A 106,737-nucleotide genomic window follows, 5' to 3' on the forward strand; every position below is an offset into this window, starting at 1 on the left:
CTGGATGGTTGAATTATGAGTGGAATTATTAATAATAATTATTTTCTTTCCATATTTCTATTAGAAAAGAGTAGTACCATTACCAGATATTGAAATATATCATAAAATCTCTATAATAAAATTTTAGTATTGGCACATGAACAGACAGATCTGGGTAAAAGAATACAGAGTACAGAATTAAGCCTAAGTATACATGGAAATTTAGAATACGATACAAAAAAAATTCATATGACATCTAAAAAAAATTACTGGTGCAAATAGGACCAGTTAATATATGGTATGAAAACAACTTGATAGCCATTTTGAAAAAGGTAAAATTGGATCTGTACCTCAAACTATACACAAGAATAAACTCCCAATGGATCAGAGATCTAAATATTAAAAAAATGAGCTCTTTTGCTACGATAAAGGGTCTGGTCATCATCTGTGGCGTATATATCTTGCTCTGTAAACCTATGTCATGTTCTTGCTCTATAATCCTATCTTGCTCCCCCTCAATAAATTTCACCTCGTGCTTGCCTTAAAAAAAAAAAAGAAATTAAACCATGTAAATACTAGAAGCGATGGTGACTTTCTTTATAACCTGACGAAAGGCTTTCTAACGAAGACTCCATGTCCAGATTCAGTAAAAGAAAATACTAATAAATTTAACTACATAAAAATAAAAATTGTCACATCACACACACACACACAAAACCCACCCAAAGCAAAGCCAAATGGCAAAGCACTAACTGAGAGAAAAATATTTGCAACGTGTATCAGAGATCATGGGCAATATCCCTAATACATAAATTATTTTTAGAAATCAAAGGAAACAAAGACCAAAATCTCAATATTAAAATGAGCGAAAGACATGTGAGATAGGAACGAAGCTGTGAAGGTGACAGGCTCTGTCCTGACAGTTACAAGCAGAGTTACAGAGACCACCACTTCTCGTTTAATAAAAAGATAAATAAGAGCAAGTGGCAAATATAAAACCCATTCGTAGCTCAAGAGCTATAAAAAAAACAGGCAGCGAGGCTAGGTTTGGCTACAGGGCTGTCGTTTGCTGACCGCCGGGCTGATGTGTTCTCTAAACTCCCTTCCAACTCCCTGTCCCTGCGTGTTGAATAAACTGCTGTTGATTCCCTATTGAGCGAACACTGCGGTTATACTTCGCTTACACTTTCTCGCACCTTCTTCTACAGCCTAAAGCAGTTTCTCAAGCTTTATATATTTACATCCCGGTTAGATAAGAATTAAAAATATTTCACATCTTTTAAATAGCTCATATTATTTTTTAAGTAGTTATCTTTGTTCTCCCAAATATATGTGAGTTTTCAAATTTTACACAGCCCTCTCTCCCACTCTCTTCACCGCAAAGAGATTTGCAGAATTGTCCTCGCGCATCTGAGAATCACTCACTGCCTTTCTCGTTGTTTAGACTTGAAAATTTCTGACTGGAAAGCCCCCAAAAAACCTCACTTCTCTTTTCTGCTGTAAAAGAACATCAGTTTTCCACTAACTCTGCTCTACGAGGATAGCTAACTTGTACTTCATGCAACAGCGACTTCCAGATACGCCCTCTCCTTGCCTTCCTCTTAGTCCTTTCTTCCACGGGGTCAGAATCCAGAGTCCGAGCCAGAACATGAATCCGTGCATTTGTCCTTCCCCCGTCCCATTCACCTAAGACTGTGAGACACCCATCAGCTTGGTGACCATATGGTTCTAGCAGCTACGAGAATAAAACGTTGGGAATTCACACTTACGGTCAGTCTGTGCACAATGTCTGTAAATTGTACAGGAGGACAGAAAGAAGCTGGCTGCTTTTAGACCCACACTTGGTGATGAGCAGTCTTAAATCTACTCCTAGAGGGAAACAGATATTATAAAACGCCCGTCTCCATAGAGAAGTCTTTCACTGTTAGGGAGCCCTGGGGGCATGCACATTGAGTGCCCGCAGTGGGCCAGGGGCCCTGCTGCATTTGGCCACATCATCTCTCCCCTGAGCCTGTCCAGCATGTGGAGTCAGCGGAGACCACTAACACCTTTAGCACAGCAGAGGAACCCAGGATCCCACATGCCTAGACATAGCTTGAGGCTACTTCCTCTTTGGGACTTTGCTGCCACCCTCCTTTGCTCCGGGCCTCAGAGATCTCTGTGCATTCATCACTTCCCTTCCCCTTAGCATGACAATATTTTCAAGTCTCACTTTGATTTCAGGCAGACATCTTCTCTACACTTTCCTCATTCTAGAATTTAATTCTTAAAAACAGAAATCAGAAAGCCTTGCAGACTTCCACTTTCTAACATGCAACATCCCTCTCTTGAGACAATGAGAACAAACTGACCACTGGCTTGAATAGGGAAAAGACCAGGGAGAAGTATAAAAAGAATAAAAATGTAGGTAAATATCTAAAATATTATCCAGGCACATATTTATTTTTCAGTATTTACATAGGTTCTTAGATGCTTTGCTTGCACAATTTTATATCTCTCATCATCCCATCTACTGAAATAAATGGACAAATTCACTTTCTATGTGCAACCCCATTTTCCTCCGTTGAATATTTCTTTCTACTGTGGGCCTATGTTTCCATATTAGAGTAAGATCACATGATAAAATCCTATGCAAAAAAAAAGAAAAATACACCCAATAAATAAATAAATAAATAAAAATAATTTAAACATTTAAAAAATCCTATGTAGCTGTCCAATGTTAAGTTGTGGAAGAACATGTGATGACATTCACGATAAAAATAATCAAGGCAGTATGAACTATGCAATCACAACTGTATAATGTTCGTACTTGAATATAGCCTACAGAAAAAGGCTAGAAAGTCCCTCTCCAGGATTTTAAAAGGGATTTCTGGATGGTTGAATTATGAGTGGAATTATTAATAATAATTATTTTCTTTCCATATTTTCAAATATTTTTATAATCTATATGTGTTATTTTCATAATCAGAGAAATGGTGTTATTTAAAAAATTGAAAGTATTTAGTGAAGTTTTGATTCGTATACTAGGTATATGCTATAGTTCAGTAGAGTGGTTTTCAAAAAACAAAACCAGGGAATCTTCAACAGTGAAAATAATAAAGAAAAGAAAAATCTCCTGAGATCATCTCAGTCTCTGGTTCGGCTTCCTTGCTCACCAAAGAAATCTTTTGCACTAATTAAATTTCTTATCTGTCCCATGGAAAATGTATCATCTTTTTTTTAATTCTCAAATATTAATATGCTTAATAAAAGTATTTTACAAACCATATGTGCATTAATTATAGATTCAAAGAGGAGACAGTATTATAATTGTACCGTCTCCCCACAACTGATCAGCAGGAAGTAACCTGGGTATGGCAGACAGGTGGTGAATGTCCTGGTTCACAGGTTGAGTCATCAAGAACCAGATGAGTAAAAATCTGATCTGACTACTTGTCTGGACTTCATAATTTCTGACTCCACCCTCTGTCTCCAGGCTCTGCTCTGTCTCTTTTTTTTTCCCATGGAAAATCTGACAGCCCCACCTTCTCACATAAGCTTGCAGGCCAGATGAGGTGCTAAGAAGGAGGAAGGACGCTGGTCCCAGCCGTAACTAGCGAAGAATTATGGATGTGAAGGTTAGGACAGCTACTGTCCTCGCTGAATCTGGGCCTCACTTCACTTATATCCACTTGATTTTCTTATGTTTCAATCAGTTATTTTTACCTCCATTTGGAGTTATAAAGTGGTTTGCATCAATCAGCAATGCCATGCCTCTCCTGTCCTCTGTTTTGTTTTGGGATTGCTGCATAACCAGAGCAGCAGCAGAAGGATGCTTCTGTGATTTGTGCTGAGAACTTTAACCTGTTTAATATTCTTTTAAACCTGATCTCTGGCACTCAATCTGCGGGGAAAGCCTCAAAATTACACCCTGGGTCTCTAAGGTGTAGGTGACTTTTAGTTAACATTAATTTAACCTCCAGGATTTTAATTCTCCCCAATCTGTTCATTCATTCATTCAACTATTTATTATTGAATGCCTGGAGTGTGTAAGACACTATGCTAGGCACTGGAGATGAAATGGTGAACAAAACAGTCCTTACCAATAAAGCTTACATAGTTTAGATAGGGGGTACAGGCCAAAAGCAAAAACAAAATGAACAACCAAAAAAACCCAGAATCCAGGTACAGTAGCTCAAGCCTCTAATCCCAGCACTTTGGGAGGCCAAGGCAAGAGGATCTCTCGAGGCCAGGAGTTTGAGACCAGCCGGGGAAATATAGCAAGACCCCATCTGTACAAAACATTAATAGAATTAGCTGGGTGTGCATGGTGGCAATTCCAGTAGACAGTAGGAGCTCCGATAGAGTGCAATTACAAAGTGCTACAGGAGTACACAGCAGGGGCACACAGACATTGAAGGTACGTGGATGTGCCCATGGGAAACGACATCTCAGCTTAGGCTTTCTATTAGTTTGCTAGGGTTGCCATAACGAAGCACCACAGATTGGGTGGCTTAAACAACAGAAATTTATTTTCTCACAATTCTAGAGGCCAGAGTCTGAGATCAAGGTGTGGCGGTGTTGGTTTCTGCCAAGGCCTCTCCCCTTGGCTCATCATTCCATCTACTTTCTGTCTTCGCATGGTCTTTCCTCTGTGTTTTTGTGCCCTAATTTCTTCTTCTTATGAGGACACTAGTCATACTGGATTACAGTCCACCCTAATGACCTCATTTTAACTTAATTACCTCTTTAATGACTCTATATCCAAATACAGTCACATTCTGAGGTACTGGGGGTTAAAACTCCAACATATGAATTGGCAGGGGCACAATTCAGCCCATAACAGGCCTGAAGGATCAAAAGGAGTCAGCCAGGCAGATGGACACATGGGGAAGGGCTTCCCACGTGAGCAAGGAAGCAAGAGAAAAAGGCACCCTAGGAGAACTCCAGACTTCTTTCTCAAGTCAGAAAGGGCTGTGAGCCGTGTCAAAGAGTGAGAACCATGTTCCAAGGATAATGGAAAGCTACTGAAGGGTTTTAATTAAGGAAACAGTATAATCAGATTTGCTTTTGAGAAGAAATATATGGCTGTTGGGTGACTAATGGGGCACGGTTGAAGGAGGAGGCCAGGGAAAGCTATTAACAGCTATTGCTGTTATTCAGGGGAAGATGACCATGGCCCGAGCCTGGGTGGTGCAGGCCAGGCGGGGAGAGGTGGACAGAGTCAGTGCAACTGAGCAGAGCTGGTGATTACTGGATGAGGGGCCTGAGAGGGAAGGAGTCTTTCTGACTTAGGAAATGAGAAGACCAAGGCACAGAACATGAAAAGAGGACAATCGGATGTGCAGGAGAAGATGAAGGGATCAGTCAGAAGCAGACCATGCAACAGAGAGACCGGCCAGCATCACCCACCAACATCTCCACTGAGGACCACGTTTTACATTAGGAAAGGAAAGAAGAAAAAAGTACTCAAGTACCCAACCTGGCTTGGTTATAATGGTGAGAGTTTTCATCTCATCTATTTCAAATATTGCCAACGAATCCAAAAATCCAAATGTATCCTTTTATCCTGTTTTACTTTCTTCATCTCTCTTTGCATGTCTAGATCTTTCACAATGCAAGTGAGGACACAAAATGTAAGGATGGTTGCTAGAGTTTCTAAAACATCTGGAAATGAAAACATGACTAGTTTCCATTTATGGAATACTAACTTTACATACACCAGGCACTGAGCTAAATACTCTACATACGTTTTCCATTTAATTCTCACAACCCTGGGAGGTAATCATTATCTCCGTTTTACAGACAAGGAAACTGATGCTCAGAGAGGTGAATTAACTTGCCCAGGGTTACACAGCTGGACAGATTCTGGAACTCTGCTGTCTCTCACTTCAAAGCCCAGGCTATTAACCACTACGCCTCCACTACCTCCAGCAAGTCCTCCTTTGAGAACTGGGATGAATTTAAACCCATTCCATAAAAGTCTTATCATCCTTTCCATATATTTTTACTGAAAAATAGTTAAGTATTCTTAGTAAAAACATCCCGCAAACTTGAGCTCCCTTTTAGAACGCAGTGTGAATAATGCTCCCGGAACTGCAACCTAGCAGACCCATGACTGTGCTGGCTTGGCTCAAACTACCAGGCCGTAGGCTTCAGTAACAGCTCATCTCCATAAAGAGTAAGATCACCCCGATAATGGGGTGAAGAAATTTTTGGTGAAGCGGTACCTGTGAAAACAGCAAGGAAGGGAGAATTTGAGCAATCTTCTGAAATCGTAACTGCCGGTATGTTTGAGTAATTCCTGGCAATATTGCCCCTGGGTTTCTGTGCAATGAGCTTTTAAGTTGGAGCTTCCTTGTATCTCAGAAGTATTATTACAAGGCCTCATTTGTTGAGTCTAATGTAAAATTTAAGTTGCTAATTCTCTATTTCAGTCTTTAGAAGGCCCCCTGCAAGAATGCAGTTTCTAAATATCAATGGATATAAAATAAGAGAAGTTTTAAAATTTAATACTGCCTTCCCTTCTCCCCTCAGTGGCTGTGTCAGTGCAGGGGAGAAGAAACACTAGAATAATTCAAATGGAAATGACACAGACGGTATCCGCACTCTACAGGTTGTGGGGAAATATTGATAAGCCTGACTTTGGATTGGTGATGCAGTGATGCTGCCGTAACCATCATCTGTCCCCTGTTTAAGGAGCTCCACCAGCCTGGGCACAGAATCCTCAGCTAGGACAGGGGGCAGGGCATCGGGCCAGGACAAACACTTTTAAGGACTGACATACATGCTCCCATGTAGTATATGCTAAATGTACTGCAACACAAACCCAGAATCCACTTGCATCTATAATACCTCAATATGAATAGCACATGTTGCCAACATCTGCTTTAGCTCTTTCCTTGGGCTGTTCTTCTGTGTTATCTCTTTGCAAAAAATGGCTTTCACCTAGCAATGGGCTACTTTTCCAGATTTCCACCTTTGCACCTTCCTACTGCCTCTATAGAGTTAGGACACAACATTGTAAGTTACTGGGCTTCTAAATTTAGCGCACATAAGAATCACCTAGGGAGCTTTTTTTGAAATGCATATTCTAGGGCCCACCCTCAAGAGATTGTAATTTAATAAATCTGGGATGGGGCTCAGGAATCTACACTGGGCGAGCATCCCAGGTGGTTCTGGTGTAGGTGGTCCCCAGACCACCTTACCAGAGCACTGCTAAGTTGAACCTAGCAACATAATTAATCCATGCCAAAGCCAAAACTCATAAATTAGCATTTATCAAGAAGCCTTTGAGAGCATGGCCCTGTGTTTATGTGTGAGTCTTTGGGCCCATTTTTCCCAGGGCACAAGCTGATGCAATGTCATGCTAGGAGAGCCTATGATCATAGTGTGTGTTTCTGGCAGGGACAGAATTTTCTACACAGGGACAGGCGTAGCAACATTGATTGCATAATGTTACTCCACCCTCACATTTATTATTAGTCATAAAAATTGAGTCAACTCCAGTATTACCATGTCCTTTGATGAGTATCCAGGGCGGGTAGGCCCCTACAACTCCTTCCTCCTCCCCAGAAGGGCGAAAAAACCCAACTCAACTCACAGAGCAGGCTGTTCAACAAAGGTTCAAATGACCCCTGAGCCCATACAAGCACCTCCACATTGTTCTGAGAGTACCCCAAAGCCACTGGGGTTGTAGAGACCACTTGTTCCTTTGTCCTTTCAAGAAGGGGGAAGGAGATGATTGCTGCTACACTCACTGTGAAGTGAGAAAAGCTGTGGGTTGCTGAAAAATTTACTCCGGAAAGATGTTTGACACCTTGTTAGTTCTACGACGCTTCAAACTATGCTCCCAACCTTCACCCTTGGTGTCTTGGCACCCAGAGGGGTGCCCTGGGCAGGCACAGTCCCCAGACTTGCTGGCTTTAGCTACTTTAGTCCCATCTTCAATTTCAGCACATCTGCATAAACCTCATTGAAGTCAACCAAGTCCAGGACCATAGCAGCAGGTGTGGGTTAAACAGACCCGTACGTGCCTGTCCCAGCCTTCCTTTCCCCTGAAGCTTCTCCATCCCTAACTCACTGCAAAGCACTAACCTCTAACTCATGGAAGCTCAGAACTCACCTTTTGCAGATCTGCTTGGGGCCTCACCCTCTGCCCATTACTGGCAACCACCCCCAATGAAAAGCCAGAGCCCTCTGTGGCCAGAATTTTTATTTTTCTTTGCCTTGTCTTGGCTAGGATTTTTGTTACTTTTTGCTATAGAAAAGTTTTTCTTGCAGCTTTAGGAACTTTCCATGGCCAGAGAGGTCAGAGATGTCTAGAAAACTTCTAGAAAGTCTAGAATGCCAGGAGCCCAATAATTAGGATGTGGTTGGTTAAGGATATGAATTCATAAGCATATTATACTTTTAAAAAAATAACTATCAGCTCAATTAAGGATGCTCATTAAAGAAGATTTAATGCAGATATGTACCTAACTCTAAACTGTATATTCAAATAGTTTATTATAAATATAGGGAAAATTTAAGTAAATATAAATACCTGAGGATATTTAGATAGATTTTTTGTTAAGTTTTCAACTCTTCTCTAGAATTATTTAAGCCAACATTGTTTTTCCCATATTATAGAACTGTCTCTTCCCTTGTGCAGCAACTTCTGAACTCTCACCCATGGCAACTTTGGTCTGTTGAAATGGGTAGAGGCGGATTCCTAGAGACATATGGAGGTAGAATAGACAGTGGTTTAACAAAGTCAGAACAAGTTTTTGAATCAAGGAAACAGCAGCTTTACATGCAAAAAGGTGAGGTGATTCACCTAACTGATGTGATTCACAGATGCTGTAAACCTTACTTTACAAAATGTATTTGCTCACCTCTTGCATAAAATGTAACCATTAGGTTTCTTCATCTCAAAGCACTTACCCCAGTAAAAATGCAAATATCCATGAGACTTTTTATTTGCACCATTTTGTGAAAAATTTACAGATTCTATCTTAAGAGTCAATTTTAACAGATGAGATAGAGAGAGTGAGTACAGTAACACCTAAGAGATTGGGAAGGGATAGAAACCTGAGCACCTCACAATGTTGGCTTCAGTAATCCCTAAACCCGTACAACCTGGTTACAAGCCTGGAATTTAACGCCTTTACCAATAGAAGAATTATATACAGACAGTCCCTGATTTACAATGCTTCAACTTGGATTTTTACAATGAGTTTGTCAGCATATTAAGTGCATTTTTGACTTATGATATTTTCAACTTACAATGGGTTTATCAGGACATAACCCCATCATAAGTTCAAGTGTATCTGGACTTACGATGGTTCAACTTATGATTTTTCAACTTTACATGGGTTTATTGGGGTATTAAGTGCATATTCAATTTGTCATATTTTTGACTTATGATGGGTTTATTGGGACACAAGCCCATCGTAAGTCGAGGAGCATCTGTACACAATAGGAATCTTGTTCTTGGGGGCAAGAAAAGACAAATGTAACAACCATTTACTATGTCCTTCCACATGCCTTACTCGGGATCTAGACTTCCTTGGCAGGATACCTGAAATTAACTGCCTAGTTCCCCTTTCTGCTGTCTTATTGGGCCTTGGCGGGGAAAAGGCACTTACTACTAAATGTATAGACTCATACTTACATAGTCAATTTATCTTCAACAAAGGCATTGATAAAATTCAATGTGAAATAAAGGTTTTTGGTTGTTTTTTTTTTCCCCAGTAAGTAATGTTGAAGCAACCAGCTATCTGTAAGGAAAGATATAAGAAACTTGAATCTCCCAGCCCCCACCTCATACATACCAGGCAGAAACAAATTTGAGATGGGTCATATGTTTGAATGTAGAAGCTAAAACCATAAAGCATCTAAAAGAAAATATGGGAACATATGCTCCTGAACCCTAGGGAAAATATTTTTAAAACATGTTATAGGCAATAAACATGAAAGAACTTCATCAAAATTAAAAACTTCTGCTCATCAGAAAATACCCTTTAGGAAAAGAAAAAGGCAAGCTACAAACTGAGAGAAAATATTATATGTATACACACACATACACCACGTACATATATACATATTATATAATCTGACAAAGAACTAAGGTCAAGAATATATAAAGAACTTTTCCAAATATGGAGAAAAAGTAGAGTGGGGGCGGGGGGAAGACTTGACTAGGAGCTTCATAAAAGAAAATATCCAAATGGTCAATAAACACGTGAAAAGGTGCTAAAAATTATTATTCATCGGGGAAATGCAAACAAAAATCACAGTGAGCTATACTATATACCCACAAGAATGGCTGAAATTAAAAAGACTGATAATACCAAGTATTGGACAGACTGGAGCAACCAGAACTCCTATGAATTGTTGATGGAGTTTAAAACAGTACAACTCATAGTCATACACTAGTGTAAAGGACATTGGAAACTAAGAAGAGGAGAGGGTGGGGGAAGGATAAAAGCTTACCTGTTGGGTACAATATACACCATTCTGGTCATGGGCACACTAAAAGCTCTGACTTCAGTATTACACAATTCATCCAAGTAACAAAAACACTTGTATTCCCTTAATATTTTGAAATAAAAATTATTTTAAAAAAGAAGTTATAAAATGGTGTAAAAAAATAAAGGCATATTTATTCAAAAATAAATAAAATAAAATGGTACAATCACATCGGAAATTATTTAATAGTTTCTACTAAAGTTCAACGTACACCTTCCCTATGTCCCAGGATTTGCACTCCTAGGTATATGTCCAAGAAAAATGATTCACTCACAGCAGATTTATTCAAAATAGCCAAAAACTAGAAACAATCCAAATGCCCATTAGCAGGAGACTGAATAAACAAACAGGATATATACATACACTGGACTACTACACAGCAATTAAAAAAACTGTAGATAAATCCAACAACATGGATCAACCTCAAAACCATTATGCTAAGAAATGAAGCAAAAGGTCACCTATAGTATGATTCCATTTATATGAAGTAGAACAAACAGGCAAAACTAGTGGTTGAGCACATCATAGTGACTGGAAAGAATGTGAGAGAACTTTCTGGGATGTAAACAATTAAAAATATTAAGGTACATATTATTGAGCTGAGCACTTAAAAGTTGTGCATTTTACTACACATAAATTATGCTTTAATTTTAAAAAGGAAAAAAATCCCACCTATAATCCCAAAATATGTGTAATCCTGATGGGAACTAGAACATTCCCCAGCCAAAGAGATATAGGTAGAATTGTTACCGAAATTTTGGATACTTATCCCCAAGGCCAAAGAACGAGGACAAGTAGTTTGAGGAAAAGAAAGAGAGGTTTATTAATTTGCCAGCAAGTTTGCCAGCAAATTTAAATCCTGGGCAGGAATGTGGATCTTAATTCCCAAAAAGGGTGAGGGGTTTTAAAGAGACAGCTTATAGCCAGGTGCAGTGGCTCACACCTGTAATCCTAGCACTCTGGGAGGCTGAGGCGGGAGGATTGCTCAAGGTCAGGAGTTCAAGAGACAGCTCATAAACCATTTTGCCCTTTTTCAGACCTTTACCTCTGTTACATATTCCCCACTGTCAATTTTACCCTTCCATATCTATGGGAGGTTGGGCAACGTAATCATTGAGCTACTTCCTGCTGAACTGGGGCAATGTTTTATACGGAAGGTTTGTACTTATTTATGCCATTGCAAAGCTTTGGCAGTAGATTTACGCAAATACAGAATGCAGCAGATTACCAGGTGAGAAGAGGGCATAAGCGACAACTACAACCATGAGGATTGACAAGGTGAAATGGAGGATACCTGATAAAAGAGATTTTACCCCACTTGGTGTCTAAGACACCGGTAGGACTGTGGGTCCTTAATGTCACCTTGTACATAATTTCTGATACAGGGCTGGGTGAGAAAGAAACATGGGACCTCTGAGTATGGAGCTATTAGTCACAATAGCAAACCCAGCAGTGACACAGATCAGCAGAAGAGGCTATAGATTGGGAAATCCTCATTAAGGAGTTGTTTCTCCATCTTCATAGGGTCCCTCCCATTGCTCTACCAGTTGTTATTTGGGTCCTTGTTCTCTCCAGGCTTTAAGCAACACCTGGTCTCCTGGTTTAAAGGAGTGGAGGGGTGCTTCCAACTGGGGCGGGACCTGAGACAGGCAAATTAATGCATAGTGATTAGTATTTGATTTATGTGTTTGACATATTGCTTTACTCTGCTTTCCTTACTCATTATTATATTACTGTATTTACCTTGGGGTGCTAGGAAGGGTCTCTCAAAAACTATTTCATGGGGGCTTAACTTAAGCCTGCTTCTAGGGCCTACCCTTATCCAGAGGAGGGCAAGCGGCAACACCTTATTCCACTTTAGGTGGGTTCGACAGCGTACAATACCGTTTACGGCACAGAGATCCTGTATGAATCTATACGCATTAGCATGGGGCTTCTTGACAGGAAAGATTGGAGTATTACAAGGGGACCAATAAGGATGAATTAGTCCATGAATTCCTTCCAACGCTTCCTTTTTAAGGGGGTATTGTTTCTTATGAGGGTGTGAGGTCCCTTCTTTTAACAGAATGGTAATTGGTGTGGCTGTTACGGCACGTCCCAGGGCCCCATAGGTCCATATGGCCTTACTCACTTTTTGGGTAGACCTCAGGAGGAACGGAATTCACTTCTTCTTGCAAATTTGCAGTTGCAGCAGAAGATGTGCAAGTCTGCTGAGGCCCAGGCTTCAAATGCTCCACAGCACTGCTGTGTGCTTCACCAGGCCCCACATTCTCCCGGCTCTCTTCCCCCACTTCCTCCCTCTCCCTCTCTCTCTCTCTCTTTCTCATTCTCTCTGTCATTCTAAAGGATAAAATAAACTTTTTAGTTATATCTTAATATCTGTGTGAGAAATCTTCCTCCACCCGCGCCATGAGCACCTACTTGCCTTCCACCCTAACACCCAGGAGTGGGAACGGTGGGCGGTATGGTACGCGAGTGTATCCACACATCCCCCCGGCAATGATTATCCGGGAAAGTCCAGAGTCACAGACCTATAAAAAAAGCTAGAGACAAGCCCAAATTCTCAGTATCTTCATGGTTCAAGAGCTCTAAGTCAACAGCAAAATAAGAGGCAACCAACCCATAGGGAAGTCCTGTAACTCAGCCAATGAAAGAGAAAAGTGTTGTAACAGATAACTCCTGTGGAAGATGAGCTCACAGGTAAGAAATATGAAACAAATGAGGATGTCTAGCTCCATAAAAATACCCTCAATAATTCAGACCAAAAAAAATCCAAAAAGAAATCTTAAAGGTACTTTAAAAACAAATGTGTATTAATCAATTGTATGTTTAATTTAATTGAATAATTAACACAGATATTAATTGGCGTGCTTTTCTTTTCTGCACTTCCTCGTGTGTGACTCTTCCCCTGTGAGTCAAAGGCATCCATCCTACCTTGAGAAGAATTAGGATTATTATAGTAGGAATACAAAAGACAAAAGCAATATTTGCTTTGGAGAAGTTTTTACTTCTAAAATAAATTACTGAGAATCAAGAGGGAAGAGCTGAGAGTATCAGAGAACAGACCCTAGACAGAGAACAGAAGACTTGCTGCTCACCGTGTCCCCTGCCACTGGGGAGGTGGAATTGTTACGGCAGGGCTGATCGGGAATAGACCAAGAGACGCACACAGAGATTTCGGCAATACAGGTTTTATATGCCGGCCGGCAAGGCTCAGAGGGGAATTTGCTCTCCCCAAATTCTGAGCACCAGACAAAGAGCATTGCAGTCTTTTATACACTCTGCTTAAGGAGGAGGGGCACGGCTGCAACAGGGTTAACTTTAGCGAGGCAGGATCTTGAGCCACTTTACAACCTGGTACACTACTTGCTACAGGTGATTTATGAGGGGAAAGGTCACAGGGCAGGAGAGGAGGAGGGGCACGGTCACAACAGGGTTAACTTTAGTGAGGCAGGGTCCTAAGCTACTTTACAGCCTGGAACACTACTTGCTACAGGTGATTTATGAGGGCAAGGTCGCAGGGGAGGAGGGGGCCCAGGTAAGGATCACAAGGAAAAAAAAGCCCGGTAGTGGAATTTCTAAGAATTCCACTTTAGTGGAATTTTCCAATCTTCCACTTCAGAATCAGGACGGCTTGGACTAAGCAGAGAGGTAGAAATGGGCTGTGGCCATGAAAAAAGCAGGAGGCCTGGATCTGAGAAGCTCTCACTTGAGGACACACGAAGATGAATAGAAGCAGCATGTGGAGGGGCTGTCGGGATTATCTGTGGCCAGAGACAGTGGCCTCGGAAGGCTGAGCCTAAGTCTTCAGGTGACTTGTGGCCTCCTGAGTGAGCACCTTGTCATCCCCAGTTGCTGTTCTTCTCAGTTCACGGGGTGAAGGCAGTCAGCAGAGACAAACCTGTACAATGCCCCTTCGAGTAGCCAGTAAGACACTCGCCCATCTCCAAGAATTTGCCAAACATAGTTGTAAGGAAAGAAGCACCTCTCTATATAATGATACAGAACAATCTCCAAAATATACTATTAGGGATAATGCAAAGAGTATGATAGTTCAGGTAGTAGAGTTCCATTTATATAAAAGAAAAACATATACACATGTATATGTGCATGTAGTTATTTATATTCGTATGTGTAAAGAATGTCTCCAAACGATACACAGAAGCTGGTGCCAGCGGTTGTCTCTAGAGAGTAGAAGGTGGCTGAGGAATTGAGTGGGTGAAGAAGTTCTTATATTATAAATTCTTTGGTTCCTTTGAACATTTTTATTATACATATGTATTACATATTCCCCAAATTGAAAACATATCAATAAATATTCACATAACATGGCAATTTTATTTATAGATATGTTGCCTGCTGAAGCCCTCACATATGTATGTACAAGAGGGAAAAAATACAACATTGTGTATAAGGGTGAAACACTAGAAACAACCAAAATCTTCATCAATAGAGGAATGAATATGTAAAATATGGAATAGCATATAACATGCAGCAGTTAGACAGAATAACATATAGATCTAGGAGAGAATAGCACAGAGCAATTAAAGGAAATGAACTGGATTAACTTCCCATGTGATCAAGACTCAAAAACACATGGAGCAGAAAAAGAACATAACATAGGGTATATATTTTGAGTATATAATTTGAGTAAAAATTTTAAGAACACACTAAGTAAAAGTATAAAAATGGACTAGAAGGATACCAAACTCACAATGTAATTTACCTCTGTGGAGAGCAAGGTTGGGGTGTGGTGGGGAGTTTCCTCCATACCTGTAATATTTTATTTCTTAAAAACAACTACCAAAAATAAATAAATAAATAAGCCAGGCATGGTGGCTCACAACTGTTATCCCAGCACTTTGGGATCGCCTGAGACAGGAGTTAGAGACCAGCCTGGACAACATAGTAAGACCCCTGTCTACAAAAAAAAAGAAAGAAAGAAAAATTAGCCAGGCTTGTGCGCATGCCTGTAGTTCCAGCTACTTGGGAGGCTGAGGGGGTAAAATCTCTTGAGCCCAGGAGTTTGAGGCTGCAGTGAGCTACGATCATGCCACTGCACTCCAGCCTGGGTGACAGAGTGAAATCCTGTCTCGAAAAAAAAAAAGGAAGCAAATATGACAAAATGTTAAAAGTTTTAATTCTGAGTGACAGGACTATAGATGTTTGTTATTTTATCCTTTATGTTTTTCTATATTTTAAAAGTTTCTAGAAATTTACATAAAAGTATGCATATCCAGCCAAGGTCCTCCAGACAGATCCTTTTACTTTCTTTTTAAAGTCAAATAAATTCTAGATAATCAGCATTAATATTATTGGTAAGAATTTCCCTAAAAAATTTTGTGTTAGAAGTTTTGAAACATTTAGAAATTGATTGTGATTCAGATTTCATACTTCAGATGATGAAACAGGATGGAACCATTGGACGTTTGAGGCTTGTTACAGCATGACTCCCTTACACACCCATTTGTTCCTCCCCCAGCCTCTGTGTCTTCCAGATTCCACTTAGCATATCTGTTGAGAAAGCAAGACTTGCTTTGGGGCATATTCATTTTCCTTGTGGCTCTTTGCTGTTTGTGGAACATGAAACGTTCTACAGGCGGAGCTCTTTAAAAATCCAAGTCTCCACTCTACTCGATCACTTCGGTTCCAGCATCCTGCCCAGCAAAGAAGCCTTTGGCCAAAATGATTCCCGGAGGCTTAACTGAAGCCAGGCCTGCCACTCCAGAAATCCAGGAGATTGCTGATAAGGTGAGTTGACTCCCGGAAGAGTTTGATCCAAAAATCTTGGTTCATAGGTTGTCCCCATGGTGAGGGTGTGGGTGAACATGAGAACCAGAACATTGGGAAGTATGTGGTTTTGTGCAGCCTTCCTTACAACTAACATGGTATACTGAGCTTCTCAGCTAAAACCTCCAATAATCCCAACACTGTGAGAGTGACCTTGAGCATTTGCTTTCTCTGAGCTTCATTTTCCCCATTTGCAAAAGAAGAATTTATATTGGGTCATTTCTAAAGCTCTTACAGGGTATGATTCTAGGATTACTTATTCAGTTTGTGATGAAATTTTTCTAATCTCACCAAGTGAAGCCAACATGTAATTAAAGTCTAAGGTTGTTAACAATTTGATGAAGTAGACTTGGAATGCATTGCAGGGAGTTTTTTAAAATAAGTCAAAAGAAGAACAATATTGTAAAGGCACTTACCAACTTCCTATACGTTTGCCTAAATAGCGTCTTAGTCTTTTCGTAGTTAGAGGGTGATCAAACTAGTAGAAAAGAGAACTGGGATAGTTGATGGTGATTCTAAAATGTTATAGGCACCCAAATTATTTATCCCAGGGTAAAATAGAACTCAATGTTTTTAGCAAGTTGATACATTTTCTAAATACTGTTTGATTAGCTATCACCCATATAGTAAAAATTTATTTGCATATTTTATGAAAGAAAATGCATACAAATTACTACTTTAGGTTTGTAATTTGTTGCCTTATTGTTTTGTATCGTTCCTTCTTGTTTTTGCTCTCTGAAATGTCATTCTATGGCACTGTTTGGCAAGCAAGATCAGCTATTTGTGTGATTTAAGAGATGGGATCCTCTATGTTCAGGAAACTCCCTAAGGAGCCAGAGGCCTGGAATTCTACCACTCATTCTTTGGGACTAAATATTTCTCATTCAAGAGATGTTTAAAAAAAAAATACTGTGGAGCTTTTTTTTTCTTGAAGAAGGTGATATTAAGTCATTAATGCCTTTATTTGAATCTCCCAATCAAATCAGCATTCACAAACTTGAATGTGCGCATGAATCACCTACGGGTTTTGGTGAACTGAAGATTCTGATTCAGGAGGTCTAGGGTGGGCCTGAGATTCTGCACTTTGTCAACAGAAAAGAACCCAAACTCATAAAATAATTTAAAGAGGTTTATTCTGAGCCAAATATGTGTGATCATGGCCCAGAGAGCCACACCCAAGAAGCCTGTTCAAGGGGTCTTGCCATGGTTGGGTTACAGTTTCATTTTACACATTTCAGGGAAAAGGAACTACACTTAAAGTCATAAATCAATACATGGAAGGCATACATTGATTTGGCCCAAAAAAGCAGGACATCTCAAAGCAAGAGATTACAGGTTACAGGTAGTTTTAAAGATTCTTTGATTTGTGATTGGTTAAAGAAATTAAGCTTTGTCTAAAGGCTTGGAATGTTTTAAGTAAAGACAAGGAAGTCTATTAATCAGAGACAAGCCACTGGACATATACTGGACATACAACCATACTCAAGTGATCTGTTAAGTAAACTGATGACCTGAAGGGGTGATTTAAGCTTTGTCTTGCATAGCCTTGGGTCTGCTTATGAGTTACAAAGGATGTCTCCAAGAAGGGAAGGGGGCATGATGAGGCATGTCTGACCTCCCTTCTCACGGCCAGCAACTCAGCTTTAGGATATTTCTGGGGTCCCCTTGGCCAAGAGGATTTCCATTCAGTCTTCTGGCATGCTTAGTATTTTATTTTAGTTCACAATTTCTACCAGGCTCACAGGCAATGCTGCTGTTGTATAGGACTCACGTTCCTACAGGACCAGGGATATATGACATCCTACAAAGCCTATGGGAGATGGGGCTCTAAAAATCAGGAGGCCAAAATAAAACTTCTCAATTTCATTTGTAAAATGAAGATAACACCTCTTGCCTTGCCAGTCTCAGAGGTGTAAGGACTAAGTAAGATATGTGCATTAAAATGATTTGAAAATGAAAAAGAAATATGCAGATGAGGCATCACAGTTGTTTACTTCAAACTTTTGCCTGAAATCATTCCTGGCCCTTTAGGGGACCAGAGCTGTAGGGGGATAGGGAACAGTAGAGATTTGGAATAGAAAGGGTACAGAAAATTTTAATGACTTTTTAAAAAGCCTATCGCTTGGTTAGCAAGAATAATAATTTTTTTAGATAAGAAGCTGCTGGAAGGCCTTGCATTGTTAACAACACCTATTTGTAAGCCACATCTTACATTAAAAATTAATTTGAAAGTGTGTTTCTGGCTGCTTACCTCAGGCTCCACCTCTGCCAGAGAAGAATGAGAGACAGTATTAACAACAGCTACCTTGCCTCAGGAGGGTGTTTTGCAATTTTAAAAGCCTGCCCTCCAATTCAACCATGCGTTTGATCCTCGTAACCTCTGGGGCAGGCAGGAAAAGCATCATATCCATTTACCAGATGATGAAACCAAAATTCAAAGAGGTTAAGAGTCACTTACTCAAGTGAGCTTACCCTCAGATTTTTCACACACAGTGGCAGAACATCGAGAAGCTCTGTGAGGGGAGAGAGTATGGGAAACTTGTCTTCTCTGTGCACACACCAGCCTCACATTTAAATCAATATGGAAGTGAATATTAACGAATCATTTCATGGTAGGTGCATTTCGTGAATATTCTCTTAGGTGTCTAGCCTTGTTCTAAATATTATAGAAGCTACATAAGGGCTGTGAGATAGCCCTGCCCTCAAGGAGTTTACAGTGTAGGGGAAGTCAAGATAGCTGGAATATCCAATTAACTACTTTTACACAGTCATAGGTTTTAGACCAGAAAAGACATTAGAAAGTGTTTGTCAAACCTCCTTACTTTCAGGTGAAAAATTACTGTGTAGTAGTTCAGTTCCTCAGGTGTTGAACTCCTCATTATATCTTATCTGGCCTCTCTTGCAAGAGAGAGCCATAGGGAACAATTCCCAGGCGATTGTTGGAAGGTAGAGGAGTAGTCAGGAGACTCTTTATAGTCTTCCCATTAATTATATCATTTATTCTCCTACAAACAACCCCAAGAGGCAGGTATTCTTATACCCACCTTATGGATGAGGAACTTGAATCAACTCCAAGATTATAGAATTAGTTAGGTCTCCATGCAGGAGTAGGCAAATGGGCAGGTGCTGGGAACTACAGCCCAAGTATGATTTGGGGAGGTTCAGGGAAGATCTCTACTACCCGTCATTTACTTTGTAGTTTTATTCCTTTGATTTTTTTAATATATTTCTATTTTTTAAAATCATCTGTTAAAATGCAATATTCTTAGAGGAGCTAAAGTTAATCAGCTTTCTCTGTACTTATCCAAGAGCTTCTTAGCAGAATGCCAGCTGAAGGAAGAGCCCCATTGGGGAGGGGAGGAAGTATCAAAGAAAAGTGATAGTGGGCGTCCAAGGAATTTGAAGAGAGGGGTTGGATGAGGTCAGAAAGAAAGGAAAGGCAAACAAAGGGTTTGGGGATTGAGAAAACTTGAACTTTTTGAAGGCAGAGGAAAAGAGCTTGCCCATTCTGAGGATAGCAGAGATTGAGTGGGTCACTGTGGTGTCATGTATTAAAGGGTGCCAAAAGTACTTGTGTCCAGAGTACACTGGAAGTAGCCTCCTCTTCCAAGATTCTTTGTATTAGTTAAGGGTCATCGCTATACCCATCTATTCTATTGTGGGAGACAAGTTGTCAGGATGGAAAACATGGATTATGTAGACAGTACCGTGTGAAGGGTGGAGGGGGACTCGAAATGGTTCCTGCCCTCAGGAAAAATTACAAAATAGATGGGAGGAAAGGGAGACACATAAAGGAATACAGAGCCATGCACAGCCATCCATGGAAACTATAATATGTGCAATGGAGAACCAAATAAATGAATGGCCCCACAGCAAAAGCCTCCGGATCATTATGACTGATCTATTATCTTACGTCATATGTAAATAAACATTAGATGAGAATCCTAAGTATGTTTATATGATGGGAAGAAATGTTATTTAATAATTATTTTTAGAAATAAGGGCTATTTTACACATGCAATGTGCACACACACCTGTTAATCATAAACTTGATTGCTGAATACCACCCCTGACACAGAACATACTTTTTGGCATCCAGGACACCACACAAATACCGCATCGGCATACCATCCTGGACACACCCTGCAGTTCTGCATGTCATGCCTCTCACTCACCCACATCCACAAATTCGTATTTCTCTCTGTCCACATCGTCCTCCTCGGCCACTCTCCTGCTGCCCCACACCCAAAGAACCTGCCATTCAGCCACACTAGAGTCCTCCAGGCACTCGCCTCCCACCTTCATCAGAACATGCCCCAGCCCACTCGGTCACTCATGCAACCTGGACCCCATGCTAGGCGGTTTCATACACTCCTCTGCCCCTGATTTCCATGACCTGGGAGTTCCTGGCATGCCAGTCCTCAGAGATCACTCCCACTGCACCACTTCCTCCTTGGCATCTGCTCCAGGATCAAAGAACTTTGCTCAAGGAAGGTTCAGAACCACAGAAACCTCACCCATTTCAAATCTCGGAATTCACACGAACAACCGCAGCAGGACCCTGGGTGCCAGGACATCCTTTCAGTCTTATTTGCTGGTCATTCTCTAGAAACTGCACAGAGGCTACTCAGTCCCTCCCATCCCCATGGTTCCTCCAGCAGGTGTCTCAGCTCCTGCCCTTCTTAGAGGATTGAACGCAGCTGGTGAGAAATGCCCCAGTGACCCTGTACCCCACTGGCTCTCCATCCTCCCTCCAGTCTTAGGCTCTGTCCTCCTTTCTTTAGCCAGCCCTTCCTCTCTTAGCCAGGTGACTTCATTTCTTGCATCCTGGGTGCCTTGCCCCATACCTCTTCTTCCCTTCAAAACATAGTTAGACGACAAATGTCCACAAGTCACATCTTACCAGCCCTATTGTCTTTTCATGCTACTACGCAAACTCTCCTTCCTTACTCTGTAAAATGTCCCCAAATATAATCTATCCATGTTTCCACCATTATCCTTCTATCCAGTCTCTCCTAAATTACGCACAGCCCAACTGCTTCTGTAGAATGATCACAGATTCGGGGAAACGCCTGGGTGTTGGGTGCCTCGTGGCTCAAATGCTCAGATTCAGAGATCTCAGAGAACTAACAACTCACCAAGGTTTGTGCTCCCAGCAATCAGAAAAGCTGAATGACCCTAGGGTATATGTATTTACCAGGTGCTTCTCCCCGGTAGCCTCCTCTCCTGGCTGGGGACCTATCAACAAACCCCCTCTGTTCCTTCCATTACCGCTGCCACCACCATGCATGGCAAGCTGACAGAGGCAAAGGCCAACTGTATTCAGCGTGAGGTCTGTCTGCACACCCCCTCAAGCTCCCGACCGCCACTCCCAAGTGGCCTTCATCCTGCTGGTGCCCATCCTGAGGGGTCTTTCGGCACCGATCTACCTTGTAAAACCAAACTGCCTTCACTGACCAGCTCCCCTACTCTGGCCCTGCTCCCCAGCTCAAATCTCATCACCCAGGTCTAAAGTATCCAACACTAAACCACACAAATCTGTTTTCCTGGAAAGAGGGAGGGAGGCAGCAGGTTGCAAAGGCAGTGAGCCAGAATCAAGGTACACAATCAGACAGGTGCCAGGGTATTTTAGGAGACAAACCAGATATTTGAAATCAACTCTCTCATGGAGAATTCTGGATTTGTGGACAGCACAGATATAATGGAAAGGTTACAGATCTGGATCTATTTCTAGAACAGATAGAAATAAGAACTTATGATACATGCTAAAAAATGAAACATGACCAAAAGACTGAAAAGCAGAAGGAACACAGATCAGATTCTTATGTTACCAGGCAAGAACTTTAAAATAAATATGATTAATAATTTTTCACCCTTAAGCAGTCATGCTCTACTTACAGCCTCAGGTCCCTCATTTGTAAAATGAGGTTTAAATGGATATTTTGTCGGGGAGTGGTGGCTGACACCTGTAATTCTAGCACTCTGGGAGGCCTATGGGGAGGAAAGGTGGAAGTCACTTGAGCTCAGGAGTTTGAGACCAGCCTGAGCAAGAGGGAGACCCTGTCTCTACTAGTGTGTGCCTATGGTCCCAGCTACTCGGGAGGCTGAGGCAGGAGGATCACTTGAGTCCAGGAGTTTGAGGTCGCGGCGAGCTATGATGACACCACTGCACTCCACCCTGCAACAGAGCAAAACTGTCTCAAAAAAAAGAAAAAAAGAATGCTTTTGGGGTTAGTGTAGAGATTCACTCTTTCTGACTCAGCTCCTAACTTGGCTGGTAGCCAATGTTGGCAACCCCTCACTTGGAAGCACAAAATGCTTAGGACAGAGGACCCTACAACAGTAAGCCCTTTCCTTATCTTCTCTCTGCACCCTTGTCCACCTTCTACTCTCTCCTACGCCCTGCCTCCTCCCATTTCTGTTTTTTTCTATTTGTCTTCTCCCTTTCTCCATTTTGGAGCTTCATTTTCCATCTCAACAAAGCAATCACATTTTTCCCATCTATTCTGAAGGTTATAGGAGAAATTGATGGTGGAGCACAGTGTCTGGCCCCTCAAAAGTAGTCTGAGAACTCGTAGTTTGCAAACGTCTATGTCTTTAAAAACAGTTCTGGTACCCAAACTGAAGCAACAACACAAAAGTATTCAAAACGTCTGCCCTCTGATGGGGAGGACCAGGTGGCCTCAGGAGGCCTGACTGAAGCTGTGTGTGCGCATAGAGTGCTTTAGCGAAGGCCACGGAGGCGATTTCCCGGTAAACAAGGTATATTCAACACACAGAGTTATTTCCTTTTCCATCCAAGACTGAAGGCGAGGGGCACAGACCCCAGATAAAAGACAAAAGGAGATAGGCAAACGACACCACAGAGATACCAACAATATTTTGGAAGATGGAAAACAGATGAACAATGGAAAATGACTGAGTGGTCCAGACAGAACCTAAGCCCACAGAGGGGAAAGTCCAAGCCAGAAGTAGGCAGACTCGTGTTGGAGAACTTCACAACGGCTCAGGCGTTAGCAACACCAGAAACTTAAAGACAAGAGTGAGGCATGGGGCCAAAACCGAGAGGTTTGACCGGAGAGCCATATGAGGAACAATTGGACCTTCCCCTCTCCTCTCCTCCACCCTAGAAGACAAGCTATTACCCTGGCAGAAGACTGGAGCTCTACTCTTAGCAGAAATTGAGGCAGAGGGATCGTAGGAGACTCTGGCATCTCAGGCCCACCTGAGGGTAGGAATGAAGGACCAATACTGAAAACCGGTGGACTCAGTAAAAGTTTACACACTGAATTTGGGACTCTCTAGCTCCCTTCTCATGCTTGGTTCAGGAAAGCTGGCATCTAAGCATTTATCTCCCTGTGGTAGACAGAATGATGGCCCACCAAAGATGTCCACATTCTAATCCCTGGAACCTGTGACTATGTTACCTTACATGGCAAGAGGGACTTTGCGGGTGTGATTAGGTTAAGGATTTTGAGATGGGGAGGTTATGTTGGATTATCCAAGTATGCCCAATGCAATCACAGGCTCATTTTAAGAACTGTGCACAAATACTGTGCTCTAGTTAGTAAATTTACTTTGTATAGGGGTATGGGTTAGCAATTCTGAAACCGTTTTATGCATATGCTACAACTGAACGAGTAAGTAAGTACATTGGGAGTAATGAGAACCAGACTTCTTTCTCAGGGTGTGAGAAAGGTGTTACAGATAAGGAGAGGGGCAAAGCTAAATGAATTCTATGGTGTTGGATTATAGACACACACACACATATAATGTACATTCATAATGTATTATGTGTACACACACAAATGTGTGCACTTATATATATTTATACATATACAGATCAATAAAGATGTGTGTGTGTGTGAGTATACATACATATATTTTGTAGCTCTTTGTACTGAGTGGGCCCAGAAGCAATGACGTCTAGTAACAATGAGAATATACAGTGCCAAAATTTTGGATCTTAAATACCATTCTCCAATAAAAGGAGCCAGGGTCATTTTTCCTTGGAGAAATGATTGATTCCAGTGGGAGGCAGGGAAAATTCAAGATAAGCCTGGAATATCTTGTAGTTGCTCATAAAATGCTGGAGGGATGTTGAAAGGACACAGGCATCAGTGGAAACTAGAACAATTTGAGCAACAAAATAAGTAGTAATGAATTATAATCCATAGAATAAAAGAAATGTGCATGAGCCATATTAATAGAAAAAAAGTAACTGAATAACTAAATAGGAGAGAGAGAGAAAAGCTCTTCCTTATAATAGAATTCGTTAATAAATGTACAAGAAATGATAGAAATGGAAAAGTCCCCATTTGGCAAACTCCACAGTAATAATTGTTGTGGACAAGAAGCATCAATGGATGCTGAAATTGGTGGATGAGAGTACGAAGAGAAACAGAACAGCCGCATAGTCAGGAAGTGTCTCCTCACAAGACTTTTATTATTATAATTACAAAGAGAAAAAATAGTAACTTTACAGTGGAGAAACCTGGCAGACATCCTAAGTGATCAAAATGAACATCACTAGTAATGAAACAGGATATGTGGTTCCTGATAGAATGCACTAGAGCACATTACTCTTGTTTTGTCCTTACGAAAATGTAAAATATTGACATAAGAGGAGATCAAACAATCCCAAGTTGAGGAACATCCTACAAATTATAAGGTCAGTATTCTTCAAAATTGTCAAGGTCGTGAATGACAAAGACAGACCTAGAAGTTAACCCAGATTACAGGAGACCAAGGAGAGATGGCAACTAAATGCAATGTAGGACCCTGGATGACATCCAGGAGCAGAAAAGAGATATTCTAGGGACAATTGGCAAAATTCTAATAAGGTCAATCAACCACTTAATAATATTATACCATGTTAATTTCCTGGTTTGGTTATGGTTATGTAAGATGGCAACATTAGGGGAAACTGTGAATGAAATAAGAGAATTTAGTGTACTATTTTTGCAACTTTTAAGTCTAAAATTATTTCTAAATAATTTTTTAAAAAATCAAATAGTAATTATTGCTCTCCTATTTTTTATCAATGAAAGACACAGATAACTATGAGCTTTACAAATCAATACCATATTTCATTACTACACCAAGTTAATGTATAATAAATTCAGCCTAGAGCAACAAAATTTGACATTTTAACCCATGTAATCTTATTAAAGATAGGTGCTTTCTGTTGAAATACTAAAAACAGCTCACAGATTTCATTCTCATCTTTGAGGACTTTTAGGAGCACGAGGTTCCCAGATTGGTAAATCACATAAATGGAGTCCAGTATAGCTTTGATAATTTGTTTTCTCTTTTCTCTTCTCAAGGTTAAACCACAGCTTGAAGAAAAAACAAATGAGACTTATGAAGAATTTGAAGCTACAGAGTATAAAAGTCAAGTAGTTGCTGGAACAAATTTCTACATTAAGGTTAGAGTTCAACATCCACCTTAGCACTAAACAACATTATATTTCTCAATTTACATAAAATGCTTCCTGTTTCCCCTACCATCTAAGACTGTAGGCTTAGATGTCAGACCACTCTGGGTTTAAACCCTTGCTGGATTTGTTCTACTAATCAGAACCTGTGTGATTGAAGCTCCCTCCTCATCCTCTCTGAGCCTTCATTTCCTCATCCGCACAATGGGGGTAATAACCTACTTTGCAGGGTATTGTTAGGTATACGTGAACTAGGAATTTACTGAGCACTTACAATGTGCCAGGCACTATTCTAACAGCTGGACATGCATTATCTCATGTAATCCTCACAACAAATATATGAGATAAGTATAATCACTTCTCTTGTGTTACTGATGAGAAAATTGATCACCGACTGGTGAAGTAACTAACAAAGGTTACTAAATTGTAACAGTAGAGTCAGGATTTGAACCCAGGTAGTCTGATGCTTACCTACTGGCTGTGCTGCCTCTAGTAATGTTTGCAAAGATTGATGCCCTGTTCCAACTACAAAGAAAACGTCTTTAAAAGGTTACGCTGGGCGGGGCGCGGTGGCTCACGCCTGTAATCCTAGCACTCTGGGAGGCCGAGGCGGGCGGATTGTTCTGAGCTCAGGAGGTCAAGACCAGCCTGAGCAAGAGCGAGACCCCGTCTCTACCAAAAAATGGAAAGAAATTAATTGGACAGCTAAAAATATAGGGAGAAAAAATTAGCCGGGCATGGTGGCACGTGCCTGTGGTCCCAGCTACTCGGGAGGCTGAGACAGTAGGATTGCTTGAGCCCAGGAGTTTGAGGTTGCTGTGAGCTAGGCTGACGCCACAGCACTCGCCCCAGGCAAGAGAGTGAGACTCTGTCTCAAAAAAAAAAAAAAAAAAAAGGTTACGCTGTAGAGTGAAAAGAACATAGATGTTGGAGCCCCACAGATCTGGGTTTAAATATTGGCTCTGCCACTTACTAGCTGAGAGATTTATGGAAAACTACTTAATCTCTCTTAACGTTTTTCCACATCGGTAAAATTGACATGGTTCTGCCTTTCTTCAGGCCTATAATAATAAGTAAATATAATCATGTCTATGAGATACTCGTCATAGTGTCTGGCTCATAGTAAACATTTGATAAATGGCAATTGTAAGGATAGGAAGTAACATCAGAACACAATAAATATTATTATAAGACAAAACTTTTATTGTTTCAACCAAGAACAAAAGTAAAAGTTCTTACCATGAGTTTACAGGTCCCAGATTCATGTCCAAACTACTGTTTCTAACTTCATACCAATGACTTCCTAGCAAGACCCCTGTAATTTAGAAGGGAGACTGTCTGCCCCCTGTGCCCTGCTCAGTCCTACCAGTGGGCATTTATAAAATGGGTTCTAATATAGGTGTGGGAACCATGCATTCCAAATTTTCTAGGGCAATTCTGATCTTCTCCCATGTCAAACTGCATGGCAAATAAAGTGTCACAATTTGGGAGTCAGAAAACAGCATCACCAAAAATATAGGCTGTCACTTGTTTTCTTGCTCTGTGCAACTTTGAAAATAAAATGCAATTCTGGGATGTCATTTGTGCTCAGATTATAACTTAAAAAATAACAAAATAAACCTGGGGCCTATGCTCATTGCCATGCTATTAGCCTACCCTTTCTCTCATAAAATAAGGTGGTGAGTTTATGGAAGTAACGAGCCTAAGAATGGTGGGCTGGTCTAGCAATGCTGGTTCCCAAGGGCTCACTGCATTGTCTTTACGGGCTTGGAGATCTTTCACTTTATGGAGGCCCCTCTGAGTGAATCTTTTTCTTTTTCTTTTTTTTAATTTCCTTCAGGTACGAGTAGGTGAAAATCGTTATGTTCACTTGAAAGTATTCAGAGGTCTTTCTAGAGAAAATCAGGATTTGGAACTTTCTGGTTACCAGACTGACAAACGCAAGGAGGATGAGCTGACCGGCTTTTAGCAACATGTTCCTGAAGTATTCTGGTTCCTTCCACCGGCTACTGAGAAATGATCCTTTCTAGTAAATATAACCAAAAATAAAGAAGTATTGCTTTTCAAATAAATTATTTCTTCAATTATTTCTCATTTATTGTATTAAATAGAAATTACATTTTCTTTCTCAAAGTCAGTGTTATTGCATTGCAGTATAAATCCTATACAAATCGATGTCAGTTGGAAATCTGGTAAAAATTGGTCAGGCCTAATGCAACTGACTAAAGGATACTACCACGTCCACCACAGGCAGGCGGAATCATGGACTATCAGTTAACCAATCTCCTTGTTTCCTGTGGTTCCTGAGACCCCCAACATTCCATCTCTACCCTCACAATTTAAAATTAAATCAAGTATTTTTATTTTGAAACAATTTTAAACTTACAGAAAAGTTGTAAAAAAATCCCCACTTTTTTCCTGGATATTTGAGAGTAAGTTACCTACCATGATGCCCCATCACCAACTAATACTTTAGTGTGCATGTCCTACAAACAAGGATACTCCCCTGCCTAACTGAAAATTAACATAAATCAGAAAATTAACATTAATACACTTCTAGTCTCTGATCCCCAGATACCACTCAAATTTCCCTAGTTGTCCCAATAATGTTTATTACAAAAAGATCCAAGCCAGGTGAGGTGGCATGCACCTAGCTACTAGGGAAGCGGAGGTGGGGGAATCTCCTGAGGCCAGGAGTTCCAGGCTGCAGTGAGCTATGATCTCGCCTGTGAATGCCACTGCACTCCAGCCTGGGCAAGATAGCAAGACCGCATGTCTTAAAAAAAAAAGATCCAGTCCAAAACCGTGTGGTGTATTTAATTGCCATTTTCCTCTTGTTTAACACCTTTATTGAGATATAAATTATATACCATACAATTCACCCATTTAAAGTGTACAATTAGCTTTTAATGTATTCACAAATGTGTGTAAATACTTCCACAGTAAATTTTAGAACATTTTCATCACCTCCAAAAGCAACCCCATACCCTTTAGCTACTGCTTCCTGATCTTCCTCCATACTCCCAGCCCCAAGCAAAGACTACTTTACCTTCTGTCTAGATTTGCCTAGTCTAGACATTTCACATATATGGAATCATATACTGTGTGTTTTTTTGTAACTGGCTTCTTTCACTTAGCCAAATGTTTTCAAGGTTCATCCGTGTTGTAGCATGTATCAGTATTTTATTCCTATTTATGGCCAAATATTCCCTTTTATGTTCTTTGTTTATCCATTCATCAGTTGATGGGTATTTGAGTTACCTTCACTTTTTGACTATTATGAACACTGCTACTGTAAACATTGGCATACAAGTTTTTGTGTGTACATATATTTTCATTTCTCTTGGGTATATACCTAGGAGTGAAATTACTGGTTCATACGGTAACTAACTCTATGTTTAATTGTTTGAGCAATTTACAGACTGTTTTCCAAAGTAGTCTTGTTATTTTACATTCCCACCAACAGTGTATGAGGTTTCCAATATCTCCACATCCCTACCAATACTTGTTATTATCTGATATTTTGAGGCTAGCCATCCTGGTGGGTGTGAAATATCTCATTGTGGTTTTGATTTGTATTTCCCACAGGCCTAATGATGTTGAGCATCTTTTCATGAGATGACAAGCCATTTCTATATCTTCCATGGAGAAATGTCTATTCAGATCCTTTGCCCATTTTTTTAATTTCGTTATTTGTCTTTTTATTATTCAGTTCTAAGAGTTCTCTGCCTATTGTCTTGATCTGCTTTCTGTTGCTTATAACAGAATACCCCAAACTGGGTAATTTATGAAGAGAAGGAATTTATTTCTTACAGTTATGGAGGTGAGAAGTCCAAGGTCAAGGGGCCACATCTGGTGAAAGCCTTCTGGCTGGTGGAGACTCTCTGCAGAGTCCTGAGGCAGCACAAGGCATCACATGGTGAAGGGGCTGAGCCTGCTCACTCAGGTCTCTCTTCCTCTTCTTATAAAGCCACCAGTCCCACTTCCACAATTACCCATTAATCCATTAATCCATGCCTTCATGACCCAACCACCTCTTAAAGGCCCCACCTCTCAATATTGCCACACTGGGGATTAAATTTCAATAAGAGTTTTGGAGGGGACAAATATTCAAACTGTAGCACATATTCTAGATATAAGTCCCTTATCAGATATATGGTTTGTAAATATTTTCTCCCATTTTGTGGTTCTCTTTTCACTTTCCTGATGGTGTCCTTTGAAGCACAAAAGTTTTTAATTTTAATGAAGACCATATTATTTTTTTCTTTTGTTGCTCAAGCTTTTGGTATCATAACTAAGGATCCTTTGCCAAATCCAAACTCATAATGATTTACTCCTATGTTTTCTTCTAAGAGTTGTATAGTTTTAGCTCTTACATTTAGATCTTTGATCCCCTTTGAGTTAATTTTTGTATATGGTGTGAGGTAAGGATGCCGCTTCATTCTTTTGAATGTGCTATCGAATTGTCCCAGCACCATTTGTTGAAAAGACTCTTCTTCCCCCGTTGAATGGTCTTGGCACCCTTATTGAAAATCAGTTGATCATAGGTGCATGAGGCACCCCTATCTTCCTCACCCCACCACCTGCACCCCCTAATCCACACTTACCCCATGTGGTGCTCAAGCTGACACCCTGCCCTGGGCCACCATCACCATCCCTCTACCCAAGTGCCTGCCTTCTCCACTCCAGCTGTGCTCTACCACCCTGGGTGGGCACCTACCCAGGGGATGCCAACTCCAACATCTAGTTTGGGACCAGCCCAAACCAATGTCTGCTTTCCTTGGCCCTACTTAATGGATTTTGAACTGAATTGTTTGGGAAGGAGAGGGGAAGAAGAAGTGGAAAGGAGGGTAAGGAAAAAGGAGAGGAAGGGAGCAGGAAAGAGAAGAGAAAACTTGTTTTAAAGATGCTCTAAAGTTTCCCTCTGGGCTCTGCATTCTGCCCACCACCATACTGGCGCCACTTACCTATCCCCCTGTCCCAAATAATAATAGTTAATATATGGTAAGTGCTTACTATACTCCAGGTAGTATGCCAAAGACTTTACAGATGTAACTCATTTAATTTTCATAACAACCTCATGAGATAAATATCCCTCTTTCTAGAAGACTGAGTGTAGAAATGTTAAGTTACTTAAGCAAGGCCACGTGACTAGTTAGTAGAGAAGTGAGGATATGATTCCAGGCTGTTTGCCTCCAGGGTCAATGCTCTTAACCTCCAAGCACTACAAACACATGCTCAGAATCCATTCTCTCAGCTATTCTGACCCCTGAAGCAGATAAGGAAGTGAGAGTTGAAACAGTGGTGTTTTTTATAACCACTGCCAACTCTTAATGTTTCATAATAGAGAAACTGTCCTATTCATCTGCCTTCAGCTCCCAGCACATTAACAGTCAGTAATTGAAAAATATCTCCACTGGCTAACCGGTATTAATGCTGTAGAGCTCTTATGTAGCAGGAACAACCACAGACAATCCCATTGGCCTGATAATAATAATCAGCTCTATGAACAAATTTCAATGACTATGTGGTTTTTTATAATCCTCCCCCTTAACTAGCTACTTGAACTTTTTCAGTTGTTTCTTGGAAATGGCAGAATTTCTGCAAGACAAAGGAGTTGAGATTCCAAAGGGCCCTGGTTAGACTTCCTGACCCCAGACTCACCATCCCCCACAACCTTCCCCCGTGCACATCTCCTGTATTCTCCAGGAGACGGATTTGAGGCTGCTTCTCCTATTCTCCTGACAGATGTCTTTTGTGTTAAAAAATTCCTTCCATCTTTGGTCATCCTCAGTGTCTCAATAATTGGCTCTGTGCATTGAGCAAACAGACCTAGGCCAGACGCTTTCTGGGTTTGGTAACCATAAGGATCCTTTTCTGAGCAATACAAACAGACACGCACATCTATAGCTATATACACAGAGCCACTGATTAAAGATACATGAAATTCCAAGATCAGGATTATTAGATTTACTTTATCCTGATTTTGGTATGGAAAGTCTGGATATATCATATGTTTAAGAATTAATCTAATAAGGGACAGATAGAACCTATGCAAAGAAAGTCATGCACTGCACAACAGCATTTTAGTCAAAGATGGATCACATGTAACAACAGTGGTCTCATAAGATTACAATGGAGCGGAAAATTCCTATCACCTAGTGACATCGTAGCTGTCTTAATGTCTTAGCGTAACACATCACTCACGTTTGCGGTGATCCTGGTGTACACGAACCTACTGCACTGCCAGTCGTATAAAAGTTTACCACATACAATTATGTACAGTACAGAATACTTGATGATAAACGACTATGTTACTGGTTTATGTATTCACTATACTTTTTATTTTAGAGTATACTCCTTCTACTTATAAAAAAAAAGTTAACTGTAAAACAGCCTCAGGCAGCTCCTTCAAGAGGTGTTCCAGAAGGCATTGTCATAGCAGATGACAGCTCCATGCATGTTGCTGCCCCTTAGGACCTTCCAGTGGGACAAGACGTGGAGGCAGATGACAGTGATATTGATGACCCTGACCCTCTGTAGGCCTAGACTAATGTGCATGTTTGTGTCTTCATTTGTAACAAGAGTTTAAAAAGTAAAAAAATAAAAAAATTTAAAAATAGAGAAAAGCTTATAGAATAAGGATATAAAGAAAAATATTTTTGTACAGCTTTACAATGTGTTTGTGTTTTAAGTTAAGTGCTATTACAAGAGTCAAAATGTTTAAAAAATTAAAAAGTTTTTATGTGTAAAGTAAAAAAGTTACAGTAAGCTTATTATTGAAGACAAAATTTTTTTATAAATTTCATGTAGCCTAAGTGTACAGTGTTGATAAACTCTACAGTGGTGTACAGTAATGTCCTAGGCCTTCACATTCACTCACCTCTCACTGGCTGACTCGCTCACAGCAACCTCCAGATCATCATTTATGGTAATTGCCCTATTCAGGTGTACTCTTTTTTATCTTTTATACTATATCTTTACTATACCTTTTCTATGTTTAGATATGTTTAGACACACAAATACTTACCATGGTGCTACAATTGCCTACAGTATTCAGTACAGTCACACGCTACACAAGTTGGTAGCCTAGGAGCAATAGGCTATGCCATATAGCCTAGGTGTGTAGCAGACTATAGCACCTAGGTTTGTGTAAGTACACTCTGTGATGCTCACGCAATGATGAAATTGCCAACAACACATTTCTTAGAACATATCCCTGTCATGCAACACATTGACTGTACAACACTTCACCATCCAAAATAAAAGACCTAAATAGATGGATAAACATATTCTGTTGCTGGTTAGGTATACTTCATGTTAAAAGAACATAACAAGAAATAAAACTAGGAAAAAACATCAAGTAATGTGTGCAGTAATTCTCAATCTTGCCTGCATATTAGAATCACTTAATTTACAAATTAATAACAACAAATCCGGGTTGCAGTACCACCACAGATCAATCAAATAAAAATCTCTAGGAAATTGTCTAGGCAATTCTAACAGCAGCTAGGCTTGCATGCTACTGTGCCATAAAGGGAAAAGGTTTAATGAAAATATTTGCCCTAATAGAATTGAAAATTTTAAAGTTTAAAATTTATTACAAAATGTTTCACTGTCTGGCAGTAGGTTAGAAAGAGAATATATACTGGGAACAGAAAAAAAAAAGTCAGAAAATATGAGCGAAATCTGTTCAAGCCAGGTGATATAAAAGTAATATGACAATATTTATTTACTAAATGCCATTGGAAAATTACATTTTGGAAGATAATCATTTGGATCCATGTTTCATATATACCATAATAAATTACAAATTGGTTAAAAAGTGACAAACTAGAATAGTTTAAAAACAACTTTCACCTAGAAGATGACTTTTTAAAAGGGAGTAGCTTATTTTAAAGGATTAGGAAGTGGTGTTCGAACAATTAGACTTATTCTCCAAGAACTGTTGGGATTCCCAGAATAATGAAAAGAAAATAGACCTACAATTGGATAAATTGCTGATGGATAGTGGTTGAAAGTTTTTTGGCCATTTAGCACTTAAAGGAGCAAGTTTCCCCCCACCAAAAAAAACTGTCTTCCCTTAGCAGTACCACTGCAACCAAAGGAAAAATTACAGTTCTGAAATATTTCCCCCACCAAATTTGAAGCGGGATCTGGGAGCAAGAATTTGTATTCAATTGCAAAAATTATTTTGCCTGACCCCAAAAAGAGAGACTGAGGGAATGTACTCTTGCCTTGCAGGAGTGAGGAATTCAAACCCAGCTCTCACAGGCACTCCCAGAATTTCCTGCCACAGACTGCATTTTTAAATGACTGGTATTGGGCCAAGTGAAGATTCAGAGTGTATGACTGTTCCCAGGGTTGCGGGCAGTGCCTGTTTCTCTGGGAAGCAGATTTCCTCCCCTACCTGAGGGAGAGACTCAATTATTTTCTGCCTAGTTCCTCATTCAGGAGAGGGCCAAAGACTCAACATGGGCCCCTGGAGGCTCCTGAGGCTTCCCTTGCTGTACGTGAAGTTCAGACACAGTGGCAAGTCTCTCCCAAGGAGCTAGCTATCCAAGCACTGCTGGTCTAAATGGCAGTATGAGAAGTACTGAATAAGGACAAAATGTCCTAATGTCCAGCAGTCTTCTGCTTTTATCTCCCTGGCCAGAACTGTCTCACTCTACCTGGAGCTGCAAGGGAAGCTGGGTATACTGCTACCCTAAACAAAGCCAGGATTTTATTGGTAAGGAAGATGAAAATGGATATAGAATAGGAAACCAGTCGTGTCTCGCATCCCATGCACTGAGAACCATAGTGCCAGCCCTCACAAACAGGTGGAGGAAAGAGATAAACCAACAATTTAACATAACAGTGTAATAAAGATCATGACAGAGGTATTATCTTGCTGAAACACATGATAAGTGAGACCTTAAGTGTGGGTAGGAGTTGGCCAGGGAAGACAGAACACACGGAAGTTCAAAGGTTAAGACTGGGTCTTTTCCGGGAATGGAAAGCAGTTCGGTGTTGCTGGGGAACAGAGTGCACCATAAAGAGCAGTGAGGCTGGAGGAAAGCAGGAGCCCGAGCACAGACTTCCTAAGCCGTTTAAAGGAATCTGTACTTACCAAGACAGTGAGAAGCCACTGAAGGATTTTAAGCAGGAGACAGATTTTGCTTGCTAGTTTTCAAAACTGGAGTGTAAGAATTATTTAACATATAGCAATTATCTAAGTGTCAAGGAATTAGCTATCCCTTCTTAATGCACTAGGAGACTCACAAATTCACCTAGGCCAAGTGCTCTCCCCTTTAACAGAGGTGCCTTCAGCTGGCCACTGCATTCAGAAGCTGGGAGTTACCTTTGCTTAAACCTTTTATTAACATTTTGAATTTCCTTCCCAACATAACACTGTGGGATAAAATGTTGTGGAAATGCTACCCCTATCAGGAGTGATCACTTTCTGTTTTCTTTATTCTTCAATGTTTACGCTCAATAATAAGAATTTTTTAAGGGTCGATCAAGTCAATCAAGGGTATTCTACAAAGGTAAGTACACACAGAAATTGTGAATAATCGAAGCAATCGCTAACACACTTGATTAGATCATCTAACTCTAGGTAGAGTATTCATTTTTCTTAATTTAAAATGGGACCACAGAGGATCATTTGAGGCCAGGAGTTCAAAACCAGCTCGGGCAACACAGCAAGACCCCATCTCTACAAAATACTTAAAAAAGCATGGTGGGGCACACCTGTAGTCCCAGCTACTTGGGAGGCTGAGGTGGGAGGATTGCTTGAGCCCAGAAGTTTGAGGCTGCAGCGAGCTATGATCAGCCACTGCACTCCAGCCTGGGTGACAAAATGAGACCCGGTCTCTAAAACTAAATAAATAAAAAATATTAAATGGGACCACATGTTTCATTAACCTCCCAGTTTACAAGATTACAAATGTATCATTCCTGGACATGTGGCACATTAGCAGGGACTACTGCAGTAGCACTGAGTATATTATCACTGTTTCCCAAATTGCTATCTCTGGAACACAACCTAGAGAATAACCTTTTAGAAAATTCCCTTTTTTGCTACTGCACTTATTTTGTACATTCCAATCTCAAGTAAATCGGCTTTTCAAAGACAAGGGCATTATAATATTCTCCAATCAGTAGAAAAAAATAGTTTGCAACCCACTCTCCACCCCATCCCTAATTTCCTTGTTTTTTTTTGCATTGAACTTTATCACATTTTAGTATACTATACAATTTACTTCTTTACTGTTGTTTGTCTCTCCTCACTAAATGTAAGCTCTTTGAGAGCAGGCATTTTTGTTTTGTTCAGCGATGTAACGATAGTGGCTAATAGTGCTAGAATTTGCAAGGTATTCAAATATTTGTTAAAAAGAATTTGCAAATGTATTATCATAGGTGTTTCTTCACATGGCTGCCTTCTGTCCTGCTGAGGAAGGGCGAAACTCATCTCTGAACTTTTGCACATTCTACTTCTCCTCTTTTTGTGTGTCTGTCACCGAATCCTACCTATCCTTCCATCAACAAAAATCAGTAAGACGGTAATTACACACAAGACCTTTTGTTTCAGCAGGCAAATCAACTTTCAAAAGCAACATGTCACCCATCTTCATATCTGAGGCTTTCATTGCCATTCATCAAAAGTTAAACCTATTCATTTATACTAAATCACTCATTGCCCTAATTGCACATTTTTCATAATATCTATTACAATGGAATGATTCAGTGATCTTACTAACATAATTGGCTTAGCTAGAGGCATTTTGGCAGACCTGAAATTCTGGAAAGGCTGTTATGAATCCTTTCCAAGGATCTGAATTCCCTCCTCAGCAGTAGCATCAGGAAGATCTTTATTGTCTTTTCATTTTTGCGTCCATCCTTTCAACTCACTCATTCATTCAAAGATGATTACACATCAACTTCAGAGAAAATCTTCTTCACTGCTGACGCCTAGGAAATTTTTCTCACTCAGAAGACTAGATTATCTCCACAAAAGTAGGTCTTATTCTATCAATATTCCCAACACCCTAAAAGCATGACCTATAATAAGAGCTCAGAAAAGTTCTGTTCCTTTATTGCTTATTTCCAAATGCATAATCTGATGAAAGTCAATGTACACAGGCCTATCAGGGACCTTCTTGGTCAATCCAACTGGGCCAGAGCCAGGTGGCTTGTGTTTAGAATACTGTGGTAGGCAAAATCCTAAATTGGCTCCCCAAGATGTCCCACTTTAAGCAAGGATGTCCCACTCCCAGAAAGGGAATGAGGACCTCAGTCCAACAATGCAAGGATTTGAATTCTGCCAACAAACTCAATGAGCTTAGAAGTAGATTCTTGCCCTACAGACTCCAGACAATAGCCCAGCCTGGCTCTCAGCTTGATTTCAGCTGTGTGAAACCCTAAGCAAAGAATCCATCAAGTCAAGCCTGTCCGGATTTTTGATCTGCAGAACTGTGAGGTAACAAATAGATGTGATATTATGCTGCAAATTTTGTGGTAGTTTGTGAAGCAGCAATAGAAAACTAATATAATCATTCTGTACTAGAAAGTGTTTCTCTGCAACAACCAAATCCTGCAATTACAGTAGAGTTTTTACTAACTCATTTACTATCATGCAAGTCCTCCCTGCTTTTCCATTTCCTGAATTTCTGTTTTCCATGGAAATACTGTCCAGGAAAGGATTCCACCTCAAATTAGTTTTTACATTTGAAAACAAGTTAAGGTACTAAAAAAAAAAAAAAAAAAAAAAATCTTCGGACAGTGTCCAGCTCATAATACTACCCTTTTATAATCAACCGACATTCTGAATCAAGGACCACCGATGAAACAAAAAATAAAAAATTATTATAATCAACCCAAAGATAAGTCAAGGGATAAACTCATCAATAACCAAAAGTTCCACATCTGTGCCAATAAATTTGTAAAACTAAAAAAAGTACAACTGAAATAAAATTAGATATAGAAACTATAAATCTCTTATGAGAACTTACTGTCTTAACATAGAAAGCAATCAAGTACTTATGTACACTGAGTCAGAAAATTATTTTAATAGTTATAAAACTTTTTTTTTATAGAATCAGTATAAAATAGCAGTTGATTTCTTCATAATTATCAGAATTATTTGTACTTGAGGTCTTGGCTAAGTGGGGCTGAAATCAACAAAAGGTCTTGGACTGTTGGCTCAGAAATCATCCTAGGAAGCCCACCCTGTTGATATCTGTCATGCTTAGCTCTTATGAGATGACCCGGTCCTTTAAATAAAAAGTATCTTTCTTTCTTTATTCATTCTTTGGAGGCTTGAAGTGAATTCGGCAGCGTTCATTAAACACCTAAAATATTTAAACAGAAACAAAAGTCACTAAGTCATCCTGTATAAAGCAGGCCTGGAACTAAATTCAATGTGGAGTGTGTCAGGAGGACATTATGTCTGTCCCAGGTCAACAGATCCAGGAAACAGAAGAGTTTCCTCGCCAGTTCGGTTTTCAGGTGCTTGAGTACATAAGATGCCTTGATACTCATTTACAAGACAATTTTAATACTTTAATAAAATTAAGTTACTCAGGGAAAAAATCATCAAGAGCCAGTTAATTTAGTAACTAATAAACATTAGTTCCATATTCTGGACATATTTTGGATAATTAGATAAAAATAGCTAAAATACACTAAAGATAAAGCTTTTTCCTCTTTTTTAAGAATAGATTTTGTTATTTAAATATTTGTTGTACTTTTCTAAATTGTTCAGATCCTTCTCACAAGTAGGTATACCTGCCAGGTAGACCAATTTTTTGCTAAACTGTATGAATTTATTAATTTTTTGTTCTACTTACCTTGTTTCCTAAAAATCTAAACAAATAATAAATCGTAAATGCTTAAAGAACACCCAGTAACTAAATGTATTTCAATATGGAACTGTGTTAAAGAAAAATTTGGTACGGCCATTCAATGGAATACCTATGCAAGCTTAAAAAAGAATAAGGAAGCTTTTATGTTCTGATTTGAAAAGATCTCTAGCATATATTAAAGGAAAAAAACAAAGCATGGATAGTACAGTTCCATTTTTGTAATGAAGGCAGAAAAATACATACACACATAAAATTAGAAAAGGTACGAATATACCACTCTTTCAGAGAAAAAAGTGAGAAGGACAGGAGACAGCTGAAGGGGAGGGGTGGGAGGCAGAATTTTTACTATATATCCTTTAATATTTGAAAAATTTTTCAATCACATGTCTAAAAATTTTTAGTGTCCAATTTAAAATATTCTAAAATCTAAAAGAATTTCTTCACAGAATTTACCCCCATACTTCCTTGAAGTAAAGAATAAATCATTTTTAAATTACTTATGTCGGTTGCTGTTGACTATCATAAAAATAAAAGAAAAATCTACACAGGGAGCTTCTAAGGTACTGGCATTATTCAATTTCTTCAATTAGATACATGAATGTTCATTTTAATAATATTCTTTAAATTCTACATGTTACATACTCTTTGGTATATGTATCTCACAATTAAAAGAAAACATGTTAGAAATTACATAGACTCTTTCGTCTTACAGGCCTTTCGTCTTATAACTCATCTCACTCCAGGTTCCAGTCCTGATATTTCCCTGAAATTCCCAATGTTCAAACCAGAGGAGGCCTCAGATTAGTGGCTTTGATACACTGGTTGGGATGATATATACAACCTGGCTGAGCCTCTCCAAATCCTTTTCCTAAACGATTTCCTATCCAATCCACTTCTGCTGGCCTACTACACCACAGCTGCATTTTCTTCTTTTTAAAACAGGCAGGGGGCCTCATTTTCTGTTGAATGGATAAAGCATATTTTCTTTAAAACTAATATCAAATCTGAAACAGTTCACTCTTCCCTTTACATTTTTCATATATCATAACCTCTACCCTTGGTTTTCAAGCCAGATGTTCATTTGTACCCCTCCCTCATCCAATCCCAAGAGTAAAATATTATTAATATTTCTCCAGAGAATATAAATGTACAGATACTGCCAAAATCTTTCAAGTGGCAAACACCTTATCACATTGGTAGAAAGGGCAGGAATAGGAAATCTTGGCAAAGAGGATGAGATAAAGAAATGCGATAAAGCAAAGAAAGTCAATTTGTATTTTGCAATTTATTCATGTCTCAGCAAGTTGGTACATTCTATTTTTGGTTTAGTTAACCTCTCTCTCAAAAGCATATGGTTTAACACCACTTCATTAGTTAAATTCAAAAAATAAAACAGAATTTTCAGTTCATCCTTTGAGATTCAATAGATTTGTGCCCTTTAGAAATATTTTAGATGAGGAGTTTGAGAGAGGGGTAAATGGATATACTTTTACAGAAAACTAAAGTCAGAGTTTTGTGATTTTTGACTACATGTAAATTCCTGGGATCTGGTCCCCCAATCTAGTTCCTAATCAGAACTATGCAGTGGTAATAAGGAGCATGTGAGTCTATGAGTAATTAAAAAGCTCCACTATCAGATACCAGGAAAGTTATGTACAATAAAAAGTTTCATGATCTGATACATTAGAAGACAAGCAACTGTAAAGGGTAGCTAATGATACGAAAATGTATGAAAAATACCCCAGCTCAAAAGGCTAATTTTAACAAATAACCTCCTTAAATGTTGAGTTAACTAGAGTAATTACTCTATACATCAAATATGCCTGTAATGAGTATTAGGAGACAAAGGAATGTCTCCAATTCTGTTATGATAGCAGGTCACACAATTCTACCATATGCTTGTAAAGCTTTTTTTTTTTAAAGATACAGGGTCTCATTTTGTCACCCAGGCTGGAGTGCAGTGGCAAGATCACAGCTCACCACAGTCTTGAACTCCTGGGCTCAAGCAATCCTCCCACCTCAGCCTCCTGAGTAGCCAGGACTATAGGCATGAGCCACACCATGCCCTGCTCATCTTTTATTTTTTTTTATTTTTTAGAGATAGGTTCTCACTATGTTGCACAGGCTGGTCTCAAACTCCTGGCCTCAAGTGATCCTCCTGTCTTGACCTCCCAAAGTGCTGGGATTACAGGTGTGAGCCACTGCATCTGGCTAATTTTTAGAAAATGGCTCAGTTTAAACACTAACTACAAGCTCCCCAACAACAACCAAAAAAAGGTTTAAACCCTAAGTTGTAAATGTAAATGAATGATCTCTATTCTCCTATTTTCCTTAGAGCCTCAAGGTGCTCTTTACTCTCCCTCTCTTGGCTTCCCTTTGCTAGTCCAGTTTCCCTGTTACTTCTTTCTAAGAACCAACATTATTTTATACCTTCCAGCTCCTGTCATTTACCACTTCTTCAACATTCAGTTCTGACTGCATCCATTTCAACTGCAAGAAAGAAAAAAAAAAAGTTATGAAATTTAAAGAACTGAAACCACACTCTATTATGTTTTCCCAAGAAAATCTGCTGCTGCTTTTGTATTCTTTATCTGTTAAAATGGTAGATTTTTGAACCTTCTTTGACACAACTCACTCTTCCTATATCAATCAATTTTGAATATTCTGCAACAGTGGTTCTCAAACTTTGCTGCATATTATTACTCTAATCACCTTGAGAGCTTTAAAAAAAATTCCAATGCCCAATCAGTTCATGGAAGACATACAAATGGACAATAAATATATCAAACAAAATGCTCAATTCTTCTGGGAATAGGCTTTAAAAAAAAAAAAAAGCTCAGTTTTACTCATGTATAAAGAAATGCAAATTAAGCCATAATATGACAAAATGAAAAATGAAAAAGTCTGATAAAACCTAATATTAGTGAAGGTGTGGGAAAAGATACACTCATACACATTCTTAGTAAGAGTATATAAATTGTTATAACTTGTATGGAGGGCAATTTGGCAAGACTCATCCGACATGTACATTCACATGTCCTTAAACCCAACAATTCCAGTTCTGGAAATTGATTATACAACTACAGACTTGCAAAGATAGCACAGAGGAATAAAAAAAAGGACAAGGAGGTAGAAACCTGATTTGCATAGAGAATTAAGAAAAAAGAATCAGGAAGGAAAACAGGGAGAGGAAAGGGACTATACAAGGCCCAAGTGATCTAGAAAGGTATGAGTTTCCCACACCTTGACCATACAACCAGAGGTCTGAAGGTAAAAATGCTGTCTTTTCAACTTTCCTTATAACTGCCAACCTAATTACTGCACCAGATAAGTAGCCAATTTCATTGCCAGGTCCAGATGGCAGACACTCCTAGTCACGTCTGATCACAGGACTTGAAAGAAGCTAGCTAGTTCCAGGAACAGGGCTTAAATGCTCAGGAAAATGAGGAGAATAAAGCATGAACTACAAGTTGAGGCAGCAAAGAGGTTAAAACCAGGATGTTTTCCTCAGGCCAAAATCAAAAACCCAGACCAGATTTGGGAACAAAATGCCAGAGAGCTCGACAAGATCTGGGCAACACGAGTCTGACACCCAGGCCAAAGATCCTGACCAATTAGGAGTGTAGCTCTGGCAGGTTTGAGAAGTGTGCATGCAACACTAATAAAAATGGAACTTGGTACTGATCCAATGGCTCCTTACAAATTACCTTCCTAGATTCAGAACTGGTATCGAAGCACAGGCAGGTACACACGGCTGGAACTGTGGAACAAGGGGAAGGACTACATTTATGACAATTGGTCCTGTATGGGAAGTAATAACAAGCCTGAAGAAGCCCACCAAAGCAACCTCAGGTTGACATTTTAATCAGCCATACAGACCAAAATCATTAAAGCTTTACTACTCCATCGAAGCATCAACTCACTGCCAAAGAAATAACTTCAGTTGAATAGCAGGGTGTGACAACATGTACTAAGATAGTCTTCATAATAGCTCTCTAATATTTAAAGAGATGCCATGGGGAAAGGGGTTTAGACTTATCCTGTGTGTGCTCCAGAGACACGGTTAAGGAGCAGCACATATACATTACAGGGGAGCAGATTTTTGCAATATATAAGAAAATCTTTGAACAATTAGAACTGTCGAAAAAGACACTGAGTCCTCCCCCCACAATACCCTGCTGTTAAACAATGGTTAAAACTTCATTAAACAAAAGGTAGAAGCCACTGGTTGGTGATATCATAAAGACAATATAACACATATGGAGTCACAGAGACTCAAAAGGGAAAGGAAAGGAACAGAACGGCTACTTTGTAATAGCCAATATGCTAACTCTCACATATATTATATAATCTTATCCTCACCAAAAAAAAGAAAATATAAGAAGTTACTAAGTATCAATCCCATCTTATAGACTGAAAATCAGAAGTTTCCGAGCAATTAATTTATAAGGTTACAAAGCCACCAAGGTATATGGGATTCATTGCCTTAGAGCTATCTGCCTTTATAAACCATGTTGTCTCATATTCTAGAACACTGCAGATATTACAGCCAACTTCTAATACAATTTCATCAGTGGCATCAATAAACTGTCACCTCAACCACTCTGAGGTGGTTGTTTTTTGAGGCTCTGGGTCTTCAACAGGTAAACTTCCTCTCAAAGGCCAGTAATAGGTGACAGCAGTTATAGAGTTCCAGCAAGGAATGCACTTTTTTGAGTTAAAGATTCAGGTAAAGAACTGAAGATTTTTAGACTGGCATCTCTGTATCTAAATAAAATATGCTCACTAAACTAAGTGGAATCTGACTATTAGTCACAACTTGATGTAAAGAAACTGACTGAATAGAGTCAGAATAAATGGGTTAAAGTCCAAGTTCTACCACTTGCTAGCTCATGACTCTGGGGATGTCAGTTAGTATTTCTGAGTCTCAGTTTCCTCATACAGAAAATGAAGAGGTAGAGCTGAAACATCTCTAACAGCTCTCTCTTTGATTCCATCATCTTCATGGCACATTTCACATTTCCTTATTTGCTTACATACTACCCATGGTTACCCCTTAGCTCTATATATTATAACGCCAGAAAGCAAACTTCACATAGCTCTCTGATTGGCTTCTAAACCCCTCCTTGCAGTGGTCGTCCTGGTGGTTCTCTCTGGGCTCTAAAGGCACAGGGGAAGATGTGAGGGCTGAGAAAATTGTGTGACACTCCCAAACACTCAGTGGTTTAGAGTTTTGAACTTCACTCTTCACTAACAAGAGTCACTCTATTCTGTTCAACTTAATTTGCAAATAGCAATTTTTTAGTTTATGATTTAACAGCCTTGCCCTGCAGTTTCCTTTGCCAACATCTTCAAGAGTCTGTTGAAATACAAAATCCAAAATCACCTAGACTTTAACCAGTTTTATATCCTCTATCTATAAACCTTCATGAACATAGGGGGTAGGGTAAGATAGACATGATCACATAAATTCACTGTCTGAGGAATCCACCACTGCCTAATACAGTAGTCACGAGCTGCAGTCACAAAGACAGCAGCAAAGACAGTGACTGAATCCTGGATCCAGTGAGATATCCTGAATCGGTGGAATGACTGAGAACATGCTGCAGCTTGGCCTATGCACCTGTGTGCAAGGAAAGGTTTTTCTTTTCTTTTCTACTAAAGGCTTTCAAGAGACGACAAGGTCCCCTTTTCAAAGTTTGGCTATTTCTACTAATCTAAGAGCAAACTTCACGACTGCTCAGTAAGAAATGCATGACTTCATTCCACAAGGATCTGTAAGTCGCCTATTGTGTCACCTTAAAATATGAACATGATTCTGCTAATTGTACAATGGTCATATAAGAAAAAATCCCTGTCTTAGAAAATAACTGATGAATTTAGGAATAAAGTGGTACAATGTCTCCAACACACTCTCAAAATGGTTCAGGGGAAAAAAAAATGTTTATGCACATGGGGAGAGAGAGAGGGAGAGTGGAGGGAATGAACCGTTAGCCAAGTAGGACAAAATATAAACAATAAATGAATATAGGTAAAGGGTATACGGTTCTTTGTACTGGTCCTGCAACTTTTCTGTAAGTTTAAAATTATACAAAACAAAGAATTCCCTCTAAGAGTGCCCTTAAAAAAAAAAAAGCAATGCATTCCATATAATAAAATATGCTGTATATTTCAATTGTTTTGTTGACACGTCACATACAAGGGCTATAAAGAAACAGTTCTGCTGCATTAACTACATTCTGAGGTCCACACCGTCTACATTAGTTGTCTTGGGAAAATAAAGCTTTCTCTGACACATCCCTGGGTGAGTACTTGCTGTTTCCTTAAAAGTGAAAACACTGCAGGGATGGGGGATGAAGTGGAAAAAAGGCATGTCCAAAAAAGGCCAAAGACCCATAGCAACTTTTACACAGTAGGGAAATAAATTATAATGAGGTACTAGTGAATCTGGTTATATTTAAAGAGTACTATATTTTTATGGCTGAAGAGGGTAATATCCTTAAGCTAAATAGTTGTTATTACATTTCACCAGATTTCTACAGAATGAAACCAGAGGTAAATATTTTCAAACTATAAATATATTAAGAAATGTTTCTTCTCAAGTTAAGCCTCATCAGGTAGATACCGTACAGATGTGATTTCCCTAGAATTTCTGATGTGGTGTTGGTCTGTACTAAGTCTTTAACGGGGCGGGTGGGGGGAAGGAATGAAAATAAAATTATGTGCTTATTTTAGCTAAAGCTGCTACACTGCATCTGTTTATGAAATGCACATTAATCTATCAACTAATATCTAAATGTAATAAAATAATGACCACTAAAAATGAAGCATTAACCTCCTGGTCATTTTTTTAAAAATAACCATAACTTACCCCAAAATTTTCATATTAAAAACTGCCTTTATTATGAAGGCTACAATTGGAAAAACTTTGCCTGAGAAATGTTAATTCTGTTCAACTTACCTTTGTCTGCTCTTTTCTAAGTTGCTTTAATAACGTTAAATCGTCCAAATTCTTTTCTCTCTCTTCTCGGAGGTTTTTTACTACTGCTGAGGTCTGGGCTATACAATTTTTTATGACTCTGTCCCTACTGGCATGAGCTGCCATTAACTAAAAGAACAAAGGAATGAAAAGGGGGGAAAAAAACACATCGATTTATTACATTTAGTGTTTTTTTAAAAAAAATCCTCATTTTGATACTACAGAAATTTAATACTTTGTAAAACATTGCTAAAAATTGAATCCATGGAAGAGAAGATTGTATCAGCTAAATCATCTAAAAACAGATAACAGGAAGCACCTCTGAGGGTAGAAGGTATGAGGTCCCAGACTGTTTTCTTCCTCAATACGTTCCCAGTATTTCCTGCTCCTTTCTTCCTGCATTCCCCCCTGCTGGACTTTTCACTTCAGTTTCCTTTACCCCACTTCCCTGTCTTATTCCATCCACATGTTCCTCTACCCTACACCCACCTTCACACACCTCTGAGCCACTTACTGCTATTCTTCTCTTTTTTTGTCCTTTCATAATTTTTTCAGTCTCATGTTGTCAACAAGGGAAAGAAATTATGTAGAGATTTTACTTACCTATGTAAGACAAAGCCCTTTTCAAGATCATAAAGTGTAAGTATTGATAAGGGGAACTTATATATGAAGCCCAGTTAGTGGTTGCGCCAATTGTGTGTACTAATTGAAAGCAAGGATGTCTGACAGAACAACTCTTTAATAACCTCCATCTTAATGTAATAAAGCTAATAAAAAACAGTTCTTAACGATTTTCTGTCTTGGGTAGGATGGTCATGCTTCAAACACACTCCGTGATCACAGCCAAATTTTTTTTTTTTTTTTGAGACAGAGTCTCACTCTTTTGCCCGGGCTAAAGTGAGTGCCGTGGCATCAGCCTAGCTCACAGCAACCTCAAACTCCTGGGCTCAAGCAATCCTTCTGCCTCGGCCTCCCGAGTAGCTGGGACTACAGGCATGCGCCACCACGCCTGGCTAATTTTTTCTATATATTTTTAGTTGTCCGATTAATTTGTTTCTATTTTTAGTAGAGACGGGGTCTTGCTCTTGCTCAGGCTGGTTTCGAACTCCTGAGCTCAAACAATCCGCCCGCCTCGGCCTCCCAGAGTGCTAGGATTACAGGCGTGAGCCACCGTGCCCAGCCCACAGCCAAATTTTGACGACACCACCAAATTTTGCATTTTTTAAGCACTGTTTTAAGTTCATAGACTTTTTATTGTCCAGTATTGATTTTTATGTTTATCATGGGAATAAACAATGTAAAGCTAGAAAAATTTCGCAGATTGAAGGGAATATGCTCTAATAAGGGGATCTCACTGAAATTGTTTTACTTTTACCATGAGTATACTTTTGAGATTTGGAATTTCTAAAATTAGTGCTTCATAATAACTTTACTGATCATCTCCTATGAAGAACTGTTATCACCAGAAAATGCAAACATTCCTTCATCAGCTATAGAAGGAAGCTGGGTCAGGGACTAAAGTCAGGGTGACTATGAGCAACCTGGACGTTTCACAGAGTTCTACTTCTTGACTGATCCAATATTTAAAGAAACTCAGTGGTACTTATTGGCATGGGCACTCTGCCGCAGGCCTGATCCCTGGTGCGAAGCTACTTGATAAACTATCCTTTACATGATATACATGTTACTGGATCCCTCTACAGACAGATACAGACAAAGAAAAACCCAAACACACATACGAGGATATCCAAAACAGAGAGGTTCCAAATTTAGTATGCGAGGTTATCCTGATTCAACAAAGGATTAAAATACAATAATAATGATAGTAGCAACAGCAGACATTTATATGCAAAACACTTAGTACAGTAAGCACTTTATATTAACTCAATCCTCTAACAATCCTATGAACTAGGTACTATTATTATACCATTTTATAAATAAGGAAACTGAGGCAAAGAAGTTATATAACGTGTTCAAGGTCGCCCAGCTAGGAAGTATCACAGGTGGGGTTTATTCTAGATCTGGAATTCATGTTGTTAATCACTACACTATAAATCTCTAGGTTAACAAGAAGATTACAAATTGAAACAACTGAATGGACTATAGAGATTGTATCAGCAGTGAAGTGAGAAGGGGGTATCACTAAAGTGATCATAAATTCTAGTTCTTTAAACAGAGATACTCAAAGAAACTAAGTGAAATGTCAAACAACCTCATAGTAAATTAGGACTCAGACCCATACTACCTACTCCCAATACTGGATTCTACTCAATAAAGTCCACAATTTTGCAATTTTCTCAAGCTACAAGACTTACCTGATCATTCAATAAAATAACATACATACTTTAATATAAAAGCGCTACAAAAATATAAGTAGTTAATGCTCTGAATTTAACTGATATGAATAAGTTTACCTAAAATGGATTTGAGAAAGGAACTCTAGGTTTTAAATAATATTTTCTTTATATGACTATGAATCCAAATAGTAACCTGTGGTAGAACTTGAAATAGCAAGTATCATTTGGACTTCCAAGTTAACGAAAGGATATAAATAAATAAACTGTAACAAATATTTAACTGCATTGTTATTTCGTTTGGCTTTTGGAAATTAAAAAGAGAAATAAAGGGAGGCGATGAAAAAATATATACTTGAGAAACCAAAGCCTCAGGAAAGGACACTTTATCTGTGGCTTTCCTTCCCGCCCAACTGCCAAATGCTTCTTTTCTCCTTCCTGAGGAGTGAGGGGGGAAAAAAGAAGATATAATATATATAAAAGATGTGAACGGTTTTCATTCTTCCATATATCAGCTATCTGGCTTTTTCGAGTTGATTTACTCAAAGTCCTTGCTCTTGTTACTGTTTTACTTTACTGTTTCACTCCCCTCTTCATTCCTTTGTGCAGAAGGTCTCCTTAAGTTAAAGGGTCGCAACGCAGAGGCCAAAAAAATGGCTGTTCCATTTCTTTAGAACCATCTCTTCACAGATTTGTGCATAAGATCACACATTTTCTTTAGTTTGTAGAAACCAGATCAAAACTTATATACACCTTCAGATGTGGGCAAGGAAATATGAAGATGTCATTCTTTTATTCACAGTTTAGTTACATGATCATTGATTTCTTATTCTGCCTGCAAAGAAAGGCATAAAAGAAGTGAAAGAGAGATTCAAAAGATACACTTACAGACTCATAAAGTTGTTTACAGGTTTGGCTGGCATCAATTTTCCCTGCAAAGGAAGCTGTTGGAACCGTAGTGTTTAATTCATGTACTATTCTGTCATCAATTGTCCTCATCACCTTGAGTAATTCCTATATATATTTAAAATAAAAGAATATAATCTGAATGGAAAGTTAAGTAATAAAAAATAAGTTTTTAAGCAAAAAATAAAGCTCTTGGATATTTCACAACCCTTTAAGTTAAAAGTGGGGAAACCAAGCCAAATACAGTACAACCATAAGAAAATCTTTATTATATAAGGATGATAGGTAGGTTAAGTAATAGTAATTCTAACAGTGGGCACCAACTCTACCTCCTTGGCTCAACTGTGACTGTCTTGAGGGTTAAGACTGTCTTACTCATATTTAAATCCATTTGCTGGCATCGTGCTTAGGAAACAGTGTATGCTCTTTCCATCTCCAGCCTACAGCCAATAGAGTTCTATTGAACTTGACTACCACAGATTCTCCATCATAACCCAGGGTAATGATTCAGCTTGCTCTGCTCCCTCTTCACCTGTCATTATAAAATATGCTAGTAGAAAACTTCTGGAAAGATATACAAGAAACTAATAGTAGTAGTTAACTAGCAGAAAGTAATCTATACTCTCTTAGGCTTTTCGCCTTTTAGTTTTTTACTACAATTGTGTATTATTTTTGAGATAAAAACAAGTAAAACAAAACATGCTGCAAGAGAAGCAATTAAAGCTCTTCATGGCTTTCACGTTCACAGCACAAGTAGGAATTAGTTTTACCCTTAGTAACCCTGCACAAATCTCCCAAGGATACCCTTTCCCTCAGAAAGTCTCCAATTCTCAAAAAAACCAACCAAAAGAAAAATAAGACCAAAAGCACTGGGAACTTAGAAAGACTGGTGATAATGACCTACCCAGTATAGTCCCTCCCCCCATTTTGGTTAGTACACCTCTTCCCACTTGTCACTAGAGAAGGCTGAGCATCACCTACATTCCATCTTCAGGTGTTTCTAGCAGTACACCCTTCTTTTTCTTGTTTCCCAAATTTACAAAAAACCCAAACATTAACAAAAAAACCATGACTACTGAAAAATCAAAGAAAACATAATTATAAAATATTAGGAATATACTTTTTGAAAACATGGAAGTTAACATTCAATATTAATACATATTAAAAGCAACTGCTTGATTCTCTATCTCCCTCAACATACCACCCTACTTCTCTCCTTCGCCAAACTTAAATCCCTGACTGCAACCAACTCCTTCATATCTTTCTTCGTCCATTTGTTAAAATAAAAACTTTTACTGCGATTCAAGTTATTACTTACATTTTAGAAAAATTACAAGAAAATTTTAAAGAAAACAAAAATCATCCATAGTTAACCATTGTCAATATTTTAACATGTTCCTTTGGTCTTTTTTTTAATACATATCTATGAATATTTTTTATAAAACTGAGGTACTAGGTAACATTTTGAAGTCCTGCTTTATGACATTATATACTATGAGCATTTTGCCCTTGTTAGTAAAAATGCCTTGAAGACATTTTTAATAGTTGCATAAATATTCTTTCCTGTGGAGGCACAACTTATCTGAACACTTCCCTACTAATGAACATTAGTTTGTTTCCAATTGTAATAGTCCATTCAAGCTAAGTCTGTAGTCTACAATTTTTTCTATCATTCCATTAATCTTTAGTGAATTTAGTGGCCTTTTCTAGATCTCGAAGAAAAACAGCTTGTGGAAGGCCCATAATCGAGACTAATAAGACACAGGCAAACATCAGGTCTAAAACCAAGTTCTTCATACTTTAAAATAAATCTAATTCTTTATCTTATCTCTTCTTCCTGTATCTTTCTTTTTTGTTGATAGTATCTTTGTAAACTGGAATTCTTAGGGTATAATATCAACATATTCATTGGGCAACCACCATTTTAAATAGTGTGCTATATACAGTGGAGGACATATAATGTCCGTTAGGTGGTAAATTCCAAACAAATGACAATAGCACCATTTAGGGAGTCAAAAAATTAGGTAAGTTGAGGCTGGGAAGGGTAGTGGGGAGGGGATAAAGAGGAGGTGGTTTATGGGCACAAAAATACAGTTAGAAGGAATAAGATCTAATGTTTAGTAGCACAGTAAGGTGACTATAGTTATATAATAATTTATTTTCTATTTCAAAATAACTAACAGAGTGGAATAGGGATGCTTCTACCATAAAGAAATGATAAATGCTTGAGGGAAGGGATACCCTAATTACCCTAACTGATCATTACACATTATATCTTTGTATCAAAACATCACATGTACCCCATAAATATGCACAACTGTATGTATCCATAATAATTAAAAATTAACTAAAAATAGGTAAGTAGAAGACAGGAACCCACCTTGACAACTTTACCTCCTACAACTTGTCTAACTTAAAAAAAAAAAAGCCTCCTTTAAAATCTTGCAACACTTTCTTTTTCCCTGTTAACTTGAACTAATCTGATGCCAAGGATTAAGTTGTACCTTTTGGATAAAATTTTCCTTGGCTATGAAAGCCCTTAGTAACCTTTCTTCTTTAAATAATGCAACAGTGAGAGAGAGAGTACCACAGAGTTCATTCATGGAACTCATTTTTCATTTAAAACAAAATTATACCCAGCTGGGCACAGTGGCTCACGCCTATAATCCTAGCACTCTGGGGAGGCTGAGGCAGGAGGATCACTCGAGGTCAGGAATTACGAGACCAGCCTGAGCAAGAGTGAAATCCCATCTCTACCAAAAATAGAAAAAACTAGCTGGGAATGGCTGTGGGCACCTGCCGTTCCAGGTACTTGGGAGGCTGAGGCAGGATAGCTTGAGCCCAGGAGTTTGAGGTTGCAGTGACCTATGACGATGCCACTGTATGACAAAGTGAGACTCTGTCTCCACCCCCCCAAAAAAAAAATTACAGTTGTCCCTCAGTATCCATAAGGAATTGGTAGCATGGTTGCAGAACCTCCCTCAGATACCAAAATCCAAGGATGCTCAAGTGCCTTATATAAAATGGGACAGTATTTGTATATAACCTATACATACTTTCTCATATACTTTAAATCACTTCTAGATTACTTATAATACCTAATATGATGTAATGCTATGTAAATAGTTGTTATACTGTATTGTTTAGGGAATAATGACAAGAAAAAAGTCTGTAAGTATTCAGTACAGATGCAATTTTTGTTCAAATATTTTTGATCCTCAGTGTGAATCCACAGATGCGGAACCCAGATACGGGAAGGCCAACTGTACTAATGTCCAGTATGCGTCAGGCACCATTCTAAACACCAGGGCTACCGTGGTGAACAAAACAGAAAAAGTTCTTGTTCTTATAAAGCAAAATTCCTAAAGGGGGAAGGTGGACGATAAACAAGTACTCCCATAAACAACACAATTTCAGATTCTGAAAAATACCGTGGTAGGGAAAAAAAAAAAACAGACCCAGGCACTCTGGCTCATGCCTGTAATGCCAGCACTTTGGATGGCCAAAGTAGGATTGCTTGACACCAGCAGTTCAAGACTAGCCTGGGCAACACAAGGAGATGTCATCTGTAGAAAAAATTTTTAAAAATTAGCTGGGTGTGATGGTGCATTTGGAATCCAAGCTACTCAGGAGGCCTGAGGCAGGAGGATCACTTGAGCCCGGAATTCAAGGTTACAGTGAACTATGATCAGGCCACTGCACTCCAGCGTGGATGACAGAGCAAGATCCTGTCTCAAAAAAAAAAAAAGAACAGAAAACAAACTAAGGTAACAAGATAAACAGTGACCAAATGGAGCTTGGAAGCTACTTTAGATAGGGAGATTAATAAAGGCTTCTCTGAGAATGTAACATTTGAGCTGAAACCTGAATGATGTGAATAAAACTGAGCATCTGGGGCAATAGATCAAAACTTATGAAGCAAGAACAAACACTGGCGTGTTTGAAGAATTAAAAGAAGGCAAGTGTTCTGAGGTGAGGTCAGAGTAGACCAGAACACGGAACAACACAGACCAGGGGTGGGGAACCTGCGGCCACAAAGCACTGTATGGGCTTCTAGGTCCTTAAGTGTGGCCTTTAAACTGAATCCAAATTTTATAGAACAACACATTTTTGTTCACCTTTTGTATTTTTCTTTTATTTTTGAACTGAACATATTTAAAATACCTAAGAATAAAATAAGTTCAATGAAATAATCCTCCCAGATTGACAGACACAATTTACAACATCAGTAAGCCATGGGCGCTAAAGCGACGGCTGCTATGCTCATGATTTAGTTCTAACTTCCCCCACCTGACTGGTGTCGTTTATGGGGGTTGAGTACACCAGTCTGTTATCAGCTTTTGACAACAGTGCACTGTGTTTCTGTTTGAAGTGGAATTTGTGAATAGTTGCACAGCTCAACAGTATTTTTTAATTCTGTCTGCTTAACAGCCCATCACATCAAAGATGACCACAAGAACACTGAAAGGAAGGAAGAAAACAGACTTTTTAATAAGGATTAGGAATTGCAAGATTATCGTGTTTCTGGTAAAGATAAGATGATTTGCTTGCTTTGTGATACTGCCATATCAACATTAAAGAAATTCAATCCTCATCAGCATTGTAACACTCACAAGGACCACAGATATTTTAAAATAGGGGGAGAGGCGCAAAAGGTTGTATTGCAGAAATTAAAAGATAAAAAGCAAAAACAAAGACAATTCTGTCAAACAATGATAAGACCTGGAAATAATGCCACTGAAGCAACTTACAAAGTAGCTTACATATTCGGGGGAAAAGGGAAGCCATTCAGTGACGTAGAAATTGTAAAAAAATGCATCGTAGAAGTTGTAGGATGCTTAGACCCTGATGACATTTCAAAGTACAAACAACTGCCTCTTTCAAAGAGAATCATAACTGATTAGCAGCATGAATTAGCCTTCAATTTAACAGAACTTCGTGCAATACTTCAAAAGGAAAATATGTATTATTCAATCTCTTTGGATGAATCAACTCATGCTACTGACTCAGAGCAGGTTTTATACTTCATTTGGGTCATAACAGAAGATTTTCTTTGCTACAAAGTTACTTGCTTTTGGCATTCTTGCTAACAGAATATGAGGAATAGATATCTTCAACAACTTTCAAGATAAATGTCATGAAGTTAGATTGAATTTGGTAAATTTAGTGAGTGTATGTACAAGATGGTGCACCTTCCATGACAGGAAAACATGAAGGGTTTATTGCACAGATAAAGTATTAACAGATCCAGATGCTTTCATTTCTTTTCACTGTATCTTCCATCAGAAAAATCTGTGCTAAATCTACTATTCTAAATGACACTTTGTGACAAGTTGTAAGTATTAACTATTTTCGTGCAAATGCAACACAGTATCATTAGTTTCATAACATGCTAAAGTTGAACAAGGTATTCAGTGTGGATTTGCCATAGCGTTCTAAAGTGCATTAGCTGTTGCAGGGACGGTCTAACATGAGAATTTTATCTCTGCGAGAACAGATAGTTAAATTTTATGAAGAATAGGATCAGCAATGTGAATTATTGAAAGAAGATTTCTCTACAAATGCAGCATTTCTGTGTGGTATCATGTCAAATCAAAACGATTTGACTATTTCTTTGCAAGGTAAAACTAAGTCTATATATGATATGTGGCAAAAAATCCAAGCATTTCAAAAAAAGCTTTTTTCAAAACACTGCTTCTTCAAAAGGAAATTTTGGGTGCACATTTTCCCCAGTTAGGAAAGATCAGTGATGAGCAGGATGATATATGCAAATCATTTGAAGAATACGCAGCTGTTGTAGACCTATTAATTAGAGAATACAATGAAAGGTTCACTGACTTTAAGAATCATGACATCATACTCAAATTAGCATTTCAGCCTCATCTAGTTGATATCACCAAGGCACCTAAAGAACTATAAATGTAATTGATTGAGCTCTCAATAGATGACATTTTAAAGTCATTCTCTGATGCCAAGAAAGATCCAACTGAAACACGGAAAAATGCAGAATACCCATGACTTTGGCAACATGCCCAAAAAATGCTTTCTTGCTTTTCAACCACTTATTGCTGTGAATCAACGTTCTCCTACCTAACCCAAATCAAGATGCCCTTAAGGTCACAAATGACTGATACCCATCTAGAGGATCAATTGAAACTGCAGGCCTCCATGCTTCAACCTAATATTTAGATGCTTTCCAACAAAAAGCAGACACAACAAAGTCAGTAAAAGGTTAGTTAACTTTAACATTATTCAGCCTGTGAAGATATTTTTCCTCTCAAAGGAAGTAAATGAAATTGATGAAGTAAAAAAAAATTAACTTTAAAGTTAACAAATACTTTTCATTTTTTGAAATGTACATTTTTAAGTGTATCTAATTGAAGTTTCTTAAATGCAGCCTTATTTGATTACAGCTAAATTAATGCGGCCTTCCAACATGAAAAGGTTCCCCACCACTGATATAGACCATGGAAATGATTAAGGATTCTGTTCTACGGGCAACAGGGTTTTAAACAACATTAAGGTAACATTAATTTGTCAAAAGTTAACTCTGGCTGCTGTGAGGAGAATGGATTAGAGAAGGAGGAGAATGGGAATAGAATGACCATTTAGGAGATTACCAGGGCGGTCACGTCAAGAGATAAAGATGGTTTGATAAAGGGTTAACAGTAGAATCATATTCAGGAAATGCTTTGAAAATAGCACTAACATGACTTGCTGATGAATTGGTGGTGGCAGATTTTAAAAAAAAAAAAGGATGACTTTTAGGTTTGAGGCCTGAGCAACTAAATGTATGGTAGTACCATTATTTGATGGAGGTGAGGAGAAGACTAGGAAAGGAAGAGATCTGGAAGGAGTAGGAAGATCAAAAGTTCTGTTCTGACTCACAGGATATCTGATGATACTACGGCTTATTGTTGTTATGTGATACAGTATTGTGATAAAATTTTGTAATCTTTTGGAGATAAAGATTGAAATATTTACAGGAAAAAAAGATTGATATTTGGGATGTACTTCAACATAACCAGGTTAGGGTGGGGCAAGTGATAGTAATATATAGATGAAATAAGAGTGGCCATGAATTGATTGCTGGAGTTGGGGGATGGGTTCATAGTGCACATGGTACCATCTCTCCTTTTGTGTATGTTTGAGATTTTGTAGAGTAAAATTTTTTTAAAAAAAAGTTCTGTTTTGGACTTGTTAAGTTTAAGATGCCTGTTAGATATGAGTAGAAAAGTGGAGTAAAAAGTTGAATATACCAGTGTGACACTGATCTGGGCTAGAGTTACATCAATGAACGGATGATGTTCTTTAAAGCCATGAAACTAGAAGAGATCACTGAGGGAGACTGTAGGAAGTGAAGAGAGCCAATGATCAAGAAGGAATTCTAGTATCTAAAAGTACAGAAAAAAGTCTGTGATGTCACAGAAGTCAGAGGAAGAAAGGTTTAAAGGAGGAAATGGTCAATTGTGTTGAACATTACCAAGTCAAGAATTACATGGACAAGAAATTAACTTTTAGACTTAGCAGAATAGAAATAATGGATGACCTTGAAGCGAGCTATTTAAACGTTTAATGGACTGAAAAGTTAATGTGGTTTAAGTGCAGACAGTAAGAGAAACCATGGTGTGAGATGAGACCTACTACTACAGGTCATGTTACAGGATTTTAGTCTTTCCCCTAGCCATGGGTAACCAATAAAGTGCTTTAAGTATGGTGGTGGGGTTACATGATCAGATCTGTGTTTTGAAATGATTATGTTAGGGTATGGAAATTGGACTGGAGAGGAACAAGAGTAGATGTAAAGAGATCAGTTAGGAGATCGGTACAACAATCCAGGTGAAAGATTATGTAGTTTGACATTTCCTAGGGTTTTTATTGACTCTGAACTTTAACCAGTTTTGAGTTTGAACACCAGCTATACCTTAATCACTATAGCCAAACTCCCCTCCAATAAAACAATTTGGACATACTTGCACAGCAATGGGAATTTATCTGCATTAAATAGGTAATGAATCCATCAATTTTACAGTCTTACCAATGGAACCTACAAGTGTGGATTATCAAATACAGTCATGTGTCACTCAATGATGGAGATACATTCTGAGAAATGCCTCATTACGATTCTGTTGTTGTGTGAACATCATAGTGTACTCACACGAACCTTACTACATACCTAGGCTATGTAGCATATTGCTCCTAGACTACAAACCTGTATATCATGTTACTCTACTGAAGGCTGTAGGCAACTGTAACACAATGGTAAGTATTTGTTATTTGTGTATGTAAACACAGAAAAGGTACAGTAAAAACATGGTGTTACAATCTTATGGGACCACTGTCATATAAATGGTCTGTCATTGACCAAAAGGTCATTATGTGGCACATGACTATATATTAGTTTTTCTCTATGTCTAGAGATGTATCAACATATGATCCAGAGCTTAGCTTTCAACATGGCAGACACTAGCCACGTGATGTTATTTAAATTAAAATTAAACACAATTTGAAATTTATTAATAGTTCCTCAGTTGCACTAGCCACATTTCAAGTGTTCCAGAGCCATATGGTGCTAACATCTACCATATGTAGACAGCACAAATGTAAAACATTTCCACCATCACCAAAAGTCCTATTGGACAGTGTTATATTCTAGAAAAATACAATAATAATCTCTGAACTGATAATGTACTTGTTCAGATATTGCTGAGAACTGTAAGCTATTCTTAAATGTTACAGAAAAGATTCCAGAAAAGCCAAAGAGAAGGAAAAAAGGGAGGTAAGATGTAGAAAAGGATTTCTTTCAAAACTGGAAAGGGAGAAGGAAAAGAACTATAAACCACCTCACCAGGCTCACATTTCTTTACAGGGAAAAAAGTACCAAAGCTCTTAAAGCAACTTCAAGAGGTTCTAGGCAAAAGGTCAGGTGGCCCTCACAGACTGAGAGCAAATGAAAGTGAATGCAGGTCCAAAAATGCTACTGTTGAATCACGTGGATCATTCATAAGGAATTACTGATTACCTACCTGATGCCTAGATCCAATGGCACACTCTCCACCCACTTTCTCACAAATTCACCAAGAAAATATACAAATGACATCCCTGAACAGATATCACACACAATAAACTGCAATAAATGTCCACAGAGATAATACAAAAATACAGTTAAGAGGTTCTCTGAAGGCTACATGTTGTGTAGGACCTGGAACCCTCAGCTGATAAACATCAAATCATTTCAAAAGATAACGCTACAAATTTTGTAGTGTCCCAAGCTTGTCCTATCTTTTATCTTCCTCAAAACAAAGAGATTTGAGATATTGTTAATCTCTAATTTTAGGCTGACCCTTTGAGATTATTCAGACACTTTTCTTGGAATTACATTTTATATCTTCTAATTGTGGAGGGGGGGAAATCTCATTCTCTTGGAAGACAATTTAGGTACTGAAGGAGTACTCATATTTAGCAGTGGGTAGGACAGAAAACGTTCTATTGCCCCTACAATTATACTATAGTCTACTCCTAAGATTAATCCTCAGGAAAATTTCTCTTATTACTTTGCGCAGTTTTTAGGGTATATGGGGGTGGGAAAAGGGCTACTATATGACTAAAATACAATATACTCTAAAGAATGGTCTAGAACTCCCTTAATCTTTTCTCTCCTCCCCCTCTGCCTGAAGGTACCCAGAAATAGACCCCATTAGCATGATGCTTTTTTCAGGCAGACCTGGTCCCTCAAACCCTATTTTTACAGCAAGGCTCACAGTGCTTCCCCCAAGCAAGAAACACAAACTTATCTGTAACTGCCAGAATCCTCTGACACCCTGAACCCCCAGGGGACAGGAAAAGAGAGCAAAAGGAACCAGGGTTGATGCTAGAAAATAATCTACTAAATCTGTGCCTAATTAAAATATGAATAAAAATCAATTATGTATAAATAAATATTCCTAATAGAAATATAAAGACTTCAAACATTCTGGGAAGGAATACCTAGCTGATTTTGTCCAGGCGATATATGAACTGGATCTCAGGCATAGTAAGGAGGAAGGGATTTCAGAGTGGCAATCGGTTTAAAAAAACACAGAAATGACAAAGCGCATGATATGTTCAGGAAAAAAGCAAGTAGGCCTATGTGACTAGAGAGTAGAGTTCAAATGCATTCTGGAGGTGGTGGTAGGTGAGTGGGAAGAAAGAAAAATGTGTAAGAGCAGTGGTAAGAGATATGATTAGGGAGACACACTTTGAGATACTATTTTAAAAGGCCACGTTAAGTAGTTTAGACTTAATCACGTGAGCCTAAAAACTAGAAGCATGATTTGGATTCTAAAACTCAGAAGATAATATTATACGTCACGGTATTATGGAGTTTAGATTGAAGGGGGGATATATTAGCAAAAGGAATGCCTAGACAGGGAGACCTGTTGGACAGCTAGTTGCAAAAATAACAGGGCCTAAACAAAGCCAGTGGCAGTAGTAATGAATCTTCCTAAACCACCTCTATGATCATCTCACCCACTCTGTTCAAAAATGACTCCCTAACCTCACACTTGCATGCAAGGCCTTCCACTGTCTGGTTCCAAATTTTTGTGTAATCCCAATGTGCCCCTGTACTAACACTGTATTCCAGCAACACTTATTTTCTATTATCCCCAAATACGTAAAATTTTTGCCTATATACTACTGCATCTGCCTAAAAGTACCCTGGTTTCTGTCTACCTAAGGCCCAACTCAATTACCGTCTCTTGACTTATTTCTCTCTAAACTCTCATAGCATTTTATTCATTTTTTTCAATATCTTCTCCATGTTTTATATCCCTACTTAAATTAAGTTCATTGTTTTATACCCTGTCCACTGGATCTCTCTAAGTGCCTGATAGCTACTGTTATGAACTGAATAGTACCCCCTCCAAAAAAAATTCATTTTGAAGATTTAATCGCTCGCCTGACTGTATCTGGGGATAGGGTCTTCAGGGATGTAATAAAGGTTAAATGGAGGTCATAAGAGTGGAGCCCTAATTTAGTAGAACTAGTGTCCCTATAAGAAGAGAAGATACTAGAGATCCCTTTCCCAGAAGGCAGCCATCTGCAAGCCAGGAAGAGAAGCTTCACCAGAAACCAATCCTGAAGGCACCTTGATCTTAGACTTCTAGACCCCAGAACTGTAAAAAAATAACTTTCTATTGTTTAAGCCACCTGTCTGTGATATTTTGTTATGGCATCATTACCAGACTATTATAGTCTCCAATATATTTCCGTTGAATCAATGCTATAATGGGATTCCAGGCAGTCAATTTTAAACATTCATTTCTGAATTTTATTTCAATTTGGAAACAGGATATTTTCCAGGAGTGTTAAATCTAATTTTTACAATGGTAAAAGAAAAACTGCAAAAATTTAAAACACTTTATCCTTAAACTTTAAAATATACACCTGTATGGAAAAAAAATCAGAGCAGCAGTTGGGGGGAGGGAGGAAAGGAGGATAGTGGCAAGGATTGGCTAGGAAGGGACATGAGGAAACTTTTGACAGTATTATTCTCTATGTTTATGGAGGTTTGCATTGCAGGTGTATGTAAACATCAAACTCATTCATTGAATGGCACTCTTAAAGATTTGTGCACATCACTGTATGCAAATTTTACTGTAAATAATGGCAAAATATTGAACTCTAGTTAATGATATGCATGCTGACATGTTTGGGAGTGAAATATATCGATGTTTGCAACTTACTCTGAAATGCATCAAAAAAATAAATAAAATAAAAAGGTGAGTTGATGGATAGAGAGATGGATAGATGGATATGTGATAAACATAACAAATCATTGATTACAGAATCCAGATGGTTGGTACATGAGTGTTCACTGCACAATTCTTTCAAATTTTCTGTAGTGTTTGAACATTTTTAAAATAAAATTCTGAAAATTGTACACCTAATCTTTAAAGTAAAAAATACATAGCTTTTTGTTTCTCTTCCACAGTATTCAGTGCAGGGCTTTCCACATTTAGGATCCTTATACACAAAACGTAATGGTTTAATAGCTTTAAAAATATATAATCTTTGATCAATAATTTATGAGAATGCCAATCAATCATGTTTTATAATTTTACCAAACTCATCTAAACCTAAATGTTATAGTAAAATTTTACATTTTTATAACACCTTCATTTATGTTTTTGTGTGCCTAAGGTAGTATGCCCATTTACAAAGAGGTTAAATGTTGTGCCAAGGCCTGATCTGTAAAACCAGACCTTCCGACTAAGACTCATTTTATGATCTTTTGATATATGTTATCTCTGTGAATGGAATGGTTAGGCAAGACAGTTTGTTTAGCTTTTGACCCACTTACATTTTATCTGACCATGTAAAAGAAAAATCAAAAAGTTCTTTAAGCACTCTTCGATGTTTTAACAGCTCAAAGAGATCCTTTGACATTTAATTTCAGAGATTCAAATAACTATAGACATGGAAACAGCTTTAAATGTTACTTAACACAATCTTTTTTACAGATTCAAGTTAATTCTCAAAGGAGTTAATTGATTAGCTCAAGGTCACAAAGACGTTAATGGCGGACACAGTCCTAAACCCAGAATATCTAATTTCCTAACCAGTACTCTTTCCCATTGACCTTAAGACTACCATTGCTCGATTATGAGCTCATTAACTCAAGTTATGTCATAGTACTAAAGTGACAAGGCCAAGGCCACAAATGGGTGCATTAACCTTAAATACTCCATATAATTTGGAATCCAACAGTCTTTTTCTATCCTTTTAAAAATTTTTACAAGTATTTTTATTTATTTATTGGGCACTCTGATAGCATAAGAGGTTGGTTGCTGTTGTTCTGATCTAGTAGAAGAGCAAATGAAGTGGTGAAGACGATGCAAACAATGGTGGAAAGACCCCACATAAACTTTTTTGGCCAAATGCTATTTGTCAAATAATTCAGTCTGTTTAGATTACCTTCTAAAGAACATCACTACTTACAAACCGTTCATAGCACAAAGCTTACTAAACATAGGTCAATGACACATGAAACGATTTTTCAATAACTTTAGTTAAAAATGCAATACATTTTTAAGATCATGATTTTTTAATTCAGTTCTGTAACTAGATAGAATCAGATACTAGAATTAATTCCCCCTCCAATCTTCCAAACTCCTTGCCCACAAAAATAATAAATTGTACCACGTGTTTGCTTTATCAAGTAAATAAGCTCTCCTTCACTTTCTTCTCTCCCACAAAAGCTCAACTTAAAAGTAGCAGAGGCATGGCAGAGGCTGGAAACTGAGTTCAGTAGACTACTACAAAATCGTTGCAATCCTTACCCTCAGAGCCAGAGCTCGGCTTTATCCCCGAGAAACCACCCAGACTTTTCCAGTCAAGGCCTGCGCGGCGCAGAAAGAACTATGACCCCCTTCTCCCTCCCTCTCCGGAGCAGCCTCCCTCTCTAAGGCCAAACCAGCGCCCCCCATGACCTCCAATGGCTTAAAAATAAAGCCCTGAACTGCCCGCTTTTCCCATCACTGGTCCATACTCCCTCTCAGAGCAGGGAATAGGGTCTGGGGACAAAAGGAGGGACACGCCTGCCACATGAGGAAAACCTCATCACCTGGAACTCGGCGAACTCCTCACAGTTCACACCGCCACTGGGCGCCGCCATATTGGACAAACGCGAGGACCCTGCTGCAGGCCAATCACCGCGGAGCGAAGGTGTCTGCGGCGCCGCCTGACAAAAACCGGTACGAGGGGACTCTGTAAAGACAGCTGAGTGCAAGGCTTCACTTCTCCGTGATCCCCATCCACATCGAAGCCGTCACCCTGCTGTCCTGCTTTTCACTCTAACCCCTTTAACATACCCTCCTGGAAGTGGCCCACATGCATGGATCAAAAATTGTCAGAACTTGAAGGGATCATTAACTCCAATCCTATCTTCCTACAAAAGGGAAACAATTTTCTGGACACACCAACCGGGTCGTTCGAGGAAGAAATCTAGGGAAAGGAGGCCTTTCTAACCCCTCGCACTCCAATGTCTACCCACCCCACCCCCCACCTCCGACCATAGAGAGCAAAGAGGTCTTGTTCATTAAGAATTTGGGACCACTAAGAAATGTCAAGATAAAAAGGGCATTTCTGGCAGTGTGGATGGGTGGTTATGGGTGGAGTAAGGTATTTAGAGGTGGAAATAAAATATTTTTAGAAAATAAATAGAAAGCAAAATGGAAAACATACACGTTGTTTTCTATGCTTAAGGTTCAGGGATGCTCAAAAGCCAACAAGAAATAGGGCCCCTGGGCGCTGTAAGACCAATTAAGTGTTTTTGATAAAAGAATATTCATTGAAAGCACTGGAGGAACAGTATACTGAAATACTGACTTATCTAGTGTATTTGGGGAGCGCACAGCTCACAAAAGTTCTGCATCTTTTCTTCTATTTTAAACGGGTACTCCGGCACCAGGGAGTAATAAGGCGAAGGCGCACGGCCCCCACCCTGCAAAGGGCCTTTCCCACAGCTCCGCCCCGGCGCGGGGCCCAAGGGGCGAGGCGCGGTACCGCCCGCGTCCTCCGCGCGTCTCGCACGTCCCGCACGCCTGCACGTGACGCGGGTCCTCCCCCGCGCCGTGCACGCCCCGCCCCCAGCACGGCCATGCCCTTCCCACTCCAGCGCTCGGTGACATTGTGCGCACCAGCGCCACCGCGGCCTGGCGCGGTTCTGTGCTGGTCGGCGGAGTAGGCGGCCATGGGGAGCCTCCGCGGCCTGCGCCTGGCGGCAGGTGAGACTTAGCACGCGCCGAGGGAGGGAAGGAAGCCCGCCTGGCCGCTGGGGATGGGGGAATCCTGCGGCCTTCCCAGGCCCGGGAGTTGCTCTGCTCCACGACGCACCCCTCTCAGGTTGCTCGGAATCCTACCCCTTAGGGGCAATAATGGGCGAGAACAAGGACTGAGCAGACACTAGGGGCAGGCCTGGAGTCAACCTTCGCAGCTGGTTCTCCATCCACCCAGCTCCCACCAACTTAACGGGCCTTTGCTCCCTCCCTTCCCTCTGTCCCTGTCCCCAGCTTCCCCTGAGCTCAGTCTTTAATGCACCTGCCATTCCTGGAACTCCCTACTGCCCATCACCTTCCACTCTAACCTCCCCCGTGCGTTGCTCTACGTGAGTCTCCCCTCTTTCCCCTTTCCCCTTTCCCCTTCATCTCAAGAATTTATCCCTGCTCTCAGAAATCCTTCAGTCTGGGGTTTCCCACCCATTAAGTGTCTGATTAGGCAAGGGGTTTAAGGTCTTAAGGAATAATTGTTTTCTTAAAATGGGGGATACATTACTTTTAAACAATTCTGCAATTAAGTGCTTTGAATTTCTTGAAGGAAAGTGTTATGTAATTGCAGGATCTGCAATTTGTTTTGGTAGTTGACATTTATGTAATAGGTATTTTGAAGTCAGGTAATGAGAGCTTAATTTGCCTTCTTGGGGAAACTAGCAGAGCCTTGGCTTAGTAGGGGTTGAGAAATCAGAGTGCTGGCACCTTGACTTTTTTCTTTTTCTCTTTTTGCCCATTCTTAAGAAAGATTTTTTTTTTTTTTTCCATGTTGACTTTTTTCTAGGTACCAAGGCAGTTCACTCTTTCGGTCACCTTCATGAGATTTGATAAAGGTGTGGTCAGCTTCTTGAGATTTGATAAGGTGTAATGATCTTTTGTTCCATGGTACCAAATCATTAAAGTTGTTTCATTCACTTTTTAAAGGAAGAATAGCCCCAAGGTTGGTTTTGAAATAACATAAATGTACATTGTAAATGTAAGTGAAGTAATGCCAAAAACAAAACAAAACAAAAAAAACAATGTTAGATAGTTTCACAGGTTGGATACATAACCAAAAAAAAAAGTTATCCCTTCCTTGGCTTATCGTGTGTTCCAGTGGAGAATGAACTGGAAAATGTATTTCAAACCGAAGAGTATTATTTACTTCCATAAAAGCAAACATCTGCTCCACCGAAAAAGAAAAGCCCTGATAATATTGATTTCATTGATTTTGTCAGTTTATCAAACTAATTCACCTAAAATCTTTTATGTACATCCTGTTAACTATTATAAACCTTTTCAACAAGGCGAGTGAAAGAATCATTGCTCTGTGAAAAAGTTAAAATTTACCGTGTGAAAGGGACTTTAACATCTGCACCTAAGACTGTGTTGTAAGTAACACATCTTCTCATGTCTAAGAACTTCACTATTGGGCAGTTAACCAAGACAATTCCTTGAGCAATTTAAGAACAATTTATTTCAGATAGAAAAATTTTAATAGTACACTAAGGGTGTTACATGAGCAACTCTATCTAAATAAATGATCTGTGAATCTGATATTTTGTGAGCAACTCCAAACAATCTGCTGTGTCTTTCACCCACTTTTGCCCATCTTACAGCTAAACACTTTCATATACATTATTTTATGTGATTGATTTCTCATAGCAGCCCTCTCAGGTAAGTTTATTCCATCTCCACTTTATAAATGAAGAAACATAGGTCAGAGAGTTAAATGATTTGTCCAAGATCACTTTGCCAGAAAATGTTAGAGCCAGAAGAGGAGTTGGTGCCTTCTAATTTTAGAATTTGTGCTCTTTGATATTGTTCAAGCTGTTTATTCAGGATATGTGTGTATATGAATTTGTCATGACTAATTAGGTTTCATTAATGTGAAATGGAAGAGTCATGAAATGCAGATTTATTTGTGAAATGGAAGTACACGTTTATGTGCAAATGGTTTTTCAAGAAAGACAACCAATAAGCAGCCTTAACCAAAGGAATTATATAGATGAAATAGAAACATAATCTAGACATACCTTACTTACCCAGAATATTATTTGAATGATAGAACTTTACTTTTAGTTTCTTTTGGAAATCTTTCCTATACTCCCTTAGCAAATACAACATAGCAAACAGAATATAGGCTTTTATGAGCTTGAATTTGTTCATTGTTTTGTAGGTAACAGGTCAACGTTGTTAACTTATGATAGTCGTACACCTCCACATTTGAGAAGTCCTGTGAACCTCTCAAGTTATACTCTAATTTTTGTTATTATATACCTGTTTCTGAGAGGGTCCATTGCTTGCTGCTCAGAGGAGTTCATGCTGTTTAAGTTAAAAAGCACTGATACAGGCTGCCACCATGCCCGTAATCCTAGCACTCTGGGAGGCCGAGGCGAGCGGATCGTTTCAGCTCAAGAGTTTGAGACCAGCCTGAGCAAGAGCGAGACCCTGTCTCTACTAAAAATAAATATATAAAAAATTAGCTGGGCATGGTGGCGCATGCCTGTAGTCCCAGCTACTCGGGAGGCTGAGGCAGAAGGATACCTTGAGCCTGGGAGTTTGAGGTTGCTGTGAGCTAGGCTGACGCCACGGCACTCTAGCCTGGGAGACAGAGCCAGACTTTGTCTCAAAAAAAAAAAAAGGCACCAATACAGATGACTAGGAATGAAATGGCTGCTGATCCACGCTGTTGTGGGTTCCGTGAGAGTAAAGACTGGATCTGCTTTTTTTTTTTTTTTTTTTTACTAAATCCTCACCATTTATCAGTGTCCAGCTCATAGTAGACAGGCAATACATATTTTTTGAATGAGGGACATTAGGAAATATTTTGGAACATGCTGCAGATATTAGGTGGGTTTTCATGCCTCTTTTCTCCTGAAAGTAGAATAAAATAGATATAACTTTCAGAATGTTGTATCTTTCCACAGAATGATTATTAGATCAAAGGAATGGAATGGCCTTACAAGAAGGTTTCTTCACATCTTCAGAACAGTTTTGCTGCCCGAAACTCTAGTGACTAGTCAGATATTAAAATACATTTATTATCATTATTTTTAACCAATGCAATGGACTATGGCTGTGGTCCCCAACCCCCTGGGCCACAGACCAGTACCAATCTGTGGCCTGTTTAGGAACCAGGCCATACAGCAGGAGGTGAACAGTGAGCAAGCAAGCGAAGCTTCATCTATATTTACACCCACTCCCCGTCACTCACATCACCGCCTGAGCTTTGCCTTCTGTTAGATTGGCAGCAGCATTAGATTCCCATAGGAGTGCAAACCCTACTGTAAACTGTGCATGCAAGTGATCTGGCTTGTGTGCTCCTTATGAGAATCTAATGCCTGATGATCTGAGGTGGTGATGCTAGCACTGGGGAGCAGCTATAAATACAGATTATCATTAGCAGAGAGATTTGACTGCGCAATAAATGTAATGCACTTGAATCATCCTAAATTCATTACCCCTACCCTGGGTCCTTGGAAAAATTGTCTTCCATGAAACTGGCCCCTGGTGCCAAAAAGGTTGGGGACCACTGGACTATAGGTTGTCTCCTTGTCAATTTAACCTATATCTCAGAGCATTAGAGTCTAGAGATATCTTAGAAGTTAGGTAATCCAGTCCCCTAGTTTCTAGTTTCTACAGATGAGGAAACTTAAGGGCCAAGAAGGGAATTTATTTGCTAAAGATCACACGGGAAACTGGGACATAACCAGTATCCTCTTGGCTCCCATTCTGATTTTATTTCCACTACATTCTGCTCCTTCATTGTTCTTTTTGTTTGTTCTTGCTAACCAACCCTAAATGAGAACATGCCCATTTTAACTATCCCTGTCTTTGGCTTTGCTTATCACCCCTCTCCAGGCCTTACCTGCTTATTGAGCACACAGTGGGCACCCTGTACCCCATGAAAGCTCTAAGATGAATGGATTGCCCCACTTCCTAGGGCCACTATATTGCAATGAACAAACAAACCTATATAATACACGTAGAGAACCTATACAAAATAGTATATGTAAAGTTATAGATTACAGAACAGGTTATAAGTGCTGCTGTGGTGTCCCGGAGCCAGTTCCTACTGGCCTTGTGCACATTTTTTCCTAATTTCACATTCAGTGACATTACATTGGTAGCTTAAAATTTGCTATGGTGAGGTTTATTGGCAAATAATACAAAGCAGGGCATCTGCCCATCTGCCCCATCCCAAGAGCCAGGACACCACTGACTTTGAGAATCAGATAATGCTTTAGGTTAGGATTATCAACTGGAGGGTTGAAACAAAAGGGGTGTGAGAGTAACATGAGCACGGGTGGGGGTGGTAATGAGTCTGAAGACTGTGAGGGAGGAAAGATTACCTTGGATTTTGATCAGGAGGTAATAGGAGATAAAATGTGGCCTTTGAAGGAGTTTGATGCAGATGAATTTAAACAATAAGCAGGAAAAGTAATAAAAAACATTTCTGGAAAATTAACAAGACAACTGTGTACAAGTTGAATTGCTGCTACCTATGAAGATGTTACAGTAATCGATACATGACGTAATGATGGAAATGACAAAGGAATATATCTGGGTCTTGAAGAAATTATTGGTGTGAGTTTGGAGACATTGAGTAAGGACAGTCTTAAAGACAAGTTGTTGAGTGTTCAGGCCTGCAGAATTGTTGTCCCATTGTCAGAAATAAGAAAGTTGGGAAAATAATCAGAAATACCATCAAAAATTTATTTATGTTAGTTTGGCAGAGAATGTGGTGCATTATTGAGTCGTAGCTGGTGTTGAGTTACAGGTGATGATGGGACCTCTCAAAGAACTAAGGACCAAGGAAAGGTAGAGTTATGGAGATAAAGATATGGGAACAATTAGTGTGGAGCTGATTGTTAGAATGGAGGAGTCCTTCTAGAGAGTAGCACAGAATAGTGGCAAGGACTGAACCTTGGAGGCCTGACATAGTGCAAGTAATAGGAAGTGTCAAAGAGGACATTCAAGAAGATAGATCATAAAGATTGGAGATGAAGTGAGAAAATGTGGTGGTATGATGTAAGGAGGAATTGAATCCTTGTAGAAGGATGAGATCATGGAGTCAAATGGTCATGAAGATGGGAAGAGTAGACTCAAAGGGACTAATGATGAGGATCTAAAAAATGTATTCATATAACTAGAAAGAGATCACTAATGTTGTTAGAGAAATTTTAGTGAAGTGATTGGGGAAGGAAATACTTTAGCAAAATAAAGTGTGGGTGGTGAAGTGAAAGTAGTAAATATGTGCCACTTATTTAATCATTAGAGCTATGAAAGGAAGGAGATTAGTATTTTATTTATAGGACCTGTTGAGAACGAGTGAATGTTTTGTCCAACATAGTGGACTCTCAGTGTTACTGTGGCATAATGAGACAGAAATTCTCATCAGCTACTGGTGGAAGTATAAATAGGTTCAGCCTTTCTGGAAAGTAGTTTGTTATATATATAAAGAATATTAAAAGGGTTCATACTCTTTAACCCTGCACTGCCAGGATTTTGTTCTAAGAAAATAATCAGAAATACCATCAAAGATTTATGTAGAAAACTGTTCATTGAAACATTTATAGTAGTGAAAAATAAGAAGCAAATCCAGTTTTAGGGAATGATTAAATTCAGGACTCACACCTATAATCCTAGCATTTTTGAAGGCCGAGGCAGGAGGATCACTTGAGCCCAGGAGTTCGAGACCAGCCGGGGCAACATAGCAAGATCCCCATCTCTACAAAAAATAGGAAAAAAAAAATTAGCTGAGCATGATGGCACGCACCTGTAGTTCTAGCTACTCAGGAGGCTGAGGGAGGAGGATCAGTTGAACCCAGGAGTTTGAGGTTGCAGTGAGCTATGGTAACACCACTATGCCACAACAGTCTAGCTGAGGCAACAGAGCAAGATTGTCTCCAAAAGAAAAAAAAATCGTGGAAAGTATTTGTGATATAAGGAAGATACAGTATTATCTGATTATGAAATATGTATATGTTGTATATAAGCATAGGAAAATGTCTCAAAAGAAATACAAGTTATCCCTAATTATGAGTGCTTTTATCTTCATACCTTTTTTTTAGCTGTCACATTTTCTGTAATGAGTATTACTTTTATAATTTAAAGTTTTTTGGTTTTGTTTTTTAAAGATGGGGGACATATTTGGCAGAGAAAAGGCAGTGGAAAATCAGGAACTAGAGGTTGTGATAAGTTTGGTACAACATTCCTCAGGAGAGGGATCACAGATGGAAGGGCTCACTAGTTCAGAGTGAAGGAGGACTGGTGTTCTTCTGAGCCTGCGGGGGAAGGATGAGAAAGCAGATGGAGACAGGGAATCTGTTTCTGTCACAATGCTCTTAGGTCAACAACTAAGGCCTAGAAAGTTTCAAATAGCCACTGTTGAGCGTGGGCTTCGTGAGCTGGAATGTTGATGGGAGGAAGAATGGTCGCCAAGGAGTGGCCCATTCCACTGTGGTTTGACCACCAGATACATAGAATTGCAAGACTTTTTTTTTTTTTTTAAAGATTTCCCACTAACATACTGCTAAGGAGTCCAGGGGAAAAGTAGTCTCCCCTTGACTTGAAACCTGGTTAGGTTCCAAGGTTTTTTAAACTTCGAAAGGTTTTTTTCCCATAGAAACAATGTTACAAGTGGTAATTAGGGGTCTAGCCAGCCCATGAAAACTCAGTGTCAATCTGTCTTGCCCATTTTTCCTCCGGAGTATTTTTCACATGACAGGTCTTCTCCATTACCACAGCTGTCTTATTTCCTTTGCACAACCCACATGAACTATAGGGTGTGACACCACCTAACAGGAGGTTTTCATGCTCGTGTCTTCCCACTCTTACTCCGTTTACCTCCTACATCTGCCCTTACCAAGGCCTGGTCTTGTGTTCTGCACTCAGATTTATCTTCCTAGGACACCAGTTATTGTCATTTCCCTGCTCAAAACTGCTCTGTTCGGCAAAGCCTTTTTGGGGGTTTGGCAGAGAAAAGGACTCTCAACTGTGGGGAAGCATGGATAGCCACAATACCCAGAGCCACAGCAAGTTAGGCCAATATCGTCACTTAGATTCTGAGTCCCAGATTCAACATGAACTCATTGGCTTGGTAAAGTTAGGCTTGTGAGTGTGGGTAGCCTGGCAGGCAGATCTGGATGTCAGTGTCACTTACAAGAGCCGGGCAAATCAGTATTTGAAGCCAGAAAAAATCTATCCCTGTCAGTATAGCTGCAGACAGAAGATTTCAAGCCACTCAGATCTGGTCATGGAAAGGCCCAGAGCAAGTTAGTATTTCAGGTTTGCTCTTGCTTGTTGCAGTCAGCTTTTAGGTCAGCCCAGCTTTGATTCTAATGTGGAATTAAATCAGTGGTACTCTATTCTGAGTGAGCTCCAGGTGGGAATGAGAGCTCCAACTTCCCTAAACAACATAATTACCATAACTTGAGCATCTGCAGATTTTGGTGTTTGCAGGAGGTCCTGGAACCAATCCCCCGTGGATACCGAAGGATGACTGTATATGAACTTGGTATCCTCAGGATAAGCATTCATCTAGCTTGTTTTCTCCTGAGACTTAAAGCCTTCAAAGTTCTTTCCTTAAGTTGCCCATTCCTATCAGAGCAAACATTATAGTATTAGCAATACCTTATTTCAACTTTAAAAGGATTAAATAGGCATTTGTGGGTTAATCTAAATACTGAAGTATTTAGATTAAAAAAGCTTTCCATGGGACATGGGAAAGGAATACTGTTGCCCCAGAAACAGCTCCTTTTTCCAGCCAAGGTCCTAGTAGCCTCTGGCCTTCTGGAACATTAGGAAAAGGAAATGAGATGGTTGAGCAGTCTCACATCAGTGCAGTAGAATCAGCTCTTTGGGCTCTCGCCATTCATTGTGAGATAATCAGACATTGTATTTACCCATGAGGGGCAGCCAGGTGCTGTGGAGGAGGGATGTGAAATCTCTTTTTTCTGAAGGGGATAAGAAGGTAAGACTGTAGACTGATTTATACTGCCTGTCATTAGGTACTAAGCAGTGTGTTAGATGCTACATGCTCTAAAATCTGAAAGCTGGGCATATTTTAATATACTCTACAGGAATTCCAAACTCTCAAAGTAATAAATTACATATTATTAATGTGCAAAAGTTAGAGATAAAGCAGAGCTTCTTTTCAGTGTATTAGCTGTTGAAAAGAGGGATTTTGAACCCAGCCAGAAACACAGGTATTAAGCTTTGCAGGTATACCCTGATCATTCACATAGCCTGTGTTCAACAGGGACTCCCAGCTGGTTGTGTTGAAGAGTGTTCCTCAAACGTGGCAGCACATTAGAATCACTTGGGGAATCTTTTTTAAAAATATTGATGCCAGAGTCCTGCTTCCAGAAATTGGAATTTATTCAGTCTGGGTTGGGCCTGTGCACTGGTTTTTTTAAGGTACTCTGGTGATTCCAATATGCAAAGTTTGAAATCCACTTTTTCAAAGCAGTGCTTCTCAAACTTTATTATGTGTAAACATCACCTGGAAGGCCTATAAAAAAAGAATTTGCATTTCTGTGAAGCTCTTAGCTGAGGCTGAATAGCACTGGTCTAGACTTTAGAATATGTGGTATTGGTCTTTGTTTTTCTGGCACACAGTAAATACTCAGAAACTGTTGAATGAATATGGGTGTCTATTTGTTTCTCAAAATGTAGTGTTTGTATGAATCACTTGGATATCATTAAAAATGCAGATTCAAATTCCATAGGTCTTGAGTGGGAATTGAGAGTCTGCATTTCTAACAAGCTCCCAAGTGATGTCAACCACACTTGAGAATAGCAAGGTCTTAGAGTATGACAAGATGAAAACCATCAAGTGTCATTTTCTCATCTCATTTCCACAAGGAACACTTCACCTGCAAGTTCTTCATCTATCCTGAATTGGGCACATCTCTTACTGTAACCCATCCCTTAATCTTTCTCTCATTCCAGAAGTATATTGAAGCTCAAGTGAGTGAAAGAGAGATTTTTACAGAGATTCTGTGAAATTCTACTTTTTTTCATATTAAATATCAAGTAAATACAAAATATTATAAGATAAATATAAAGTAAAAACAAGATATAATTAAAACCCAAGTACTCATGTTATTAAAAATATATTTTGGAATAATTTTACAGAAAAGTTGCAAAGATAGTACAGACTTCTGTGTACCCTTCATCCAGTTTTCTCTAATGTTAACATCTTATATTACCATGATACATTTGTCAAAACTAAGAAAATTAACATTGGTACATTACTATTAACTAAAGCCAGTTATTCCAATGATACCCATTTTCTGTTCCAGGATCCAATCCCAGGAAACCACATTGCATTTAGTTGTCATGTCTCCTTAGTCTCTTCTGGTCTGTGACAGTTTCACATTCTTTAATTTTCATGAACTTGACAGTTTTGGGGAATATTAGCCAGTTATTTTGTAGAATGTCTCTCAAGTTGGGTTTGTTCCATATTTTCCCATGACTAGGGTTATGGGTTTTAGAGAAGAATAAATAGCACAAAGATAGAGTACCCTTCCCATCTAATCATATTAAATAGTACATGATATCCAGATTATTTGTGACTGGTAATTTTAACCTTGGCTAGTTGGTTTCTCTCCTGTAAAGTTACTGTTTTTCCCTTTCTATATTCTTTGAATGCATGTCACTGAGTCCAACCCACACTTAAAGGGACTGAGGAATCCAAGAGGGAGGAGTATCTACATATATTTAGAGTTTTTCTAGAAGGAAAATTTATTGCTTTTCCCTATTCATTCATTCATCCTGTGTTATTTACGTTAGTATGGACTCATATATTTTATACCTTGGGTTATAACATATTACTACACAATTTATTTTCTTGTTCAAATTATTCCAATTTAGACTTTTAGATCAATTCCTGTGTTCTTTACATGCCCCCATCCTTTTGGTTTTTTTTTTTTTTTTGAACAATTCCTTACTTTCTGTCTCTAAAAGATGTTCCACACTCTTGTATTTTCTCAGTCCCAATGTAAAATCAGCCATTTTTTTCCAAGGAGAAATGGAGAATGGTATTTAGAAACCAAGATCTGGGTGCTAGGTGTGTTCATTGCAACTAAGGTGTTACTGATTCCAGGGCCTTTCCAGTGAGTAGAGCTAGCAAATACATGTATGTATTCCCCAATATCCTGGTTTATATTTTAAAATTTGTGTCTGTTAAAGTTCTTTGTAATGTACAGTTTTGGGGGTTTTGACAAATGCTGTGTGTTTTTTTTTTTAAATAAATCAATTAGCCAGCTTCATAGCTAGCAACAGATTACTTGCAACACACCTGACAATTGGTTTTGACAATTGGTTAAGAAACACTAGATTAGATAATCTTCTCAAGGCCCCTTTTTCCTCCAACATTTATTGAACCTTGTTTTATTATCACTGATTCCCAGAGATTCATCATGTCCCAGGTTGCATCACTGACAGTTATCTCCAAGAGGATCTTGAAAGATTGTGAGAAAAAAAGCATCCCCACCTCTCGCCACTGTTTATCATGGGGTTGGAAAGGATATTTATAGAAAAGAGAGGACTACCAGGAGAAAAGCCAGTACTTCATCCAGCCTCATCCTGGCTGACACACTATAGCCCATTGTGGGTCCCCATACCAGCAGCATCAGCGTCACCTGGGAAATCGTTAGAACCGCACATTCTCAGGCTCCATCCATACCTACTGAATCAGTTGGGTCCAATAATCTGTATCACAAATCCTTCATGTGATTTTGATACATATTATAGTTTGAGAAACTCTATATAAGATTAACAAGCTATTTGCCAGTCCCTTAGAGACAGCTTTGAGGCTTCATCTTGACTTCCTGCCTAGGGCCCTGGGGACACAGAACTGGTCAGCCAGGGACAAGCTGCAAGTGTAGCCAGAGGGTTAAAGGGCTGTTTTTCCTTTGGTTTGTATGTTTTTAATCATGATCCACCAGAAGATGGAAAATTTCTGGCCTAGATGTCTGGGGCAATACATTCTATCTCTTTGAGATAGAAAATGAAGGTCTTCATAATGATACTAAAACTTATGCTTTCATTTTGTTACAGTTGCAGGATAAAAACCAAGACCACATCAAGTACTTTAGACTTTTTTTTAGTGATAGCATTTTTAAAAATTATTTTTACATTGGCCTATTATTTCTATTGTGTATAATAAGATCATATTTATCAGCATTTATGCTGTAGGGAGGTAAAAGTTATTTGCATACAGTTGCAGTAAGAAAAAGTTGGGAGATATTTTCTGATGTAATTAAACATCTCATGTCTCTAAGTCCCTACCCCCCACCTCTACCTCAGGTACCTCTGACATCAATTCTACTTCTCTTCCCATTAGTCACTCTGTTCTGGCCACACTGGCCTCCTCTTTGTGGGCCCCAAAATCACTTTAGGGCCTATACATTTACTATGCTTTCTGTTTGGTATATTCTTCCATCAGATAGCTGCATAGCTAGCTCCCTTCCTTCAAAAGTCACATACTCAAAGAGGATGTCCCTATCTAAAATTTCACACATATACCCCATTCTAAAGGCATACTTCATGTCCTCCATTGTTTATTTTTTTTCCTCTCTGGCACTTAGTATCTAACATATATGTAACTCTCCAGTAGAATGTAAGTTCTGCTGACACAGATTTTTATCTATTTTGTCTATTGCCTAAAACAGTTCCTGGCACATAGTAGGAGCTTAATTATTATTTGTTGAGTGAATGAATATCTCCAACATGCATTTATATGTGACTGATAGTGAGTAGGTGTACATGGTAACATTTTTTGCTTTATTATTTCCTAAACTGAGCTGAGAGGCAACTTGTCTTCTGTTCTTCTAAACTGCCTGTGTTCTGTTCTGTTCCCCTAAACTGCCTTCATTCTAATTAAGAGGGATGGGGATGGGCAGCTATCTAAGGAAATAATTACTGATTCTTTTTCTGTTTAGAGAGCAGAGTCCTTCTAGCTTGCTGCCAGTTAACTTTGTTCCTTTCTAAGTACCTGCCAAAGAGGAGGAATGGAACAGCATTCCCATTGTAGGTCACACTAAATCAGTGGTTCTCTGGGGAGATGACAAAGTCCAAAACATGGATGATAGCAATGGTTGCACAACAGTGTAAATGTACTTCATGCCACTGAATTGTACACTTAAAAATAGCTCAAATGGTAAATTTTATGTATATTTAATCACAATTTAGGGGGAAAAATACCCTAATGGTTCTCAGAGTATAGTCCAGAACCAGCAGTAGCAGCATCACCAAGGAACTTGTTAGAAATGCAAATTCCCAGCCTTCACCCCAGAACTATTGATTCAGAAACTGGAGGTCAGCAGCCTAGTGATCTGTGTTGTAACAAAGGCATCAGCGGATTCTGATATGCATTAAAGTTTGAGAATCACAGCATTAAATAATTTTGTCTTAATTCTGAGAGCTATGAAAAACTGTTGAAGAGTTTCACAGACTTTTCCCATGCCCTCGTAACTGCATAACCTTTGTCAGAAATTCTGACACCTTTGGGGTAAAATTGAAAAGTGCTGCAGAAGTGCTTTATGAAGATTAACGTTTTAAATAATGTTTCAAAAAAATGAACTTAACATTTAGAGAGCCTGCTGTGTATCCAGAATCTTACCAGATGCTCCTATGTTAATTTTTCCTTTTAACCCTCAAATCAGCCCTAGTGAAGTAAATACTACATTTTCTATATTTAAAATGAGGAAACAAGCTGAGAGCAATTGTAATTCATCTACTTTCCTTATAGTGTACACTTGCTGCCACTAGGTGTCACTGATACTGTGTTTACCTAGATCCAGGCAAAGCTTTCTGGGATTATAGCCCTAGAAAACTGAAATAAATGAGGCCTTTTGTAACAGAGATCAGACTGCAGGTAACCACAAATAGAGATTCCGACTCCTGGTACGTCAAGAGTAAAGACCTCTGAAAATCCATTCCTATCTAAAAAACAATGATAACACTGCCAGAAATTGTCAAAATCAACTTTTTCAGAACTCTGGAAAATAACTGGGGGTTCGTCAAGATCTGATGTGGGTAGGAACAGAGAGTCTTTTGGAGTTTTAACTTGCTTTATTCCTATCTCTTTCTCTCGGCTTCATAGTAGCTTTGAAAACCAGCAGCCTCACAATCACAGTAGCTATGAAAATCAGCAGCCTAGTAGGCACTGAAGAAAGCAGAATAGGTTTGGAGCTCCCCCAAACACCCAGCCCCAAAGAACTGTTACTTTCTGACCTGTCTGGCAATTTCTGGAAAACCCCACTCGTAGAGTCTATCTTTTTTTCACCTGACTCAGTGCAAACAGCTTTTTCCTTGGGACATTTGTTGAAAACCATCAGCAGCACTTGTTTTACAGAGATGGAGAGGGTGATAACAGTTGGGTCAAATAAGCAGAGGAAAAAATTTAAAAGGAAAATCTAGGGAAGGAAATGTCCCTTCTGACATCTGTAACATATTTCTGGGATGTAATATGTGTAAGGTTGTACACATGCCCCAGGAAAGACCTAAGAAGTCCTAAGCCCTCACTTCACATTGAGTCTCTGCACAAGCAGGAGTGGAAGGCTACGGCAGCATTGCAAACTGCCTGCCAGAGGGTAGACAACATACCCCAGCATGCACACAGAGCCCTTCAGCAAAGGCTAGCAAACTCAGTGGTGGAAGGCATTTAAGGAAGTCTCTCCAATTATTAGCTAACCACTAAGATAATCAAACAGAGACTTCTGTGGCCAAACACACAAAGAGATACTGTGAACAATTGTGTGCCAAAATATTACATAAACTAAATGAAATGGACACATTTCTAGAAATACAAAAATTACCAAAAGTGAGTCAAGAAGAAATAAAAAATCTGAAAAACCCTATAATGAGTAAAGAGATTGAATTAGTAATTCTAAAATTCCTCCCCCCTAAAAGAAGCCCAGGACCAGATGGCTTAAATGGTAAATTCTACCAAACATTTTTTTAAAAAAATTAGAATCCATCCTTTACAACCTCTTCCAAAATATAGAAAAGGAAGGACCACTTCCCAACTCATTTTATGAAGCTACGTTATCCTGATACCAAAACCAGACAAAGACATCTCAAGAAAACTACAGACCCATATCCCTCATGAATACAGATGCAGCAATCCTCAAAATATTAATAATACTACACAGTGAATCCAACAACATATGAAAGATTATACACCCTTACCAAGTGGGATATATCCTAGAAATGCAAGGTTAGAATAACACGTCACTCAACATTATTCATCATGTTAATAGAATAAAGGACAAAAACACATAATCACCTCACTAGACACAAAAAGCATTTGACAAAATCCAACACCTCTTCATTATAAAAATGCTCAGAAACCAGGAATAAAAAGGAACTTTCTCAACCTGATAAAGGAAAAACCCACAGCTCACAGCTAACTTAATGGTGAAAGACTGAATGCTTTCTTCCGTAACATGACAAGGATGTCCACTCTCAGCATTTCTATTCAACACCGTACTGGATGTTCTATCCAGGGGATTTAGGCAGGTAAAACAATAAACAGCACTAGATTAGAAAAGAAGTAAAACTACCTTTATCTCCAGAAGAAATGATCATGTGTATAGAAAATCCTAAGGAATACAACACGTACTCTATTACACTGAATGTTGAACAAGTTTGTAGCATACAAGAGAAATTGACAATAAATAATCCGAACATGAAATTAAAAAAAACAATTCCATTTATGATAGCATTAAAAAGAATAACATAGGAAGTATAAGACATGTACTCTGTAAATTGCAAAACTATTGAAAGAAGCTAAAGAAGACCCAAATAAATGGAAAAACATCCCATGTTCATGGTTTGGGATACTTAATATTTTTAAGATAGCAGTATTCCTCAAATTGATACATAGGTTGAACACAATCCCAAACAAATATCAGCAAGGTTCTTTGCAGAGATTGACAAGCTGATCTTCAATTCGTGAGGAAATTCAAGTAGGCAAACTAATCTTTAACAACAACAAAAAAAAGAGCAAAGTTGGAGGACTCATACTTCAGTTTCAAAACTTAACCACAAAGCTACCATAATCAAGACAGTGTGCCTTTGGACTCTAGAATGAGGTTAAAAAAAGAAGACAGTGTGGTGCAGACATAAGGATAGACGTTATAGATCGGTGGAATAGACTTGAGACTCCAGACATAAATTGTCATATTCATGGTCAATTGATTTTCTGTATTGTGCCAAAACAATTCAGTGGGGGAAAGAATAGTTTTTTCAACAAATGGTCCTGGGAGAACTAGATATGCACATGCTAAAGAACAAATTTGGATCCTTTCCATGTACAATATACTAATATTAACTTAAAATGGATCACAGACCTAACTGTTAGAACTAAAACTATAAAATTCTTAGAAGATAATGTAGGAGTAAATCTTTGTGACCTTACATATGGCACCAAAAGCTCAAGCAACAAAAGATGGATATACTGGACCTCATCTAAATTAAAAACTTTTGTACTTCAAAGGACATCATTAAGATGGTGAAAAGACAACTCATGGAATGGGAGAACATATTTGCAAATCATGTATGAGATAAGGAAAGAACTCTTACAACTCAACAATAAAAAGACAAATAACCCAGTTTAAAAAATGAGCAAAGGAGCTAAATAGACATCTCCCCAGAGAAGATATACAGATGGCCAATTAGCACATGAAAAGATCTTTCTCATTATTCATTGGGGAAATGCAAATCAAAACTACAGTGAGATGCTACTTCACACCTACTAGGATGGTTTTAATCTAAAACACAAACAATAACAAATGTGGACCAGGATCTGAAGACATTGGAACACTCATACATTGCTGATGGAAATGTAAAATGTTGCAGTCACTGGGAAAACAGTCTTGTAGTTAAGTGATTATAAATAGAGTTATCACATGACCCAGCAATTTCACCTCTTAATGTTTGCCCCCCAAAAATGAAAATATATGTTCACTCAAAAACTTGTACACAAATGCTGTTTATAACAGCATTATTTATAATAGCCAAAAAGTGGAAACCACCCAAATGTCCATCAACTGACTACTATATAAACAAAATCAGGTATATCTATGCAATAGAATAAAATCTGTCAGTTAAAAGGTGTCAAGTACTGATAAATGGTACAACATGGATGAACCTTGAAAACGTCATAGTAAGTAAAAGAAGCCAGTCACAAAAAGCCACATATCATATGACTGCATTTATATAAAATGTCCAGAATATGCAAATCCATAGAGACTAAAAGTAAATTAGTGGCTTCCTGGATTTGGGGGAAGGAAGAAACAGGGAGTGGCTGCTAATGTATTCAGGATTTCTTTCTGGGGTGATCAAAGTCTGCTGAAATTAGATAGTAGTGTTCAATAAAAGACTGAATATTATGGTAGGGAATTATGTATCAATACAAATACTATTTGAAAATCTTAACACAAACACAAATATATTCCCTTGAGAAGTCCACAGTAGTCTTTTAAATTGTTATGTTCAAAAGTTTTTGGGGTTTTTTTAACAGCAAGGGAGAAAACTGAGGAAATAATGTTTTTCCCCATCTTTGGAAGGAACACCTCTGTAACCATATTTTATTCCTACTTCCTCACCTCCCTTTATTGCTCCAAACTCAGGGGCTGCAAGACACCCAACTAGGACTTTGGAACTTCAGAGGTACAGTCTTTTTATCCACTAGCAAATGAGCTTTAACCACAAAGCTGTGAGGGCACACTCTTATTGCATTAGACGCAAGTCTTGGGCATCCAGAGCATCGTGTAGTGCCAGGGCCCTGGTCGGAGTACCACGGGTGCCTTGCCTTTCCAGCTTTCGTTTCTGTTCCATTCTACCACATCCAAGGACCCTGGGGTTCAGGTCTGGTTTCTCGTGCCACGATCCGCATACTCAGAATTACTTTCCTTTTCTCCCACCCTCATCAAAAATTGTATCTGGGGATTTCTGCTTTTAATTTTGATTAATTACTGACTTATTAATTAAAATTGTTCATGCTAAAGCACAAGGTGAAAACTGCTAACTGAAACCAGTTTCTTAAATGTATTTATTTATTTTAGCTTCGTTCACTGAAAAGGCTTAGAAGCAGTGACAAAAATGAGCCTCCCTAAAGGGTCTCTAAAAACATTTCCTCTTTAAAGGAACCAGAGCTCCTTGGGAAAATGTGTGATTCCATGTCAGGGCCAGGAAACGTTTAAAATGAGTCTGGAACATCTTGTCAGAAAGTAAGGAAGCTATCAATAAACACTGAGCATGTGTTGAAAGGACTCAGGAGCCAACTTAGAAGGGTTCTCAGTGACTAAAGAGCATTAAAAGGAGTCATTGAAATGGGCTGGAGCACATCATGTGTTCAAATGCAAGAGTTCCGTATGTTACCTTCAAACAAAAGATCATTTGTTGAAGTTGCAAGAAAACCACCTTGTTCATTTGAAAACTGATAAATAAAGGGAAAGAATCAAGCATTTATTCCCCATTTCCTGTATGACTTACACCTTAGGATAACCAAGTATTAATAGTTAATGCGGAAAAGATTGCTACCATTTTGCAACCCCTAATGAAATAATGGTTCTAAGTAACAATCACCATGGTCTGCTAAAAACATTAACATGAAAAGTTGATGAGGAACTTTATAAGGGGTGAATCAGACTGATAGCATCTACTGATTAATCTCAGTATCACAAAGAGACAAAATTGACATATGCCACTTAATGTGATACAGTATGAAGTACATAGTTCCATCTATGACATATTCTTGCTAAAAATTCTAACCTGAATTTTATCAAGGCTCAAAAATCTGTTTATAAGAAATAGAGGAGTTAGAGGAATATGTAAGACAACACCATGGGGATGCAATCAGCAAAATCTAAAATGAGGGAAGCTACAGGACTAATGACAGTTTCTTCAACAAATGAATAACAAGAAAAAAAATTTAAAAGGGAGGGCAGAATGTAGATTTAAAAAAACTCAGCATCAACCATGTTCAATTTGTGCACCTATTTAAAATAAACCGTAAAAAAATCTCATTTTTATATATATAGTCTTTAAATAACACATAATTCATAACTACATCTAAAGTTGATTTTTATTATGGCTTGGAATGAGCGGGCTTTCAAGAGCCACTTGCTGGCCACTGCAGCCTCCTGCCCAGAGCTTACCAGAATAGTATTGGCAACTTGATGACCTGGTTTTTCACTTGTGAGAGGTTGTTGATCTTTACCTAAACAGCCTGGGTGCCATAATACATAATTTTGCCACCAGAGCCATTACTGTTATGACAAGACACATATGAGAAGTACTTATATAAAACTTATAGCAGATAAACTTTTTACATTACAAATTCCTAATTTCCTAATCAGTAAAACATTTATATTTTAAAACAGAACCAAGTATAGCACATTAAATATAGTATATGTATTTTACATATAGTGTAGTATATTCATTTTCTAAATGAGCTAACTTTTATAAATGAAATATATAAATTACAGGCATTTCTCATTTTGAGAAAACGTCAAATTTTCTTTCTTTGAAATATTTTTCTCTCTTTTCTAGGAAGTTGTTTTAGGTTATGTGAAAGAGATGCTTCCTCATCTCTAACGCTTACCAGAAACTCTGATTTGAAGAGAATAAATGGATTTTGCACCAAACCACAGGAAAGTTCCAGAGCTCCATCTCGTAAGTTTTTATTTTCCATTTATGGGGTAGGTAGCACCCAAAGAGTAGGACAACTTACAATCAAAAGAACCTAACAGAGGGGTTCCTACTTCATACCTTCTCACGTAGGTCAGGCCTCCCATATTGTACTTGTATTGGTTATACTCACACATACAATGATTTCATTTTCCTCATTTGTCATTTTTCTCTTTCTTGCCTCAACAGTTGGACTGGAGCTGTCTCTAGGAGTGTGGATGCCCCAAAGTAAAATAATGGTCTAGAGATGACCTTTTAAGGAATCCCAAAGATAAACTAAATTAAGAAATTATGTTTTGGGTAAAATATTAACCAGGGCTAAGCTCTGGCTTGGGCATTGACTTCAGCCACATCCAGTCCTATTCCTAACTCTAACCCTTGTCACTGTCACCACTGTGGGAAAAAGGGGCATGATATATAAACTGCTGGGTCCTGGGTGATATTTTCCTGTTTTTTCTTCCTGGGAGTACACTTGGACCAGGCAGGTCTTGGTGAGTGGAAAGAAACCATTCCCAAAGGATATTTATCAAGAGCTTAAAAATATTTATACCCTTTGAGCTAGTATTTCATTTCCAGGATCTGTTCCAAGGAATGATCACTACATATGGAAAAAGCTTTGAGTATAAATGTGTTCCCATTTTTTATATATAATGGGAAATTATAAATCTAAATGTCAAATCAGGGAATGATTAATTAACGTATGTTAGATCTACATGATGAGATATTATGCAGCTGTTGGAAATGGTGCTTATAAATGCCATGTACTGCGAGGTGGCTGACGCCTGTAATCCTAGCACTTCAGGAGGCGGAGGCAGAAGGATCGCTTGAGACTAGCCTGAGCAAGAGCGAGACCCTATCTCTACAAAAAAGAGAAAAATTAGCTGGGCGTGGTGGCACATGCCTGTAGTTCCAGCTACTCAGAGGCTGAGACAGGAGAATCCCTTGAGCCCAGGAGTTTGAGGTTGCAGTGAGCTATGAGGACCCCACTGCACTGTAGCCAGGGAAACAGAATGAGACCCTGTCTCAAAAAAGAGAAGAAAAAATAAACATGTACTAGTATGAAAAATGTTTACCATAACGTTAATGAACAAAGCAGGATACAGACTTTTTTTTTATATTGTGTGTAAGCATAAGCATGACACATATAAATTGCACACACAGCCAGGAATGGCCCAACATTTTGGGAGGCTGAGGCAGGAAGATTGCTTGAGGCCAGGAGCTTGAGACCAGCCTGGGCAACATAGCGAGATCCCATCCCTAAAAAATTTAAAAAAAATAATAAAAACAGAGCAAGACCCTGTCTCTAAAAATAAATAAATAAAATAAAAATCACACACACATGTACATATATACATATATGGTTATGCTCAGGCGGATAAAACTTAGGAAGCATACCAAAATTGAAATACAGTGATTATGCTATGACAGTAGAATTAAGGGGAGTTTCAGTTTTTTTCGTTTTTCATATCTATACTTTCTGAATTATCTTTAATGGGCATGTGTTACTTCAAATTTAAAAAAAAAATGTAAAGAAAATTGTGTCAAGTGCTTGAAGGATTAAAAGGTAAGACTAGAGCAGCACTATTTCTATGCTTCTAAACCTGTTTTCTTGTCTTTGGTTCTTTCTGTATTTTTTTCCTATGACTTTCCTGTTCCTTTTGCTGTCATCATCTGATTAGGTGAAGGAATAGCATAAGCAAAGATGTGGCGGTGGGAATGCGTGTGACATGTCGGTAACAGTCAAGGAGATGATGTGTCTGCAGGGGAGATGTAGGCAGTGGATAGACATTGCATTGAGATAATCTTGGAGGCCACATCTAACCCTGACATTCTGTGATTCCTAGCTTTTTCTGCTCCTTAACTTCAGTGCCTTCTGCTTTCTGCCTTCTTTGAAAGACTTTCTCCCTTCCAGTCTTTTGTTCTGTACTTTTCTTGCTCATCCACCTTCCCCCACACCATTTTCCTCTGCTGCCTCTTTCTCTTGTACCCTTTCTTGGATCATGTGCCAAGGCTTAGCCCTTGGCCTTCTGCTCCTCTTCGTCACCCTCACTGGCTCTCCCTTTGCACTGATACCTATCTCTATTCCCAACCTTTTAATGAAAGCAATTCAGATGGCGTAAATTTCCTTCAGACTCCACAAATCTTAGAATAGCATTCATGTTCTTTCCTTTCCTAACTGGTTCCTTTCGTAATCTTCTTTTGGTTAATAGTACTGCTGTTGCCTTAGTTGTCAAAAGTTTGAGGTTCTTCGTGATTTCTTCTTCTTTGTCTCAACTTAATCAGTCTCTAAATTCTTTCAGTCATCCTCAGACTGACTTCATCTCTCTTCCTACTGCTACAATTCCAGTTCATACCACATCACCTCACCTGTGTATTACAATCTCCTATTTGGACTTTTTGCCCACTCTGCCCTATCCCCCTTTCTCTCTTCCATCCATCTATCATGCAGATTAATCTTCATGAAATATTAACTTCCTTGCTTCAGAATGTATAATAGTTCCCAAATCAGGTCTAAACTCCTAAGCCTGTTATTCAAGGTCTTTTTTTTTTTTTTTTTTTTTGAGGCAGAGTCTCACTGTGTTGCCCGGGCTAGAGTGCCGCGGCATCATCCTAGCTCACAGCAACCTCAAACTCCTGGGCTCAAGCGATCCTCCTGCCTCAGCCTCCCGAGTAGCTGGGACTACAGGCATGCGCCACCATGCCCGGCTAATTTTTTCTATATATTTTTAGTTGTCCAATTAATTTTTTTCTAATTTTAGTAGAGAAGGGGTCTCGCTCTTGCTCAGGCTGGTTTCAAACTCCTGAGCTCAAACAATCCACCCACCTCGGCCTCCCAGAGAGCTAGGATTACAGGCGTGAGCCACCGCGCCCGGCCAGTTATTCAAGGTCTTTTATAATCTGATCTTATCTTAGAAACTTTTTCTTTCTCTGCTGAAGGCAGGCAGGCTCCTCACTGTTCCCTTCTTAGTTCATCCTTACTTTCATGTCTTTGTTCAAGGTGTTCTTTCCGCTATCAGTGGGGGGGGCTTATATTGGGGAATAATGCTTTTATTTTACCTCAGTCCTCATGGAATTTTGGAATTTCATGTGGAAAATGAGATATCCCAAGAAATTCCACTCAAATAAAGCTCTAAGTAGCTTGAGGTTTCTCAGTGTGTCTGTTAAGTGACTGGCTGAAAAACACAAACAGCATTTTTCTGTTGCTAAATTTGAGAGTCATGATCTCAAATAAGAAATAAGTAAGATTTCTTGTCTGGTTTTTCTCATAGACACCTACAGCCACAGAGTGCCTTTACACAAACCCACAGATTGGGAGAAAAAGATCCTGATATGGTCAGGTCGCTTCAAAAAGGAAGATGAAATCCCAGAGACTGTCACGTGAGTGCTGAATTTAGGGTTGTAAGCAGCTTTCAGTTCTCACTGATCTGTTTTAAGGGAAAAGCAATTCCTCTGACTTCTGATTGTTCAAACCCTTTCAGCCAAATTTGAAAACATTTTTCACTTCTCTAAATATTCTGTATTTTGGTAAGTATTTGGAATAAAAACAGTGTTGGAAAACCTATGTCTTGGTATGTTACATTGTGACTAGTCAAGCTATCAGGTACTCGGAAGTCAACTGATTGTTTGATTTCATCTCCTAGTTACAGAAATGTGACTTTTTTAATTTGTTTTTAATTTGGGTGTATAAATTGGGTACCGGTGACAATAAGTGTATTCTACAAAATCCACTTGAGTATTCAACCTTAGGCATAAAATTTATTTAAATGCCACACATTCTTTTTCTGGGATTCAGGACAGAGTGCCTCCTGTCGCCAACTTCCTTAAACCTAGCTTTGGCTGGGATCTTGAGATTTTTTTTTTTTTCAGAGTTTGTAGATGATGAGTATAGGTTCCTCCAACCCAGGGTTTGTCAACCTCAGTACTACTGACATTTTTGGCTAGATAATTCTTTGTTGTAGGGGACTATCCTGTGTATTGTAGGATGTTTAGCAACATCCCTGGCTTTTACCTCCTCAATGCCCATAGTGTTCCCTCAGCGGTGACAATCAGAAATGTCTCCAGACATTGCCAAATGTCCCCTGGAGGGAGAAAATCACCCCCAGCTGAGAACCGGTACCCCAGGCCCATGTTAAAGACTCTGATTGTTGGCATCGTGGCCAAGAGAGATTCGGGTAAATTGATGTCATTTCCCCTGTGGGGCACCATCCTATTCAGGGACAGGGACTTTCGACAAAGTTTCTGGAAGTTCCCTTTCAGCAAGAAACTATTCCTTAACCTTCTGGTCTCTGCCTTCAAGTCATGATGGAAAAAATCTCAGTTCATTAAGGGTATCCTTTCCAGGAAGATAGGTAGTATTTGCTTTCTGTTCACAACAGCTTTGTTAGAGCTTTTCTGCTTCTGCCAGTCAAAGTCGCACGTTATTTTCACTAGCACTATTTCAGCAGGAAAGCCCTGGTCATTCTTAGCTCAAGTGCCTACCTATTCTTCTGGGAAATGAGAGCATACCATCAAAACAGTAAAGGCGATATTGTTTAAAAAAAAAAAAAAACACATACCAAAAATAACAATGACCAAGTTCTTTGCCTGTGGTCTAATTTCTTCCTAAATATCCCAGCAGAAAATAAACTGGTATATGTCCATGGCCCTAATAGAAGCCATATAGACATTGCTATGCAACACCTTCCTCAGTCTGCGTTATAGTTGGTTCCAAGATCCACTTAGGCCCAAAATACTGCCTAGTGAGTCATCTTGGAAGGTTCTTCTCTGGGCCTGGGCAGCCGTTTATCCTTATGTTGGTAGTTCTGAACGGGTACTACTTAACTGTGCTTAGCAGTTGGCCCTGGTTCCTACCACTCTACAGGCCCAGCAGTACCTGGAGAACTCCATCCACGTGCTGCCTCAGGTCTTACCTCACGCTGTGTATGCTTTTAGGGTCTTTCTCCTGCTGCAACATCCCAGACCCTGTGCCTCCTTCCAAGCATTTTTCAAATACTGTCCCTCACCCCTGTGATTTTAAAACTAATATATGTTAAATATCTAGGGGAAAAAAGTAAAAAGCACTCCAATCCCATCATCTACAGATAATCAATTCCTATTTACGCATCTACTGAAGCCAGTTCTTTAGCCCATAAGGACTCCACATGCCCAGCCTTGAGGCTCTACCAGACACTCAGGTAGTGGAACCATGACTGTAGGGCATGGTGGTACACACCCGTAGTCCTAGCTACTCAGGAGGCTGCGGCAGGAGAGCCCAGGAGGTCCAGCCTAGGCATCAGAGTGAGATCCTCTCTCTCTTAAAAAAAAAAAAAATTAAATTAAAAACAGAACCATGACCCGCTGCCTAGTTGCAGAATCACCAAGGTAAAGTGGCTCTCTCTTTAGACTCTTCCATGTTAGGCGTCTTAGCTTTCACACAAGAATGATGATCCAACCCTCAACTTTCTGTTAAGGCACACGGGTCTGTATTCAGTGGACAGGTTAGAAGAGCTACACTCAAGCACTTGCCAAATCTCAAGTTCACTGACACTGAATTTTAGCAAAACATTAGTTAAAAATAAAGGAGCATTGCTTAAAGGAACTTTCTCTACTGTTTCAGATATTCTCAAATCTGTCTCTGGTTCAAGACAGCAAAAAGCTGGGTAGAGGGAACCCATTTTTTCTTTCTGAATTGTGCTTTGGGTTGAAACTTACAAAGCTCATTGCAGTATGTGTTGTCAGGATGTTTTCAGACAATCATTGTATCACATAGTATCTTCTTCTTAAGAATCGCAGTGAGAGATAAATAGCTTACTGGTTTCACTTTTAGCATTCACAGGCTGCTAGAAACCTGAAAGCCTAAGTTGGGGCCCATCATTGCAAGTGTAGATTAATATGTCTTGCCTTTTTTTGTTTGTTTCATTCTTGACTCGTTTTTCTGTCTTCACGCTTTCTGCTTCTTTTGTACTACTTTAAATTTGTGCTATTTATATATAGAGTTATGAAAAATGCCCCATCCTCCCCGCAAAGTCCTATGAGATCTCTAGGTCCTACCTCCTTTTTTATACTTATAGACACCACTACACTTCTGATTTATACACAGAGCTTTTTATCCTGTTATGACTTCAGAAAGAGAAAAGTTAACTTTCTTTCATGATCTCATTGTATTAGGTTTGAGATGCTTGATGCTGCAAAGAACAAGCTCCGGGTGAAGATGAGCTATGTAATGATTGCCCTGACAGTGGCAGGATGCATCCTGATGATTGTTGAGGGCAAGAAGGTGAGAGTGGGTTTCCTCTTTACCTCTGTATGTTCTCCACAAAGGACCTGCAGGAAATCAGGGATTGACCCTTGTATTTACTCTGAGAGGAGGCTACTTTCTGCATGAGAAATGATAAGAAACAAAACAAGACATATTAGGAACAAACCTGGGATATCATGGTTGGGGATAAGTAGCAAATCCTAACTTTGGCATTGGAAGGACTAAATTCATTTTGTATAATGTAAAAAAAAGTTTTTATTATCACAGATGTCATAAATAATGTGAATCGAGAAATATGACACTGGCATATTTAATAACCCTTTGCCTATTTATAAAGCACTCTTGGTACGTGGGCTTATTTATCTTCACTATAACTCATGGTGAGAATTCTTATCACGGTTCTTTATTTGAAGCTCAGCCAAACTAAGCCATGTCTAAGGACCATAGGTCTTAAGCAGTACACAGGAATGCAAGTCTAGAAATCTTCATTTTAACACAGATTATAATTAACAGCTATCGCTAATTGAATCCTCCCTGTATTCCAGGTACTTTGGTATTATTAATATTTCATTTGAATCTCACAGAAACACTATAAGATAGGTATTATTATTAGGACCTCATTTACAAATGAGGAAACTATAGCTTAGAAAGCTTTAGTAACTTGCCCAAGGCCACACATTTCCCTAGTGGCAGACCCACAATGTGAACCTAGACCTAATTGAGGTAATAGTAAAATTGTTTCCATTTATTGAGTGCTCATTATATAGCAGGTACTGTTAAACTCATTTAGTCACCACAATAACCCTAAGAATCTAAGAGGTATGTTCTCTTATTACCATGTTTTATAAAGGAGGGACCTGAAGCTTAGAGGTGTTAAATAATTTTACCAAAGTCACATAGCTAATAAGTGACAAGATAAAAATCAGACCCAAGTTTGCAGGCTACCAAACCTACTACTGTATTATCTTGTTATTAAGATAAAGTTATTTTTATATTCAGCAGCTCTGGTCAAATTCTTCTTTTAATACGATGTCTAATATCACAGATTCTGTGTGAAAAGAGATGTCTTATAACTATCATCAGATACTAAAATGGTTCTTCTGCACACCCACTCTTAGCTGACTTCCTTATTCTCAGAGACTCCAGAGTAAAGGGAAATGAACTTTTGGCTCTCTTTAAAGTCTTGCAGTTAAATGGAAATACTGACCATTTTAGGCTGACCTCATGGGAGTATGAAGGGGCAAGTGTGCTGACCTGGGTGAAGTTCTCTCGAAAACTCTTCCTGTCCCAGTTTGGTTTTTCTTCTGTCTCCCTCTTTGACCTCTCATGCATAGTTCTCAGATTGAAACCTACAGGAGTATATGGACAGGACATACGTGCTTCTAGAATTCCAAGAAATCTGCATTGTTTTTCTGTACTTTACTAGCTGAGTTTAAATACTCCAAATTATTAGAAAATTATTCCCCTAGGATCTCTTCTAGCATCATTCAAGGGTATATGCTATGTATTTTAGAGAGTTCCTTTCCTGTTCTGTACCATAAAATTGTAATATTTACCTTTTATGGAATTTCCATTTCCCAGAAGTTGGTAAATGCTACTAGAATGGAGAACTTTTGAACTTAATGTGATTTGGAAGAAAGAAATTAGCCATTGTATGTTTTGTTCTCACTATCAACTTCCCACTCCCCGTTCTCCTCCCCCTCTACATACCTAATTCTTTTTGTATGGAATTACACAGATGTAACAAAATACCAGCCAAGGGTACTAGTTTCACTTATTTAGTATAAAAGTCTTGAAATCAGTCTGTTTATGTAAGCTTGGTAGAAATGTAACAGTTCACATATGGAGGGAAACAACGGAAGAGGACAGTTGCCTCCCTCACTGAAAGGATGGAGTTGTAGGATAGGCAGCACTGGGAGTCATCAGTGGTAGTAGTTTAGTTAAAGTCTGGGATTCCCAAAGCTGAATGCTTTCAGTAAAAGAGTGGAGCTAGAAGGGTGTGAAAGGATGCAGATGAGCCGAGGAAGGAGAAACGGTAGGAACCAAGGAAAGTGAAAGGAGAAAAAAGGGATAGAAATGTAAATGAAAAGGTATTTAATATGAAAGATAAGAAGGGGAGAAAAACAGGAAAGACATGGGAATAATAAGGGAAGAAGAGAGGTAAAGATATAAAGAAAGGGACCAGAAAGGAAGAGAAGGAATGGTGTGGCACTTTTTCTCTTATGCTTGAATGGATGGGCTACTGTTCTCCGAAGCGTTAGGAGAAGTCAGAGGCACATGGAGGGGACTGCTGTTCCCAGTGTCCAAGCAGCAGACCACTCCCTACCTCTGCAGCCCTAGTTAACCTGCTGTCATCAGTGAAGGTAATGGCATCCTCCCTTGATGGGCATAAATAATCACCTGTTCAAATTTGTTTCACTCTAGGCTGCCAAAAGAAACGAGACTTTAACAAGCTTGAACTTAGAAAAGAAAGCTCGTCTGAGAGAGGAAGCAGCTATGAAGGCCAAAACAGAGTAGCAGAGGTATCTATGTTGGCTGGATTTTGAAAATCGAGGAATAATGCTACAACAACAAGCCTGTATTAAAAAGAATTTGTTACGAGGATCCATTTCATAAAAGTATAGTTTGCACAAACTTATACCATTTCCCTATTTCTGCTATATAGGTATGAATAAATTTCCTTAAAGAATGACTTGTCTATGTTTTATGGCTTTGGTCCAAGTAAAATTAAGCCTCTCAGCTTTTTGAAGAAAAATGAAGAATGAAAAATGAAACAACTTATTTCAACTTGAATATTAAGTTTTCTTTAGAGAAATCAAGTACCATATCTTACTTCTATTCCCATGACCAAATTGACTTCTCTCCACAGGCCCAAATGGGGGTTTCTAATTCTTTATTTCTCTCTCTTGTGTGAGCTCATTTCTGAAAAGATAAGAAAGGCCAGCTGAGCACACTGCTCAGGTACATCTTGGAGAGCCAGCCTTCCCAAATGCCATAGTGCTGTTGGGGTGGTGGGCTCCCAAAAGAGAGAGCCCTGAGCAGCAGCCAGACCACACTCGGTATCTTCAGGCCCGCCGGCAGATGGAAGCTTTTAGGAGACCAGTTTTTGAAAACATCCTGGCAAGGTGCTAAGAGTAGTTTGACCAGGAGTTTTAAGGACTTAGAAATCCCAGGATCATGGAGTTGCTTGAGGCCAACAATCATCTCTTAGATCCATGGCTTAGAATTCTCAACTGGCCCTTTTCCTGCTGCCTGAGAAACTAAATTTCTTAATTATGAAAATATAATGTATTTTTTATTAGCATTGAAAGATAAGCATTTGTACCAAGTATGTATCTCATTTAGTTTTGACTTTGGGATACTAAGTTGTCTCTGATTTAGGTATGGGTATAGGTTTCTGTTTTAAACATTTCATTTATTCTCACATGCTTCATAAGTATTAATGGATGGCAAGACATTACACCAGAACCCCCCCTTATCCATAGTTTTGCTTTCTGTGATTTCAGTTGCTCAAGGTCTAAAAATATTAAATGGAAAACTCCAGAGAGAAACTATTCATAAGCTTTACATTGCATACCATTCAGAGTAGCATGATGAAATCTCTTGCTGTCCTGTTCCATCCACCCCTGAATCATCCCTCTGTCCACAGTATCCACAGTATCCATACTGTACACACCATCTGCCTGTTAGTTGCTTACCAGCTGTCTTGGTTATCATGCTGGCTGTCGCGGTATCATGGTGCTTGTGTTCAAGTAACCCTTATTTTACTTAATAATGGCTTGAAAGTGCATTGTGCTGTGCCTAATTTATAAATTAAACTTTATCATAGGTATGTATGTATAGGAAAAAACACAGTATGCATAGAATTGGGTACTATCCACAGTTTCAGGCATCCACTGGGGGGGTCTTAGAACATATCCCCCAAGGATAAGGGGAGACTACCATATAGCCATCCCAATGTGCTAGTTCTCCTCAGAGAGTTATAGGAGAGATTAAAAAGTAATATATGCAGCTGTTTGAGGACTTAGTTTAATAAAATACGCAGTAAAATAACATACTGCTCTATCTATAGTTTCATAATCTATCTGATAATGATGTCTGCCAATATACTTTATTTTAGAGTAATCTGACCTTAGCTGCTTTTTATGTATCAAGCTTTTTTGTATTTATCATTTGCAAATTTATTATCAAAAAGCATTGCTTCTTGTACATTTTAGAAGATTAATTTTTTTGATTATTTTAGGACACTTATGCCAGTGTTTTAAATATGGGTAGATATTAATGTGGTACTTCTTTTAAAAATACATAATCTTTCTTCATAGAGCAATACCATTTTTAACTTCTGAAGAGCATTACAAAGTGTTGTTATCTCGGAGATTTACTGTAATAAAAATGTTTCATTAAATTAAGCTCACAAACATTACCATGCACCAAGAATTTACAGTCATTTCTCATTTTGTGTCATTCTGATATTCAGTAATGTATAGTGACTTCCTCTTTATGGGTTAAATATCTATTTCTTGGCCAGAATTTCAGACCTGCTCCTAACTAATACTACTTCTCCCAATATCCTCACAAACCAACCTCTTAGCAGTCATACCCTACTAGTAACTCTGTCATACCCCTAAGAACTTACCAAGCAAATAAAATTTAATGAGTTGTATTATAAAGTACTATAACCTACAAAAGAAGACAGTTTTGCCCTTGTTGCTTTCAGTTAAATTATTGTTGTACTCTTTTTTGCTTAATTTCTAAATTTTTTGCTTGTGTATCATGTGTCCATAGGTAAAGTGGGCAGAAATCATTTTCTACTTTATATTTCCTGTAAGCACTATTTGAGTAAAGTTAGTATGTGACAATATGGTTAGATGCTTTTTATTTTTAATCAACATGATGATAGTTTTAGGAATCTGTTACTAAAATTTATTAAAAGCAGGCAAGGAATGAATAAAGTAGTGATGTCACTGTCATTCCTCAAACATTACTTGAATCTCTTTAACAATACAAAAACCAAGAATACGTAAATTCTCTATATAAAAACCAAAGAATACAAAGAGACATACTTCCTGATTCCACAAAGCCGATGAAAGCATTACAACACAAACTGGTAAATAATAGAAATAGGAACACCTAACTAGCTATCAGCTGTCGTTGGAGGCAAGCAGTGATGGCTCCACAAGTGGTGATTTCTGAACTGAGTTTGAACCATGGGTGGGAGACAGTAGGTCAGACATACAACGAAGGAGATAAGTTTTCACCATTCATATAGCTTGCCTGAAAAATCACAAGACAGCACAATCTAACAGGGTAGTAAGTGGTCCTTCAGTAAGCAACATTTGTGTTTTGGTATATTTTTAGGTTTTTTCTTGGTAAGAAACCTCCATCCCTGGTTTAGGCATCTTCCAAACCAGAAACCCTGGAATTATTCCAAAGTCTCTTATTGCCCTCATTTAGTCACTCCCCGTTCTGTAATCTTAACTTCTAAATATTTCTCAAATACACTGACCCTCTAGGATAGTCACTGAGAGGAATCGAATGGGAAACTGTCCAGGGAGAGACACATGAGATTACTAACAGGCCTGAAGATTAGAAGTCAGAAGCTCTAAGTTCTAGACATGATTTTCCAACTGTTTTCATTTTGTAAATGTAGGTTATAAGCCTCAAAATCTTACAATCAAAGACAGTTTTAAAAAGAAATATAAAACCATGCCTAAAGAGAAACCATCTTTTTAAAAAAATTTTTGCCAACTTGGCTCTACTACTTGATTTCCAAAGGGATTAATAGTTACTCATCCACAGTTTAATTGTTTTGTCATTTTCTAATGCTGCTGATGCAATGATGTTTTCTGTAGGATGACAAGCTGCTGAGATCACAACATCTGTATGACCTTGTAATTTCTGTACAATCTCTTTAGTCTGAAGGTTCCATATGTAAACCAGGTTATCCTCAGAACCAGACACAATCCATTTTCCACCAGTAACTGAAAAATTAGCAAAAATGCAGTATTTCTCATTCTTGTGACCAGTGTATGTCTTCAGGCATCTGCCTCTGCTATAATCCCACAGTTTAAGAGTGTTGTCCAAAGTTGCGATAAGAATATATTTACCATTTGGAGAAAATTTTACAAAAGAGACAGGAGGGTTATCATCATCCACAAGCGTTTTTAAACACTGGCCTGAGGCAGCATCCCAGATTCTACAGAGACCATCATAGCTACCTGACACTATCAAGGACCCACTACAATTAAAATGAACAGCAGAAACTGGGTCAGAATGAGCAGACAAAGTCTTGAGGCACTTTCCTGTTTTCACTTCCCAAATTTTCACACTCTCATCAAAAGATCCTGAAATGATGAGGTTGGATGGTGGATTGAAATTACAGCAAAAGACATAATTACTGTGTCCCTTCAGTGTTTTCAAACATTTTCCTGATCTCACATCCCATATCTTTAGAGTTTTATCATCTGAGGCAGAAACAAGACTACTGGAATCTGATGACCAGGCAACATCTGATATTTCCAGATTATGACCATAGAGTGTTTTCTCGTATTTTCCATCATATGCTCCCCAAATTATAATTAGTTTATCAGCAGAAGAACTTGCTAGCCAGTCTCCACTAGGACTAAACTTAACTGATGATACAGCTTTCGTATGTCCCACCAGAGTACATCTGAGAGCATAGTTCGGGTTTTCAGGCACTTCTTGGCTCTGACTGGCTGATGAAGTGAGCGCCAACTGTGCTTTGGCATCTCCTGACTCCTTTGTTGCCATGGATCTGAAGCTCCAAGTCAGTAGGTTGGCTAGGCGTCCAGTCCTGAACCAGGCAGTCCAGTATTTTGGTTTTCTGCCCAGCAAAATGAAGATAAAAATATCGGATTCAAATATATACAGTTTTTAATGATTATAATTTCTGGATCATCTTTAAACTACAATTATATACTGAATCAGCAGCACGGCTTGGACCACTTCAGTTTTTCCTCTCTCTTTTGTTAAATACTTGAGAAATACTATTGAAAGGGTACGCTGTCGACAAGGTACTAATGTTCGTTATTTTATTAATGTATAATATAAAGGTGTCCAAAGCAGGGGCGAGGGGGATCTCTACATCAAGTATTTTTTCACCGCCCCCCAACCGCCAGCTCCGAAATGTTTGCCATTATTGGCAGTCCTACCAGTCAGACTAGGTACTTGAGGATGAACGCACCACCGCTTTAAACAGATTTCAGAAGCCAAAAGAAAACCTACGTAGCCACCGGATTCTGAAGCCCTGGCCTACGGAATACTTCCGCATATGCTGACTAGACAGCACTGCAGCGTCAATCCCTAACCAAACGGAAAAGGAAGTCTGTACAAAGAAAGCCCCTTCCAACCACCACTTCCGAGCCCGGACGACCAATGGGAGACGCTTTTCTGCGCCTGCGCAAAAGGAGGCCTCGGGGCTTTTTTTTTTTTATCAGGTTCTTTTCGCCCCGCGCTCCTAGCACAAACGTGACTGCGTCCTTGGGTGGGTGGGTTAGATGTACAGGGTTTGTCCCAGACCTGACTGGCTAATGTGGGAAGCAATGGATCTTTATTTCAAAGAGCATTTCTTTCTGGAAACTGTCACAGGAGAGGGCTGAGTTGCCGTTGCCCCTTGGCCGCAGGCTGAGGCCCACACTTGACACGTAATCTGCCCAAACTGCACGCTTTTCGGAAATGCGCTGAACTCGGTCCACTCAGACGTCGGTGACTCTTTGTAAACTCCTGCTCCGCAGGCGGCTTTGGTTCTACGCCCTTCCGTTTACTGTGGTGTGGAGCCGGGTGGCATAGCGTTGGGGTCTGGCTGATCGGTGTGATGATGTGTAGGCAAGGGGTGTGTGGCAGAATTTATGTCAGATTATAAAACTCCTGATTTAAAAGTTTTCCCTGAAAACGTTTTGGAAAGGATAAGGAGTATGTCTGTTAGGGGCCTTTAAAAGCCAGTGCTATGCCAGGAGTAACGAGCAAAAGTTTATTTTAGCACTTAAACATTTTAAGCTTCCATAGAAAATTCAGAAGGGATCTCAAAGGTGCTTGAAACAAAAGAACAAAGAGGTTGGTGAAACGGGGTAAGAAATGGGTAAGGTAACTGTTAATTAGGCTTTAGAGATCTCTCCTTAGTTCTAAAAGAAATGATCAATGGCTGTGAAAGTATGCAAAATATACACGCTATTCACACGTAAGTTACTCTCTTAAACAAGAATAGGTTTACCAAAAAACTATAAGTCTGACTAGTTTCTCCATCCCTATAGTTCCTCAGTAGTGCGCCCAAGAGAGGCAGAAAATGTTCTGTTTAAAAGGTTTTCGCCGTGACCAAGCTAAAGTCACGAGTTAAATATATCTCATGATGCTGTCGGTCGAGAATTAAAAAGCATTTGGAATCAAAGGGTCTCCTATTGTATATTCATTAGGGATAACTGAAAGTCTTCGCCTTTATAAAGCACAGTAAGCATAATTAGGTCACCTGTAATAAATCGACTATAGTAAAAACCTCATTAAGACCCTACTACTACTACTCTAGTTGGAAATTTAAACAGGAATTGGACAAATAACCTAGTGCATATTAACGATGTGAACACAATGACGCAGTTCTAGGAATGGGAAGAGCAACTTTAAAACGGTAGAGAGCTGAGGTCCCCAACCCCCAGGCCTCAGACCGGTCTGCAGCCTGTTAGGGACCGGGCTGCAGAGCCCCGCCCCCGCCTGTGGAAAATCTGTCTTCCACAAAATTTAGGAAGGCGGGGCGCTCAGTAGGAGGGGAGCGGCGGGCCAGCAAGCGAAGCTTCCCTGCTCCCCATCATTCACATCACAGTCTGAGCTCTGCCTCCCCACCCCACCCCAGGCCCGTGGAAAAATTGCCTTCCATGAAACTGTGGAAGGAGGGAGTGCACAGCAGGAGGTGAGCGGCGGGTAAGGACGCGCGCGGAGCTTCCCTGCACTCCATTGCTCGCATCAGGTCTGAGCTCCGCCTCCCCACCACCCCACTCCCGGTCCATGGCAAAATTTTCCATGAAACCGGTCCCTGGGGCCAAAGAGGTTGGGGACCGCGCTCTAGAGGGGAGTAAAGAAAGGAAATTAGATAAGGTAAATCACTTGACATGAGAACGTGAGGGCCGGTATGTTGGTGCTGGAGTGTATTTAGCCCACTTACAAACATCACAAGCATGGGGAGGGGCACACAATTAAGGATGTGCTGAGAGGAATATCTAGAAATGATTTTTCTTCGGATTTTCCCAAAATTTGAAATTTCCATTATTAAAATCCACTTCTTGATGTCTGGGATTTTTTTGTTTATAAATAGTATCAGGAACTTGTGCAAAGAAAATTAAGACTATAACTAGTTAAATCTTGCTTATCAATTAGCCATGTTCTAATATTAATATGTAGTCCTAACATTGCAGTCCTTAGGAATTAGGACTAAGAATTTCATAGTTTACTTTCTTGGGAGAAGGGGGGTAACAGCGACTACTGACCGAGTCAGGAAATACTAATATAGGTAAATCCAAAGTAGCAGAATGGAGATTTGCATTTTGGGTTCCCAAACACAATTTCTTACACCGTCCCCTTTTTAACAATTTCTATTTTTGCTGCCTTTAATCTTCACTGGATAGGTGATATGGAAGTTTTCCTCCCTGTAGAAACCAATTAGGTTTCTTCAAATTTTCCATAAATGTCTTAGAAATCAAAGTCACCTGTCTATAGTTTAAAGGTACATTTCCCTTGCCCCTCAGAAAAATTTGCAAATGTCCTAGAAATGTTGCCACAAATAGAGCAATTTTTCTTGATATGTGTGTAGGACTTAAGCATGGCCTGGGTGTGATTCTCACATTAAGGAATTTCTTGACTAACTTCCTTCATAGCAACTCTTGGCTACCAAATCCAGTCCTCAAAATCAAGCATTAATAGAACTATGTACATACCCAGACTCCTAGCAAGTGTACAAAAATCTAGTTGGGCTAAGTATGGGGTGACCAGGTAACACCATCCAAACTGGGGCATTTCTAAAAGTGAAAGGGGCACCAAAAAAATTAACAGGTATTAACTACAAATCTAAAATATAAACTGAGGCAGTCTCCAGCCAAACAGCAGGCACTGTTGACTTCCCAAGATCTCCTCATAATTGTAACTTTATCTTGGAAAATTCCACTTGGTATGACAGTTTATATTCCAGCCTGCCCATCTCTCTCTCTCTCAAACTCTGTCCTGTTCTTTCCCCGCCATTATAGTCTTTTGGGTTTCTATTTTCTTCTTGCCCATCCCCTTATCTTAATAATGCTGGGCCCAAGTGGTAGATAAAGCACTGATCCTTATTGTGCACCCCCACTGGACTCCATTGGCTTCCTGGGGTTAAGTGGATATGGATAAAGAAATTTGAAGAGTAATTTTATTTTTTGCGAAAACATTCATGATCACAGAAATGACCATATATTGATTTAAAGTTAGAGAAAACAATGACTTTTCCAAAGTGCAAGTGAAACGGGGCAACAATCATTCAAGCTAGCTTTAATAAACTTGTACCTCCAGCAATTTTATACTATAGATAAAATTATAGTTTGCAGGAACTAAGACTATGTTTTGCTTTAAAATTTTTTGTTTCGTTTTCAGAAAAAATACTTGGTCAGTGAAATCTCTCAAAAAAAAAAAAGAGAGAGAAGCAGTCATGTAATGAAGAAATACACCTTCTGTTTCTACTCATCTGTGACAGGAGTGGATTAAAAAAATGTTCTCTCGCAATACATACAGTATGTAAAAATGAAAAATCCCTGTTTAATAGCCCAAGGCAACCATCAGCTTCCCCTCAGTGGTTATAACTGAGGAAGTTTTTTCTTAATTTTAAAATATGCCGGAATAGAGTGATGAGGTATTTTTGGTATAGACAAACACATGAGGTTGATTATATTTTAGTTAACCTGTGGAATATACACCCATCAACTTTTCTGAGAAGACATAGTTTTTTTGTTTTTAAATAACAGATCTCCACTATGACAGTGTTTGCTTTTGTAAACTTCAGGTCAAATTATGTCTCCTGAAAGGTAACTGCATATAATACAGATGTTGAGACACTTGTTTTAAGAGTTATTAATCCTGGTTTCAAATAACAGCATCAAAGAATTCCTTTGAGTTTTCTTTTGTAATCAAGTACCCTTTACTAGTATCACATAGATGCTTATTCCTTCATTCATTTAGTGTTTACTGAATGTCTACTACGTGCAAGGCACTCACCCATGGCCTGACAGACCACATTCAAGTACAAAGAATCATTAGAGCCATTCCAAATCAAAGTGTCAGAACACTTTGAAAAAGGACATAGAGAGGTCAGAATGACTGGAGGTAAGCAGAAATACTCAACAACCAATACATTAAAAGATGATCTTAGTTTCTGACATTCCTTTGGCCTATACCTCTTTAGGAAATAGACTTTTAAATTCATACCCATGGCCCTGCTTTCTAAAACAGTAATTCTTCATTCCAAAGCCTTTCCTTCTCTAAGTCAATACCTTCTACATTCACATTTGAATGGAAACACAGTTCTATAAGTTTAGCCATTATGTTATAAAATTCAAAATCCTTCATTCACGTATTATTTTTTTAAACCTCTGTTGTACTTACCTGGCCATACAGAATTTTAGCACCACGTAAGGGAAAAAAGATGTTTGGGCTGAGAGGGCCTATAGTCCAGACTATGTAACCTAAAGGCAACTTATGCCTGATTTAGTCATTTTAAGGGTGCTATGAGGAAGATTCAGGAAGAATGTCCAACAAAAAGGGCTGGCTGCTGAAATTTAGTTCTGGGAGCAGTTCGGCAAAAAACTACTGTGTGACCACTGCTTTCTTTGACAGAAATTGTGGAGCTCTTCCCCTCTTGGACAGCCAGTATCTAAGGATTGTGACCCTTGGGGCAAAGTAATTTCTTTTAAGTCCTGACTTTGTCATCTACAATATAGTAATAATTATCCACCTCAAAGAGCAGTTGGAGGATTAAGTGAGAAAAAGCCCTTAGCCAGGTACCTGGCACACAACAGATAATCCAAGACACGTTGCTTTTATTTGACCTATAGGAAAACACACTGGGACTTGTTTACTTTTAGTTGAAAACAGAATGGAACTTCATCTAACCATAATTCTTCCTTCTTACCCCAAGCTTCCAAATGTATTTTATGACCAATAGCAATTTGATAGTTTTAATTAGCATATAAATATTTGCTTTATCACACATTCTTCTGATGCTCTGGTATCCATTCTTATAACCTATCCTTTTCTGACAATAAAACATGCTATGGAAATGTTTATTTTTCTATTTTAGCGATGGGGTCTCAACTCTTCCCACCCAGCTGGCTGGAGTGCAATGGCACAACCATAGCTCACTGGAGCCTTGAATGCCTGGGCTCAAGCGATCCTTCCACCTCAGCCTCCAGAGTACCTATGACTACAGACTCACGCCACCATGCCCAGCTAATTTTTTATTTTTGTATAGACGGGATATCACGATGTTGCCCAGACTGGTGTCAAACTCCTGGCCTCAAGCGATCCTCCCCTAGTGCTGGGATTATAGGTTTGAGTCACCAAACCTGGCTGGAATGTTCTTTGTTTTACCGCCAACTTACTGTACCAGTTATATCTAGCCTTCAATTACTTTAACTTTTTTTCTAAAAATTACTTTGATAAAAAAACATAGTCCCAAATATTTCCCAATTGGGCAGATATATATTTAATTTTTTTGGTCTCACAATAGAAATGGTCCTATTAATTTGGGGTGGACAAAAACTCAGATTTGAGACTTCCACATATAAGTGTACCTATCTCTGCAAATGAGTAAATTTTGGAATGTCGGTGGCGGCATGTATATGTTGAAAGCAAACAATGCCCCTTTCCAAAAGTGGATCCCTATTCTTTTCCCTCTTCTTTACTGAGCATCAGCCTTAGACACCAAAATTTCCAATATACATAAAAAGCCCCAACCCCTAAAACAATTATATTGAACTTGTCTATTAATATGAAAATTTTCCCAAAACTAATCAGCAAGAAAGAAAAGAAATCCCTGGACTCGAGGAAAACCTTTTCATAATGCAACCCCAAGTTAGGGAATTAAACAGCTGAAATGTTTATTTAGCACTAGAGAAGTAAATTCAAAGTTGCCTGTGGGAAGCCAGGTACAATAAAGATTTAGTTGACAAAGTTTGATTTATAAAATATACTTAACATATTTTTTCTTAGGCAAAATCAGCAGCAACCTGGAATAATTCAGATTTATCATGGGACGATTGCCAATGTTTTTCTCTGTGACACTAATGCTGAAAATGACCCAGAGCCCAATCAGCTTTATCTGGCATATGGAAGAAACAATAGTAGGGCAATAGGATTTTCAAAAGCAGTACAACTGACAAAGGTAAGAGTTAAAAAGGGTCTTGATTAGTTAGTGACAAGAACATGAAAATGTTCCACAGAGAACTCTGTCTCCTAAATCTCTCCTTTTTTCACATCCATCATCTTTACCTTCCCTGATATTTCTCAATCCAGCCATACCTACCTTCTGGTACTTCAGAAACCAGGTGCCTTTACATCCCAAATTCTCTCAATGCTTTTTTTTTTCCCACCAAAGTTCTCATTTCAAAGAATACACTTTGAAAGTTTGGAGGAAGGAAAAAACAAAAAGGAAAGGAAAAACAAAGCTACTTTCCCCCAATCAGTAAATAAAACTGCAGAAGAGTTTTCCTGTGTTGAAATCAACATGCTTTTATAATGAGCAACACCTTAGTGACAGGGCATTTGATAAATTGAAACTAAATGAAGAGACTCTATCAGGCAGAAAACTAAAAACAGAACTTACAGTTACCCCTTAAAATGTCATTTCTATTACCAGAAAGGCTGCTTTATCAGTACCAAGTTCCAACACATCTGAATTATGCTGGGATTCAACTTTTAGCCAATTCCATTTCTATCCTTTAAAAAAAATCTAGTTCAGATCTTATAATTTATGAACTTCCTCTAGGACAGGAGCAAGATAAATTCCTCTGTTTTAGACAGCAAATAGATCATATCAGTTAAATGAACTTTAATTCATTCATTGAAACACCTGCAACTGGCAGCAAAAACTCCCAATGTACACTACTCTTAACTAACGTGAGGAGACAACTTCGTGTGCTTTATGTTTTTTCCATTCAAACTGGTTTATAAAATGAAATTTTTTAAACCATCCAATAGAAGGTACATAATTTAAAACATCCTATAGAAACGACATGTTACCAGTAATTTACAATTTTAAAAAACTCAGCCACAAAAAAAGTCAAAGCTAAAAACAAGATTTTTACTATGAATCAGTGCTTCTATTACCCTTCTGAAAGAAGTTATATTTTAATGTGATGTAAAGGCAACATTGAAAATTCTTCTTTAAATTAACCACCTAATTTATCCCTAAAATTACAAAGAATCAAAGTCTTTTACAGGTCGAGTGCAGTAAACTACAATGTTCTCTCAGCACAAAGCAGCACTAGAAAAAGTAACAGTTATAGATGGGAGTTGACTAGTTTTGCAGTGGCTGCTCCATCAATAACAAAACAGACATCAGACGGTATCCATCCCAGAGCACAGACACAACTACAGACTAGATGTGAAGAATGCGTCACACTCTTGGCTGATAAATGTCCTTTGTCTTTGACTCTTTCTAGTCTGAATGAAGTGGATTTTTTAAAAGTTTAAATCAGGTCACATAAGTTGGCTGCTTAAATAACATCATGATGAGGTATGAAAGCTCTGAATATCCCTTACATTCAGCAGGATTTACCAGAGATGTATAATAGCTTGTCAGGGGCAACTTCCAAATACTTTTTACACTTTGGGATTATAATGAATTCTAGAAGAGGTCAAGTCTAAAGAAGTTTAAAAGGGTATGCTCTGAAACAGAAGTGAGCAACTTTTCCTTCAGAATTCATTTTGAACAGCACATCAACAAAAAAATCTTCTCTGATAGTGTATCCCAACATTGAGTCAAGATGGCCAACTAGCACCGAGAAGTTGTATTGAACTCATTTGCAGTTCTCTTGGCAATTAAGCAAATTTTTTCATTCCAGTCCAAGCACAAATGTGGATCACTTAACACAGTACTGGAAGCGCCATTTGCAGGTACAGAGTGCAGTCATCATTAAATGAGCCAGAGGTGGATATTGTTTTTATTGGGGTGAGGAATGGGGGGCACACAGTACTAACAGGAGATGAAATAAAATGATTAGGGAACAATGAGGTTATAAGAAAAGGATCACTGCCCTTATTTGAATTAAGCAGGTCATGTTGCAAAGATGGTAATTTTTTAACAATAAGGATGCTACATTAAAGGAATCATATGTGCAGCATGAATATATTACAATCTAGCTGCACCTGACTTAAGAAAAAAATCCCTAAGTAACTTTTAAAAGTATGTGTTATCTGCCAGTCACAGAGGGGAAAAGCACCTAGGGTGAACTCCAATTTAATGAGGACCTTGAACATCAGGACCACAAAGCCTGAAATATTGTTTTAATGCAGAAACACAGCCTGTAGTTACACTGGTTGAGTTTGGAAAAACTGGACGGTGGTTTTTTTGTGTGTTTGTTTGCTTTTCTTAGTTTTTTATTGAATTAGAGGATATGGTTTTTGATTACTGAGGATTTTAAATCTTCATACCAGCATTAGGATTGATCCACTTCCAAATCCTAAGACACATAGACCAAAGAGATGCAAAAGCCATACAAATTAATATGTACCCCTCTCCTTTCTGTTCTAAGGGAATCTGCAAACCAGTATCACATTTAAGAGTCAAAGTGTTAATTCTTCAGCATTCCTGACAACTAGAAAGCACATTCACTGAAGGCTGAAGGTGAGGGAGTGGATGGTTTAACTTTAATATCTGAAGAATGGCGCCAATAGAGGAAAGAAAACCATCCAATTTCAGTAAGTATTAATGCAAATTTGGCTAGAAAAAGCCATCGGATAATCCAAGGGTTCACTGTGGAAGAACTCATAAAAAGTACTCTGAAGTATACACAACAGGTCTAAACATCTCCCTTGTCGCAAGTAGTTGTGTGAAATTCAAGATAAAGGTTTAGTCTCATCTTTTAATGTCAGTATTTTTTCCCACGTTAAAGGGAATGAGGAGTCGTCCTCTTTTATCCCCCATAAAAAAGGGAGCCACATTAATATATGTATATTCCCATGACTCTAATATAGGTGCGGATCTCCAAAGCCTAAGGATTTTTCCATAAGAGAGTGGGCCGTTCTGGTTACCCTTTTATTAGAAGGGTATTCCACCACAGAGAGCCAGAGGTTTTCCAGATGTGTGTAAGAGAGCAGGTGCGCAAGGCAAGCAAATGAGCGCAAACAGTATTATGGAAAACATTTGAGAAGTTAGCTCCATGAGGACTGTGGGCTCCACAAGAGGACTCGACTGGGTAGCCTGGTCTGACACAGGAACGTGAAAGCAGAGTATTGCTTCAAAGCTGGAAACCTTCCATAGGAGCCTCACACTGCTGGAAGATGTACTGCTGCTGGCTAAGATCAACCTGGGGTGCAATGCTGCTGTCCTCATCTTCGGTCCCGAAGTAATGCTCAATAAGGTCAAAGGCCTTCTGGTAGATCTCCTGGTTTTCGTGACTCTGTAAGAACTCAATTTTATCCAGACCTAAAATGAAAAATAAAGGAAAATCTTTATTGCAATTTCCAATATTTGTTGGAAATTCTGATAAAACTGTATATTGTCACATGTCTTCTTCATTGATGTAAAGGAAGATTCTCTATTTGAATCTCGTATTTTATAATAGCATAGAAATAACTGCTGGGATTATACCTGAAAGCTAGTATTAAATACACCTGCAAGCAACATCCAGTCTGCAGAAGCAGCAATTTCCATAACAATACCCATTTCATCGAGTGTCTTGAGGTAGCATTAGTGTTTTTATTGGACTCTATGGCCTAATTAATTCTTGGCCATAAGCTTCTTTAATCAAAGCATCTTACCATAAGCTTCTTCAATCAAAGCACAGTAAGGGTTAATGCCAGTGCCGTTCCTTTTGGCTTCTTGTTCTCCAAGCCTCAGGATATTTTCCAAACCATTCAGGGCAACCTGTACAATCTTAGAGTCCATGACCGTGAGGAGATCACAGAGTGGCTTGATACAACCCAGTTCTACTAGGTACCTAAATCAATACAAAGAAAATTTAGTCAAACAAAACTTTTAATTTTGTAGAACTTTTATGAAATTGGTGAGTCATCCTCAAACTCATTGCAGAGATAAAAACAGGCTCTCATTCAACCATACAAGCTATACCTTACCATAAAAAAGCTATAAATAAATTATCCCCAAACCAGTTCTCAGGCACCATCTCCACTCCTTTTTCTCTCCACAATTACAGACTCCGAAAAATAGGAATACTCTCCTACTTTGAATATGAGCAACTCACCAAAAGAGTATAGGTTTGACTGATTAATTTCATCTTTGTTTCTATAGGTTGCCACATCTCTGAAACATGACGCACTTGGTGCTAAAAGCCAACAGAAGCCCATTAGGCCAAATGTTGCAAAGATGATTAGAATTTTAATAAAATAAATTGTGAGAAGACTATATGGGAAGAATAAAACTAGCATAAGGAGGATTCTAGAACTGGTATTTTTCTTTTTAATTCAGGCAGAATTTAATATGTAATCAAGATTAATGATAATGGCACTGAAACATGATTACTGTATCATATTCATAGCAGATATCCATGCCATTCTGTATCATTCTGGTTTCTCAAGTTGTATATAGCTAGAGGCAGAGATAATGACTCCAGTTGCATATTCTATGAATGTGCAACTAGGTCATTTTGGAACTTACTACTAGTGCCACTCTATTTTTCACTCACACATTTCTTTGGGCGGGGGGGTGGGGGATGCGGAGAGGACTTCAAAAATACATAAAAACCAATCTCTGGCCAGGCAAACCAAGAACAAAAAGAGAAAAGACAAATTACTAATATCACAAAAGAAAAAAGGATATCACCATTGATCTTATGGACATTAAAAGGATAATAAAGGAATACTACAAACTGCCCACAAATTTGACAACTTAGATGATAAAACGGACAATTTTCTTGAAAGACACAAACTACCAAAACTCACACGTGGAGAAATGGATAATTTGAATAGGCCTGTATGTACTAAAGTAATTGAATCAGTAATTTATAACCTTCCAAAACAGCACCAAATTAAGATAGTTTTTTTTTTTTGAGACAGAGTCTCACTGTGTTGCC

The 106,737-nt window shown here is 38.8% G+C and overlaps 5 protein-coding genes across 6 annotated transcripts in view; 2 read left to right on the top strand and 3 right to left on the bottom strand.

Moving 5' to 3' along the window:
• The first annotated feature begins 16,115 nt into the window (after positions 1-16,115).
• CSTA (cystatin A (stefin A)) lies at positions 16,116-27,765 on the top strand. The gene is made up of 3 exons (XM_012640830.1): positions 16,116-16,221; positions 25,587-25,688; positions 27,538-27,765. Exons 1-3 carry the CDS (start codon positions 16,156-16,158, stop codon positions 27,664-27,666), a joined length of 297 nt encoding a protein of 98 aa, XP_012496284.1. The 5' UTR covers positions 16,116-16,155; the 3' UTR covers positions 27,667-27,765.
• Positions 27,766-37,726: 9,961 nt separating this feature from the next.
• On the bottom strand, positions 37,727-62,384 carry CCDC58 (coiled-coil domain containing 58). Of its 2 annotated transcripts, none has more exons than XM_012640453.1 (5): positions 62,331-62,384; positions 48,707-48,832; positions 45,507-45,653; positions 40,976-41,035; positions 37,727-38,032 (listed from the first exon to the last, which is right to left on the bottom strand). In XM_012640453.1, exons 1-5 carry the CDS (start codon positions 62,379-62,381, stop codon positions 37,982-37,984), a joined length of 435 nt encoding a protein of 144 aa, XP_012495907.1. In that variant the 5' UTR covers positions 62,382-62,384; the 3' UTR covers positions 37,727-37,981. The 2 variants fall into 2 exon arrangements, with proteins under 2 accessions (XP_012495907.1, XP_012495915.1); XM_012640461.1 differs by lacking the exon at positions 62,331-62,384 and adding an exon at positions 62,047-62,097.
• Positions 62,385-63,376: 992 nt separating this feature from the next.
• FAM162A (family with sequence similarity 162, member A) lies at positions 63,377-91,154 on the top strand. The gene is made up of 5 exons (XM_012642259.1): positions 63,377-63,492; positions 82,087-82,209; positions 85,494-85,602; positions 88,372-88,480; positions 90,887-91,154. The coding sequence occupies exons 1-5, from the start codon at positions 63,459-63,461 to the stop codon at positions 90,977-90,979; spliced, it is 468 nt and encodes a 155-aa protein (XP_012497713.1). The 5' UTR covers positions 63,377-63,458; the 3' UTR covers positions 90,980-91,154.
• Positions 91,155-94,240: 3,086 nt separating this feature from the next.
• On the bottom strand, positions 94,241-95,726 carry WDR5B (WD repeat domain 5B). The gene is made up of 2 exons (XM_012640667.1): positions 95,708-95,726; positions 94,241-95,306 (listed from the first exon to the last, which is right to left on the bottom strand). The coding sequence occupies exon 2, from the start codon at positions 95,231-95,233 to the stop codon at positions 94,241-94,243; it is 993 nt and encodes a 330-aa protein (XP_012496121.1). The 5' UTR covers positions 95,234-95,306; positions 95,708-95,726.
• A 7,038-nt stretch (positions 95,727-102,764) lies between these two features.
• Positions 102,765-106,737, bottom strand: part of KPNA1 (karyopherin alpha 1 (importin alpha 5)) — a 57,009-nt gene continuing 53,036 nt past the window's right edge. Inside the window, exons 13-14 of the mRNA XM_012641522.1 lie at positions 105,467-105,645; positions 102,765-105,131 (exon numbers count right to left, since the gene is read on the bottom strand). Of these exons, the coding sequence (XP_012496976.1) occupies positions 104,944-105,131; positions 105,467-105,645 (367 nt within the window). The 3' untranslated portion in view covers positions 102,765-104,943. The remainder of the gene's footprint in view (positions 105,132-105,466; positions 105,646-106,737) is intronic.

Source organism: Propithecus coquereli, unplaced genomic scaffold, assembly GCF_000956105.1.
Source record: "Propithecus coquereli isolate 6110/MARCELLA unplaced genomic scaffold, Pcoq_1.0 Scaffold10, whole genome shotgun sequence".
Taxonomy (NCBI): Eukaryota; Metazoa; Chordata; class Mammalia; order Primates; family Indriidae; genus Propithecus; species Propithecus coquereli.

Bases quoted from the DNA above. Each gene is read 5' to 3' on its own strand.
- WDR5B (XM_012640667.1), bottom strand. From the start codon at position 95,233: ATGGCAACAAAGGAGTCAGGAGATGCCAAAGCACAGTTGGCGCTCACT.
- CSTA (XM_012640830.1), top strand. From the start codon at position 16,156: ATGATTCCCGGAGGCTTAACTGAAGCCAGGCCTGCCACTCCAGAAATC. The intron at 16,222-25,586 runs GTGAGTTGACTC...TCTCTTCTCAAG, and splicing joins TCCAGGAGATTGCTGATAAG to GTTAAACCACAGCTTGAAGA. The intron at 25,689-27,537 runs GTTAGAGTTCAA...AATTTCCTTCAG, and splicing joins GAACAAATTTCTACATTAAG to GTACGAGTAGGTGAAAATCG.
- CCDC58 (XM_012640453.1), bottom strand. From the start codon at position 62,381: ATGGCGGCGCCCAGTGGCGGTGTGAACTGTGAGGAGTTCGCCGAGTTC. The intron at 48,833-62,330 runs GTGATGAGGTTT...AAATATATATAG, and splicing joins AGGAGTTCGCCGAGTTCCAG to GAATTACTCAAGGTGATGAG. The intron at 38,033-40,975 runs GTATAAAATAAT...TAAATATTTTAG, and splicing joins TAAATGACAGGAGCTGGAAG to GTGTTTAATGAACGCTGCCG.
- FAM162A (XM_012642259.1), top strand. From the start codon at position 63,459: ATGGGGAGCCTCCGCGGCCTGCGCCTGGCGGCAG. The intron at 82,210-85,493 runs GTAAGTTTTTAT...TTTTTCTCATAG, and splicing joins AAGTTCCAGAGCTCCATCTC to ACACCTACAGCCACAGAGTG. The intron at 85,603-88,371 runs GTGAGTGCTGAA...TCATTGTATTAG, and splicing joins GAAATCCCAGAGACTGTCAC to GTTTGAGATGCTTGATGCTG.